This window comes from Melanostigma gelatinosum (assembly GCF_949748355.1).
Source record: "Melanostigma gelatinosum genome assembly, chromosome: 15".
NCBI lineage: Eukaryota > Metazoa > Chordata > Actinopteri > Perciformes > Zoarcidae > Melanostigma > Melanostigma gelatinosum.
In genome coordinates, this window is record NC_136648.1 from 24,117,428 (window position 1) to 24,261,606 (window position 144,179).

Genomic DNA, 144,179 nt, shown 5'->3' on the forward strand with positions numbered 1-144,179 from the left:
AACGTTGAGTGAATTCATGACAATGACACTACCGGTAATATTGCCGTGTGTTTATATTAATATTGCAACGTCTTCGGGCAGTAGAAGCCACACTATCAAAATTTCTTGCAAACATTTCTACTTCTACTACTATTAGCAGTACTACTACTACTTTTACTGCTATTACTTTGACAGTAACATTGTTTAGCTTCAAGCTTTTCCTGCATTATAATTTAGCTCTTAGCTTCTTTAGATAATACAGTTTAGCTTCCAACTCTGCCAGTTAGACATTTCAACTAGAAGGGTTTTCAGCAGTGCAGTTTAATGCTTTTGGCCTTCAACATTTTTTACACAGGTGGTCTCCAATTTCTGTATTTTCAGTGATTCATTTCAGCTTTCAGCATTCCAACGCACTTTCTTCAGGAAATGTATTGTCTAGTTCAGCGGTTCCCAAACTTTTTAGGCCGCGCACCCCCTTCTACATCCCGACCGGGTTCGCGCACCCCCCCCCCCCCCCCTTAATGAAAAAAAAAAAAAAAAGCAACAGAGCCCATTTACAGCCGCATAAAAATCGGACCAATGAGAGAACAGTTTGCTCGCGCGTGGCGTTAGTTTACAAGATTTAGTCCGCTGTTAAATGTTGCAGTGTGAACACAAACCGAACAAAGGAGCAACTGCAACATTGTATCATATTAATCCCTGAATCAGAACAAAGCAAACGAACTGAAAGTGTGACAACGCCCTGAAACACTGCAACAACTTTCAATAACTTTCAGTGACACAAGGCGTCACTTTTAAAGAGCAATACGGATGCGAGCACACACGCACAGGCTCAGAGGCAGATTATCACATTTAATTTACAATTAATGAGCGACTAATGCAGCCAGGATGTCTTCGGACAAAGCATCGATGCGGCGACACAGTGTTGTTGGACACCGGGATCATGTCCAACTTTTTCCCCTGGTCTAGTTAATTTAGCTATTATAGAGCCGACCGCAGAGCTGCAAACCGGTAGGAATGGGATGGTGTTCAAAATGGAGTGGAGACCTGGAGTTGCCAAAGTGTGACTCTGAAACGATGGTGAAAGAGTCAATCCTCTGACTGTTCACTGTCTCTTTCTCCTTCTCTTATCTTTGTCCTTTTCACTGTCATGTAGTTCGTGCAGGTCACATTTGCATGTGTAAAATGTGTGTGAAATTATTTATTTTTCTTTTATGTATTTTATGTTTATATATTCATATCGTACAACAAAGTAAAAAGCCTAGATAACTCACACTCTCTCTGTCCCACGCAGACACACACACACCTTGTCCTCTGACATCGGTTGACATAAGATCTGAACGTATCTTATAAATCAGCCAGCTCTCTTTTCATTGCATCTGGAGCTTGTGCAAGAGATTAATTACTATCATTAAAAATTTGTATTAATTCCTATCTTGCCATCAAGTCTGGATTAGGATAGATGATATCAGCCACTACCACCAATATAACTTTTTATTAACGGTTCAATCAAAACATAGTTATGGATAAGGTCAATTTATTTAATGATACGAAACCGTGGAAGAAGTCCTTCTTCTGGAGATCCCAACTTTCTCTTAAAGCTAACATGGTCTATGGACATAGCATCATGTGCCCGCTGTCTGTGATGAGTTCTTGTGTTTTGGAAAGGCTAGATGAGCTCTGTCTCCACGGATATATTAAGGATTGTGGTTCCATTGAAAATAACTTTTGGCATTAAAAACAAAATCTGAAGTGGAGAAGGAAACTCTGGCAAATCGAACAAAGGGGCAACTGCAACATTGTATCATATTAATCCCTGAATCAGAACAAAGCAAACGAACTCCGGGTGTGAAAACGCCCTGAAACACTGCAACAACTTTCAATAACTTTCAGTTACACAAGGCGTCACTTTTAAAGAGCAATACGGATGCGAGCACACACGCACAGGCTCAGAGGCAGATTATCACATTTAATTTACACATTTAATTAACTAATGTAGCCAGGATGTCTTCGGACAAAGCATCGATGCGGCGACACAGTGTTGTTGGACACCGGATCATGTCCAACTTTTTTGCTTCTTTCTCCCCAATCATACATTCCACCATCTCTCTGGCAGCTGGCAAGCACACGTTGGCTGTTTTGTAACTCCTCCAATTTCAATATTAAAATATGTAAGGGGCTTTTGACTTGCACTGGCATGCTTGGTGTTCAGGTGGCGACGTAAATAAGAGCTTCAGACTGTTAGCCAGAACCTCACTGCACACCACGCACTGTGGCTTTGGGGAATCTGCGTTGCCAATCCAAGTGAAGCCCAGACACAGATACTTTTCATCATATTTCCTCCCAGTCTGATGCTCACCCTCGTTTCCTCTTTTTTCACCTTGACTCCGCGATGGGCCGATGTGCTCCAGATTTGTCTGTGCTATCCCTTCCTCCTTTTCGGTCTCCTCCGTCTCATCTTCCTCTGACTCTGGCTCGATTTCTTCTCCCGGTCTCTCCCCAACGCACCTCTCCGTTCCCCTCGCCTCCGATTTCTCTCTCTCTCTCTGTCCCTCTCTCTCTCTCTCTCTCTCTCGCTCTCTCTCTCTCTCTCTCTCTCACTCTCTCTCTCTCTCTCTCTCTCTCTCTCTCTCTCTCTCTCTCCTCTTTTACGACTGATAGCTTCAGATGTCCCACCTGACAGTTTCCCCGATTTCAGCCAGTTTAGCATGTTTAAATTAATGTTGCTGAATGAATGAAGTTCGCTGTTAGCTGACGTTAGCCGCACAAGCTAGGCTGGCTAGTGTGTACGACTGGCGGCAGGCGCAAGACTGCCGGAAGGAGCTCAAGTGCATTTATTAAATTGTACGTTTTTAATTTTAAATCTTACAAAAGGGATTTTTGTAATTTAAAAAAAAAAATATTTAATATTATTACACCATCAGACCGCCATTACACTTTTCCTCTCGCGCACCCCCTAGAGGCAACTCTGTGTTTAGAGTCACATTGCTGTGAATTATCGCATCTTGCTTTTTTGCAACCAGAAGTGACGCGAGAGGGTAGAGCTAAGTACAACCCAAGATATTTTTAGGCGACCATAACTTTCATGAACTGAAAATACACTGTGAAAGGGCTTAAAGTTCTAAGACGAAAACAAGGACAACTCCCAGACCGGACAACGCTGTGGTAGTGACCTGTCAATCCCCAGGTAGCCCCGCCCTAAAGCATACTCTGCTTTATGGTATATTTGACTCAAATGAACATCATGCTGTCAAGGGAGTTCTGGACAGGACCCAATCCCAAGACCACGAGACAGAAATTGAGGAAAAGAAAATACTTCATTTTATACGGGAGAGCATGCAGGATCTACGGTGTGGTTCTCCGTGAACCGATACCGGAAGACAGGCAGGATTACTGTGTGGATCCCTTGGTCCGACACAGGGTTGCAGGCAGATCGACGGTGTGATGTCACGTGGATCGACACCGGAGGGCAGGCAGATTAGCAGGCACGAGGCAGAAGACGGTACCGGGTTGAAGCTGGTTTGGAAATCAAGACTGTACGGACTGACAACACAGTTCTGGAGGACCAGGTTTCAAATACTGCCCAGATATCATTAGTAGGATCAGGGTCTGATGTGTCAGCCCGCAGGAGGTAATCAGCTGACGTGTTTCTAGTTGTGTACCAATCAGGGGTCTGGCCATGGGAGGTGTCTGGTCTGACAGGGATCCTGACACATGCTGTATTGAAGAAGACTTGAAACTAGAGATTGAGACCATAAACTCATGTTTACAATGTTCCATCCATCCATTTTCCACCGCTTATCCGGGGTCGGGTCGCGGTGGCAGCAGGCCAAGCAGGCCGACCCAGACCTCCCTCTCACCAGCAACATGTTCCAGCTCATTCTGGGGGATCCCGAGGCGTTCCCAGGCCAGCTGGGAGATGTAATCTCTGCAGCGTGTTCTGGGTCATCCCCGGGGTCTCTTCCCAGTTGGACATGCCTGGAAAACCTCCAGTGGGAACAGTCACAATGCCGAACTCAATGCTTCAAAAGCATAGTCCAAAAAAACAATGGCTGGCGTCTCAGTGAGTACGTCCACTTCGTATATAGAATCTGTTATCACACCCATATTAGTCTCTGGATGATGGTGTACGATGTATTGCCAACATACTTCGCCTTCATGCGATGCAAATGATTGTGTTATTAAATGCAAAATGTGGCCAAATGCTTTCCTGTGTTTTTCCGGTGCCACTTCAAGTGTTTGTAAGTCCACATGTGCCCTCACCACACAATCCTGCCCTTTGTGTTCCGTCAACATTTGTTTATTTGTTTTATGTCATGGATCCCCAATATTTTCTGCCGTAGTAGACGGCAATTCTCATGAGGTCCACACATTAAAGACGTTCAAATAAATCATTAATACAGCAATGAAATAAGGTCCAACCCAACAGATATATCAATAAGAAATGAGACATGAGTATCTGATCTTAATAAAATGTAACAACGGCAATAATATCAATGTCAGTGAGAACGAATGGTTAAGTAAACAAAATACAATAGATAATAACAAATTAATTATGACAATTATGCTATTAAATGGACTGATAATAATAAATTAATTATGACAATTATGCTGTTAAATGGACTGAAATTATTATTAAATGTGAAAGGAAGGCCTTTATTCAGCCATTTATTTTGTTATTTTTAAAATGTATTTATGTATTTATTCCCATTTGCATCTCCCGCCTCTTCTCCCCCCTATTTATTTTCCCAAACGTATTTATTCCTGTGTTATTTTCTTTCTACATTTATTCATGTGTTTCCTCTTTATTATGCAAATAAGAGGGTTGTCATTCAAAGTATGTCACGAGGCAAGCTTCACGCCTGCTGGTTGTTCTATTTCATCCTTACTGACCGCCAGAGGCAGTGCTTAACACTGGATGTATCCCGTCTCGCGCATGCGCAGGTCGAATATTTATATCAACAAAGTCACGTGTGACCTCGGATGACCACCGTCATCTATAAGTTCCGGTGTCATCCTGAGCTCAGTCCCTTTTTTTCTTCTCGCGTCGCAGGTTAGCTACCATGGTAGCTTAAACAAGGATGTGTCTACGATCAAGACATATTAGAGCTCGTCGCTGTAGCCTTGTGACTACCGGTCGGAGTTGCGGTTCTCTCGCCCTCCAAAGGCTGCGACGAGCTGTCCCTCTTCGGAGGGAACGGTGTGTTCGCCGTTCGGACATCGAGCCCCGGACTGGTGGCCGCCCCTATCATCGGTCGTCACCAGTCTGATAAGGGTCAGCTAAGTCGTGATGACAGCAATCGGTAAGATCGATTAACATTGTTTTCTATAAACAGTTGTTTGTTCCACGGTTGGCAGAGCGCTTCCGCTCTAGTAATCGAGTGGCGCGCTAACGAGAGCGTAGAATTACGCTGTCGGCCCGCCCTTCACAGTGTTACGGCTATCACAGTTAGCAGAGTGTTCCTGCTCAGGCAAACTTTGTGAGACACTAGTCCGCATTGGCGTTGTGTACATGGAGATTTAATCTTTACATCTGACGTAATTCGCAGTTAGCAGTGTCTTCACTCAGGCTAACTTGGATGCTAGCTGGCTCGCTAAACAAAGCTGATACTGGGGCTGTAGCCATCAACTTTGTATCCTTACAGCTGTCACAGTTAACAGAGCGTCCTCGCTCAGGTTAACTCAGTGGGAAACTAGCTAAACAAAAGCTGAGACTGGGACTGCGTCCAGCAACTTTGTATCCTTACGGCTGTCACAGTTAACAGAGCGTCCTCGCTCAGGTTAACTCAGTGGGAAACTAGATAAACAAAGCTGGTACTGGGGCTGTGGCCATCAACTTTGTAGCATTACAACGATCACAGTTAGCGGAATGTGCTCGCTCAGGCTAACTCGGTGAATGCTAGTTGTACTAAATCAGCATTGAGGTTGGGCCCATGGATGGTTTTGACGCATTACGGCTGTCGAGTTCGCTCCGGCTAACTAGAAGCTAATACTCGGTGTGTCCATTGAGTGTTGTAAACATTATGGACATATCGGTAGCGGATATCAGTTAGCAGAGTGCCCTCGCTCAGGCTAACTGGTAGCACACCAAGAGTTACAGCGCCTGTCCAAGTGGAGAGTGTCCTCGCACTGTAAGGACTGTGGGTTTTTTTGTCCGTTTTCACAGTAGCAGAGTGCTCTCGCTCAAGCTAACTGGTGGGACACCAATATCTGCAGCAGCTGTCTTAGTGAAGAGTGTCCTCGCGCCCCTCTCACTGTAAGGACTGTGTTCTTTTTGTCCGTTTTTCACAGTAGCAGAGTGCTCTCGCTCAAGCTAACTGGTGGGACACCAATATCGGCAGCAACTAGTTTAGTGAAGAGTGTCCTCGCCCCTCTCACTATAAGGACTTTGCCTGACCTGTTTCCACAGTGGCAGAGTGCTCTCGCTCAAGCTAACTGGTGGGACACCAATATCGGCAGCAACTATCTTAGTGAAGAGTGTCCTCGCTCCCCTCTCACTGTACGGACTGTGGTCTGTTTTGTCCGTTTTTACGGTAACAGAGTGCTCTCGCTCAAGCTAACTGGGGGGACACTAATATCTGCAGCAACTATCTTAGTGAAGAGAGTGGGCTTAGAGAGTGTCCTCGCCCCTCTCACTATAAGGACTTTGCCTGACCTGTTTCCGCAGTTGCAGAGTGCTCTCGCTCAGGCTAACTGGTGGGTCACCAATATCCGCAGCGGCTGGCTAAGGGAAGAGTGTCCGAAGGATCACTCGCCACTGACTGCCCCCTGCCTGTTCTCTCAACCTTCAGCAGAGCGCTCTCGCTCGGACTGATTGGGAATTCCGCATAAACTAGTGGGACAAGGGTTCCACCAGAATCGCGGCCATGTTCAACTCTCCCGGCTGTAGGACCTGTATAGCTCCTCTTCAGCCGGAGGACGGCCCTGACCTCTTGCCCTAGCAGGGAGAACCCAGGCAGGACCTGCGGCATCACGCCTTGAGCAGTAAGGTCTGCTAGGCTGGCCGAAGTGGAACACCTGATGCGGGAGGTCTACCTCCCCCTGTCAGGGCAGCTGAATCCAGACCAACCTACCCTGGTCATTGGTATGGCGCTTGCACGCCGGGCATACACAGCAGCTGGAACATCCACCTGTGAGTGCCTTCTTCAGGCACCTTCCCGCCCTCACCACCTTTTCTGTTCCTCCCTCCGAGGAATATCTGAGGGAGTTGCGTGCATGGTGGAGACACCAGGGCTCTCTCCCGCCTTACATCAGACCATGCAGGAGGTGGCAAATCTGGCCTTGCACGTATGCCAGCCAGTTCGACGACTATGGCGTCCATCAGTTTCCCCTGAGGAGACTCTGAGGCCCGATGCCAGGTGCCCTCGACCCAATGTCGGGTCAAAGATGACCTGCTATCCAGGGCTTAGGACACAGCAGCGCTGTGCACCGTATCGACAACTCCCTCTCCCACCTCATGCTTTCCCTCGCAGATTCTCTGCAGCGGGCTACTTCGACGCTTCTGCTCAGTGATGCTTCATTGCAGGCGTTTGCGCTCATATCGAGGGAACGTGGATGGATGATGTCCACCCTGGTTCAGACTCGCCGCCAGGTTTGGCTGGCGCAGTCACCCCTATCTGAGACATGTAGGAGGACCCTCCATACTGTCCCAGTGGAGCCTGGTGAGCTGTTCGAGTCAGCTGCTGTACAGGCGCTTCAGCGGACTGTTAGAGCTAGCCAGACCTGGCAGCAGTTCTCTGGTCTTTGCAGGGACATGCCTGCACCCCCAGACCTAGGGGTCCCATTTTTGGCCCACAAGGCCGTTTCTCAGCCTCCAGCTTACCCTAGTAGCGCAACAGGCCTCGGCGTCCTGCTGAGAGGCCGGACCGCTACCTATACAACCCTACTTACGTCCCCGTCCCCCCCCGGCAGGGGTGCCAGGAGATGTCTCCAGGCCGGCTGTCAGGGTTCTTTCTCCCATCAGCGGATTTCCAAGGGAGAGTGGTGCACGTCTATCGACGCCTGTTCCCATGGTGCGTCACCACAACTTTCAGTCCTGGGTGCTTCCATTCGGACTCTCCCATCTCCCCATGGGTGTCCACAGTGTGTTACTGCTGTCCTTTCCCCCTGCAATCGCAGGGCGTGAACATACTGCCGTACTTAGACGACTGGCTGACCTAGGCGCCGTCCCGGCGTCAGGCGCCACAGGACACTGCTCGCCTTCTCTCACGTGGCCCGGTAGGCCTCAAGGTGAACATGGAGAGGAGCTACCTGAGCCCTTCTCAGAGCATAACCTTCATTAGGGTGGCCCTATGAGGGCCTGTCTGTCGCCCCAGTGCGGATGGCTGAACAGCCTTCACTTGGATGCCAAGTGGCACAGATACAGGGCAATAATATTATCGAAACAGTGTCTATTCATCTATTCACTATCCCCATGGAGGGAGTGCATATCTGGCGAACAGTGTCCCAGGAACCGAGCCCCAGGGGCTCGGTTCCATTCCACCAGGAGATTGTCACAACAGTTACCTGCCTCTCAAGGCGGGTGCAGGGGGACAGAACGGGACAGCCTGGGGGCAGTTGTCTGCTGAAGGACCGCAGGTCCAGGTTCTAGAGCTAGCGCTCGAGCACTTCCTTCCATGTTGAAGGGAAAGCATGTGCTTGTCCGGTGGACAGCACCTCTGCTGTGATTTCCCATGAACTATCGATGGGGCACCAGATCTGCAGAAGTTGCTACGGGGATCACCGTGGCCTTCTGACTTGGGAGGCCCCTCGCCTGACCAGCCTGTGGGCAATGTACCCACCAGGAGAATGGAACAAGGTTGTGGTTTTCCTGTTCCGTTACAAGCCTCCACCGGGAGAGTGGCGGCTGCAGCCAGACGTGTCGACCCACTGCCCCCACTGGGTCTCCCTGACGGAGGACCAGCCCTCTGGGTCAAGATGCTCTGGCTCACACGTGGCCAGAGGATCTTCTTTATGCCTTTCCACCATTCCCTCTGCTTTTGCTGTAAGCTTGTCAGAGTTCTTCCCCGACAGGAGGGATCTCCTGTCGCAACTAGAGGGTCGGATTTGGCATTCCAATCCCTGCCGCCTTCAATTAGGGGTCACGGGAGGGCCCGACCGGATGCTGAGTGGCTGCATAGAACCAGTCTGACGGACTATTCTGAATGCCAGTGCGCGGTCTACCTGCCTGCAGTACAAGAAACAGGTGGAAGCTGTTCTCCGACTAGTGTGCGGCTCAGAACAAGGTCCCAGTACAGCGCCCCGTGCCTGCTGTACTGAGTTTCTACAGTCTCTCCTGGATAAGGGCCGGTCTCCCCTGCATGGGACCTACCCTTGGTACTGGACAGCTTATGCTTGTCCTTTTGAACCCCTGGCACAGGCGGAGCCTAGATGGCTATCAGCAAGACGGTTTTCTCCTTGCTGTCAATTCAGCTCAATGTGGGGGCGAGCTGCATGCCCTATCAGTGGAAGAATCATGTCTGAGGTGGAACTCAGATGGCTTGGGTGTCACTTTCTGGCCTAAGGCAGTGTTTCTCCCAAGGGGGTGGATACGGTCACATATAAACCGGCCTATCCAGCTGGCAAAGTTGACCCCCCCCCCCCCCTCCCCCATCGGGAGAGGAGAGGCCAAGGCTGCTGTGCCCAGTGTGGGCCCTCAGAGCTTATATGGCAGCCACCGCCTGCATAGTCAGTTATGGTGAGCCTAAGAAGGGCTGTGCTCCTTTTTAAGGGAAAAAGAAAAAACGGCACCTGTCCCACTGGATAGTGGAGGCCATTGCCGATACATACAAGGCGAGCGGCTGCGCTCGGCCATCCGGGGTGAAGGGTCACTACCAAGAGTGTCTCCACACCGAGGGCAAGCCTGAGTGGTGTGCCTGTGGGGGATACATGTGCGGCGGCCTCATGGGCATCGCCGAGCACATTCACCAAACACTACAGAGTTAACGTTGCCGGCCCTCACCCACTGGGGAGGGTTCTTGGCCAATTTTCTCTGCCGGAGCTATAAGGGGTAGTTACTGTGCTTCCTCGTGACTCTTTTGGTATAAGTCATCCAGTGTTAAGCACTGCCTCTGGCGGTCAGTAAGGATGAAATAGAACGAAAGTTACGGACGTAACTACGGTTCTATGAATCCTGGATGACCGCCAGAGTTCTTGGTCACTCGGAATCCCGTGAACTCGCGAGAAGATTCCATAGGACTGAGCTCAGGATGACACCGGAACTTATAGATGACGGTGGTCATCCGAGGTCACACGTGACTTTGTTGATATAAATATTCGACCTGCGCATGCGCGAGACGGGATACATCCAGTGTTAAGCACTGCCTCTGGCGGTCATCCAGGATTCATAGAACCGTAGTTACGTCCGTAACTTTCGATTCACATCATGTTTTATTGGCAAGAAACAGTTAGTTAATACATCCAAATTCTAGTTTTTTCTTACTTATTTGTCATTTTAACAGTCAAATATGAGTTACAAATGCAGATTATCCAGTTAAATTTTGTAAAGTTATTTTGTGTTTCTGAGGAAATTTGATCAGTAACTACATAAAAAGCAATCCAATGTTAAAGATTACTCATTGTTATATTTTTTTACTCTTGTAATGTTTATTTATCTTTTACTGTTTGCTAATCCTTAAACTGATTTATAACTGTCATGTGTTTTTTTATTTAGCTGTAGTGTTAAATTAAGTGAAAAAACATACACACTCCAAGTCCCAGAATACCTCGCGTGGCAGAGGATACGCGCGGGTCCGGGAGTGGTTGATTGTCTGTCACGTGACACATCCGGCTTCTCCCTGTTGAGTAGCGTTCGGCTTGTGTTTGATGTGATAACCTGCTTTGTGTCTCCTGAGGCGATAGAAACGGTCGAGCCTTATCCGAGAAACTCAGCCTCACGGTACGTTTAATGTTGCTTTTATCAACTTCCGGACAAGCACACACGTATGATTAGAGCGGAGTGTGTCGTAACGTTAGCCTATGTGGTGAGCAAAGGTCTCTTTGACAAGTCCATATAACGTTACTCTGGTTGCCCGCGGGACATTGTCAGCGGCTCTCTTGGACTTCTGTCTTGGTAAGTTAGAATCTCAATTTCGAATAAACGGACGCATTATCAAGCTAGTTCCTATGTCACCTATTTCCCGCTTTCTTGTGAAAAAAACCCGTTGTTTGTCTTAGGTTATCGCGCAGAGATAACTGATAAATGCATTGAAATAAAGTTTATTATCCAGGTTAACTCCTCAGAACAGGCACTCAGTGCGTGTTCTTTGCTTAACTAACAGTGTGTTTCCACGCGTTTTAGCCCTTAAAGTTACCGCTATTCACAGAAACTTTAACACCCATCACTCGCCTGCTCTTCCTACTTTGCACACAGTTATTGGGTTCAATATGATTCCAAGATTGTAAGTTTTAAGCTTAGTTCTGCGCTGAATTCGTTTTTTAAAACCTGTAATAAGTGATTGAATTAAATCAATAAGTGAATGTAATTTATATATGCAGAAGTAAGTCTTGATTTAACATTTAAGATATTAGTAGAAAATCGTGCAAATATTTAATTCTAGTGCTAAAATAACAAGTCAGATGAAATAGATGAACAATTAACATTAAACTCCCACCATGCATCTCTAATTCAGTTTGTAGATACCATTTTAAATGACAGCTGTTCTCATTAAATATGTCCCAGAGAGTTTATGCTTTGTTTTAATTGCTTCATTTTATTGTTTTATCCAAGTTAAACAGTCAAAAACTCAGTTTAATCAGTACTGTGTAGGTCAGTGGTGGGCCGTCAGGACCAGCTAAGCCTTCTCTGCTGGCCTAAACAGAATCACAAAGTCAGAGCTATTTTATAATTTAATAATTTTTCACAAATACACTGGCCTACATGTATTGTAGTTTTTTCCCCATTAGCTTATTTTCTCATTGCACAGCTCCTGTCTTCCTCTGTTCCAGCACAGCTTGTTTTAAGCAGAGCTTTCATCCAATCAGATTCAGCCTCTGTCTCCATGTAAGGAGAGAGGCCCGAGGTCCTCTAGGTCAGGGATTCCCAGGGGGTGCGCGAGCTGCCTCTAGGGGGTGCGCGAGAGGGAAAATGTAATGGTGTAATAATTCATATTAAATATAATTTTCACAAAATAAAAACATGAATGGAACAGACTGTCTCATGTGTGTCATTCTTCTGGTGTTGACGATATGTCCCTTGAGGGTTACCGTAGCGAAGGCGCAACCCCCGCCTCTGGCCAAAGGAGAAAACAATAATAAAGAGAGTAGCCGTGGGCTGATACAAGATGTCTAATCTCCCGGATCCAGTTATTACTGTATGATAAGTGCCCTTATACACGAACCTAAGCCGCTCGGTTACATGAATTATAAAAATCCCCCTTGTAAGATTTAAATTTAAAATGAAAGACGTACTATTTAACAAATAAATGCACTTCTGCTCCTGCCGCCAGACTGTCTTTTACGTACACTAGCTAGCCTAGCTTGTGCAGCTAACGTCAGCTAACTTCATTCATTCAGCAACATTCATGCAAATATGATAAACTGGCTGAAAATCTGGGAAACTGTCAGGTGGGACATCTGAAACTATCAGTCATAAAAGAGGAGAGGGACAGAGAGAGAGGAATCGGAGGCGAGAGGAACGGAGAGGTGCGTTGGGGAGAGACCGGGAGAAGAAATCGAACGGGGGTCAGAGAAAGATGAGACGGAGGAAGGAGGAAGGGATAGCACAGACAAATCGGGAGCACATAGGCCCATCGCGGAGTCAAGGTAAAAAAAGAGGAAATGAGAGTGAGCATCAGACTGGGAAAAACAAGAGGAAATATGATGAAAAGTATCTGTGTCTGGGCTTCACTTGGATTGGCAACGCAGATTCCCCAAAGCCACAGTGCGTGGTGTGCAGTGAGGTTCTGGCTAACAGTCTGAAGCTCTTATTTACGTCGCCACCTGAACACCAAGCATGCCAGTGCGAGTCAAAAGCCCCTTACATTGTTTATATCGAAATTGGAGGAGTTACAAAACAGCCCAAAACAACTGCAGTCTCATTCTATGTATGGTTAATTGTAAATTAAATGTGATAATCTGCCTCTGAGCCTGTGCGTGTGTGCTCGCATCCGTATTGCTCTTTAAAAGTGACGCCTTGTGTAACTGAAAGTTATTGAAAGTTGTTTCAGTGTTTCAGGGTGTTGTCACACTTTCAGTTCGTTTGCTTTGTTCTGATTCAGGGATTAATATGATACAATGTTGCAGTTGCCCCTTTGTTCGGTTTGTGTTCACACTGCAACATTTAACAGCGGACTAAATATTGTAAACAAACGCCACGTGCGAGCAAACTGTTCTCTCATTGGTCCGATTTCTACGCGCTATAAATAGGCTCTGTTGCTTTTATTTTTTTTAAGGTGTGGGATTGGGGGTGCGTGAACCCGGTCGGGATGTAGAAGGGGGTGCGCGGCCTAAAAAGTTTGGGAACCGCTGCTCTGGGTAGACTTTGCAGATTAAGTAAATGGGGACAATATTGTTGATTGTCACAGTGTTCATTCAACCAATCACATGTTTAGTTTGACGTGTTGGGTGTATTCTTTGACGTGCCAGTTGCATCGAGGTAGCCTCCTAATAAGTAGGGTTGGGTATTGTTTGGGTTTTTTCCGATACCGGTGCTAAAACGATACTTTTAAAATGATACCGGTGCCTAAACGGTGCCTGAACCGATACTTTTTTCTTCAAATTGAACAATATATTAACTGTTAAAGTATACTATAAATATAAATAAATACAAAACACTTGGCTTCAAACTACAGCTTCAAACTTTTTAACTTCAAACTATGAACAATATATTAACTGTTAACAGTTTACAGTGTACTTAAATAAATAAATATAAATAAATACAAAACACACACTCTGTACACACACTACAGCTTCAAACTTCAGCAATTATTTTGCAGAAATATGAGCATATTTGCTTTCTCTTGCAAAATAAGACCTGTGCTGACTTATTTTATTTTACTAGTTGGTGGCGCTCATGCGCCAAATCGTCGTTTGCCAACCGCCACTACACCTCGAAGAAGAAAGTTTTGCGAACCGGATGTTGTGCTTATGAGCGGCAGCGCTAAGTACCCGGATGTCGATGGAGGAAGTCAGTAGACTGCCAGCCGTATGACAGATCTCGTTCTCGTTCTTTGTTTTTTTCAATAAATCATGGCCGAAGCTTCGTCAGAATGATGGAGGGGTTTGTTTCTAAGCGCGCACGGCTCGTCCGGTTGAAATAATATTATGAGTGAGGAACGGAGGACCGCATTGGTCATCAGAGTCATCAGAGTAGTGTAAAAAAAGTATTTCAATCGGCTCAGGCACCGAAATCTGCGTTGCATTTCGGTCCGGAAGATACCGGTCGTATAGGAATCGGTACCATACCGGCACCGGTTTTCGGTACCCAACCCTACTCCTAAGTACGTCTGCATTAACGTGCACTGTGATTGTTCACAGCGTGACTTTTGTTAAGCAGAAAGCTCCTACGTGAGCGCAGTCCACCGAAAACATTATATTTCCCACAATTTAAGCTTCTGCGTTTTCCAAATGCACTAGTATTATTCAAAACGTATTGTTCGGTTCGTAAGCCTCGTACCAAACGGTGTAATACGAATACGTGTATTGTTACACCCCTAGAAACAAATAACCATAGCTGTAGTGTCATTATATGACAGCACAGAAGGCCCAGGTATAAAATGCACGGCCCGCCACTGGGTGTGCTTTAGAGAGCTCGTTTTAGTATTATTAGAGTCGTGTTTTACTTGTTTTCTCATAGCGGTGGTCTTGAGACTGCTGTGATAGAAACGTGAACGGACAAACCTCACTGTGCATCTTCCAGCCATTCATGGATTTCTCTTCATTTCTGTTAGTAGTAGAACTGCACAAACTAAAGCTGATTTTCTCTCTGTTTTGCCTACACTGATCCATCCATGTTGTTTGAAAAAACTTTATTGGACTAGTCACTGAGCTAACTAGTGGTTCCTTGCTTACATTCAGAGTAAGCACCGAGTTGTGAAGAAACGGCAACCTGCCAAGTGATGCGGAAGTGTCTTCAAATTAGCATTCTCTCTAATGTCCATCAGGGGGCGACTCCTCTGGTTGTATAGAAGTCTATGAGAAGATGACTCTACTTCTCTCTTGATTTATTACCTCAGTAAACATGAGTTTATGGTCTCAATCTCTAGTTTCAAGTCTTCTTCAATACAGCATGATGTTCATTTAGTACATTATGGTCCATTTAGAGTCACACAGACTATAAAGCAGGGGATGCTTTAGGGCGGGGCTTACTGTGATTGACAGGTTGCTGCTGCTAATGGAGCCGAATGCGGCGTCTCTACATCGCTCCTCCGCATTCCAAATCTGATAACTTCTTTTCATTGGTTGTGAAAAAACAACATGGCGACCACCGTATTCCAAGATGGCGACGAATAAATCGCTGAACTCGAGGCTTTAAAACATCAGTCCACAAACCAATGGGTGACGCCACGATGACTACGTCCACTTCTTATACGGTCTATGGTTGTGGCCGATCAATTGATTAATTCTACAGTGAGCACGCTCAAAGCCAGATTCAAACGTGTCGTATTAGCTAACACAACGTACCATGTGGGGAAAATCATCACAGTTTTTGGTATTGGAAGATCGGCAGTTCGATCCCCGTTTCCATTACATTAGTCATTTAGCAGACGCTTTTCTCCAAAGCGACTTACAATAAGTGTATTCGACATCGGTTTTCGAGAGAACTAGTCACCAGAAGTCATAAGTGCATCTCCTTTCTTCAAACAAGCATCTAAGAGCATAAACCAGAGCCAACGTACAGTGCAGAAACAAACAAATGCAATAAGTGCCACAAACTAATATCAATACAATAAGTGCAATAAGCTAGTATGAATACAATAGATGCTAAGTAAGTACTAAGTGGAAGGCTCAGGGTAGGCCTTCTTGAAGAGGTGAGTTTTCAGTCTACGTCAGTAGATACCTCCCTGGTGAATTTAGAAGCTTTAACGTGTTGTAAAAGACGCGGTTACCAAGGAGTGGCTAATTGAGACGACGCGTCATCACTAGAACACTAGTCCTCATTTAGCTTAGCGGTGGAGACGTGACGTCCGGTGACCGTGGTGGTTAGCCTAGCGTTAGCATTTTACTTATGCAGATTGCATTCACGCTTGAAAAATCATGAAAGTTGTCTTGATTTGTAAAGATTATTTTGATGAACGAAACATGAGAATCATAAACGTTTGTTTGACACAGAGATTATTCTCTGCAGTAATCCAAAAGCATTTTTGTGGATGGAACCAGTGCCATGCTAACTTCCTGCTTGGCCTACAAAAATACGTCATCCCTGCACTACTCTCTTCTATTTCTCTCGAATATGTTCTCTTGTCTTTCCCTTCCTTCCAAGATCCATCATGAATTTCTTCCTGGAGACCCTCAATGTCCTCCTGCTGTCCATCTGGTACAATGTGGAGTCTTTCGTCCACCTCTTCGTGCCCAGAAGGAAAAAGAGCATAGCTGGCGAGGTGGTGCTGATCACGGGGTCCGGGAGCGGGATCGGCCGCCTCATTGCTCAGGAGTTCGCGGCTCTTGGCACTGTGCTGGTGTTGTGGGATATCAACCAGGACGGGATGAAGGAGACGGCCAGGCTGGCCAAGCTGAGCGGAGCCAGCAGAGTCCACCACTACCTGTGTGACTGCAGCGACAAGAACGAGGTCTACCGAGTGGCTGACCAGGTAAGGGTGTCCGCTCTACCAATTACAGCTGTGTCTTCTGGGTACCCTACTGGGCCCCTGTTGGCCTCATTACTTGACTGCAACCCGTTCAGTCAGGAGTACACAAAGTCAAGTACGTGTTTGTTTTTTTCTCCCTGTGAATTTAATTTAGTTTGTTGACAACAAAAAAAGCTGTCAAACCTCCGGCCGTTATTTACAGAATGTTCTTTACTACATTTTTATTGTCTAATGAGAGATGAGGACTAAAATCTGACTTGAAGATTATTATTTTTTTATTGAAATGAAAATAGCGACAATGTTCAACAATCACCTCAAATATATTACTGTGAAAGCCCATGAAAAGTAATAAGTTCATATGTGGGGATATAAGCAAATGAATACATAAACAGAATGTTGCCTTAGGCCAGCGGTTCCCAAACTTTTTAGGCCGCGCACCCCCTTCTACATCCCAACTGGGTTCATGCACCCCCAATCCCCCACACCTTAAAAACAAAGAAGCAACAGAGCCTATTTATAGCGCATAGAAATCGGACCAATGAGAGAACAGTTTGCTCGCGCGTGGCATTTGTTTACAGTATTTAGTCCGCTGTTAAATGTTGCAGTGTGAACACAAACCGAACAAAGGGGCAAGTGCAACATTGTATCATATTAATCCCTGAATCAGAACAAAGCAAACGAACTGAAAGTGTGACAACGCCCTGAAACACTGCAACAAAGTTTCAATAACTTTCAGTTACACAAGGCCTCACTTTTAAAGAGCAATACGGATGCGAGGACACACACACAGGCTCAGAGGCAGATTATCACATTTAATTTACAATTAACCACACATAGAATGAGACTGCAGTTGTTTTTGGCTGTTTTGTAACTCCTCCAATTTCGATATAAACAATGTAATTCACTTGCACTGGCATGCTTGGTGTTCAGGTGGCGACGTAAATAAGAGCTTCAGACAGCTGTTAGCCAGAACCTCACTGCACACCAAGCACTGTGGCTTTGGGGAATCTCTCTCTCTCTCTCGCTCTCGCTCTCCTCTTATGACTGATAGCTTCAGATGTCCCACCTGACAGTTTCCCCGATTTTCAGCCAGTTTGAATGACTGAAGTTAGCTGCACAAGCTAGGCTAGCTAGTGTACGTAAAAGACAGTCTAGCGGCAGGAGCAGAAGTGCATTTATTTATTAAATTGTACATTTTAAATTTAAATCTTACAAGGGGGATTTTTATAATTCATGTAACCGAGCGGCTTAGGTTCGTGGATAAGGGCACTTATCATACAGTAATAACTGGATCCGGGAGATTAGACATCTTGTATCAGCCCACGGCTACTCTCTTTATTATTGTTTTCTCCTTTGGCCAGAGGCGGGGGTTGCGCCTTCGCTACGGTAACCCTCAAGGGACATATCGTCAACACCAGAAGAATGACACACATGAGACAGTCTGTTCCATTCATGTTTTTATTTTGTGAAAATTATATTTAATATGAATTATTACACCATTACATTTTCCCTCTCGCGCACCCCCTAGAGGCAGCTCGCGCACCCCCTGGGAATCCCTGACCTAGAGGACCTCGGGCCTCTCTCCTTACATGGAGACAGAGGCTGAATCTGATTGGATGAAAGCTCTGCTTAAAACAAGCTGTGCTGGAACAGAGGAAGACAGGAGCTGTGCAATGAGAAAATAAGCTAATGGGGAAAAAAACTACAATACATGTAGGCCAGTGTATTTGTGAAAAATTATTAAATTATAAAATAGCTCTGACTTTGTGATTCTGTTTAGGCCAGCAGAGAAGGCTTAGCTGGTCCTGACGGCCCACCACTGACCTACACAGTACTGATTAAACTGAGTTTTTGACTGTTTAACTTGGATAAAACAATAAAATGAAGCAATTAAAACAAAGCATAAACTCTCTGGGACATATTTAATGAGAACAGCTGTCATTTAAAATGGTATCTACAAACTGAATTAGAGATGCATGGTGGGAGTTTAATGTTAATTGTTCATCTATTTCATCTGACTTGTTATTTTAGCACTAGAATTAAATATTTGCACGATTTTCTACCAATATCTTAAATGTTAAATCAAGACTTACTTCTGCATATATAAATTACATTCACTTATTGATTTAATTCAATCACTTATTACAGGTTTTAAAAAACGAATTCAGCGCAGAACTAAGCTTAAAACTTACAATCTTGGAATCATATTGAACCCAATAACTGTGTGCAAAGTAGGAAGAGCAGGCGAGTGATGGGTGTTAAAGTTTCTGTGAATAGCGGTAACTTTAAGGGCTAAAACTCGTGGAAACACACTGTTAGTTAAGCAAAGAACACGCACTGAGTGCCTGTTCTGAGGAGTTAACCTGGATAATAAACTTTATTTCAATGCATTTATCAGTTATCTCTGCGCGATAACCTAAGACAAACAACGGGTTTTTTTCACAAGTAAGCGGGAAATAGGTGACATAGGAACTAGCTTGATAATGCGTCCGTTTATCTCGCGCACCCCCTAGAGGCAGCTCGCGCACCCTTTGCGAATCCCTGCCTTATGCTGCGTTCACACCAAACGCGTTGATTTTTTGACGCACCGCAAAATCGCGTCCAATGCGCCGCCGGTCGTGTTCACACCAAACGCAGAAAAATCTCGCAGCGCCGGAGAGGGGCCGTGGTTTATCGACTGAAAGCCGTTCACCTGGCCGCCATTTCTTTCCGCTGTCAACCGTGAAAGGAATAAGGACAATTGCTGCTTTGTACGTGTTGTGAAAGTCCCTCAAACGTCGGAATGCCAAACGCCGTCATGTCTGGTTCATAATATTGTTCAGAGGAGCTCCGTGGATTGTATCGAGCTGTATTCACTGTGTCTAGCAAGCCACCGGTCGCTGTTTACTACAGCTGTAGGAACACAAAATAAACTGATTTGGCTGTGATTCAACGGCAATAAACCGACAAAAAGGGACTCCGAAATAACTACATAATGATGCAGATTTGTAGGCTACTTGTCTTCTCAATGGAGCTCTGATGGATCGGTGCTAGGCTATGCTAACATCGTAGCAGCTCCACCAGCACTCAATAACGTCATGTAGACGTAAATACGACAGCGTCTATTCATTGTTTGTACCGTATGGTTTACACACACATGTATACACATAGTTTGGTCCGGTCTCTATTGATATGAGGTATCGTAGAGCTCTGGGTGAACACAGACGGCTACAGTATTTATTTCCTGATTCAACAATGCCAGGAAGTCAGTGATGACAGGGGGAGCAACTCAACGCTGATAGGCTATCGCGCCACAGCGTCATGCGATTATTTCGCAGAAGGTGAAAAATTTCAACTCACGCGTTGGCGATTTTGCGCAAAAACGTGTCCACCGCACCATCGCAAAACCGCGGCGCGCCGGTCTCATCACGTCTGTGCATAGTTTGTATGTAATCTCGACGCGCGTGCGTCCGGTGTGAACGCACCTTTAGGCAACATTCTGAAATAAAAGACCCGGCTTTGTTGAGACCATCTGTCTAATGATCAAACAACAAACAGCGCTATCCGTCTGAAAATAACTCGTAATTCATGTTTATGCCTCATGAGTAATGTGGAATTACTCATGACATGGGCTGTTTTATTTTATTGCAAAAATATATACACGAGGCAACCAGTTGCAATGAACAGATTGTGTTATATAATGTGTCCAGAGAGAGAAGTTGTTCCTTGAATCTGTAGTTTTCTAAGGCTGAGCAGCCTGTCATCTCTCCATCGTTCCTCCAGAAATATTAAATGCTACGTCACAGGGCTTATGTAATCATGAATAAATCGTGTCTGTGTTTAAATACACATGGACCGAACTATATCTTCAAACATCTTCAACTACTTAAGGCGGCGTTGGCGTGAAGTTGTGGATGCTACATACCAAGACTGTTACATTGCGTTTTGTATCCTTTGCAGACATCTGAAGCACCTCCTGACATGTTGTCTGACTGAACTAAGGAAGGACCTCGCTCGATACAGGCTTTTTAGTTTAGCTAGCTACCATTCATTGTGAGTAGATTAGGAGTGCCACAAAATACTGGTATTGACAACAAATTCTGTACTAAGCAATCCAGCGTCTCTTTGGAATCAGTAATCTATTTGGCAAAACCAGATTTGACTCATTATTACAGGTGTTGAAATGTCTTTATTCTCTGTCCCTCTGTGAAACACAGCGCTCAGAGCCTGAGTGTGTGCGGAGCAGAGATGACCTTCAAACACTCGGCAGTCCACTAGCTTGTTGCTCTCACTACCAATATTAGCTGCTCTGATTCTACAATGTTGGGCTGAAATTGAGCCCTGGTGTTCTGAGTGAGATTGTAGTGCACCAGGGAGGAGTAAAAAGAGCTACAACGGAGGGAAAGTCTGCTAGCCGCTAGGCTAATGCCTGCAGTGTAAAACTCCATAAGCATTCAGTGTGCTGTCATAGAGCTGCTGTGTAGATTACAGCACTCTTGTGATGCACTGCAGAAGGATTCATGTTTAGTGTATGTACTGAGGAGGCTCACACACATACTGCTATTTAAGCCAGTGAAGATTCACACTTCTAATTAGGGTCCGAGCACTGACTTAGTCGGAGCGGAGGACCTATTGTTATTCTAATGTTTATTGTTGGAATGCTGTTAAGCATTCCAACTATCCTGTTTCTTTTTTGTTGGAATGCTGTTAAGCGTACGTGTTTCGTACGCAAAAAAGGAGGTGGTTGGGATACTGGGAATTTTTTTAAATTTGGCACGCAAGCCAGAATTTGCGCAAATTGCAGTCTGATTGGGGTGTCCAGTATGAAATATTGGCTCCATAGCGCCCCCTATTGAGTAGTCCAAACATTGGGTTTCACCTAGCTGTATGAAATTTGGTAGGTATGTGGAACATGATGGAACGCACAAAACATCCTCTTGGACAAATAAACTGATCTAACTCGACTCCACTTCATCAGATCTTTTCCAGATTCCACATGTTTGATGAGACTCCAGTCCTAAAGACATCTACAGACCAATTATGTAAATTATTCACACCGCCACCTACTGGTGACAGGAAGTTAAAGTCTTTATACTTTGGCTTGTTTCTCTTAGTAGGTAAATCAGATAAACATCAAATTAGTTCCACACAAATGTAAGAAGTTCATAATGCCAGATCATGAAGCTTTTGGTGTTTCGTTGAACGCCGTTGCGACGCAGTCTTTGCAAACGGGCATGGCCAGACCTGAGGAACAGTGAACTGTTTTCCCATGCTCAGTATGTAAATCATGCACGCTTTATCAGCACCGCCCAGCTCCTGTACCATAAACAGTGTGTGTGTGTGTGTGTGAGAGAGAGAGATTAGACACTTCATTGACTGTATGCGGGCTGTAGTGAGAGTACAGAGAGCAGGATCTGAACAGCCACCGACACGGTTCACTTAAAACAGCAGCATCCTAATTATCGAATGCAAGGTGTTTTCATAAAGTGACATCATTCAGTCCACAAAAGACAGGTGTGAACCGGCACAGTGTGTCACAACCTGTCTGTCTTGTCTGCTCTAGACTTTTGTGTCAATGAAAAGAGGGAAAACTAACATTGGCCGAGAGCACAGCCGTGATTCATCAGCTGACAACTGAATGAATAAATATTAAATCCGACTTCTAGTGTCTCTCGACAAGCCTACTGTTAGAAGGCAAACGGGATCCCTCAGCAGGTGGACGCCTTCCAGCTATCAGTGTAAAATACGTCATCTGTGTCGAGCACCTCCTCCTCTCCCACCTGTGTTTAGTACATAACAGACAACAGGGCGTAGAGATGCCCTGGGGTCAATATTAATAGTCAAAGACAAAGACAAAGCCGTCAGGAGTCATCAGTAGAAAGCTGTCGTGCACACTATAAAACACTACCACACAAACACTAAATCTGTCCTCTTTATTAGTAAAGAGCAGTGTACAAAACATCAGAGTAGCAGCCTCTCTTTTATAGCTGAGCAATAACAACTCTGTGAGCCATGAACAAATAAACTGATGTAATCGACTCCACATCATCAGATCTTTACCAGATTCCACATGTTTGATGAGACTCCAGTCCTGAAGACATCTACAGACCAATTATGTAAATTATTCACAGCGTCACCTACTGACAGGAAGTGTGGAGAACTTCAGTATTAAACACATAAGTAGGATTAAATGACCCCCCTAGTGATGAGTAGAAGTGTCACAATAATAATATTTTTACAATATTCTTACTTGCAGAGGATATTATATGTTACAGTATATTAACTAATTGAATGTATGAAATCATAAAAGTATAGTCACTAAAGGTATTAAAACACTGTAAGAATAGTTTGAGGGTCAGACAGGGATTCTGAATGGGACATGCTCCAAATGGAGGATGTGGTCAGTGGGGAGGACAAGCTGACCAGAGGCGGAGTCAAGAAGGATGTTTTGCGAGGAGAGAAGATGTTTCGCTAAAGGATCGATAATGGAAGGGGACAGAAGTCAAATGGAGCCAATCACTAATCGCCACGGAGGGTCATTCAGATGTTTTATGACTGTTTCGGACATTTCCAACTGTCGGGGCATATAAGAGACTGTTCTGGAGAGCATTCCTCAGACCACATCCGCTCTCGTTTTTCAGTACCTGAATTCAGACCTGTGAGTGAGATGCGTGCGTGTGGTCTCTGTTCTCGAGAACATTACTGTTGATAGTTGATTCAGTTTGTAAGTGAACTTTGTGTAGTACATTAAATATTGTTTAATTTTGAAACCGGATCCAGTTCCGTTTTTCTGATGCGCGTTCGCAGTAGGAAGCTTGAAGCAGAAATCTCCCTGCAGCCGGCTGAAGCCTCGCATCCTTCTGTTTTAAACCCTAACAGAAGTCTTTATACTTTGGCTTGTTTCTCTTAGTCGGTAAATCAGAAAAACATCAAGTTAGTTCCACACAAATGTAAGAAGTTCATAATGCCAGTTCATGAAGCTTTTGATGTTTCGTCGAACGCCGTTGCCGTGGCGACGCAGTCTTCGCCGTGAAAAACGAAGGTCATTTTGAGAGGCTAGAAATGCTCGAAACATAAGCAAACTTGGCACACAGATTACAAGTCCAATATTTCGTTATATAATATGATTTTAATGCTTCAGAGTGGCAAGTCGGCTCAATAGCGCCCCCTACAAAATTTCGAAGAAGCAGCCCTCGCAGTATGTTTCACATAGATTTACAAAATTTGGTTGGCAAATGTATAACATTTGGACTCTTGGGGCCATGCTCTAAACCCAACCGCAAGTCACCCATTTTGAATTTTGTATAAATTTCTCGTGTTTTTTTCCCATTTCCAGGTGCTGTACTTTAACGAACTCCTCCTGGGAATTAATCAGACCAACTTAGATTTGGTCAGAACAATCTAAAGACCTTAGTGATTAAAAGTATTTTACATGCATTGGATTGTAATAGAGCATCTTTGTTATCAATAACTAACCAAGGAACCATCAGACTGTTTGTAACGTGAGCAGCTCTCTCCATAATGTTTCCTATTGTCAAGAGGTGGTGTTAATTGACTAATTGGAAATGCCTCTATAAATCTGGACCTTTATCAATAACAGTTTTTTGTGACTTTGTTAGTAAATGAACTCTGATAGCATTTGCACTTTGTTTAGCAAATGTTAGCCAGCAATATCTCTATTGAGGTGATCCATTAACCTGTTGTCATTTGACGAGTACAAATTAAAATGGAGATCGTTGTCAGATGTTATGGTAACGTCAGTGGGGGCCTGGGGCGGTTTCCATCCCCTGCGCCTCCTGTCCACATGCCAAAGTGGGAGACTGTGGCTAAGTGGAGAGCAGGGCCATCCTTCAATCAGAAGCTCTGCTAGTCTCATGTCGATGTGTCCTTGAACAAGACACTTCACCCCAGAAATTGCTCTCGTAGCTGTGCCTACAGTGTATGTGATAGAATCTGAATTGTAAGTCTCTTTGGATAAAAGCGTCTGCTAAATGACTGCAATGTAATGTCCTTGTTTATTGTTTAGTCTGTTACCGTGGTGAAGAATTGGGTATGGAGACAGTGGCATGTGTATGAGTGATGTCAGACTACCACATGAATTGTGGTTTGATTCTTGTTTGGTGAAAAATGTTTTATAGACTATGATTATGGATAAAGAAAAAGTGAAACTTATGTGGTCCTGAATGGGAAATAAGCTGGTGAACTGATGGTTTTCTGTATTCCATGGCACTTTGGCCTTTACTTTAGTTTAAGAATACTTAAGTAAACCATCCATTTTAAGACGGAAACAATGAAACAACCAGCCCAACTTCTGTAAATATATTTCTATAATACTGACGGTGTAAAAGAAACAAAATGTTACATCCGCTTTAGCTTAATCGCTGTCATGACTTGTGTATGCTAGCAAATAATAAAGGCTAGATGACTCGTATAAATGTAAATCACTGAGGCAAACTGCAGGCTGTGTGTGGCAGGCCATTTTACTGAATCCAAGCAGTTATGATCACAGCCGGTAATTAATGTATTTGGTTCTAATTACTGTCTGGCCAATGATAACATGTTGGACCTGCCCGTCTGGTCATGTTTCATGGTAAGAATCGCAATCAAACGGTTTAATGCCAACTACGTTTGCACATACAAGGATTTGGCTTGGTGATTGGTAGGGGTGGGAATCACCAGAGGTCCCGCGATACTATCACGATACTTGGGATACGATATTATCACGATACTTAGGTCACGATACTTGGGTCACGATACGATATTATCACGACACTGCGATATTTTGAGTATTGCGATAACATATATTGCGATTTATTACTTTTTTCAACTTCAAATGATGTCCCCAAAGGAAAACGGTGTCAACATGTTTTATCTAATAAGATAAGTCTGTTTATCTCACTTCAATCATTTTTATTGCAGCAGAATATGATTGTCAAGCAGACAGACTGACCAACAATGTCATAAATGTTGCATGAACCTGACAAACTGAACTGTTTGTATTACTACATAATCCAACTTAACTAAATGCACATGTGTCTATAGCTTATTTATATAAGTTATAGACGCGTAATACGATATAAGACTTGTATAACTCAGTACAACTTGCGATGTGTGGACGTCAAGGGCAGAGAGACAGTTATGCGCTGCACTCTCCCCATGAGCCGGCTACTGTTGGCAGGTTTAACCCCGTTGTGAGGCCAGATTGAGCGTGTGAGCAAAACACTTCACATTTGAAGTTTGGAGAACATTAGTTTGGAGAATGTGAGACAGCAGTCGCCGTTACCAGCAGTTACCAGACAGAGCCATGATCTGCAGACCAATAACAAAGAAAACAAATGTACAGATTTAGATAAAGATCAGTCAACATCAAGTAATGTGTTTTTTGTTTTTATTTTGTCAAAGCATTTTTCAATCAAAGGGGAAACAATGCAGATTTTAGAGTTGGTTATAGTGGGACTGGGCAACTACAGAAGTGGTGACTCCATTCTGGGTCTCAACAGGCTTCTGCTTGGTAACATTTCAATGTGCCTATTTGGGAGCTCCTTCTTTCCTTGGGAGTATCTTTTTACAGAAATGTGATTGCATCATACGTGACGGACATTTTCCTGTTGCTCCACGCAGGTTAAGCGAGAGGTGGGTGATGTCAGCATTCTGGTGAACAACGCTGGCATCGTGACGGGAAAGAAGTTTATGGACGCTCCCGATTCCCTGATTGAGAAGACGATGGAGGTCAACACCATGGCTCACTTCTGGGTCAGTCAGACTCTGCAGACGGCTAGAACATCACCACACACGTCAGCTTCTCTCATGGAGACCTTCTCTTTGTTAAGCATATAGATTTAGAGGCAGATCAGTCAGTATTGTACTGTTAGTTATAAACTAAAGTCACATGATGACAACTGAGCAAAGTTCATTTGCAGTTGAAAGTTTTTGAAACAAAATTTAGATTTGACAATTTTTTTTTCTTTTTTTATAAAATGATCTCGATAGTTCATGCAAATGAAATTCCATGTTTAGGTTTCTCTATTTAGTCAGATGGTTAATGTGTTTACTGTGTCTCTGCTCAGACCTACAAGGCCTTCCTTCCTGCCATGATCGCCAACAATCACGGCCATCTTGTCAGCATTTCCAGCTCTGCTGGACTCATAGGAGTCAATGGATTGGCAGGTTTGTGTTTCCTCCTTCTGACCATATCATGCATGTCACTTGTATTACAGCTTCTTTTGGTTCGTAAGAAAATTCAAAAAAATCTGGGTGGCTAAAGGTTAGCCGTTAGCTTTGTTATTTAGCCATGCAGGTCTTTGCTGCCCACCGGCTGCCAACAGCTAACGTTAACTAGCTCTCCTCCTGTCGATTTCCACATGGAGTTGTTTTTCACAATGTAGCATTAGGGTGCTTTGTCTGGAAATGTCGGGCGGGGTCTTGCTGGGGCCAAATTACTATTATCGTCGTCCACTGATCTGAAGGTTGGTGGTTAAATCCCTGTCCCCTGTGGTCCACATGTCAAAGTGTCTTTGGGCAGGGCAGGATAGTAAATCCTAAATTAATGTGAGTATGCATGTATTACACACGGAAAAACAGCCACCTTGTATGCTACCCTCTGCCACCAGTGTATGAATGGGTGAATGCCATTGCTTGTGTTGAAAAGCACTTTGAGTGGTTGTCAAGATTAGAAAAAAGCTTCATAGGTGCAGTCCATTTACCACCCCCATTGGTTTGGTTTTCCAAAAGATGAATCGTCAAGAGTTTACTGGCTCCTTTCAGATTTTAGATGCTGTTAGTTTCCAGCCCCCCTGGCACCTGTGGTGCTGTAGAAAATGAGTCCCGTCACATTTTCAGAATTCTGGCATCGACTAAAGTGAAGCACTTAACACTGAAGTGAAAATGACTTTTATTCACTTAACGTGTTCAGATGCTCTTTAGTGTCCAGTATCATCTAGTAAATCTGTGGAGAGGAGAGGCAGCCTCTCTACAAACCCAACATGATCAAAATTCAGACGTTTCAAAGCAGTTTGGAACAATAACAGCAGGACTTTAGCGACCTGGTTCATGTCGCTAATATAGAGACAAAACTATTCTGTTGTTCTGGATGTTTTTGCCTGAACCCCCCCTCTGACGCTCTCGTCGGTGGGAATATTTCATCTGAGCTGCTGCCTGCTGGCTTGTTTACCTTGTTCTGGCCAGAGGTTGCATTACTCACAACACTGAGTCAGAAAACACTGCTGGTTTAAAACCCCAGGATGAGTCTACAGCTCGTGGACCCAGAGTGCAATGAGCTACGATTAGCATTCACTGACCAGGGGACAGTTATGACAGGCTGAGCTGAAGCTACTCTGACGGACCCTCGGAACAAACACTGGGCCCTGAATGCCTCCAGGGATGTACAATGGGCTACAGAGCATTCTAAACAATCTGAAGAGATATGAATAATTTATATGGTGAAGTCATAATAACTGCAGACGAAATGTCTATTCACGTTCATGATCGGAGAGTGCTGCACATGACGAGAGCGTCTGAGGGGGATTCAAGTAAAATAATCCAGATTAACACAACAGTTTTGTTTCTATATTAGCGATGGCAGGACCCCAGGTGCCCCGCCCTAAAGCATCCCCTGCTTTATGGTCTGTTTGACTCTAAATGGACCGTAATGTACTAAATGAACATCATGCTGTATTGAAGAAGACTTGAAACTGGAGATTGAGACCATAAACTCATGTTTACTGAGGTAATAAATCAAGAGAGAAGTAGAGTCATTTTCTCATAGACTTCTATACAACCAGAGGAGTCGCCCCCTGATGGACATTAGGGAGAATGCAGCTTTAAGAGACTACCGCATCAGCTTCACTCGGCAGAACCGCAGGTTGCTGCCTGGTATATACCTTTTATGTATCTGAAGATTTTTAGATTAAAGTGTTGGCCCAGCTCGCCTGGAACAGAGCGACAGGCTGGCTAGTTAGCTACGTAGCTTGTTCTGCTCCGGAGCAACTTGAATACAGTTGTCTTCACAGCAATATGAAATGGATAGTATAGAGGGAATTATGAATATTATGCCTAACATGAGTGTTAATTGTTCAGTTTGTTTACCTTGGTAACACATTTGGTATGGAAAATCATGGGGTTTCACTGGTATTGGTATCTACCACTCAGCGTCAGAAATACACGAGGGAAAAACTTCCCCTAAGAAATATAATTTTGCCCCTGATATCACTAGGAGAGGGGCAAAAAATGCCCCCGAACTTTCTAAAACAATAAAAAAAATGGAGCGCTTCTTAATCAAACCTGTGACTGCGAGACTGCGGTCAACTCAGCAGACACTTAAATTTTAGTGCACCTATATCCTGAAATTCACGGTAAACTCTTTCAAACGGCGCAGATCGGGAGCGAGCGAAGGACTTTGAAAGTTAACGGAAAGATTAACGTGAGACAACATCCGGTTTCTTCAGACGAAACATCCGGTTTTCAGAATAAGATGCCAACAAAGTATACATATGGCATAATGGAAATTAGATTAAATGAATTATATTCACATTAAGTGTAAAACATGCTACCTGCATCTCGTCAGTTAAAGGTAAATACACCTAAAGTGTCTTTATTCTTTGATTTGAGGGTTGCTGGTAATGAATAATACCTGACTGACAGTCAATTAAGATATTTTACTGAGTAAAAACTCTGAACTGAATTTGTACCTTCAAATGGCCCATTTTTTTAATTTTTAAGGTGCTATAAAAATGTTTCTCAAAAATTCCACACAATGACAGATGCATGAGTTCAGGACAAAAATGGGTAATATCACAATATTTGAGGTGCTACAAAAATATGTTTTCTCAATAATTCCATACAATGACTGATGTATACGTAATCAAGGCATCCTTGACTTAATAATTGTTAATAGTTGTTTAAAACATTTAATAATAAGAATAAAATTGAATATTATTGTCTGATGTTTTTTTCTCTTTTTTTTAAATCTAAGAAAACACTTTGAATCTGTAGACTACTGCCTAATAGTCTTATTATTGCCCCCAATTTTTAGGAAATGCCCCTGGATTTCAGTTGGTGGGGGCAAAAATTGCCCCCAAAAATTATGTAAATTTCCCTGCTACCACTACATTTCTGCTATCGTTACGTCCCGAACGTCTTTCATTCAAAGTTAATACATCTGTTGTGTTTCAGGTCAACAATGTAAAAAATGTTGTTTGTGAATAAATTCACATAACAGACATGACTGATATTTGTTATAATTTCAAATCAACAACCTCACTAGTAGCATTCGTTATAGTGGCGCGTGTGAATGATATCTGGTAAGGTAGAACATCTTGAAATAAATGCAGTCCATTTGTCATCCATCCAAAAAGTTCTCCTTTGGCCTCAACCAAAAAATAGTTCAAGTTATGTGTTGATAAATGGATATATAGCTGGCTTACTGTATTTGATGGCACTTTATTTTTTATTTTAGTTGAAGACTACTTGAGTGAACCATCCATATTTTATAATGGAAACACAATTAAGGAAACTATGAAACAAACTTCTGTAAATATATTTCTATAATACTGGCTATAATTCATAAGTCTGTTTACTACTGAATCTGCGGTGTAGCTGTATTATACAATGATATGTTGTATAATTATATTTGAATAATATGAATATTGCATTAGACTTTCATTTGTTGATACTCAAGATGAAATTACTTAAATTATAGCGACCCAATTTTAGAGGAAGCAGGTTGATTGAACTGCTAATAAGCAGATTATTCTGTTTTAAAAACATATTCAATTTTCCGCATAAACAAACGCCACCATAGAATAATTGCACTTGGTTGGAGCCATTGCTCATTGCAATATGAAAACTGTATGGTATTAAACAGTCATCTACAATACTCTGTATAAAATGCCTGGTGTTACTTTTGGGAATTGGAAACTTATAAAACAAAATACAACAAAAGAGAGAAATATCCCAAGTCCAAACAATATGAAAGAGACGGACACAGTGGATAAGATTCATATAACTAGACCAGGATATGCTGACTAATAAAGATAAGTGTTGGACACTTGACCAATGTATGCAGGGTGGTCCTCTGACGTGACGCCTCTCACTAATGAGACCATGTAGGGCTATTTATGCCTTAGTTTGATGGTTAATCCCTCGTGCTGCATCGTGTATTCAGAGAGAGGTGGCATGAACGGTCCTGTAAAATGATAGTGGCTGAAATGAGCTGATAAATGCTTGTAGTTTGGTGTTCCTCTGAGCGGCTGATCACACAGACGCGTCGCTAGAAGCGCGTCGGCAGCAAAACTACGCTATGGTAGACCCCGATCCACTTATGGCCCAGCGTCCCCCTTTTGTTCCCGCGTGTCGCAATTTTCTGGCGGTTTTTAGATGCACATAGAAGTTCACATTGACATTCTCAACTTTTCGGTGCCAGGCACAGAGTCACATCACCCGTCAATGTCACACTTGGCCCAGGCAACCAATCAAATCAAACAAGAGGCGGCGTTCCTGTTTTGATGCCGCATCACGACAAATGCGGTCGAAAGTTTGATATTAGAGTTTTTATTACTATTACTACATAAAAGCAAAAGCTTGACGTCTGCTTGATTCCATTTTGTCCCCGACACATGATGGCCTGGTTTTTTAGATACATAATAGTTATCGTTGCCTTTTCAGCGCAAATGTCCCACTTGGCCCAGATGAACAATGATCTCAAGCAAGAGGCAGACTTAACTAATTTAGGTAGAGGGAAGCGGGTATTCATATCTCATGGCGTGGTAGTTTCAGGTAGGCTACTGTAAGGACAGACTGAGACACTGACCAACATCTCTTCCTTGATCACATATGAGACGCATCCCTGCTCCGCAGTCCCCCCCCCCCCCCCCCCGACACGCTTTGTCTAGATGTTTTTGAAGCGTTTCTGTGTGATTAGTCCCTGAGTGGATCATCTGCCATCATCTCCAAGAGTGTCTGTACACTGAAGTGGAACTTTAGCATGTGTGTCTTTAGACTCTTCAACTCTGTAGTTAGTTTTTCTGTGTAAAGGAGGATCTCAACCATTTATCTTATCTTTATTATAGTGATACAGTATGTGTCCCATTCTTCCTGTACAGATAGATATGTTCTAACTCTGCTGTGCTACAGATAGATATGTTCTAACTCTGCTGTGCTACAGATAGATATGTTCTAACTCTGCTGTGCTACAGATGGATATGTTCTAACTCTGCTGTGCTACAGATGGATATGTTCTAACTCTGCTGTGCTACAGATAGATATGTTCTAACTCTGCTGTGCTACAGATAGATATGTTCTAACTCTGCTGTGCTACAGATAGATATGTTCTAACTCTGCTGTGCTACAGATAGATATGTTCTAACTCTGCTGTGCTACAGATAGATATGTTCTAACTCTGCTGTGCTACAGATAGATATGTTCTAACTCTGCTGTGCTACAGATGGATATGTTCTAACTCTGCTGTGCTACAGATAGATATGTTCTAACTCTGCTGTGCTACAGATAGATATGTTCTAACTCTGCTGTGCTACAGATAGATATGTTCTAACTCTGCTGTGCTACAGATGGATATGTTCTAACTCTGCTGTGCTACAGATAGATATGTTCTAACTCTGCTGTGCTACAGATGGATATGTTCTAACTCTGCTGTGCTACAGATAGATATGTTCTAACTCTGCTGTGCTACAGATGGATATGTTCTAACTCTGCTGTGCTACAGATGGATATGTTCTAACTCTGCTGTGCTACAGATGGATATGTTCTAACTCTGCTGTGCTACAGATAGATATGTTCTAACTCTGCTGTGCTACAGATGGATATGTTCTAACTCTGCTGTGCTACAGATAGATATGTTCTAACTCTGCTGTGCTACAGATGGATATGTTCTAACTCTGCTGTGCTACAGATAGATATGTTCTAACTCTGCTGTGCTACAGATAGATATGTTCTAACTCTGCTGTGCTACAGATGGATATGTTCTAACTCTGCTGTGCTACAGATGGATATGTTCTAACTCTGCTGTGCTACAGATGGATATGTTCTAACTCTGCTGTGCTACAGATAGATATGTTCTAACTCTGCTGTGCTACAGATAGATATGTTCTAACTCTGCTGTGCTACAGATAGATATGTTCTAACTCTGCTGTGCTACAGATAGATATGTTCTAACTCTGCTGTGCTACAGATGGATATGTTCTAACTCTGCTGTGCTACAGATAGATATGTTCTAACTCTGCTGTGCTACAGATAGATATGTTCTAACTCTGCTGTGCTACAGATAGATATGTTCTAACTCTGCTGTGCTACAGATAGATATGTTCTAACTCTGCTGTGCTACAGATAGATATGTTCTAACTCTGCTGTGCTACAGATGGATATGTTCTAACTCTGCTGTGCTACAGATAGATATGTTCTAACTCTGCTGTGCTACAGATGGATATGTTCTAACTCTGCTGTGCTACAGATAGATATGTTCTAACTCTGCTGTGCTACAGATGGATATGTTCTAACTCTGCTGTGCTACAGATAGATATGTTCTAACTCTGCTGTGCTACAGATGGATATGTTCTAACTCTGCTGTGCTACAGATGGATATGTTCTAACTCTGCTGTGCTACAGATGGATATGTTCTAACTCTGCTGTGCTACAGATAGATATGTTCTAACTCTGCTGTGCTACAGATAGATATGTTCTAACTCTGCTGTGCTACAGATGGATATGTTCTAACTCTGCTGTGCTACAGATGGATATGTTCTAACTCTGCTGTGCTACAGATAGATATGTTCTAACTCTGCTGTGCTACAGATGGATATGTTCTAACTCTGCTGTGCTACAGATAGATATGTTCTAACTCTGCTGTGCTACAGATAGATATGTTCTAACTCTGCTGTGGTACAGATGGATATGTTCTAACTCTGCTGTGCTACAGATGGATATGTTCTAACTCTGCTGTGCTACAGATGGATATGTTCTAACTCTGCTGTGCTACAGATAGATATGTTCTAACTCTGCTGTGCTACAGATGGATATGTTCTAACTCTGCTCTGCTACAGATAGATATGTTCTAACTCTGCTGTGCTACAGATGGATATGTTCTAACTCTGCTGTGCTACAGATGGATATGTTCTAACTCTGCTGTGCTACAGATGGATATGTTCTAACTCTGCTGTGCTACAGATGGATATGTTCTAACTCTGCTGTGCTACAGATAGATATGTTCTAACTCTGCTGTGCTACCGATAGATATGTTCTAACTCTGCTGTGCTACAGATAGATATGTTCTAACTCTGCTGTGCTACAGATAGATATGTTCTAACTCTGCTGTGCTACAGATAGCTATGTTCTAACTCTGCTGTGCTACAGATGGATATGTTCTAACTCTGCTGTGCTACAGATAGATATGTTCTAACTCTGCTGTGCTACAGATAGATATGTTCTAACTCTGCTGTGCTACCGATAGATATGTTCCAACTCTGCTGTGCTACGGATAGATATGTGTATGTTCTAACTCCAGGTCAATGTTATGGCGTCAATTTGCAGGATTTCATCGATGGACAGAAAAGTAATCACCCGTTTCCAAATGATTTAAGGGACAGTTCACTCTAAAATGTATAATAGTTTTCTCACCAGTAGTGCTGTTTATCAGTCGAGATATTTTGGTGCAAGTTGCCTAGTGTTGGAGGGTTGTCTGCCTACTCTCCAATATAATGGGAATATATGGCACACCAAAAAAATACATTTTAAAAACTGCTCAGCGTCGTCTCTTTACAATAAAACTGTGGCCCTGTTATTCAAAAAAATCCAGACCTTGTTTCATGTCGGGTCAGATGAGAAATATGTTTATTCTGGGTGAACGGCCCCTTTTCATGTCGAAACAAAACCCTTGTGTAATTCCAGTCAGGTTGCTTAACCTGGTCATAGTTATGTGAGGTCAGTTCACTAAGGTATGTTAATTGAATGTGAACACATTTCAACATGAACATCTGATCATCTTCATGTTGGGAGCTTCCCTCTATAGTTCAGCCTTAGCTAAATCTCTTGTACACAAGTTTAGTAACAGTGTTTGTCAATTCAAAGATTGCCTTTTTAGTTTCGAGGGTATGATTTACATTTTTTTCATATTTATCCTTGTTATTATCTACCGAGACGTTCCTCGTTGCCAGTGGTTTGGTACATTTTGTACAAAATAACAAAATCAGGCACCAAAGTATGGTTTACATGTTGTACTACCTTGTGTTTGCAAGTGCCGTCTTCATTTCAAGTGTTGATTGTAAAAATAAATGTGATTTCATCAGTTCTAGTTTTGTTTCCCAATTAGAATTGTCTCTTTAATGACTTTAATGGAACTTTATCTTGAGAGAATTTGTCAGCGTGTAGGCATCAGCTGACTTCATTAGATGAGATGTTCTTTACCAGAGAATATTACCATCAATAGATCACTATGCGTGACTCGCCCTCTCACCCATATTTGTCAGAGAGATGTGAGTGCCTTATCAGTGATTGTGTAATAGATGTAACCATGGCACAAGATACTTCTTATCATCTAAATGCTGTATTTTGATAAACACATGTTATATGGTGGCTGTAAATTGTGTCCGTGTGGATGTGGAAAACATGTTTCAGTGTGGACAGAGTCCTTTATGAAAACACTAGTACGGCCCAGCGATTCATTTTATTCTCAATTATGAACACAGCTTCAGGCTCTGTTTGTGAGCTTTAAGGCACCTTTCAACCTGACCTCGCCACTTCCCGGGACTGTACCCATTGTCTCTCGCTCTCTGCCGGGGCGGGACCATGCTTTGTGGGTGTGACTTTTTTGATGTGTCATCAACAGTCATATCTATATGGGTGTAATGTGATTAGGATTAAATTGGTCAAAGTTCTTTAGAGATCCAGCCTCTTTTCTTTTTGTGCTCAAAGTGCACCAGATTGATGCGTTATCTCTGCAAAAAAAATGTTTTTCTAAATCCATGAAGTCTACATAGTCTGAGTAATCGTGTAATCAGTCTCAGTATTAATCAAAATGATTATGAGCTTTTTTGTCATCAAGCAGCCCTAGTGTTGTCGCATCTAGTGTGCTTTTATAGTTCTGTATTTGGGAATAAGTTGTTAACTTGTAAAAATACTGAAACTTCTTCCTCCTCTCCCTGCAGACTACTGTGCCAGTAAGTTTGCAGCAGTAGGATTTGCAGAGTCTGTGGGTCTGGAGCTGCTGGCTACTGGGAAGGACGGCATCAAGACCACCATTGTGTGCCCGTACTTCATCAACACTGGAATGTTCGACGGATGTCAAACCAAGTAGGTCTCGTCACGTGATGGTTGCCTGTTTTTGTACTTCCAAGCTGGAGACAGCCGTGACCGGAGGCATTACGTTTTCAGGTTGTCTGTCCGTTCCCGTTAACGAGATAGCTCAGGACCGCCTGGAGTGAATTTCTTGACATTGGCACCAAAGTCCACCTGAACTCCAGGATGAACTGAGTAGAACTCGGTGGTCAGAGATCACTGTGGCCTCACAACCATTTTTCGGCCATAGCTCAAGAATTCATGTGCTAAGTATTACAATTTCACACAAATGTCTACTAGGAGAAAACGATGAGGTAAAGACATTTAATGTCAAACTGGACCAATCGAACCATGAACTGTACCTGGAGAAATGCCAGTGGAGGAAGTGAGGAAATACAGGACTGTATATTTGGGTTAAGCACAGTTATTGTTATTGGGGATGTCACATTTCGATACCACGGTAAAACAACAAAGTCAAACAATAAATCCCATAAGTCCCAACATACACTCCTTTATTACCCTTTGGTCACTGGTTTTTGTTGTAATTCTAATTCCCTCACTAATATCTATTTCATATTGCTGTGACAACGTCTCCTTCAAACAACTGGATTTATTCAAGTGTATCATAACAAAATACATTTTACAAGATTACGTTTGAACACATCATGATAACGTTATAATTTAGCTTCGCAAACACATTTTCTAGCGACAGTTAGTCTGGAGCCCTGACGGTTCTCAGCTACGGAATCATTTTTTCATTGACTTGGTGTCAAAGTAACGGTTCTCGTGACGTCCCTAACTGTTACAGTATTACAGTTGTATTAACGTGTAATGGCACCCTAAAAATGGCGAGTTGTGATGAACGCAGTCACCCGTGGACGTAATCTTTGACCTTATTTATGAAGAGAGCTGCAGCCATCAGCACGAATCACATCTCAGACCACAACTATGAAGATCTCTGGTCTCTCTTTGCATCGCTCTGACTTCAGACGATTGGCCATTATCACCTCAGCACGGTTCAAATCAACCAATCACACAAATTCTCTCCATCTCCCCTCACTTATATTTTCTACGCTCTGATCACACTGTCCTCCACCATTTATTGTTTTCTGCTCTCTTAGAATGCCATGTCACTTTGAGGAATCATGCAAATGGTTCGAATGTATTTTTCCTTCAACTCTCCCTTGTCTATGTGATCATGGTCAGTCCTCTGCTTTAGCGTTTATAGCTCCCTATAGTTCTATTTCAGCCTTACTGACTGCCAGAGGCAGTGCTTAACACTGGATATCTTCTGTCTCACACATGCGCAGGTCGAATATTTATATCAACAAAGTCACCTGTGACCTCGGATGACCCCCGTCGTCTATAAGTTCCGGTGTCAGCCTGAGCTCAGTCCTTTTTCATCTTCTCGCTACGCAGGTTAGCTGCCATGGTAGCATAAACAAGGATGTGTCTACGATCAAGACATATTAGAGCTCGTCGCTGTAGCCTTGTGACCACCGGTCAGAGTTGCGGTTCTCTCGCCCTCCAAAGGCTGCGACGAGCTGTCCCTCTTCGGAGGGAACGGTGTGTTCGCCGTTCGGACATCGAGCCCCGGACTGGTGGACGCCCCTATCATCGGTCGTCACCAGTCTGATAAGGGCCACCTAAGTCGTGAAGACAGCAATCGGTGAGATCGATTAACATTGTTTTCTATAACCGTTGTCCTCGCTCAGGCTAACTGGTGGGACACCACTATTTACAGCGACGGTCCTAGTGAAGAGTCCCTCGCTCCCCTCTCACTATAAGGACTGTTTTCCTGACCCGTTTCCACAGGGGCAGAGTGCTCTCGCTCAAGCTAACTGGTGGGACACCAATATCTGCAGCAACTATCTTAGTGAAGTGTCCTCGCTCCCCTCTCACTGTAAGGACTGTTTTTTGGGTCTGTTTCCACAGTAGCAGAGTGCTCTCGCTCAGGCTAACTGGTGGGTCACCAATAATTCGCAGCGACTGTCCAAGTGAAGAGAGTATCCGAAAGGATCACTCTCCTCTGACTGCCCCCTGCCTGTTCTCTCAACATTCAGCAGAGCGCTCCCGCTCAGACTGATTTGGAATTCCGCATCAACTAGTGGGACAAGGGTTCCACCAGAATCGCGGCCATGTTAAACTCACCCGGCCGTAGGACCTGTACAGCTCTTCTTCAGCCTGAGGACGGCCCTGACCTCTTGTCTTAGCCTCGAGCATCTGAGGGAGGGCCTTCCGGAGAACCCAGACAGGACCTGCGGCATCACACCTTGAGCAGTACGGTCTGCTAGGCCGAAGTGGAACACCAGATGCGTGAGGTCTACCTCCCACTGTCAGGGCAGCTGAATCCAGCCCAACGTACCCTGATCATTTGTATGGCGCTGGCACGCCTGCAGTGGGATACACAGCAGCTGGAACTTCCACCTGTGAGTGCCTTCTTCAGGCACCTTCCCGCCCTCACCACCTTTTCTGTTCCTCCCTCCGAGGAATATCTGAGGGAGTTGCATGCAGGGCTCTCTATCGCCTTACATCAGACGGCGAACCCTGATGGCCATGCAGGAGGTGGCAAATCTGGCCTTGCACGTATGCCAGCCAGTTAGCAGACTATTGCGTCCATCATAGTTTCCCCTGAGGAGACTATGAGGCCAAGTGCCCTCGACCCAACGTCTGGTCAAAGATGACCTGCTATCCAGGGCTTATGACACAGCAGCGCTGTGCACCGTATCGACAACTCCCTCTCCCACCTCATTCTTGCCCTCACAGCTTCTCTGCAGCGGGCTACTTCGACGCTTCCACCTCCAGCCTCAGTGATGCTTCATTGCAGGCGTTTGCGCTCATGTCGAGGGAACTTGGACATATGATGTCCACCCTGGTCCAGACTCGCCGCCAGGTTTGGCTGGCGCAGTCACCCCTGTCTGAGACATGTAGGAGGACCCTCCGTACTGTCCCAGTGGAACCTGGTGAGCTGTTCGAGTCAGCTGCTATACAGGCGCTTCAGCGAACTGTTGAAGCTAGCCAGACCAGGCAGCAGTTCTTTGGTCTTTGCAGGGACATGCCTGCACCCCGCAGACCTAGGGGTCCCACTTTGGCCCCACAAGGCCGTTTTTTACCCTAGTAGCCGCCACAGGCCTCAGTGTCCTGCTGAGAGGCCGGACCGCTACCTATACAACCGTACCTACCCTCCTTCACTTGGATGCCAAGTGGCACAGATACAGGGCAATAATATTATCAAAACAATGCCTACTCACACTATCCCCATGGAGGGAGAGTGCATATCTGGCAAACAGTGTCCCCATGGGCTCTGTTCCATTCCACCGGGAGATTGTCACAACAGATACCTGCCTCTCAAGGCGGGGTGCAGTGTGACAGAACAGGACAGCTTTGGGGCAGTTGTCTGCTCAAAAACCGCAGGGGCAGGTCAAGGTTCTAGAGCTAGCGCTCAAGCACTTCCTTCCATATTTGAAGGGAAAGTATGTGCTTGTCCGGTTGGACAACACCGCTGCTGTGATTTCACAAACTATGAATGGGGCACCAGATCTGCAGAAGTTGTCTGCCTGACCAGCCTGTGGGCAATGTACCTACCAGGAGAACGGAATCAGGTTGTGGTTTTCCTGTTCCGTCACAAGCCTCCACCGTGAGTGTGGCGGCTGCATCCAGACGTGTCAACCCACTGCCCCCACTGGGTCTCCCTGACGGAGAGGACCAGTCCTCAGTCAAGATGCCCTGCCTCACACGTGGCCAGAGGATCTTCTTTATGCCTGTACACCATTCCCTCTGATTTTGCTAAACGCTTGTCAGAGTTCTTCCCCGACAGGAGGGATCTCATGTCGCAACTAGGTCGGATTTGCCATTCCAATCCCTGCCACCTTCAACTATGGGTCACGGGAGGGCCCGACCGGATGCCGAGTGGCTGCATAGAACCAGTCAGACTGACTATTCTGCATGCCAGTCTACCTGCCTGCAGTACAAAAACAGGTGGAAGCTGTTCTCCGACTGGTGTGCGGCTCAGAACAAGGTCCCAGTACAGCGCCCCGTGCCTGCTGTACTGAGTTTCTACAGTCCCTCCTAGATAAGGGCCGGTCTCCCCTGCATGGGACCTACCCTTGGTACTGGACACCTTATGCTTGTCTCCTTTTGAACCCCTGGCACAGACTGAGCCGAGATGGCTATCGGCCAAAACGTTTTTTCTCCTTGCCGTCAATTCAGCTCAATGTGGGGGCGGGCTGCATGCCCCGTCGGTGAAAGAATCATGTATGAGGTGGAACTCAGATGGCTCGGGTGTCACTTTGTGGCCTAATGCAGTGTTTCTCCCAAGGGTGTTGATACGTTCACATATCAACCAGCCTATCCAGCTGGCAAAGTTGATCCCCCCCCCAGGATTCATAGAACCGTAGTTACATTCGTAACTTTTGATTTTGTTCATTGAGGTGTGTGTGTGAATCTGTCGGTACAGAAAGCCACTAAGCGGTGCTGGCTGTGGACTTAATTGCCCGGCTGTGATGACCAGAGCTCAGAAGACCGCCGTGAGATGAACTGACTTGTCATGGCAGAGGCGGTGCAAGAGTTCCTTTATGTCTATTAGGAGCACAGTCTTATTTATAATGACAGCCCTGAAAGACCAGGGACCCTCCAATGGAATAAACTGGAACCAAAATGAATCCGGGAAATGAAACTGACTGTATAGGAGGGACCGATAGGAAGATTTTTATGGAGCATGACATAGAGCAGTAGGATTAGAATACACAGACAGAAGAGACTTTATTTAATATTAAGGCGAGTGAGAGGGGGTGACGTTATGACGTGGTGCAAAACTTGTCTTTCTCCATCATGAAGCCCACAGTTACTGTAAAAGTCTCTGGTTTATCAGTGAAGTGCATGAACTAACCTGCAGAGAGATGGCATCCAAACACTCTGCACTCCGCTAACTTGTTGCTCTCTGTACCACCTTTCGCTGCTCCGTTTCAACATTGTTTGGTTAAAATAACGTGCAATCAGCCTGAAGCTGTGTTTCTACTCGCCGTAGCGAAGCCGCCGCTTTGTCGTGCATCGTTAACTTTTTGTAGCTTGGCGGGTGCGCGATCATGTGACTGTCCCAAATAGTTCACTGATAAAAACACTATTTACATGTTTAGGGATGATACAAAACAGCCCAATGTGTTTTCAGATCCTTTAGAAATTGGAGGTGTTCAAAATCTTCGTTTGACTAAATAGTTTGCAACCAAATCAGATAGTTTACAGGCCATTCAACGTTAATCTCTTTATAATGTATGTAATACTTGACTTGTTTCTTCAAGGAAATAAAGTAGTCATGAATATGAGATACGAGTTCACAGAGAATTACATTCCCAACTCGTCATTGTGGAGGTTGCTTTATGGCGTTTTGCTGGTTACGCTCGTTGTCTTTTTGATTCCTCAGTTCATTTTGTTTGTAAACTGGTTCTTAGAAATGCCAGAGGGCGTACAAACAAAATGAACTGTGAGGAATCCTAAAGAAACGAAGGTTGAATATCCTGTAAACTATTTGATTCGGCTGCAAATTCTATACTCTGATGAAGACCTCCTGTTTGTAAAAACGTATTGTCCTTCTTTGTCTTCCGCCCACTCAAAGCGCTATAACACTACACCATGGGCACAGCATTCTGGAGCACGTTGGGACACATCGACATGGGGTAGCAGAGACGAGGATCTAACCGCCGATCTTCAGATTGAAGCACGACCCGCTCTCTCACTGAGCCATAGTCGCACGTCTGAAAGGCTCTGATCGCGCCACACGCACAATCTTACAAAAATTGAGAAGTGCACGACCAAGCACTGCGTCCACTTTCAGAGCCCTCAAACACGAATATGTCATTTTCTACCGCTCATGCCTCCAGCCGGCTTCACTACGGCGACCATAAAACTTTGAGGTCAACTGTGGTGTTCTGTCGAGAGATGAAGTGACTCAAACCAAGTGAGTCCAAGAGCTATGATGATGTAACGACTTATCTGTCGCAAAGACAGCTTTATTATCTCACAAACCTATATTCAAGTGGCTCCCTTATTCCCGAAACTCTACATTGGTAAGGTGTTTTATGTCTCAATAGAAACCAATGCATCTTCTAATTTCCTACTTTTGAGTAACACAAAACAGAACTCGCTCTAACAAGAGAGGAGCCACCAGCCCGAGGTCTCTGTGGTGACACTGAGACTGGTAGACACTGGGACTGAGTGTCTTGTGTTTTTTTCACCTGCCCTTACACACAAATGCGCGCACGCGTGCGCACACAAACACACACATCCAGATGCCCTGGGGTCAGGTTTTACAGGTGTTTGGAAACTTGTCTGCCCTCATCCGTCCAACAGGCCCCTGAAGCCAGCAGGACACATGCTTTACGCTAGCACCAAACACCTGCAATTCTACCTCTCACACTTTTAAACACAGAACAACGAAACACTCTGAGCTGCTTAGGATGGGTTCAGATGTCTTTGCCATGTAGTAATATCTCAGAGAAGGTGAATGTAATAACTGTTTGTAGGTGGTTCAGTGCTGTTAACAGTTGTATTTTTATTTTCTCTCTGAATCCTTTGTATTGTGTTCATCAGGTGGCCAACGCTGCTGCCAATCCTGAATCCAGAGTATGTGGCCAAGAAGATCATTCATGCTGTGCTCACAGACCAGGTCTTCCTGCTGCTGCCCAAGAGCATCTACCTAATCACTGCTCTCAAGACGTGAGTGTCCTCGTACCTTTCTGTCTTCTTCCTCATGACTGCGCTGACGTTACACACAGGGTAGTTCATATCTACGGAGTCAGTAGTGCATAGAACACAAGTTTGTCCATTGTTGGTTCATGTCTCCCAACACAGTAATCAAATCAATCCCTAATCAGTAGAGTCGAGGTCAAACATTTTAAGGGAGGAGGAGATCTTTGCAAACGCTGCAGTCACAGTAGTGCACTAGCTCTCTCAGGAGGGAGCTGCTGTGACCAGTCTCAATCAGGTAGGCCAACTACAACCCAAGTACTATTCTGACAGTCAACAGTCACATTTTCAAAGTAGGTTGTAATGGTGCTCACTGTATGAAGCCCCTTTCTGACCCGCAGGAACTTTCCCAAGGGACGAGGAATTTAATAAGGAACTCATTGCACTTGGACCACAGGGACCAGGGTCTTAGTTAAGTTCAGGGGACATTTTACCTCCAAACAGGTTCTGGTCGGGATACACTAATTTCTGGAAGTACAGGAACTTTGGGGTTGGCAGGAATTCCCGTCGGTGATTGGTCAAACACACAGGTCTGCTGCAACTCTTGTGCCGCTTCATTCATAAAATAAGGGAGTGCGCTAGTATGGACTTAGGACGAGGGGAGAGCTTTTGTCTTTGTTTGATGACATCAAAGTAAAGTTCGGCTTTGCTTTCGCCTTCTCTGCAGAGAGAGATTGTGTGAGCGAGCTGAGGAGAGAGAGACAGCGCGGCGGTGTTAAGTTATTTCCAATAAATAACCGTGGAGACAGACTCTTACTTTTCCTCCTCCCCTTCATTCACTACAACATGCATCAGTTAATACTTTGGAGCAGTAAACTACATAGTGACTTGAAAAGTACGATGACGAGGAACTTCTCGGTGGAAACGCGTCTGTAGTTGATCCATACAGCAGCCACTTCAATGAATTGAGAAATAAATTCTTAAATCTTTCTGCATTGGAAATCCAAGTAGCTTATGTTTCAGGGTGGAGGATGACTCATCCATGTCCCATTGACGAGGGGTGGCCTTGGTTACTTCGGTCTTGTAATGGCAAGCTGTGCCTATGAATTCTGTTTTGCTGTTCAGGTGTACAGATGTTATTGTGAGGGTCACAGAGGCGCTGATTCCAGCTTTTACCTCTGTGGCACTAATCATCTAGAACAACAAGCTTCTGTTGGTTAACAGTGCTGTTTTAGCCCATATTTGGTGTATCCTGTGAGGATGATTGAGATTGGACCTCCTGTCAAATTAGATAATTGTGTTTGTGTAACATGGCAGTCCACCATGTTTCCATCAAGACCAAAGGATAAGACCATTAAAATACATCATACATGTCGTCCATGATTCATTTATCCGGTTCCCTGCACGCGCCTTTAATCTTGTGAGCCACTAATGTAAGTTATTAAAGTTAATGTTCGGCAAGCTTTGGTTTGAGTGCAAAATCAGCCTTAAGAAGTCAGAATTTCCAACAATACCAGAAGTTGGGGGGGAAAGGTCACCATTAGTGTGTTTATCGTTGACACATAGTGAAAAGATACGAGAGACGGAGAGGTTTTGTACTTCCTTTTGAGAACACCGGCATTATCAGTGTCGGAACATTAAAAGGTACCAGGTGTGTGTACTGACACCAGTGCGTTGGATCCTGTGTACTGATGAGGTAAATTGCTGAATGCGCTGCCTGCAGCAGTTAAAAGACGTCTGAGCTGAACATGTTCTCATCCTGTCCCTCCGTCATCCTCTTCAGTGCTCTGCAGTGGAAGCTGACCTACCTCCTCAGCTCGTACCTGGGAATGTCAGTCCAAGTAGACTGCCACACTAACACAAGCGTGCACTGCAAGGTGCACTAGTGCACACATTACATCTCTTATATTGCAGCCACCTCACCGTCTGCCGGGGCTGGAATGGGGCTATGCGAAGCTTTGCTGTATACGGCGAGCCTTTGTAACATTTAATCAGAAGAGCCGACTCGTAGCAGTTCAGTTTTCAAAATGTAAAATGTCAATTTATGATGTCTGTAAAATAATATGTCACAATATATTTTCACATGTAGAAGTTACATTCCGTCTAGTCAAAACTGATTTACAAATATCTTTAAATTCATTTCACTGTATGAACACTGCAATCGCGCGCACACACACACACACACACACACACACACACACACACACACACACACACAGCAAGGACTTCTCCATGAGCACTACTAGGCACTGTTATTGTGGTGGGTGTGGCTTCAGCATGCAGCACTCACAGCCTGAGAGCTGTCTATTGATTAACAGGGACAACGCACTGGAGAGCAAAGCTGACGGCGAGCTTATCTTTGACCTCAGACACTTTAGTCTGCTTTTAACATGAACGACTCGCACTGCTTCCCAGACACAACGGAACCTGTTTGTAATGCCTTCAATAGATGAAGAGGAGCTCGCAGACAAGTTCTGTACTTTGACAAAAGCTTGTACAGGTGTTTATCGAATAAGAGTGTCAATTGAATAAAGGTATGTTATTTTTTATATTCAGTATCAAATGACAAACGTAATGCTTAACTAAAATGCACCTTGTTGGTCAATTGTCCCTGCAGAAGCACATATTGAGTGATATTAAGTGCTTAATAAATATCGTTTCTTTTTTCATGAATCTGAATAATGTGTGTTTATGATAAAGTGGTTTGTAGGACTACGATCACTGAGGCTAATTGGAAGTAGGGCTGAGCAAAATGGCCAAAATCTTCTTTCACTATACAGGTCATTTCATATTTCAGTAACAATATTCATCACAAAACTGCATGTTTTTAGTTGGTTAAATAAATCATCTATATGAAACATGGTTTCCCACACCCCAGTGTGAATAAAATACTTGACAAGTGAAAAGTACAGAGTGTTTTGTCATACAATCAAGAACTTAAGCGCACAATAATCAGATTTTCTGAGAAATATGAGTTGGTACCAATTTAGATGCTGTTCTTGTGTATCACGATATCTCAATATATGGTTTCATCGTGATTCTATTCTATTGAAATACTTGTATGTGCTTCACTTTGTAATGATTCTATCATTTTACAACTTCAAGTTGAATAAGATTTCGCATCAGAGAATATGCATCAATAAGGCAAAAGGTAATGCCTGCACACTACTCCATGCCACAGACGTTTGGTAAAGACTTGTTTTGATCCTACTTGGATCTACGTCAGGTCAGGATATTAGGAAAGTGGAAACCACACCTATATTCATACATCATGCTCACCAGCAGGCAAACCATGGTTCATCCACACACAAAACAGCATGATAAAACATCCAAACAATTAAATAAATAGCAAGAAACTACATAAGCCTTACCTCTAAATATGAAATGTGTTATCAAGCTAACTGTTAAGCGGGGGTTGCTACGTCTGCCAATGTCCTCCTGGCGAAGCAGCCTCCCGATGGCGGGGAGGACGAGGTGAGGGTTGTGAGTCGTTTTCTCGTTTCTTCCACTTTGGATTTCATCCAATAAGCAAACATTCAGAACGTACACGGACCCTGGATGCATAATGGCGAGCCCTCGGGCAGCTCTACTTCTTGGTCCTCCAGTGTTGGACTGAGGACAGACTGGACGCTACAGTGACTCACTATCACCCCCGAGGTACAAGTGGAGGTACAGGACGGGCCGGGGCGATCTGGTTAGCATGCTCTATTCAGTAGATGCCTCTGCATCACCAAACATAGACATCTGTAATAAAGTCAACCCTGTAACCTCTTCACATTCTGTTGATGTAAGCTCATGTTTTTAACTAAAATGATGGCTGCATCGTACACATTGCACCTTTTTAAATAGCTACACGTAGTCATCACTTATATATACATGTATTTGATATGCATGTAGATGCTCCAGTTCTACTCTAAAGAAAGGTCTGGGTCCTTCATTCCCTCAGTGGCAGAGATAACTAGTCGGCCTTTATTTGGGAAAGGCTTATACTGAACCGCTGTATTATCCAGTTCCTCAGTCAATGCAAACACAGCTCTTCCATGTTTACCTGTTGTCTTGATAAATTCAGTACAGAGTCATGTCCCATGTTCCACCTCTCCTAGCAGCCGGCCCTTTCTAGGCTTTTTAATGTGAAAGCATCCGGGGGTTCTGTTGATGGTAGCTCAACATCGATCGATCGGGAGTGCAGCAAATATACTTGCTTCCATTAAGTGATAAATAATACATTTCTTGTAGCCTAGCATGTCATATTACTAAGGCTTTCTCCTGCTGTTTGATGTTAAGGAGCATCTGTCTTCAGAAAAACTATTTCTCCAGTTCTATTCAATCTATGCTCTTTGCTTTTACTTCCTCTCAGTGCGGTGAATAAATGTGGTTGACACTGTCTGCTGACATTGACTCACATTCTCGAGCATCACCACCGACTGATAGATCCCACATCCTGCTTTCAAATGGTCACGAGCACAGTTATGGCACAACTGCGTAGGCAGTTTTGATAAACATCCTCATTCATCAAAGCATAACCTGAGGCCATCTCAGCTGGACCTTTTCTTTGACTTCATCAGTGATTCACTGGGTGGTGCAAGGGTAGTGTGGTGGGCATTTTCAATTATCACTTCACTTTCAAAAGCATTTCCCTTTAGTCTATTTGTCTTTTCTAAATGCCAGCCATTTGTTTCCCTCATCATTGTTATACACATTTAGAGTTCAGGTTAATTTAGTTATACAATCTTTTATCACAAGTACAGAGGGGACATGAACAGAGAAGACATTAAAGGCTACCCACCAAGATCCAATGAATCGCAAAACTAACAGACCAAGCATGTATAGAATAAAAAGCTTTTATGAGGGACCAAATAGTAGGAAGCCTGGATGATTCAAGTGAAAGGCTGAGGCTGACTGAGAGAACAGTGGGGGCTGGGCTGAACATTAGGGTTGATGTAATGTGGATAGTGGTAATCGGTGAAAGCATATGGGGCTGGAAACTTGGGCTTGAATTGATGTGCCAGTGGCTGGAAAGATAATGGAAGCATCCACAACTGGTGAGAATGTGAGGGTCTGTGTGTGTGAATTCACAGATTTGTACATTATTGATTACATTATGGTTAACCTTGCTATGTTGATGGAACAGAAAGTAGTCCTTAGTCCTGGTGGACTTTGGGCCTTTGGCACACATAGTAATCCAGCGTTGAGTGTCGAGAAAGAATCTCTTCACTCCATGATTTTGTAGTAGCACCATAATGTTCTCTCAAAGATGCGTCATCTCACCTTCGTGCTCCATCTTCAAAGTACATCAAATGCCATTAAGGTCATATAAAACATGATCTTTAAGTGGTGGGGTCAATGAATCAAGGCTGTTATCGTCTTCTGCTCTGAAACCATTCAAAGATTCACAAAATTGGTTCTTTCACATCATTAAGAAATGTCCATGGCTTAAGCATGAATTTCCTACAACATTAATGGACGCGTGAAGAACCAGAGATATCATCTTTTTTATTTCATGCATTCCTTGTCTAAACCTGGCGCCTACGTTACCCACAATGCAACTCCACTGCCAACAGTTTGGTTGGAGATTTGGTTGTGTTGTGCTGGTAGCGACTAATTTAGCCTGGATCCTCCAGCAGAGAGGTCAAACACTTCTTTTTAACTCCACACCTCCAGACTCAAATGATATCACTGGAGACATTAAATGCTTTATACTACTTTTTTAATATATGCAGTAGAACAACCCAACACCTGAGACAGACACAATTGGTGTACTTCCCCTTTAATTACAGTGTGGCTTGTCTTCGTTTTGTTGACTCAAATAATATGGTGGTGCAGTAAGACAGGTAAAGTATTTTAAGAATACTACAACATATACTGCTTCACATCAGCCTCATGAGGAACCCTGGGTGGGCTCTAAATGAAACCCATGGAATATAATAATTTCTCGGCAGAACCCCAGGGTGGGTTCGAGTTAGCCCTTTTAGAGGGTGAAAAGGTTCTGAGAAGAACCTCCAGAAAGATTGCACCATAGAAGGGTCCTCTGTAGATCCTCACATAGGGGAACCTAAGTGGAATCTTTCACAGATGGTATTAGGTATGAGCCTTTATGTTGTGTTCTAGATGGAATCTTTATTAAAGGCTCAACCAGGAACCAAAAAGGGTTCTCCTATCGGGACAAGCCGCAGAACCCTATATGGTTCTAGTTTGCACCGTTATTTCTAAGAGCAGTTGCCAGTTGTTACACAAGGAAGAAACACAAAATGTTCTACCTGCATGTCCCCCTACATTAACAGAAGAGTTGACTGATGAAAAGCACATGGATGGATTCATGTATGTGGGAACAACATTGCAGCACACCAAGAGCACATCTAAGGAGGTGATACATTTACAAAGAACAGAGACATAATATAAGAAGTAAATCAGACGGCTGCTCTGTGTTTATGACCTTCAGTCAAACAAAACACAGGCCTCAAGCTGCCTTTTATACAGCCATCAAGGACCGTCCGTTTTATGGAGACACTGGGTGTCTTCATGGCGCTGGGCACAAGTATCTGGCTGGATGCGACTTATGAAGCATGATAATGTTCCTCTCTGGAGCTGTTTTTTAGATGAACAAGTACACGCCACCTACAATAGTGATTGCAATTGTTTTATGTGCAGGTGTATGCATGAAACGGGTGTTTAAAACAGCTAGATCAATTAAGAATAGCATTTTATGGAGCTGATAGTGGTAATCCGGGTCAGAAATGCCACTTCATCGCTGTTAAATGAGCCTTCTGACCATCATGGTTTTAAATGTACCTACAACATGGCCGTGTTGTTGTTTGACTCATCAGTGAGAGTGTACATTGTCAGTTATAGGTTTACTATTGTGGTTATACACATCGTGATCAGTTTATTTGTCATTCTTGGTGGTAGAAACACTTAAAAGTGTCCTTTTTTTCCACCGCGGCTGGGTTGCAGCTCTCCGGCTGTAAGCGGCAACCTCGCGCCAACCTTATCAAATCTCCCTCTCCACCCTCTTGTAGCAGGATGTTTTTCATAGATGATGTACTCTGTTACTTGATGGTGCCGACGTGGAGATGCGCATTTCTGAAATGATCCTTGATAAAGCGCTGAGGGACAGTTAAGAGTATTGTTTTGGTGGGGGACAAACATTAGTGATGGCAGTAGCTGGCTGTGGTTAAGCATCATGTTGAGGATTTGTGTGGCTGCACCTGCTGGTTCGGTCATTCACCAAACATTGGAAATCTGCAATGAAGTAGACAGCACAATCTCCGGGTGTGGTGGCACCTGTTGTGTTGCTGCAGGTCTCCGGCCAGCCTCCAGGAAGAGTGCCAGGCTTTGAAGACAATTTGACATACAACTTTACATTCCTCCTGATGCACGACAGGAAGGCTCTACGGTTTTGTTTTTGTCATGTTTTTCTTGTGTAGCAAATGGACTACATTTAGTTGTGCAACCCTGTATGGCATAATGACGATAAATGCTACTTGAATCCTCCGACCATGTGGTGCGTCATCATGCCAACAGAGGCATATTTCTGCTTAGCACGTGTTGTGGAAGTCACAGATATCCCGGTAAACTAAACGCCGTCATGTCTGGTTCATAATATTGTTCAGAGGAGCTCCGTGGATTGTATCGAGCTGTATTCACTGTCTAGCAAGCCACCGGTCGCTGTTTACTACAGCTGTAGGAACACAAAATAAACTGATTTGGCTGTGATTCAACGGCAATAAACCGACAAAAAGGGACTCCGAAATAACTACATAATGATACCGATTTGTACTTGTCTTCTCAATGGAGCTCTGATGGATCGGTGCTAGGCTATGCTAACATCGTAGCAGCTCCACCAGCACTCACAATAACGTCATCTCGACGTAAATACGGCAGCGTCTATTCATTGTTTGTACCGTATGGTTTACACACACACATGTATACACATAGTTTGGTCCGGTCTCTGTTGATATGAGGTATCGTAGAGCTCTGGGTGAACACAGACGGCTACAGGATTTATTTATTTCCTGATTCAACAACGTAAACATGTTGGAGTCCTTGATGAGGAGGAAGGGAGTTCAGCAGCAGGGCAAATCACTACAGAATCCTACCTTAGTTCCGTTTTGAAGTGAGGAACCTAACATCCCTCCAGTAGCTCTTCTGGTGCTGCTGTTTACTCGTTATCCAGCTTGACAAGCATGACAAGTTGGCGTTAGCTCGTTAATAACAGTGGTAAAGCAGGGGTGTTATAGTTTGCAAGACTAAAGACACGTTTTTATTCACTTGCCTTTTTTGGCCTATTAATATCCGATTCATCGATTAATCGCCAGATTAATCGATTATTAAAATAATCGTTAGTTGCAGCCCTAGTCATAACGTTATAATAACAATTAACAACACAACTAACGCTCTTTAACAAGGCAAAACACCACGACACAACAGTTTGTGACACATAAACAATTTGTAGCACTAATAATTGTACATTTATAAAATTTCCCCGCCAAAACTGCATGCTGGGTACAGCTCGTTAACAACAGTCTGCTAACAGCTGGGAGAGGCTCTGTTGCTCCAGTAACGTTACATTAAAGAACAGAAAAGAGCGATGCAGGATCAACAAAGACTGAACAACAAAAGGTATTTTGGCACATATGCAACGCTGATTACCGTAATATGTGTGGTAATTGTTATAAATGTACGTTGGTACATAGAGGGTGATAAGAAGCTGTACCTGGAGGGACTTAGGACCCAGGGGAATGTAGGTGAAAGAAACGGGAAGTGACGGAACGGAAGACGCGCCTCACAAATACACCGCTCGCTGGCCGGTTGACCGGCAGGTTCTTTTCGGCGTTAATTAATTAATGCTTTTATGCGGAGAAAAAAATACCGTGATATACCGTGAAACTGCCAGAATCTTACAAAATACCGTGATATGCATTTTTGGTCATACCGCCCAGCCCTAGTTCAGGTTGACTTATTTTAGTGTAAAATGTAATGTGAAGGTGAACTCTGACCTCTGTTCTGTCTCCTAAAGCTGGGGAACAGCCAGAAAGTATTTTTGAATGTTAACTTTGACGATGCCCACGTACATTTGTAGATGTTTGGATAGTGAAGCGAATGATTGGACAGTACACATCATTACATGCTGAAGCTCACTTTGTGGTTGTTTACAATAATGTATTTGTATTCAGCTTGTGGTGGAATTACAAATTGCACTCAAACAGCCCACTGATTCATTACAATTGATTTTGTTACAGCGCTCAAATATGTCAAAGTTGACATTAGGAAGTGTCACGATTCTCTAAACCCATGAATCATTTATTAAATGTAATTTGACCCTATGGTCACATTGTGTTTTGTATGCTTTTAAATTTCTGCTCTGTGAAGCACTTTGTGATTTTCTGTCTGTGAAAAGCGCTCTATAAATACATTTTATTATTTATTATTCTCTTTGTCTGTTGCCGTGTTTCTTTTTCTTCAGACGCGCCTAAGTAGGTGGAGGTAAAGAGAAACAAAAATACTGAGGATGAAGAGCCATTCAACTGGTTCAAAGAAAGAAGTAGGGTCATCCAGTTGATGAGGTGATCCTCTGTTTTACAGAGTAGGCTAAAGGGGTTCACAGCTCCACAGGATTATTGACTCGTCTGATGAGGATGTAAAAGGCTATGAGATGGAAAGCAATGCACTGACTAATCTTCTCATGTATGTTGGTGCTTTGTGTTCATTGGATGTCAAAGCTTTGCCAGATAGCTGCAGATATTGTTTTAAACAGAATTGTATTGGTTTTTAACAGAAACATAGCAGTGAGAGAAGAGAAAGACTGGGTGGGTGCGGTGATTGCAAGATAATTGGCCTCTCGGTACTAACCGAGTCAGCTCCCCAGGGAAGTAGTCAAGCAAAAGGACCTCCCATCACCCTTCAGAACTGTGGGTTACAGTCACCTCCTTTGAAAAGGCCCGAGTCTCTCTGAACCCTCACCCCAAAGATGCCCCTTGGTTTGTGAGAAATGGTTTCCCAAAATCTTTGAATCAGTTGCCAGAAGTAATGGTAATAGATTTCCATTGACTTTTTGATACTTTTCCTGTTCCCCTCAGCAGTATGAGACAGGTTTTTCAAAGATGATCATTTGTTTCCAAGAACAAAGAGCAGATTTCAAACAACAGTATCAGGGGCTCCTTGTTGTAAAGAAGCCCGCCACTCTTGTTCCACAATCAAGTCCATCCCATCCCCCATCCTGCTTCAAAGTGCTGGCATTAGACTGAGCGGAATACCTTTTAGCTTTTAGACCTGTGAGTGTGTGAGACCAGACACCCAGTGTGGACAAAGACCTTGTGATTGCTTGAGAAGTGGCCGTGTCTCCATGACGGTGATTGATCAGCGATTGTCTGCTACTCTCAGGGCTGTACCCACCACTGAGGTCATGAAGTCCAGACCTCTGAATACGTATGTTATGTATGAAATAAAAGTTTTGAAATAATTGTCGAAAAGTAACTTTGTTTGGTGCAGCACAGATATTTACAACGCCAAGACCCCTAACATGTTCATCTGATGACATCATTAATAGAGAGGCCTCATGCATCATGATGCCCTGTTGTTAGTTTCACCTTCACCCCTATATGTTTCTATTTCCATTGTATGGACCCAGTAGTAGAGGTGAAATGCGGCCCCCTGTTTGTTTGGAGGTATTACACATTGCACCTGTAGTTGTTTGTATACCAGCAATTGTGTCATTGACTGAAGGTCAGTACAAACGGACGCAGCTTTCTTAAGAGTCGCATAGGCTTAATCGCGGTGCCTACATTTCCCACAAAGCAACACATGGGACTCTGTATAGAGCGATCTCGTGTGACGTCACAGTTTAGCTGCCGGCCATGTTGGAGTACACACAAAGCCACTGGCATGCACGGCTGAGTCGCATAACCTATCGGTGGTGAACTTTTGTGCTGTCTTTGGTTGTGGCAGCAGAGCTGATAGACAAGAAATCATTCTTTCGTTTGCCAGCGGTCATTACACATCAAGGAAATGTTGAATAGTTGAAAGTTAATTCCTACACACACGCACACAATGACATGCATGTACAATGTAAACAAACACACGTGTCTGTTTGCACTGAGTAAACATTGAATATTGCTAAATATCTGACCAGATCTGTATATATTTACTCTTCCAATGTCGAGATGAGAATTCTCGACGACCGTTGCTTTGACGTCTCGGACCCATCCACTGACAAACTGATTATAAGTGTCGAGCCCTTTGTAGCACTCCAACTCGTCTTTTGTGTAAGGACTGGGGGTGTTCACGAGATACGCGTAGATGTTGGCGTAGTTTACCGATGGAAGATAAGTAGGATCGGCACTGAAACGATCTGCACTCATCGTATAGGGATCCAAGTTACCAATAACCTTCAATTTGGCCAGGTAGCGAACCTTTGATGCACTATCCAGTGATTCAAAGTATGGTATTTTCGCCGCACTTCCTTGTTTACTCGCCGCCATGTAGGATCTGTATGTACTCCAACATGGCGGACAGACCTCGTAACTAAGGAGATCGTGACGTAGGTGAGACCACTCTATAGGCTCCAGTAGAAGAAGGGCAGTGCAAATCACTCCCATCACTTAACCCAAACTGATTCAAGTGGTTTAATATCTGTGATCCCCTCGGTGCTTCAGCAGACTCCTTTTGCCCTTTAAGTAGGTTTGATGAGAGACGTCTCTGGCCCATTTGTCTGCAGACAGAGCCATTATTCTCCATTAGAAAGCCTTTCCTCTCTGGAACACAGCTCGCACAAACAGGGATAGTGCCTTGCCTGTCACCTCTGTTCATTTTACATGAAAGCCATTGTGCTCAAGCTTTTAATAATGCGTTGTGGGTTTATCCAGCCTTGTCTTGCTCGCTCTTTGAAGACAAAAGAGTCGTCGTCAGTCATCCAGAAGCTGCTAACTCCGGCTCATTTAGGAAGAGATGCAGGGAGGCAGCATTCTGACTTTAACAAATGATTTAACATTAGCACAAATACGTTGCTCCATTAGGAACTTCACTCTTATTGTTGACACTAACAAAGCTATCGGCCCCTGGAATGTGTCTACTTTTAAAGGAGCACTCCAGAAATACACGGTTCTCCCTTAACCCTCTGAAGCCCAACAGGTTCGGGACCTTTTTTGCTCCTTTCACATTTTGTCTGTGGCCTTGTTTTATATACATCTAGCACATCTATGGAAACAGCACAATCGTGACTAGAAGTGCAGTATGAAACAGTTATAATGCAATAAATCATTTAAAAAAAAAAAAAGAATCCAAGTTGAATTAATTTTATTATTATTTACAAAAATTGGAAATCAGTTGAATCTATATATTCAACATTTAAGTGTTACTAATGGTGGAAAGAAATGTAATGATGACGTGTTTCTCTGCTCTGTGTTCAGCAGCAGCAGTTCAGTCGAAGTTCCACTGAATGTTTGTCACGTGACTGTTTGCCTCAGACAAATCAATCACGGCTTCATGGTTGCACTGAGCTCATCATTTAATGTTTTTTACAGGATCTGTTTAGAGAACGGTTTATTTGACGCAGTTTTTATATGAGACATGTCGAATAACGTGTTTCTGATTAAATATTGGTTATGTCAGTTTTTACAGCTTCTGGCTGTGATAAACGGTGCAGTTTTGGCGATAGTTAAAAAAAACATGCTTTTCAATCCAGCTTGTGGATTTGGCGTTGAGAGGGTTTACGTTGTGGGACCTGCTAGAGTCACATGATGCAGAAGCTATCCTGAATTTGTGGCTTGGTCGAGCTCCAAATGCCCTGAATCCAACATTTCTACAGAGCTGTGCAGTGGGAGGAGTCGCTAGTTTACAGCTTGTTTTAATGATAACCACTTTAAATGTAACACGCTGTTAACTTTCAAAACATTCCTTTAATGTTACAGAGTCTGTTCCATGTAACCCATTTAAAAAAACAGAAGAAAAAACAAAGAACACGTCTTGATGTTTTATTTTGACATCTTTGATCAAATCTAGCTCCAAACCTCATGAACCGTGGCAGATGTGAGGAACGTGGCTCGTCGGTTTATTCAGCATATCCACGAGCTGTTGTTTTAATTCCTCATCAGTTCTGCCACAAAACCAGATGAAAATGTGTTTGTACAATGAAGTGAAAGAAATGTGCCATGATGTCACGTCTACGACAGTGTGAAAGGTGGAAACATTATCAGTACTCAACTACACGCTGTAAACAGTCATTATGTGTCACTCTGCAGGAACATAACTTAGCATAATGACAGCAATATCTGTTTATTGTGGTGCAGCCAAGTGTGGTAATGCCAATGATAGGACGCCATCATTAAACCAATCAAATGGATCCACCATATAAAAGCTTTTTTATTGTGAAATCATCAAATAAAATCAATATTAAATGCAGCATAGACTAAAGTGATAACAATATGAAATCAAAAAGAAGGAAACAGATGAAAATGCATACATACAAATACTGTGTGGATGACGTCTAAGCACCTTCAGGTGCAGTTAAAGTCTGTGGAGAACACACACTCAGTGTCCAGGTCATCACCCCTAGCTAAAGCTGTCAGTCCTGTAATCAGTCCTCCGTCATGCTTGTGCAAACGGCCTGACCTTACTGGCAATATTTCATTTGAAACAGATAATTACAGATTCAATATTTCTCTTTTTCCAACAAACTAAAAGGTAGCTTGACATGAATAAAAGTAAGACCTAGCATGCTAGCACTTTACAAACACACTTTTAGCATCCGGTCTCAACACACTTTGAGTCCAAGTCTTCAACTTCCTCTGCACATGTGCCTTTAGCTGAAATCAAGTCGGGGCACATGTGTTCAATCAACATGCTACTTGAAGTGACTCCGATGAAACACTGGTGACAGAACAAGGGGACAGACGGGTGTCATCTGCATAATAATTATGTGGGATTGTTTTCAACAAAGGTGCCACATTCGACATAGATTCAAAAACTGCCCAGAGATTGAGGCCTGGAGGAGGTCGTAATAAAGTAGTCCCTATTTTAGGCTGGGCTAAAAAGTTCAACCTCCTCAAGTGTAAGTTAAGTCAAGCCCAACATTAAACCAGGCTTAATCCTCTATCCCATGCATCTAAAGTCGTTTCTATTTCCAAACCCAACTCCTCACCTAAACTGCTGTGAGATTTTGCAGACGCGCTCACCTGATTTCTCCGTTGTGTTCCTCTCCACAGCATCCTCCCCATGAAGCAGGGCGTTCTGTTGGGCCAGTACCTGGGAGCCTTCAACGTCATGGACACATTCAAGGGACACTCCAAAAAACAGGAGTGAGAGGAGGAGAAGAAGTTCAGGGGGACTGAAATGGAAGGAGGCGCATTTTAATCTTAATCTTTCCAGAATACTATAGATTAGGGCAGAACAGCAGAGGCCAAAGGTTGGATTGGATTTGTAGACTTTACCTCCTTCATTTCAATGTATAATCCATCTTTTAATATCCTTCATGTACTTGTTTTTAAATGGCATTATCATTCGTTGATTGAAATGTTATTTTATTAATAACAGTTATCAATTGAATATAAATATAATAGTATTAATTATAAGAAACGTCCTTTTAAATTCAGCCGTCCAGCGTTTCTACCTACTACTACGAGGACCAATGCCGATGATTAGCATCCACAAACAGCCACAGTCAGACACTCACTGGCACAATAAGGTGGACAGATGGGTCGCGTCAACATGAACGTCCCTTCTGTACATTGTAATAATGTGTCCCTGCCATGGAAACAATAGAAAGTGGGATGTAAAGGAATCTCTGCTTGAAAGAGAAGGATAAGTCCAATTTCCTTATATTCCTGGAGCGGATAAGCACAAATACATGACCACAAACTGTAGTAGGTGAACTTCAGCTACATCCGCTCACGCTTTATTCCTCTTTTTACCTCCGGTCATCTAGCTAATGCTAATTTGAAAAGCTTCAGAGCTCCTTGGTTTACTAGCAGCACTCCCAGCTGTGCTTTGACATACTACATGCAACACTTTACTATATTAGAGTCGTAGTAGTAATAGTTAGAGATCACACAGGGAGCTGGTTTATGACAGCATCGGTCTCACTGGTATCTTCAGAAGGTAATGTGTCTTTTTCCTGTGGATGAAAAAACATTTTCAACCCCGAAGTATAGGTTTTTTGAAGTACTATGTATGAATTTTGCACTTAAAATATAATTTCCACATTAGTGGTCCTGTCATTTACTACCATGTAATGGTGATATTATAAAGGTCGTAATGTATACGAGTCCATAACCTTTGTTTTAATTGACAATGTTCCATTATTAATATGTAATATGTAACAGATTGCCATCATATGTGTGTATCATTTGTAGTTGATGTTTTTGTACTGAACACAACTTCTGTAAAAGTCATTTTAACGACTCATCTATGGATATGGAATGGGTTTTAATTAAGAGTAGCATCTGTTGCCTTAAATCATGCAAACAGCTGTGAAGTCATGAAGAAAGAGACCATGTGGAGATATGTATCTGAAGGTACATTTGACTGCATGTGATGTGTTGTCAGAGCTATCTCACAGTGTGAATCTGGAACTGTTTGAGAATTCTGATCAATAAATTCCAATTTCAAATGTTTTACATCTGTGTTTTGGGTCTCTTGTTCAGCATTATGGCTGAAGTGAGTTATCTTCTGCTTACAATTTGTCAAGTCTTGTTGGGTCATAATTGAATTCAGTGGTGAATGATGAGAATTCATGGAGCACCTCGGTAGCGCAAATAGTTAAAGCGCCAACTACAACGTCTCAACGGTGAGTATCCAGCCGGGAACCTTCGTTGCATGTCATCCCTCCTCTCGTCTCTTCACTGTTAACAAAAAAAGAAAATGTTTGATTTCATGTGTTTACATTGACATTTTACCATTTGATAAATTATTGATTTTATTTCAGATTTTCACTTTTTCGTTCCACTCACTCACTTTTTATTTCGTTTTCAACAACATAACAACATGCGTTTTCAGATTGTTTCTTTCTTTGTGCAGTTTCCAGCTGTATGTAGTCTTGGTGCACATGGTATTCAGGTACGGTGTACAGTGCACAGAAGGAACAACAAACATCAAACGGTGCTCACTCCAGGAGGAAAACAGGGGGATAATTGATTACATGCATCAATAATAAAATTAAAACAAGGGATTAATAATAGTCCACTCCTGAATGTAGTATGGTAAGTGCTATATCATTTTCAGAGAGGATGGTGTATAATGTGTGTCTAGAGGGAGTTAACAGGCAACAGTTGGGGCTTCGTGGAGAGCAGGGTCGTCTGTTAAAGTGGTCACCTGTCTTTGAAGGCTGCTTATCGTAGCTTCTTGCGTGACCACCCCGTTGGACCATGTTGATAAGCCGTCCTTCATGTCTTGTATGTCTGCTTTCATGTGCTCAACTTCTGTTTGGATGGCGGTCGTGTTTTTAGCAATTTCGGACCGCACCGCTTGTAATTCGGACTTAAGGGCGTTGAAATCTTCCGCCAGCGCACTTTTAAGTTCCTCTCTTATAATTGTAGAAATCTGTCCCTTTAGGGAAGTTAAGATGTCCGCTTTCATTCGTTCAGCGGTCATACCTGAGCTTTCACTGCGGGTGGGGGAAGGTTGGGCCGGGTCACCTGGCGGGCTTTGTCTCGTGGTTCTTGTTGGCCGCGATGAGCTCCCGCCGTATTTATATTTGTATTGTTTAAGCTTTTCCGCCATCCAAAACAACGTAGCTTGCATCAAGCAGCTTTTGGCCTCTTTGAGTTGTCCTCTGTGAGCTTTGAGGGGTATTTCTGTAATAGTAGCTGTTTTTTGTTAAAAAATATTGTCTGTTCTGCAGGCGCACACATACCTTGCTATGCTACCTCACTAGCGCCCCTAAACATCCCCTTTAAACATGGCACTACACTTCTTGGTAACAGTCCCAACCGATCAACTGCACCCCCACACAGTAAAGGAAGTATTACACTCTCATTATGTTTATGGAAGAAGAACATCTGTTTTTAATCTGCTGCTCAAAGTTTTGAAATGCTTTATTTTTTAATAACAATTTGAAAGAAGAAAAGAATAGCTATGTATGTCTGTATGGCCTCTTAAAGGGCCATTCAAAATGTGTATCAGGTAAAAATGTGTGTAATGTATATTCTAATGTATATGCATGTAGTGTGCTGGAAATGAGTCAGAAAGCTCTCAGAAATGAGTCTGGTTCTCTCGTCTCGAAGTCAATGAAAAGCTTTTTTGGTTAGGTGCCTGAAATGAGGTCTGTGGTTCTGTGGTTAACACAAGCTGAAGAGATTTCAACTTCCTGTTGGCCTACAAAAGTATGCAGCCCTGCAGCCCTGCATACTGTGCTGTTGGCATCCATAGAGCCAATCAATCACATGATCAGCACCCAGCCAATAAAATGAGTGCTGATTATGTTTTTTGACTCATTTTTTTGTCTGCTGCGGGTCGTTGTTGTGTCCTTGTCCACAGATCGTTGTTGCTGATCTTGTCTGGCCAGTGGATATGACGAATTCTGCTTATGCAGTTGTTGAGAGCATTGAATTTACATTTGATTTGAAGATTCTTCATTGTGTATGTTGCTATATCCCTCTAGAGCGCCAGATGTGCTTGAGCTGTCCTCTGCAATTCTTGCTTTGACGTCTGCAACTCCACCTCCATGTTTGTCAGTGATTCTCCCCAAGTAGGTAAAGGACTCACTCCGAGCCTGATGCCTTCCGGTTTATTTGGTTCATCCTCATGATCTTCGTGTTTCCCTTATGGACGTTAGGTCCTACTTGTGAAGACGTGTTGTGGTCTTACCGTGCATCTGATGGTGTTGCGTGACAGTACAGCTGTACTGTGTAGTTTAGTAACATGTAGTGAATTTACAAGGAGGGTCTGAACAGTGTGACGGTGCATTTGGCAGTGAAAGATGCTCTCAGTTGGAGAGGCAGGCTCCACAGCCTCTCTGTGATTGAAACGTTACACAACATCAATTTGACAGTCTTTGTGTTGAGGCATCACGCCTGCACGACAGCGCTACTTTTAAAAGGAGGAGTAAAAAAATACTAAGTTGTTTCAATAGAGATTGATCCACTTGTTCATGTGTTATTCAATACTACTAAACAGTAAAACCATCATATACCCTATGATTATATCGATGTTATATGGGCTCTAAAGGTTGGGCCATGCTCTGTCAACAACAGACTTAACACATTTATGCAATGTGGCATTCTTCTTCTACATTCTTTGTACCATTTGACATAAAGCTTTCTGTAAATTCACCATAGCAGCAGGTCCTTAAACCCTGAAATGAAACAATGTATCTTGATAGTTAGTGGATCAGGACCCAGACAACACATTGAGTGTTGATATGATCATGATTTTAGATATGGAGGTGCAGGTTATTGTACGCTGACATGATCTGTTCATCACAATTACATGTCCACATTGAAAACGTGCCTATCCTTATACTTGATAAAACTAAATAACATATACATTTATGAAATTAAAATAAATAAAAGTTGTAGTCCAAAAAATAATCAAACTAAATATAGTTTGAGAAACTGACTAAAAAGACATAAACTCAACTCAATGATTGTAACTTAAAAACCACCAATGGGGCCAGAACATGGTATTTAGTTTGACAGGTCATTTATCATTTGAAGCTAAAGCTACATGTCACAGTGTAAATGTGAACCTCCACATCACCTGGAGATCCAGACAGACGGCAATGAAAGAACAGCTGTTCCTCTTCATTCACTGTTACAATCATTAAAAAGCAGAAACCGCATGTAGACATTCAGAGTATACCTTCAGTAAAAAAAACTTCAATAAAAATGCTAACGCTAGTTAATGATTTGCTAACGTACTCTGCTAATGTTTGGTCAGCTTTTTACTTAGAAAATGTAACGTTTTAAAAACGTATATATCTCCTTCAACCTCTCCGAGTAACGAGTATCACTATCACACGTTAACCACGACGAGCTCCAAACCCACTGAACCAGCCTGAAGATGAAGAACATCTGGAACCACTGCTGAGAGTCTGTGGAGCAGAGCGGGATAGATGTTGGGCCCTGGTCGGAGCTGGACGATGCTACGCTGTGATTGGCCAGTCTGCGTTCTGAGGGCGGGACTTAGCAAAGGGTTTGTTGTACAGAGAGTAGGAACAGGGAGTGAAGATTTAACGTTCAGTAACTGTCTGTTTCAAACATAAAGATCTTTGTCCTTGCTTGATAAGTAGTATGGAGGTCTGTTGCTACACCAGTGCAATTCATTTTTCTGACAGACATCACTCAAAGTGGATCAGCCAATCAAAATGTGAACCATGTGATGGTTCTGATGTTAAACACTTTTGGAACTCCAGTGTACACCTGGAGCCAGGACAGGGAGTGTTATTAGGCAAATTGGCTGATGAGTGGCACCATGCATGGATAATGAGAAGCTATTACACAGCCACCCACTACAGAGCCACATTACTAATGGTATTAATAAAGTATCGAGCTATATTTCAGAGCTGAGGTGTTCCTCATCCCGAGGTATGTAAACCATATGTGGTCCCTGCTGACTGAGAGCAGATGAAGAGGTTTGGGTGGGGGGGGGGGGGGGGGTACAGTCCCTCTGTTCTGTCTCTCAGCTGGACTGCTACTGCCCTCCTGTGGAACATTTTCCAGAACAACCTTGAGCTGAAGGATTTCTCTTGGGTCAGACCTGGGCATTGTAGGCCTACGGACCGCGGGCCATACCTGCCCGTCAATGGAAAATTAGGAATACAACGTAAATAATTGTACATCATGCAATACAGCTGCATTACTTTTATTTTGAAGGCGACTGCTGCTGTTTTTTTTATCTCAATTTACGTACGCACTAACATTCAACCTGACGTTAGTCACTCGTTCACTGAACTGACAAACAGAAAGTGAGGTCATTGGACTACAACCAATAGTAATAAAAGTACTAATGTATCAGAAAGATGATCCCTGTCAGTGTTTTACTCTTCTATATGGATATTACATATGTATATTTGTTTGGATCATTATTCCTGTTGCTCATTTGAACTCCTTTGTACTCTGTTGTTCAGTTTGGGTAGTTAGGAAAGGTTTGACAAACTATAAGGTGCAAAGTAACTAACTAAAGCTGGCAGACTAATGTAGTGGAGTAAAAAGTACAATATTTCCCTCTGAGATGTAGTGGAAGTACAAAGTTGAATAAAATAGAAATACTCAAGTAAAGTACCTTGAATTTGTACATAAGTACAGTACTTAAGCAAATATACTAGTTACATTCCACCACTGATCATGATATTTACACTCACCACTCACAGCTTATCAAAACCAATTTCCTTTTTTTAAAGAGGTGGAATAATATAGAGCAGTTCAGTCTGTTGGTCCGGCCCTCCACAACAGTCCCTGTTTCTCATGTGGCCCCTTGGGAAAAATACCTGCCTGGTGTTGGGTCAGCCTGATGTTTCATAAGCTCATCTTTCTCCATATGAGCTTATGCAGCATCGAAAGTAACAACCCAGTCATTACTTGAAGCTGAAAAATGTCCCGTTCATCTTCAAAAGAAGTTGTTTTTCAAAATGGCGAGAATTCAGTCTCGCTCTTCTTGGGCTGAAGACTAGTCCTGCGATTCTAAATAGCCTTTCACAGGCCGCTGAGGCAGGTAGAGGTGTGTTCAGCGTCACAGACAGCTTGCGCACAGCTGGGAAGGATTTCCCTAATGCTAACGCTAATGCTAATGCTAACGCTAATGCTAACGCTGCGCTCTCTCGGCTCCCGTCAATCCTATGGTGTCACAACTGTCAACACTTCCTCAGCTCACTAACTCGCTAGCGATCCACTGGTGTTGGTCTTCGTCACCACCGTCGTTTGTTTCGGGAGTAGCAGGTGCTTCCATTTCTGCTTCCATCATGAAATCGGTCATCGTAGAATTCTACTCATGTAGTCGCCCGCTAGCTTATAGCATGTAGCATCCTGGGCATCACTGGGAATCAAAACACCGCGGCTTTGAGAGCACTTGTTTGCAATTGCGCATTAACGTGATTAACCAATGATTTAACTTGCTGCTAGGACCACTGATTCACCAAACCTGCTTGCAGTCTGTGTTCCACCACAGTCCCCGACGCTGCTCTCATGATTAATTTTGTTTCTAAAGATAGATTTGATTTTGTAGCGAGTAACGAAGGTTTCAGGGGAAATGTATCGGAGTAAAAGTATCAGTTTTCTTTGCAAAATGTAGTGAAGTAAAAGTAAAAGTCAACAGAAATATAAGTAGTAAAGTAAAGTACAGATACCCAAAAAAACTACTTCAGTACAGTAACGAAGTATTTCTACTTCGTTACTGTACACCACAGGTGTGTATGTCCTTGAGCCTTTTGAAATGGAAAATATATATACATATATTATAATAATAATTAAAAAACACAAGAAAACAAAAAAAACAGGTAAGTATTTTTAATTTATTATTATTGTAACAGACTGTCTCATGTTTATCTTTTTGTATTGGAGATGATATGTCCCTTCAGGGTTGTCGTATACTGTTAATCAGTGGCGGCTGGTGGAAAATGTCCTAGGTAGGGCCATCCTATCAATTTCAGCAAACATCCCAGTATGATTTAATGCAAAAAAAAATGTAAGTATCAAACACGCATTATTACTTGGCAGTTAAATATTTAACAACACGAAAACAATCAGTAAATAACACTTATATAACATAATATAACATGTTCATTTATTGAGATGCCCCTATGTACCTTGTTATAGGAGGTAAAGATCAGGAGAAGTAAACATGAAGTGTAATTATGAATACTGATGTTAAATTAAGCTATGATGAGTTTTTACTGTTAATTTAACATCTCTATTACATGTTGATGCGTCCATGACCAAGTTAAGCAGATGAGACTGAGGACAGCTATGTAGAAGAAAAGATGTTCACTTTGCATAATATGTAGCTTGACAGAGTTCTCGTGTGTCCTGGTGTTCTCATGTTTCCTTACCTCCTCATCCCTCACTCCCTACCCTGGTGTTCTCATGTTCCCTTACCTCCTCATCCCTCACTCCCTACCCTGGTGTTCTCATGTTTCCTTACCTCCTCATCCCTCACTCCCTACCCTGGTGTTCTCATGTTTCCTTACCTCCTCATCCCTCACTCCCTACCCTGGTGTTCTCATGTTTCCTTACCTCCTCATCCCTCACTCCCGTAACTGTCCGTGCTGGATCCGTCCCCGTTGTTTTAAAAAGCTAAATAAATGATTAGCATGACGTCATCCAGCTAGCCAAACCTGTCTGGTGTACAGCTAGTACAGAAGCTTCATGTACTGCTTCCCTTTCCCGCGAGTCTGCTGTCTGATTGTGAGGTCAGGCTGAACTGATATCAGCTCTTTGGCTGCAGAATCTCCTCAAAGTTCTCCTCTCAAACGGGTCTTGGAGGAGGAGTGCTCGCGCTGGCGCCTGTAGAGACTTCTCCTGACGAGAACGCGCAGCGAGGGGGGCCTGATCGTTCTGGCCCCACGCTGAATCTATTTGAGGGCGCTGATTGGCTAAATTGTATGTCACTCATTTATATCTTGAATCAGCAATTGGCTAAACTGCTTCATAGACCCGCCTCCTTTGGGCCAAAACTATTAGGCCCCCCAAGCTGCGCGTTCTCAGAGTGTCGTGCACACAGGCTGAGAGCACGAGCAGGAAAAGCATATATTTTGCGCAGATATCATATTTTACACACATTACTGGGTACATTCCATCGTTCAAAAACACAAATATTGACAATTTGTATAATTTATGATTATTATAATTTTTTAATTTTTTAATTTTTTATTTTTTGTGTGGCTCATGGTGGGGCCATGCCCCATGGCCCTCTATTGACCAGCCGCCACTGCTGTTAATGCCATATTGTGGAAGCTCTTGGCATGACATCTTATGATCACAACATTCTCCAAATGGCCCCGTCACACGCTCCTTGTCTGGAGTGGATATCTGGAGTGAAGCCTTAGCAGGGGGAGAGATAGTAAAGCTTTCATGTTCCACTCCTTCAGTCTACATGTGAGACCTTTATTAATATAATGTATGAATGTTATTAAATGTCAAATGTCTGTACAACTAAATATCTGTGATATTATTTTTTATTAATGCCAGCTTCTTGACGAGGTCAAATTAAAAACTGATCTACATACACAAACTCTAAATATTTACAGGGAAATGATTTCCTGATAGACGTGGAGTTGACTGATCAATATAACGTGCAGCCTGACCTCATGGTCTCAGCGTCGCATGAGAAAAGCGCGACACGAATGCAGAAGGAAGGTCATTGCTGAGTGTGTTACTGATGTTCTGCCAGCAGGGGGCAGTGGGGTACTACTCGGCAAGATTCAAGGCTGCGCTGACGGGAGAGACGCTCAGTACAGTGAAGCATGATGGCTGAGTCTGTGACTTTAACATCACAAGCATAATAAGACACGAGGATGACCCAATCTAGCTACATGTTGATACACATCCATCTAACACAGCAGCCCACGTGCCAAGCTGTTTGCACAAATACAGTGCTGAAGGAATGAATGGATCAGTCCATTTAAAATACAGTTTAATGTAGTTTTTCTTTTTAATAAATCACGAGTTCGTTTTAGTAATTAAGTAAAAAAAATAAAAATACTAGTTCAAAGGTGAATTTTCTGCTTGGCTCGTGACTGGTTTCCGGTTTCTTTTTTTGTCAGATTTATTCATAATCTGAAGCCTGTCAAACATTGAGACCTGTATTGGAGTACCATTACGATACGGAAGCTGACATTTTATTTTTCTTTATCCAGGCAGTATCTAAATAATGGGCAGTGGAACTCTACGGGGCGCGTGCAGGTGCAGCCTGGCCAGGCACACTTTGGCGTGACGTCTCTGCAAAGGGAGCGCGAGTGTATCGGAGTAGGTCTCGCGGGTTAGAGAGGAGAGGAGGAGAGGAGCTGAGGAGCTGAGGAGCTGAGGAGCGCTATAAACTACTCCACCAGCCGACTGTGTCTTCATTCCTCTGTCCCTTTGTCCGCAGACAGCAGCGCGCGCCATGGTGCCCCGCCGGTACGCGCCGAGCGGCTCGGCCGCCGTTCAGAGCGAGATGGACGCTGGAGCTGCACTGCCGGGTCCCGACTACGGCGAGTACCCGGATTATAATGAGTAGTTTAATTAAGATAATACGTGGACATTATTGTCTGCATTACCTGACGAAATAAAAACATAACAGAAACCACAAACTTATCCGAATGTAGGCTATTGAGATGGGTTAGGGTTACCTGGTTTTATACTTTTGTTGTTTCTTTGACTAAATAGATAAATAACATGACAAAGAGGTTCGGCCACGACGTGCTATCTCTAGTGACATCTATGCAGACTGCAGCCATGCTCTGAACACTATGGATTATATACTTATAGAAATAATATAATAATAACATTATGTTAGAGCACCTACTCTGTGTGTGTGTGTGTGTGTGTGTGTGTGTGTGTGTGTGTGTGTGTGTGTGTGTGTGTGTGTGTGTGAGTGCGTGTGCGCATTTGCGGATCCCTTCACTCTGGATGCAGTAACGTTACTTTGTCCGATAATTTTTTTTTTAGAGTTAAGTTTAATTTCTAGCTTTTCAAAAAAAAAAAAAGCTTCTGGAAAAGACTCAAACAAAGCAATTCACTGTTTGTTATTTTACACCACAAAACAAGTCGACATTTGTTTTGTTTTTCTCGGTGAAACATGTCCAACCATCTTGTCACAGTAACCACACCTTAAAGCAGGCTAACACGTGAAACTATCAAACCCACAAATAGGAGCAGATGTAAATAGCGGTGTTGCTCAAAGTCAAGGACGCTTCCTTGGTAGGACGGATAGTAGAAGTCACAGTAACGTCACACATTGGTTTGTGGACTACGGCTGAAAAGAGCCTCTAGTTCGGCTTTTTGGCAGCTGCCATCTTGTTTTTTTGCCACCAGAAGTGACATGAGCGGGTCGGGATAAGTACAACACAACAGTGAATACTGAGGTAATACATCAAGTGTAAGTAGTCATTTTCTCATAGACATCTATACAACCGGAGGAGTCGCCCCCTGATGGTCAGTAGAGAGAATGCAGCTTTAAGGACCGTTGCTTGCTGTCTGGTGTGGATCATGGATGGATCGAAAGAACTGGATACACTGTTCATTGACTTCATTCCTATGAAAGTTGCTCAGTGGTGCATGAGGCAAAAAAAAGTTTGACTTCCAAGTCTAAAAGTACCCGGATCTTGCAGAGATCTTCTTTAACTGAGTTATTCAAGTGTTCGTGCTGGGAAGTCGATGTACCCAAATGTACGTCTAAGGGAAAAAGTATTTTTTGAGACCAATGGCATCACATGATGGACCTGGAAATTATAATTCCACCGCTTGCTCACAACATCAATTTTTCTATTCTAGATGGAATTTCTAGTAGGAATATTGATTTTGCATTCCTCAAAACAATATAGACAGATTCATAACAGGTAGGTCTATTACAACATAAATATAATATTTTTGGACAATTATTAAAATTCATTAAGGTTCAAAACATCCAATTAATATACTCTCCTCAAAGCTACAGACTCCATTGACAGAAACAGTAATTCTATCTCGCCGACTGTAAAACACACTTCATTCAAACTCGACAGGAACAGAAGAAAAGGCATCAAAACGGTGGTGTTGGTGCTTCGTACTGAGCAGACTGTGGCTATTTTGGTCAGCAGCGGGATAAAGATTAGCCGAGTATTACTGTGCGCTAATGCCATCAGCTGACCTCAGCTATGTTTATTTCAACAGGGATGCTTCTTACTCATCCTGTCCTGTTGTGCATTAACTGCCTACTGTACACTGGTTTATCAAAAATGATTTCACAAGATGTTGAGCAACAGAATAGATCGTGTGTGTGTGTGTGTGTGTGTGTGCGTGTGCGTGTGCGTGTTGGTGGGAGGATCTATAAGAGCGTAACAGATAAGTGAGATAAGTCCTTTATGATGAGACCGGGCTAAACTAACACTGTCAATTAGGTGTGTGTGTGTGTGTGTGTGTGTGCATTCAGATGTACTCAATGCACTTGGTGTTTGTGTACTGTTCACTGGTATTATTGTTCCATACTGCATTATACAAAGAAAACATAGAGCTACTCACAGCTTGAAAAATGTGTGCTCACTGCTCACTGGTGAAACAACTCCACATAATGTACGTTAAGATTTATTTATATGAGAAACTGCCCCACCTGTCAGTTCTCATCGATTTTTTTGAGCAGTATATTCACAAACAGTAAGATAAAAATGTTCTGACAGATTTGATGAACGGCTGCTTTGTTCCATAGCTTTTTTGATCTGGATGGACAATATGGCCAAAATCGTCTATCACCTCCAAGGATAAGTGGCAATAGATAATGATACATGGATGGACGGATGGACTGATGGACTGATGGATGGACTGATGGACTGATGGACTGATGGACTGATGGATGGACTGATGGACTGATGGATGGACTGATGGACTGATGGACTGATGGATGGACTGATGGACTGATGGACTGATGGATGGACTGATGGACGGATGGACTGATGGATGGACTGATGGACTGATGGACTGATGGATGGACTGATGGATGGATGGACTGATGGACTGATGGATGGACTGATGGACTGATGGACTGATGGATGGACTGATGGACTGATGGATGGACTGATGGACTGATGGATGGACGGATCGACTGATGGACTGATGGATGGACTGATGGACGGATGGACTGATGGACTGATGGACGGATGGACTGATGGACTGATGGATGGACTGATGGACTGATGGATGGACTGATGGACTGATGGATGGACTGATGGACTGATGGACTGATGGACGGATGGACGGATGGACTGATGGACTGATGGATGGACTGATGGACTGATGGACGGATGGACTGATGGACTGATGGACTGATGGATGGACTGATGGACTGATGGACTGATGGACTGATGGATGGACTGATGGACGGATGGACTGATGGACTGATGGTCGGATGGACTGATGGACTGATGGATGGACTGATGGACTGATGGATGGACTGATGGACTGATGGATGGACTGATGGACTGATGGACTGATGGATGGACTGATGGACTGATGGATGGACTGATGGACTGATGGACTGATGGATGGACTGATGGACGGATGGACTGATGGACTGATGGATGGACTGATGGATGGACTGATGGACTGATGGACTGATGGATGGACTGATGGACTGATGGATGGACTGATGGACTGATGGACTGATGGATGGACTGATGGACGGATGGACTGATGGACTGATGGACTGATGGATGGACTGATGGACTGATGGACTGATGGATGGACTGATGGACTGATGGATGGACTGATGGACTGATGGACGGATGGACGGATAGACTGATGGACTGATGGATGGACTGATGGACTGATGGACGGATGGACTGATGGACTGATGGACTGATGGATGGACTGATGGACTGATGGACTGATGGACTGATGGATGGACTGATGGACCGATGGACTGATGGACTGATGGTCGGATGGACTGATGGACTGATGGATGGACTGATGGACTGATGGATGGACTGATGGACTGATGGACTGATGGATGGACTGATGGACTGATGGATGGACTGATGGACTGATTGATGGACTGATGGATGGACTGATGGATGGACTGATGGACTGATGGATGGACTGATGGACTGATGGACTGATGGATGGACTGATGGACTGATGGATGGACTGATGGACTGATGGATGGACTGATGGACGGATGGACTGATGGACTGATGGACTGATGGATGGACTGATGGACTGATGGACTGATGGATGGACTGATGGACTGATGGATGGACTGATGGACTGATGGATGGACTGATGGACTGATGGATGGACTGATGGACTGATGGATGGACTGATGGATGGACTGATGGACTGATGGACGGATGGACTGATGGACGGACTGATGGACGGATGGACGGATGGACGGATGGACGGATGGACGGATGGACTGACGGATGGACGGATGGACTGATGGACTGATCGATGGACTGATGGACGGATGGACTGATGGACTGATGGACGGACTGATGGACTGATGGATGGACGGATGAATGCATGGATGGATGGACTGATGCAGTGTTTTTCAACCTTTTCTGAGCCGGGGCACATTTTTTACATTAAAAAGATCCCGCAGCACACCAACAACCAAAAACGTTAGAAAATGACACCTTTTAGCATAACACAGCATACTGTATTTGCCAGGGGTGTCAAACTCAATCCCACGGAGGGACACAATTAAAAATTGTGACTACGTTGAGGTCCAAATACAGTCACCATTTAATAAACAGGATAGAAGAGATATTGGACAAAGTGCAAAAATAAATAGGCTACATTATTTTATGCATATTTGCCAGAGCCAGATCTTTTCTTGGCTGCCAGTTCATTAATATCTGGGGTTAGGTTCTGTGGAAACCCTCAAGATGGAGTGAATGTGCATCAGTGAGACGACTCCTGTGTGGGTTTGTGTTCCTCTTCATCACAGAGAAAAGCTGCTCACACAGGTACATGTATGTGCTTCCAAACATGCAGAGCATTTGAGCAGCATGTAGGCGGAGTTAAGGCATCGTTTCGGGGGTGAAGCTTTGAAACTGTGCAGCGCCCTCAGAGTCACACTTTGCCTTGAGTGTCATCACACTGGAGGTCTATCGGCTCCACGGGTGCTCTTTCCACGTCAACTGCAAACGGTTTGCCGAGCAGTTCAAATTTAAATTTCTGAGCTGCAAAGTTGACAAAAATCACAGAGTGACCTCTGTGCCAAGGGAGCCCAGTTTATCAGCAACATGCGCAGTCGGGTACACAGCGGTGGAGACTTTTACTGCCTCACACATGTCTGTGATCACAGACATGTGTGTGATCACACGTCCCTGAAGCTGGAGGTTTAGCGCAGTGAGATGCTTCGTTATGTCGAACAATAAATCAGCTCACATCGCCACCTTTGGTCCCGGAGCTCTGTGGTGTGGCGGGCCAGTTATGATAAACATATGATATTTTCTGGCGGGCCGTTGTACGAGGGCCGGATATATGCTGACAATTTAATGATCTAAGTCTCTCAATGTGTTGATCCTTACTATGCTTTTCATCTGGGTTATGTTGTCCAAGGCCCAGTTCAGAGTCTGCATTTTACCTTTTAAATATTTCTCCATCGCTGTTCGTCTTGTCACCACAACCTCTCCCATCATTTAGTTCTACTGTCCTACATTAACACGTCATTACTGCGCTACCTACTGCCCCCCACTGGCATGGAAGAGTATTTATTACTTAGCCAGACACTGTATTGCAGCTCAGACGCTCAACAATGCAAATTATTTGCAGCAAATAAATAATATTTTATTGGACTCATTAAGTGAAATTGGACATTTTCCCACGGCACACCTGACGATCTCTCACGGCACAGCGGTTGAAAATCCCTGCACTGATGGATAGCTGGATGGATGATGGACTGATGGATAGATGGATGGATGAATGCATGGATGAATGGATGGATGGATGGATGGAGGGATGAATGCATGGATTGCTAGATAGATGGATGGATGGATGGACAAATTAATGGATGGATGGACGGATGAATGCATGGATTGATTTATAGATGGATGGATGAATGGATGGCTGGATGAATGGACTGGTGAATAGACTGATAGATGGATGGATGGATAGATGATGGACTGATGGATGCATGGATGGATGGACTGATGGAGGGATGGATGGATGATTGATGGATGGATAGATGAATGCATGGATGAATGGATGCATTGATGGATGGATGAATACATGGATGGATGAATACTTGGATGGATGGAATGATGGGTGGATGGATGGACTGATGGATGAATGGATGGATGGACAGATGAATTAATGGATGGATGGACAGATGGATGGATGGATGAATATATGGATGGATGGATGGATGAATGGATAGATGAATATATGGATGGATGGATGGATGGATGAATAGATGGATGAATGGATGGATGAATATATGAATGGATGGATGAATATATGGATGGATGGATGGATAGATGAATGGATGGATGAATATATGGATGAATAGGTGGATGGATGGATGGATGGATGAATATATGGATGGATGGATGGATGAATGGATGGATGGATGAATAGATGGATGGATGGGTGGATGGATGGATGGATGAATATATGGATGGATGGATGAATATATGGATGGATGGATGGATGAATATATGGATGGATGGATGGATAGATGAATGAATGGATGAATATATGGATGGATGGATGGATGAATAGATGGATGAATGGATGGATGAATATATGAATGGATGGATGAATATATGGATGGATGGATAGATGAATGGATGGATGAATGGGTGGATGGATGAATGGATGAATATATGGATAGATGAATGGATGGATGAATATATGGATGGATGGATGAATATATGGATGGATGGATGGATGAATAGATGAATGGATGGATGAACTATGAAGTATGATGCATCTGATGTTTAAATCTTGACAAGCATTGTCTCATTTCCATATCTTCATCTTCAAGAACACTCAGCGTCTCTGCGAAGGAGGGAAAAAGGTTCTGAAAGAGAGAAGAGAGAGAATAAATGACAGTCTCATTTACATGTTCAGCTGTAAACCTCAGCTGTCCAAAGGAAGTCTCATAGCACCACACATCACATTATGCACGTGTTTGCACATCCAAAAAGGCTGCTGGTGTCACCAATTATCCTGCATTATACATACAGATGCAGTATATGACTTCAATTTAACTTCAGCTTTTGACTAAGTGTAAGTCTTGAGTTGTTGATATTATTTATTATTAATACAGACGGCCGACAACAAAAGCATGCATATCATTTTATATAATGAACCCCAAAATGTTCAACATTGAATGAATATAAAACACAAATAAACAATCACATGAATCAGATGAATTAACTCTTTTAACCATATAAATAAACCAACATATTGTGAGAGAATTAAAGAAATTATTAAAACTCATTATCATGAAACGTTATTTCATCATTGCATTTCATTATAACTGAATTATAGGCTATATCATTTTTATCATGAGAGGTTTTATTTTAAAGTGCCCCTTTTCTGCTTTTTATTTCTTTTTTTTTCATTTCCCAATAAACTGTGTTAGCATTGTTAGGTAGCTCTCATTGACTCATTCTCATTCATAAAGTCAACGCTATGAAGGTAACTCTGATTTACTCTGGCTCTACTCTCACAATGTGAAATAAAAAGCAATATTAATGATGTATTTAATATTCAACACTTTAGTGCTCCATGGATGTGCACGTCTGTCTCTCCTTCCTTATTTCCTGTCTGTCCTCTGCAATAATAACCATATAATAAAGGTGAAAAATGCCTGAATGCTCAAAACACAATAAACAGGCTTTTCACAGCCTTTATGCTCTCAACTTGTGTTTTAGATCTCAAGGATACACACATATCACAGCAATACAATGTGCCTTGATGAAGAACACTGGATGGCAACATGAAAGCACCTTTAAATGGCAATCGCTTTGTTTTTTAGATTAGCTTTGATCCTCTTTTCCTCTTTTTCACCTCAACTAATGTAAACTTTTCTCCAGTTTTATTTATGCTCAATTTCAATTACAAGTACCCTACAGCTGTATGGTGTTCCGCATTCATTTACTCACACAATGCACACAGTCAGGACGAAGACGACTCATTTCACAGTGAAGAGAAGTTAACTTAGACCTTCCTTACGGTTGTCAGAGAGTTGCCATAGCAACATTAAATTGATTTGCTGGCAGCAGGATTTGAGGTGTCCCTGAAGCTGGAGGTTTAGCGCAGTGAGATGCTTCGTTATGTCGAACAATAAGTCAGCTCACATCGCCACCTTTGGTCCCGGAGCTCTGTGGTGTGGCGGGCCAGTTATGATAAACATATGATATTTTCTGGCGGGCCGTTGTACGAGGGCCGGATATATGCTGACAATTTAATGATCTTCCCACGGCACACCTGACGATCTCTCACGGCACAGCGGTTGAAAATCCCTGCACTGATGGATAGCTGGATGGATGATGGACTGATGGATAGATGGATGGATGAATGCATGGATGGATGGACTGATGGATGGATGGAGGGATGAATGCATGGATTGCTAGATAGATGGATGGATGGATGGACAAATTAATGGATGGATGGACGGATGAATGCATGGATTGATTTATAGATGGATGGATGAATGGATGTCTGGATGAATGGACTGGTGAATAGACTGATAGATGGATGGATGGATAGATGATGGACTGATGGATGCATGGATGGATGGACTGATGGAGGGATGGATGGATGATTGATGGATGGATAGATGAATGCATGGATGAATGGATGCATTGATGGATGGATGAATACATGGATGGATGAATACATGGATGGATGGAATGATGGGTGGATGGATGGACTGATGGATGAATGGATGGATGGACAGATGAATTAATGGATGGATGGACAGATGGATGGATGGATGAATATATGGATGGATGGATGGATGAATGGATAGATGAATATATGGATGGATGGATGGATGGATGAATAGATGGATGAATGGATGGATGAATATATGAATGGATGGATGAATATATGGATGGATGGATGGATAGATGAATGGATGGATGAATATATGGATGAATAGGTGGATGGATGGATGGATGAATATATGGATGGATGGATGGATGGATGAATAGATGGATGGATGGGTGGATGGATGGATGGATGAATATATGGATGGATGGATGAATATATGGATGGATGGATGGATGAATATATGGATGGATGGATGGATAGATGAATGAATGGATGAATATATGGATGGATGGATGGATGAATAGATGGATGAATGGATGGATGAATATATGAATGGATGGATGAATATATGGATGGATGGATAGATGAATGGATGGATGAATGGGTGGATGGATGAATGGATGAATATATGGATAGATGAATGGATGGATGAATATATGGATGGATGGATGAATATATGGATGGATGGATGGATGAATAGATGAATGGATGGATGAATAGATGGATGAATGGATGGATGAATAGATGAATGGATGGATGGATGGATGGATGGATGGATGGATGGATGGATGAATATATGGATGGATGGATGGATGAATATATGGATGGATGGATGGATGAATAGATGGATGAATGGATGGATGAATATATGGATGGATGGATGGATGGATGAATAGATGGATGGATGGATGGATGAATAGATGAATGGATGGATGGATGAATATATGGATGGATGGATGAATAGATGGATGGATGGATTTCCCTTGGACTATCCAAAGTTAGACCTGTGAACACATATTGGTACACAACACAAGCAAACGAAATACATTAAAGAGTACAGACCAGAGGTAGCCAGCCTGTGGTCACCTGGTCGCCCGCAGGCACCATGTGAGTCGCCCGCAAGGCATGTTCTAAAAATAGCACTAGGTCCCCATGGAGCTCCGTCTAAAAATTGTAGTTTCTGTTCTTTTTTAATCAAAAACGCTTGCATTCATGCAACCGATAAACGGAAGTTGCCAGATTTGGAATGCGGAGGAGTGACGTAGAGACGCCGTATACAGCTCTGTGTCTAGCCCGCCCTAAAGCATCCCCTGCTTTATGGTCTGTTTGACTCTGAATGGACCATCATGTACCAAATTAACATCGTGCTGTATTGAAGAAGACTTGAAACGAGAGATTGAGACCATAAACTCATGTTTACTGAGGTAATAAATCAAGAGAGAAGTAGAGTCATTTTCTCATAGACTTCTATACAACCAGAGGAGTCGCCCCCTGATGGACATTAGAGAGAATGCAGCTTTAAGGCACCTCCACATTGGCTTCACCTCCTTCATGAGAGGAGGTCGATGCCTGGGAAGACAGGGTGGGCTGATGTTACATAACAAAGCATGACTTTGATTGCTGACAGGAAGCAGGGAAGATGAAATGTTTTTCTCCCTCTAAATATTTCCTGTGAGCCCTGAGATGTAAATTTGACAGGAAGTGTATGTGCGTACTTCTCTTTCCTTATGTGTGTGTGTGCCTGTGTTGTCTGTTAGTGTGCACGTTATTACTGATATGTGTGTGTGTGTGTGTAACTATGAAGTATGATGCATCTGATGTTTAAATCTTGACAAGCATTGTCTCATTTCCATATCTTCATCTTCAAGAACACTCAGCGTCTCTGCGAAGGAGGGAAAAAGGTTCTGAAAGAGAGAAGAGAGAGAATAAATGACAGTCTCATTTACATGTTCAGCTGTAAACCTCAGCTGTCCAAAGGAAGTCTCATAGCACCACACATCACATTATGCACGTGTTTGCACATCCAAAAAGGCTGCTGGTGTCACCAATTATCCTGCATTATACATACAGATGCAGTATATGACTTCAATTTAACTTCAGCTTTTGACTAAGTGTAAGTCTTGAGTTGTTGATATTATTTATTATTAATACAGACGGCCGACAACAAAAGCATGCATATCATTTTACATAATGAACCCCAAAATGTTCAACATTGAATGAATATAAAACACAAATAAACAATCACATGAATCAGATGAATTAACTCTTTTAACCATATAAATAAACCAACATATTGTGAGAGAATTAAAGAAATTATTAAAACTCATTATCATGAAACGTTATTTCATCATTGCATTTCATTATAACTGAATTATAGGCTATATCATTTTTATCATGAGAGGTTTTATTTTAAAGTGCCCCTTTTCTGCTTTTTATTTCTTTTTTTTTCATTTCCCAATAAACAGTGTTAGCATTGTTAGGTAGCTCTCATTGACTCATTCTCATTCATAAAGTCAACGCTATGAAGGTAACTCTGATTTACTCTGGCTCTACTCTCACAATGTGAAATAAAAAGCAATATTAATGATGTATTTAATATTCAACACTAGTGCTCCATGGATGTGCACGTCTGTCTCTCCTTCCTTATTTCCTGTCTGTCCTCTGCAATAATAACCATATAATAAAGGTGAAAAATGCCTGAATGCTCAAAACACAATAAACAGGCTTTTCACAGCCTTTATGCTCTCAACTTGTGTTTTAGATCTCAAGGATACACACATATCACAGCAATACAATGTGCCTTGATGAAGAACACTGGATGGCAACATGAAAGCACCTTTAAATGGCAATCGCTTTGTTTTTTAGATTAGCTTTGATCCTCTTTTCCTCTTTTTCACCTCAACTAATGTAAACTTTTCTCCAGTTTTATTTATGCTCAATTTCAATTACAAGTACCCTACAGCTGTATGGTGTTCCGCATTCATTTACTCACACAATGCACACAGTCAGGACGAAGACGACTCATTTCACAGTGAAGAGAAGTTAACTTAGACCTTCCTTACGGTTGTCAGAGAGTTGCCATAGCAACATTAAATTGATTTGCTGGCAGCAGGATTTGAGGTGTCACTGGTGGGATTTTCAGGGTTCCTAATGAAGGGATTAACAACAAGAGAAAGGTGCACACAGTAAGGTGCATATCTTTGCCAGGTGTGCCATGTGGCCATAAATGAGCACCCAAAACATTTTGCAGCAGTTTGTGAGATTAGCCGTGGACAGACACAGAGATGCATGCACGCACACCCCCTCTCACGCACACTACATGACCGATCTCATTATCTCCAGGCGGAGATATTAATAAGGAAATACTTTCATTAAAGTCTCAGCACCTGTTCACTGTGTTGCTCTCCTTTTTCTTCTTCCAGGAGAACCACACAAGTTTGATCCTTCCTTCAGAGGTCCAGTCCACAGGAGGTAACTCCAGACTTCCATCTTTACATGCAAAGCAGAAGCGATGCATTATTCTTTATATTCTGTCCTAAAGTATGTATGTATATATGAATATACGGTATATGCCCACACGAAGCCATCCAATATTACAACACTGTCTTCACTAGTATTTCCAGGATAAAGCTAAGTAATGGCAAAACAGCTAAATCTCTTCTTCTTGGTCCTCTTTTCAGTCAGTAAATAACAAAATTGTGCATAACAACCAGGCGGCAACTGCCTTAAAGCTGCATTCTCTCTAATGTCCATCAGGGGGCGACTCCTCTGGTTGTATCGAAGTCTATGAGAAAATGACTCTTTTTTGCATAGATTTCACCTTTGGTGAGCTCTCAATTTCTATATCACCTCGGCAGGTGTCACTCGCCTGCATTCACACATGTGTGGCCCTATTAGGCCTTGTTCTGAATGTAGCATCTTACATTAAGACATGAGGGATATGCCGATATTATTCGGGTTTTAGGAGCTGTCTTTGTACATAGCGCATTTGATATATGCATAACAATCGCGTTAGGGCAGGGGTCTCAAACTCATCTTCTCTCCGGGCCACATCAGCATCACGGTCGCCTCAAAGGGCCGGTTATAAATGTAACTACTCACAACATATTGGTAAATAACTTTGTTACATTCAACTTTGTTGAATGCTTAAAATACTTTCAAGGGTGCGTTTGCACAATCCCACGTGAAGTATTTCATGTGTTGTAAAGACACGTTTAAAGTAGTCTTCAATGTGCTCACAATACATTTCATGTCACATGTACAGTAACCAGCCAAAGAGCTGCTTCTGTGACTGTGTGTTTAAGTATCTCATCATTTTGACTTTCTATCTCATAACTTCGACAATGGGGATATTTTTATTATCAAGTCTTTCAATTTTCTTTTTTTAACAATTATTTATTTTTTTGCTGGCGGATTCCCGCGCCACATACAATGACGTGGCGCGCCGGATTCGGCCCACGGGCCTTGAGTTTGACAGCCCTGCTTTAGGGCTTTACCACAGGGATGCATGCCTAAAAGAAAAGCCCACATTTGTGGTTGGAAGGAGAACAAACACATATTCGTAAACAATTGGAAAAAATGGATATCAACAGGTTTTTGGGTATGCACAAATATCGCAACGCCGACCTTTTAAAGAAGTTGGTTGAAGGTGTGAAAGAAGGAGGCTGTGTTCGCAAGCAGCTCATCCGAATATGCACGGCTGCATTTGAACAGAAATATTGGTGGAATATGTACAAGATGTACAAGACCCACATTGTTAGGTTTAAGGACTTGTGATCGACAGATTACAAGGTCCCATATTGTAGGAAGTGAGATTTCCATGTCTCTTTTTCAATTATAAAGCACGTCTAGGTGCTATATAGATACTGTGAAAGTATCCAAACCCTCCGCGTATATGGAGAAAAGCACCCAGCCCATATTCAGAACCTGCCCCTTTAAACGAGCCCTCGGGACTTGGTTGAGGTGGTGATGTCACAGCTGTCACCGGTGATGTCACCGGTGGAAGTGACGCTACACACCGAGTCCGCGGCTGCAGGTACGATGTGGAGACGACTACAACAGAGATATGGAAAACGCTGACTAATCAGAGCAAACTGGGCTTCTGCGGTAGGGGATCTTCAAGAGACAGGTGCTAAAATGGAGCGTTTCAGACAGAAGAACACTAACAATGACGATGACACCAGAATATTTGAAAATGTCCGTTACACATCGTGTTTGGAGGACTCAAATGAAGCTTTCATCAATCTGTAGCGGAATGAAACTAGTTTTCCCCACATCAACCAGAAATCTGACTTCAGTCCTCGCAGTAATTAGCTTTCACACACACAACACACACATTCTCACAAACACACACGCACACACACGTGTCATTTTGATCTATAATTGCATCTTTTCAGCTGTGCGACTGGGAGGAGATCCGCAGTTGTTCCCTGATGCTCCATCTATAACTTCCCTCGCTCCTTTCCTACGGAGGAATAAGCTCTTCTTCCTTAAACGCTGAGCTCTCTTTGTTTCTTTATCTTGCCCTCACCAGAGCCAGAGACACAAATAATTAAAGAAGAGAGAAACACCTTCTTCACAGTAGCAGCATATGTATCACATGTTCTTATCCAAACACTACGTTTGCCTCATGATGATTTTCAACGAGAGTCAAAGTTGTATCAAAATCTGTATAGTACATCGTATGAAGAATATTATTCCAGAAGTTACAGTGTAAGCTGTTTTGTGAATATGGCTGCTGTGGTTGACGCCTTATTTTCTGTCTTTTCAGAAGCTGCACTGATATCTTATGTTGTTTGATCTTCATCATTGTCATCCTCTCATATGTGGCCCTGGGGATAGTGGGTGAGTCAGTCTACACACACACACACACACACCCACACGAACACACACACCCCCAGTGAGTGTGGGAAAAAGCGTCTTTGATCAGTCTCTTCTTGCAGTCTGGTGAATATACACACACCGACAATCTATGTTTGTGTGTGTGTGTGTGTTTGCATGCAGCGAAAAAAACCAACTCCCTATTCAGTCACGTAGGACAGTCGGTGGTGCTCTGCGGACCTCTAGGTGAGACGTTCTCTCAGTGATTGTGAAGGGCAGGAGCTCATTATTCAACTATTGGGACATTCCTTTGTGGGGGAGCTTGGTGCTTTGGAGCGGTCTGTTGGTCATGTGTTTGTGTTTGTCTCCACTAGTTGCCTGCTCATTTCTTCCTTCTTATGTTCAACGTCCGGCTGCTACTAGTCCACAAGTCAATTGATCGCGAATGTCGTTGTTCTGTCGTTTTTGCTAATGTGAACAAAAACAAAACAAAAATACACTTCACATGAAGTTAGGTTGAGCCAACAAAAGCACTTCGTTAGATTTAGGAATGACATTCATTTCATTTGTTTGACTCATCTACATCTCTTACAAGAACAAACCCTTCATTCAAAACTACATTAACTCTTTTCATCACAACACACAGACACAAAATAAATAGCTATTTGCTCGTATCCAACACTTTTATCTCGAGAGGCTTTTTCATGTGTAGCATGCAGTGTAGACTATGAACACAAGGGAAATGTGGATTTCAATACTCATAACAGTATCAGATACAATTCAATACAAAGATGATATGAACATATTGCTGTATTGTACTCTAAACTAAATACAGCGTATTGTAATTACAGTCCTCTGACTCTCCAAAATGAGCCTCCATTGTTGTTCACACCAGAGTAAACCTGAAGCCTGTTGAAAGTGTTCAAGCTTTGATTTCTAAGTGATCTAATTGGAGACAGGTGTTTTCACAGGTGCATTCTGGGTGCATGTGATTATTAATTGTGTGTGTGGTATTTCATTGGCAATGTTTTAGTTGTGAATGTGTCTAATTTAAATGACCTTTGACACTGTCACAGTGTGTTCTCAGTTTATGAACGTTTTTTAATTAACTGTAATATTTTGTATGCCTAAAAATGTCTTATTCAGCGTTCTGTTTTACTTAGCTCCACCCTCTCCTGTCACTCCTGGTTGCCAAAAAAAACAAGATAGTGACGGCAACAATTACGAACTAGGGGCTTCAAAACGGTAGTTCATTGGGACGTCACAGTCACTACTTCCACTTCTTCTATACAGTCTGTGCATTCTATCAACAATGTATCAGAAGCACCGTGTGTCATGGGAAAGGTGTTCCGTAGTGATGAACCCAGAGAGAATCGTCACCGAGCTTTTAGCTTATTTTGGACCACTGTTTAAGTTTTCTAGCTTGCATACTCTGTTCTCATATTACATATTCTAATGCAGTGCCTCTGAAGTTATGGACCAGATGATTGTTGCTTCATGTATAATTTCTCCGCTTCTGTCATTATCTCTGTCTTCCCGATCAATTGGTTTTCAACTGTTTCCCTGACTTATGTCCTCTATGTCCGTGCCCTGATCACGTTGATTGTTTAACTGGCCGGTGGTTCAGAGGAGGAGATGAAAGGAGAGACATTGGGAAAACAGAGGAGAGAAAGAAAGAGAGAAAGTGTAGAGCAGGGGTCTCTAACTGGCGGACCCAGACGCAGTTGCATCCGGACCCAGGACCTAAAATCGATATTTTGGAATCATACATATTAGGCAGCGAGTTTGTACTTTAACCCAGGGGTTCTTAACCTTTTTGACCTCGGGGCCCAACTTTTCAAGTACAAAGTGTCCCGGGGCCCATTCAAATATTAACACTGTATTAGTTGAACTAATTGATCTCACTCTTGGTTTGATTTGTATTCAATAACTATATTGTTACTTGTTCAGCTCCACCCCTATTTTGGAGCAAAACCGCCTAAAATGACACCCAAATTAAAATGGCTGTAGCTTCTGAACCACTCTGACTATATGCATCAAAAGTGTTGACACCTGTAGGTCATACAGAAACAGAGCAGTGGGCCTTTGGAGTCAGTAAAAATTGAAGATTTTTGTCCGCATGAAATAAAAAAGAATCTTTCAGGATAAATAACTGCCTGTGGCTGTATCTGTACAGGTAAAGGACAGTATAGGGCTGTAACTACACTATCAGTGAACAACTGCCTCAAATTTGAAGAAGATTGGACAAAGTATGACCATTCTACAGTGTTTCTTCCATGAAGAGATCCAGGCGGAGCTCTAAAAGGACATTTGGAGACCCAAATGGACACATGGACAAACTATGTACATAAGGTCGAAGACATGGTGTGTGAGTGGCGGACTTGCTGTGCGTAATGGCTGCGACCGAGCGCACGATCGAGTGTGCGGGTAGCTCAGTTACGCAGAGGTTATACGTTGGTTGACGGCTTATGGAAGAGGAGGATAAGGTTTGTACTATAAGTACTAGCGTTTTCTGAAGCCAGTAGGTCCATGGTAACATCCGCTAGCACGTTGTCGGGTCTGTAATGTGTCTTTTTCCGTCGAAATGCTGCAAGATACGACTTGCAGCGGTTATGGCGACTTTGGACAGTGTGTGTTTGGGCTCCTTTTGTGAAAAATCCATAAGAAATGAAAGAAAATCTATGTTTTCTTTGCAAAGATGAGGATTTTGGGCATGCTGGGATACCAAACACGGCCATGTTTTGTGACGTAGTTTGCGTAAGCAAGTTGTAGGAACGGAAGGGGATCGAGGACGCCGGTGTCATCGCGGAGTTGAACAGGCAAAACCCTTGTTAAATAAATGAGATGATAGAATGTGATGATCACAAAGACATTTATTATCATGTGTATGTAAACCTGCATACACAACAAGAAGCCCAACAGACTTTCCCACGAGCGTTGGATGTTTGGTCGCTTGGTGTCGCTTTATTGTTGAAGGCTTCAGTGCTTCGTTTGACAGCATTAGCCCACATTCCACACACTGGGCCCTCGGCTCTGCCTCGTTGCCTCCGTTCACAAAGCCGTACTTAAGAAAGTCAGGATTGTACTTGCGCACACATTTAGACTTTTGGGGGGGTATGGCACCACTGTCGTCTTCATTTTTTCTTTTTAAAAACGTATCCATAACTTTCGCTACAGGCTAGCGGCTAGCTGAGTATCTTCTTCTGCTGATTGGAGCTTGTTAAACAACTGACTGACGCATTACCGCCACCAGGTGGTGGGAAGCTATATTGTAACTGAGCGTCTCATGTATAACAGTTATATTTCTGGTGTCTTCAATTGATAACCTATGCGGTCCCGCGGCCCACAGGTGCAAAACTGAAAGCTTTTTGCAGCCCTCTAGGTGGCGCTCATGATTGGGCCGTGGCCCCATGGTTAAGAATCACTGCTTTAACCGGCGCATCTTATTCAGCCGTTACGGTACTTGTTCAGCGGTGCAGGAAACACACCGACCAATGTTTTGTAAATCACATCACGTGATGCAGCTCAGCCAATCAAATATGAGTATTCTGACAAGTGTCCTTACTCGAGCGAGGTTTTCACACACCATGACACACGGGGGAGATGCATACGTGCTAGTACTATTTCAATCTATTGATGCTTTTGCTTGAGCTGCTAGTGGTATTCCTACTACCACTCCTATTCCTGCTCCTATAGATGGGGCTCTTATTGCCACTACCTCTCAAATGTGTGTGTATGTGTGTGTGTGTGTGTTACTGGGGGCTACTGGCTACAGGTGACATCACCCTATAAGGAGGGCATGAATTCACAAATCTCACTGTACACACAGACATGCATGCAATAACGACACGAGCCGTCACACCACACCACACCATAGTGTGTGCACACTCTTACACAAAGTATCACTCCTCTCCACTCTGCTACTACCAAACACTGATGACATCATTCCCGATGACATCACCCTCTCTTTCTTTCTCTCTCTCGCTCTCTCTTTCTCTCGCATGCACCGTCTGCACCTTGTACTTAGCCCCCATCTCTTTTTTGTCTCATCCATCCTTATTTTCAGAGCCACTCACACACACACACACATACACCCACACACACACTCACACACAATCTCCTTTCTCTTCATTGTCATTACGTAATTACACCAACCACTGCGCTGTAGATATATGAATGTCACAATGATGAGACGGTTTACAGACAGGAAAGGGAGGTTTGCAACACAAGCTAATTCCTTTGTGTAGAGAGGATAGTCAACTTCTCCAGTCCACCACTAGCATAGAAACAACACAAAACCGGGCTGTCAAACGATATGCACCTGTTCAAATGAAAAAAAAAGGATTGAAACAGTTAGCATGAGGCACAGGTGCAAATGCCGACCAGCATCTGCACAAAAGAGAACGTCGTATCTCTTTAAAGGTATAATGTGTCAAATCTGGCCAGAATTTCAGTTCCAAACATTCAGAAAACGAAGGCTGTTCACTCGTATCAGCCGGTCCCAAATAAAGGCCGTCTGAAGTTCTCTCTGCAACTGAGGGGGAAAACGACCCTGGCCTTTATTTGAGAATAACTTTGGAGCACCACTTGATCAACTTTTAAATGCATCTTCATGCATATCAAATGACATTAGATTGGTATATACATGATGGATAAATACATAAAAAGTGCAATGTGAAAGATGTGGCTGTAATTTTAATAGTAAAACAATTAAGAAAACGTCTATATGTATTGCAGAGATATCTACTGAAATGAGCAGCTGGCCCGTCCTGTCTTGTAGTACCACTTGTTCCCAGAGAGTGAGTCACTGTAGCGTCCACTCTGTCCTCAGTCCAACACGTCCGGTCCAGTAGTCTCCTGGTGACGGCTCGGACCATCGTTTCTCGATGTCTTGCCCTCTGCTGCTAGTCAGCAGTTGTTTTGTTTTTCTCTAACTTATGACTGTAGATTTAGTTTGTATGGACCTATAGTAGTAGAGGTGAGTTGCCGCCCCCTGGTGGCCAGACATTACATATTGCACCTTTAAAATCACTTTGTATTACATATTTATTTTACATTGATTTCATGTTTCAAACGAGTCATAGCTTCAGCAATGATGTAATGCTTAAGGACAACATACAGATTATGTTGTAATGCACTGTCGTAACCAGCATACTAGTACACACTAGAAGATAGCAGGAATACTAATGACTTCGGCAAAGACAAACCAAGTGCAGGAACTCAAAACCTATCACAGTATTGAGATTTTTTCTTCTAATTTCATGCCACGGCACTGTTTTGGCACAGAGGGATGACGGATGGTTGAAAATAAGCAAACACAGATTCCTCCCATGGCTGCTGGATGTCTTCGTGCCTCTCTGTTGTGTTGTACATCAGGGTTAGATGGATTTCGGCTAAAAAAGATTTTTATTTTTAAAGCTGTGAATAGTTGAAGGTCTTTTAGTAGCTTTAATATCTCTATCTATATATACGGTTTCTCTGCTGAAGTGAATGATCTGTCCGTCTTGTCTGTCTGTGTCGTCCAGCCCGGTTACATGGGGACCCCAGGAAGGTGCTCCATCCAACAGACAGCTATGGACAGTTCTGTGGTCAGACGGGGACTTCCAACGCGTAAGTCACTGTTACACTCTGCACCAGGAGGGGGGGGGGGGGGGGGGCAATTATTATCCCAAGGGGCCGCACGAGAAACAGGGACTGTTGTGGAGGGCCGGACCAACAGACTGAACTCAATCCTGCTCAATATTATTCTTGTAACTAGTATATTTGCTTAAGTATACTGTACTTATGTACAAATTCAAGGTACTTTACTTGAGTATTTATATTTTATTCAACTTTGTACTTCTACTCCACTACATCTCAGAGGGAAATATTGTACTTTTTACTCCACTACATTAGTCTGCCAGCTTTAGTTACTAGATACTTTGCAGATTATAATTTTTCAAACCTTTCCTAACTACCCAAACTGATCAACAGAGTATAAAAGAGTTAAAATGAGCTGCACCTACAACATCTGCAGCAGGAATAATCCAAACTCATATACATTTGTAATATCCATATATAATACAAGAACACTGTGACAGGGATCATGTTTTTGCAAAATTAGTACTTTTATTACTGTAACTATTACGATACAAATTAGCTAATTTTCTGTTTTTCAGTTCAGTGCGAGAAATCTAGTCTTTGTTGGGCTTGAACGAGTGACTGAAGTCAGGCTGAGTGTGTGAGGTGAGATGTGAAGGACAGCTGACAGCTGATGTCAGTGAGAGGATCTGGATCTGTTGAACTTCATCACAGAGAATGTTTGTTCACAGATGTAGGTCGATCCAAAGAGAAGCAACATCTTCTGAGCATGCCTCCTCATGTGTGGAACGTTCTCCTCTTTGAGAGAAGAATAAAACTCCCGCAGTGATACTGACTTAAAGTGCTCTGCAGTACTGCATCAGACTGCAGGTCAATGAGTTGGAGCTGAACATCACTGGGAGCATGATCCACACTGCACGTGAAGGAGAAGAAATCATGTTTCACTCTCAGCTGTTCTGAAGTCTTGAAATCGCAACACAAAGGTACTAGCAAAGCCTCAGACGTCCTGTCCGCTCTGCATCAGTCCATTCTTCGTATTTCTCCGTGTGTTTCCTCTCGTAATGACGATTCACATTGTAACACAGTGATTCTCAACTGGTGGGTCGCGACCCAAAAGTGGGTCACGGACCTGTTTTCAGTGGGTCGCGGGTCTTTGCCTGACAAAAAAAAAAAAAAAGTTGTGATTTTATTTTGAAGGGCATTGTTTATGCAGCGGAATTATTCCAGCATTTACGGAACTTGTTCAGCGGTGCAGGAAAAACACCCCAATGCGTTGTGAATCACATCACGTGATGAAGCTCAGCCAATCAAATATGAGTATTCTGACACGTTTCCTGACTTGAGTGAGATGTACACACACCGTGACACACGGGGAGAGACGAGGACATATGAGCAGAGCAGGACCATTTATTGAGGTGTGAGTCGTGAAAGTCAAATCATAGGACGATCTCTGAAAGAGAGAAATGGCCAGAGAGACCATTAGACTCTGAAGAATTCACCTATATGAGTCTGTCCAGTCAAACACTAATTCCTCTTTTTAGAAGGTGAGAAAAATATAATAGTGGCTTTTTCACTTCACCCTGAATGAACTGAATTTAAAGCTGCAGGGCAATTCAGTGAAAATTATTTTGCTAAAATGAATTTTGTTACGTAATTTATTTTTTAATACAGCCGTTATTTTACTTGAAATGAGAAGAACATTTATTGATGTATTTCTATGTATTATTTATAATCCATCCAGTTAAATTTGAAAAATGAGAATATTTGTTAAAATATAATTGATGTGTACTTTCTTTATTTGATTTGACAGTTGTTTACTACACAGAGACGTTACTACTACTAGACTTCTTGAATATAGATATACCCAAATATTATATATAATTTGGGTCGTGGGTGCCGGCTTGTCATTAAGGGGTGATGGTGGGTCCCGCAGCCAGACCAGTTGAGAACCACTGCACTAACATACATTGAGAAGAAAAAAAACAACAAAAGTCGCCTTCAAAATAAAAGCAATGCAGCTCTATTCTGTGCATGATGTACACTTATTTACGTTTTATTCCTAATTTCCCAATGACCTCCCGCGGGCCGTACAATGCCCAGGTCTGCTCTACACACAGATCCCTTTACACCTACAGTCCCCCACACGTTCACATGTAGTCACTCAAATGATCTTACTTCAGTGTTTATTTATGTTGCATATTTGTCTGAAAACATTGGAACATATTGGTTAATTATAATTTATTTTCTCTGTTGACAGCATTTTTATGGAAAAAATATCGACAATTTTTTTAACCTAATTATTGTGTGTAAGATAAACTTGGAAAGTTATTGCAGCTAAAGAACTTACTAACGAACAAGAAAAGAAAGACACACACATGTACCTTGCATCATGTGATGATATCAATGTGGGACCGTGCTGATAGGACGCACACTGTGGTTGGTCCCATCAGTGAGAATGTCTCCGGAGAACCTTTGGAAGCATGATCTCATCCCTACTTGTAACATTTTGCAGCTTAACTAATTACATTCATTTGTATTACCGTAACAAAGTCATGTTGTGTGTGTACCTGTACTTTTTAATTTCCATATTTCAAAAATTCTTAACTTTTCTTCTATTCTATTTCAAGTATTGCACATCGCTACATTTGAAGTTGCATCCATGACAGAGAATACCAGTCACAACGAACAGAAAGACCAATGTCATAGAATCGTTGAATTGAAGGGCCTCAGGAGATTATTCTTTTTACAATTGCTTGCCTTGTTTTATGAGTGCAATATGAGCTGTTTGTGAACACACATGCACACATTGAAGATCCTGACAGACTGACAGTGATGTCATTTTGTGCTTGTTTAGCCCTCAAGGGTTCTAAGTCTGGACATGAATGTAGAAATAATCCATCAAATTCCGATGACCTTCACGTCTAGAAATAACATTCAGCTCTTGTTCCCTTGTAATGCGCACAATCATAGATGTTCTAATGTATATATATTGACATAACTCCTCCATTATATCCCCAACATATTGGACACATATTTTTGATACATTTAAGGTGATAAACTGTGATTTGAGGCTGTAGCCATGATGGAGATGGAGAGAAAATGTTGCAAGTAGTTTAGCGTAGCCTTCGGCTAACCTTCTCATTCATAATGGCTGCTGCACTGAAAAAGGCTAAACTATTAGAGAGAAGAGAGAATGGCCTGCTGTTGGGATCGTTTTCTGTAACCAGTGTAGCATGAAAGCACGATGGAAGAACTCGATGGTCCCACCGTGCTTTCATGCTACACTGGTTACAGAAAATGATCCCAACAAAGTTGTCACTTATCTGCCGATAGCAATGTGCTTTCCTGCACTGTGACAGTGTGTCGATAACATGCCCTGTTGGTTCATATATTTGTGTTTGTACCGGGGTGGTATATCACGAGTCTTGTACATTTAGTATGATAGCCATTCACTGGGAGGCCTTTGTTGAGTTCTTTATTATGGTGGGTGTAGTTTCATACTCCTTTAGATCCCATCATCATCTCTATTCAGCTTTCTGTACTTCTTATGTACCGCGAAGAACCGAGCTGTACCGAGCTACCCGTTTTGTAGCTAGATATACTGTTTCCATAAAACTTCCATTTATCTGTATCTGTCTGAATAACACCAGGCTCCATTTAACAATTCAAAGGAATGCTGTGCAAAGGATTATGGGATACCGAAGGCTGTTATTGTTAAACTAGTTCGGTTCTGCAATTCTTGGCCGTATTTGAAGTGGTCTTTGATATGAGACGGACCATATCGACCTGTTATGATCATCCGAGGATAAAGAGACAGACTTCAGAAGATCCACACACTGAATTAGGAGACAGTACATATTTACTAACTCTCTCTGGGATGAACCCAAAATGCTACTAGTACAAGCACTTGGTGGTCTTAAAACTCTGTGTCTTTTAAATTGATAAATCATGCTAAGAATTGTCTATGACTACTCCAAAAAATAACTTGATGCGACCACAGAGGTGAATGATAGCATGTATCTGAGCAGGCTGCAGCAGAATGATGAGAGGCGGTGTCTGTCAGGCTCAGAGGACTCAGTGGGATGAGACCAACACACAGGATGCTTTTCTTCTGTGTGCCGCCATCTACTGGTCATTCATTGTTGCTACATGCTGACGAGTTCTGTTCTGTCTTATTCATATCATACAAACATGTGACACAGAAGAGGAGCCCACTGACATTAACATTTATAAACCTTGTCTTGATTCTTTAGGTTCACGCCCTCACACATGCATGTACATACATATGCATATCCCTCTACTACACTATCACTTTTCTTTATTATGGTTACTTTTAATTCTTGTTTTTTTTTCAGAGTTGAGGGGTGATTTATTATATTGCAAGGCAAGGCAAGGCAAGTTTATTTGTATAGCACATTTCAACAACAAGGTAATTCAAAGTGCTTCACATGAAACCATTAAAAGCATCAAAACATAAGGCAAAAGAAAAGGAGATTTAAAAACAATTAAGAACATTCATTAAAACATTAAAAAACAGTGCAAGAAATAAAATGCAGAAATGCAGGAAATTGATGAATATATTAATTGAATGTGGTTCAATTAAAGGCAGCAGCAAACAGAAAAGTCTTCAATCTTGATTTAAATGAGCTGAGGGTCTCAGCAGACCTGCAGCTTTCTGGGACTTTGTTCCAGATATGTGGAGCAGAAAAACTGAACGCTGCTTCTCCATGTTTAGTTCTGACTCTGGGAACAGAAAGTAGACCGGTCCCAGACGACCTGAGGGGTCGGGATGGTTCATAAGGTAGCAGCAGATCAGAGATGTATTTTGGCCCTAAACCATTCAGTGCTTTGTAAACCAACAGCAGGATTTTAAAGTCAATTCTTTGTTGGACAGGAAGCCAGTGCAAAGACCTCAGAACTGGAGTGATGTGATCCACCCTCCTGGTCTTAGTGAGGACTCGAGCTGCAGCGTTCTGAATCAGCTGCAGCTTTCTGACGGACTTTTTACAGAGACCTGTAAACACACCGTTACAGTAGTCCAGTCTGCTGAAGATAAATGCATGGACAAGTTTTTCCAAATCCTGTTGAGACATAAATCCTCTAATCCTTGATATATTCTTCAGGTGATATTAGGCTGATTTTGTAATTGTCTTGATATGGCTGTTCAGGTTGAGGTCTGAATCCATAACTACACCTAGATTTCTGGCTTGGTTTGTGGGTTTTAACATCAGTGACTGAAGCTGAGCGGTGATTTTCAATTGTTCGTCCTTGGTACCAAAAACAATTACTTCTGTTTTATCTTTGTTTAATTGAAGAAAATTCTGGCACATCCAGTTGTTGATTTGTTCAATGCAGTTACCCAGGCCTTGTATGGGATTATAGTCCCCTGGTGACATAGTTATGTAGATTTGACGCCTGCATAATTATGATAACACACTTTGTTGCTTTCCATAATCTGAGCTAGTGGAAGCATGTAGATGTTGAACAGAAGAGGCCCCAGTATTGAACCTTGGGGAACACCACATGTCATTTTAGTCAGCTCTGATGTGTAATCAGCTACAGACACAAAGTATTCTCGGCCCTTCAAGTCGGATTCAAACCAGTTAAGTGCTGTGCCAGAGAGTCCCACCCAGATTTTTAGTCTTTCTAGGAGTATGGCATGGTCGACCGTGTCGAATGCAGCAGAGATCTAGTAAGACTAAGACTGAACTTCTGCCATTGTCTATGTTCAAGTGGATGTCGTAAAGAGCTTTGACACTGAAGAAAAATAGAAAATGTGATGATTCTCAGTCAAATTCTGTTATCTTAAGGTTTTTTCAATGATTTCTTAGCAGATTTATTGATGTTTATTTGCCTTTAATGGACATCAGAGGTAATGATAGCAGGGGCTAGGGGCCACCTGCCTATCAGACTAACTCATTCACACACCGTAGGCACAGGAGTCATTTTGGGGTTAAGTGTCTTGCTCAAGGACACGTCAACATGCGACTAGATGGAACCGCCGATCCTCTGATTGAAGGATGACCCTATGAGTTGTGTATGCACAGTAGAGGGTATTCAGCTTACACAGATACAAGACCAAATACAGTTCTAACAACTGAAGTGATTGGCATGAAAAAAGACATCTGTGTACTAAAATACTTAATGAAGGTTTGGAAAGAGGGTTGAGGACTAATGTGGTTACTTTATTATGTTTTTGTGGCTGGTGCTCGTAACTAAGAAGGTGCAACGTTACACTCAGATAGTTCAGTGTGGTTAGAGCTTAGTGTGAGAGCAGGTCATGAGTCATCTTCATTTTACGTACATCTCCAGGAACCATTTCCCCCCCGTGGATATTCCAGTTTATACACTCAGTGTGATCAATATAGTCAGTATGGGCTCTCAAATACAGTACGTTGCACCAACTGTCACAGTTTTGTCGAGCAGGCAGCAGGGGAAGGACCCAAGCGCAGACCAGCAATAAAGATAATCGACTCTTACACTTGGTGAAATATATTTAAACCCAAGAGTCAAAGGTTATTTTTTCACCACCATTCCATTAAATGGAAATAGAGCTGCATCCATCATTTTAAAAAGCTTCAGGATCTGCAGTAAAATGCTAAATCTGTTGGTTTGAACAACGGACAGCTGCAAACACAAGTTTGTGAGGTTTAGCTGCTGAAAGGATTTCAGAATTTCAGAATTGAAGTAAATAGAGCAACAGGGACCAATGCACTTCGACCCAACAATCTCGACTCTTTGCTTCGAGGCATTCTGGAACATGAAATCACTAACTGGAAAAGAAGTGCACACTGGAGAAATGTGCACTGTGTGATTTTAATTTATTTTTTTGCAGGAAGAAAACCATCCTATTCTATTTCAACATCTTGAAATGTGCCAACCCGGCTATACTCATCAACCTGCAGTGCCCCACAACGCAGGTACTCCATTTACTACGACTGATGCATCTCTGCTGCAGTAACACAGCATCACTTTATCTTACACCTGCTGCTGTGCATTTATCGTGTCAGTTTAGAACAACACTGAGATATATTGAATTAAATACATTCTCACTTCCAACTCATCAAATGTAGATGCTTGCTCAGAGGTCCTACGCTTCCAACTGTGACGCTCTATGTTCCCCTCTAGCCTTTGAGAACAGATTGTGATTGGGGTACAAATAAGTAATGTTTGTTAAGTAAAATAAGTTTGCTGGTTACTTGAAATAAGTATACTTGTTACATAACTTAAATATGCAATGTTAGCTAAGTATGTAAGTTACATAACAAAAGTAAAAGAAGCAAACATTGGCTGAGTTTCACAGCGATCTCCTGGGTGAAAGCCCTGTGTTTGTTTGACCCATCCATCTGCCCATCCTTACGCTGACTCTCTCGCTTATTATACTGTCATTGCTCTCAGAATATAATAATTCTCTATGTCATAACAGATGGGTTTACATTGGAGTTAGGTCAGTGGTGGGCCGTCAGGGCCAGCAAGGCCTTCTCTGCTGGCCCTGACAAAATCACAAAGTTATAGCTATTTTATAATTTAATTATTTTTCATAAATACACGACATGCATTCTAAATATTTTTCCCATTAACTTATTATCTCATTGCACAGCTACTGTCTTCCTCAGTTGCACTTTTAAGTAGAGCTTTTATCCAATCAGATTTCGTTCTCTAAGTAAAAATATCTGCCCGAAGCCTTCAGACTTACAAGTGAATCTCTTTGCACTTTAAATAAATGGGGATGATATTGTTGATTGTTGGGCGTATTCTTTGAATACGCCTTTGAGTGTCAGCTGCTAGCTGGCCTACAAGTATGACATCATTAATGTGCGGCTTGATTGGTCAGTGGGCTAGCGTGACTGTTGTGAAGTTAGCTAGCAGAACTTTGTAGTAGTAAGAGTTCAAGTTGAAAGATGTGTAAGACGTTTTTACGTGACATTACATTTTTAGTATTTAGACATGTTCCCAATATCTGCTGCCTCTGTGGAGCGGACATTTTCAGCCTCAGACACATTAAAACATATTCAAGAAATACAACTGGGGAGGCTCGACTGTCTTCACTGGCGTCCATGAATGGAGAAGGACTTCTTACTGGAACTGAACCGCACGTTCTGTACGACCGTGTCATGAAACTCTTTGTCATCAAAGAAAGGAGGATGGACTTTGTCTTTAAGGGAACAGCAGCTTTGGTAAGTGAACTGCTTTTGTGTAGCGTTACTACTGTGTTCATTTTGATATCGTGTTGTGTTTATGACATGGTTAATGTTGTTCCCTCTGATGTGAATAATATTTGAATGGTGCTCTTGAGTGTGTGGATGAATACGTGTTTTAGTGCCGCAGTTTTGCTGGAATGTGCAGAGGCCTGATGAATCGTGTTATTTGGGTTTTATGTTATTCTACCTGCTTTGTTGTCATATCAATACATGTGACTGGTTCTTGTGAGTTTGTTCTTGTCATTGTGTTAATTACATTGATTTTGACTCTATGTATTCTCCGTTAATGACGAAGCATCCCGTCATGCTGGCGTCATAATGAGGTTATTAGGAGGTGGTTCAGCTGTAGTAGGACAGCACTGAAGGCCCAGGTATAAAACACACGGGTAAAGTCTGGTTGATATCAGACGACGAGGGGCACTGACCAATCGTTGGTGTTTGACGAGTTGGAAGTGAGTGCGGTGGTCACGGCGTACGGGTTAGAGTTACAAAAAGTGACATATTGTCTCGTGCTTATTAACTTAGACAATATTGCAGTTGTTAATACAAAAAGTACTTGTTCCTGAGATTGATATTTACTGGCTGACTGCAACTTTGCGTTGGCATTGATGAAGGTTAGATCCACATGTCCATTAACAGAAGTCTATCAAATCATGTAATGTCGGTGTGCATTTTCTTCCAGATGTGTGTGTCAAAGTGCCCGGACAAGTTTGCCACCTACACTGAGATGCAGCTGCAACACAAACTCAGCAGGAGTTACTGGGAATATTACAGACAGTTCTGCAAGCCTGGCTTTAATAACCCTGACAAGGTACCAACACTGACGCATTGTATATACGTTTATTACTAGAGTACTTGATGTGGTTTGATAAGCTGTGATTAGGTGAAGACCGGTATTGTGAGGGTCAAAGATGATCCTGCTTGGAACTTTAATAGACAGAATCTTAAGGTATTGCCAAGGGGCTAACAAGTGAAGCCAAACGCCTAATGACCCTTTTAAAGCCGGCGTCTTTAAACTTTTGTATGCATGTCGGCAACAGAAGTGGCGTTTTGCCTCAGCCATCCAGATGTCTAACCGAGCTTTAAACATTGAATTAAAAGGTTTACCAGCATCAGAATGTCTGCTTGTTAAGTGTTCGCTTGTCAGAATCAACATCCCAACAGCGGACCCAAGTTCTACAGAATTCTAAAAAGGATCACAACAGTTTCAGAATAACAGGTGTTTCAGTTTCATGAGTGACCATGTTATCTGGTGACTTTCAGCCAAATGCTTCCATTGTGGCTCGTAGTAGCTTACGTAATGGTTGTCGTAGATAATAAATACATACAAGTATGTATTTTAAATTGATGGAAGACCAAGATGGCAAGGTCAAAAATGCTGAACTTAAGGCTTCAAAATCATAGTCCACAAACCAATGGGTGACGTCAGGGTGACTACATTCACCTCTCATGGGTGCAGTCCAGTATCGGACTCTCAAATACATCTCGAATACATCTTGATGAAACCTGAATTCCCCCTTTTCCAAAGTTAAAACTAACTTTGTGTGTGTGCTGACCAAAAGTCTTCACCAAGAACCAGAACTCTCATACATGCTGTCATTGTAACCCTCCTGTCGCTCCGCTGTTTCTTCCAGCCAGTATCTCAGGTTCTACGAGATGAGGACTGTCCCTCCATGATTGTACCCAGTAGACCATGTAAGGATGAGATACCCCCTCTCCCGTAACCTACCTAAAGTTAACTACCGGTAGTTTTGTCAATGCTTCAATTTTAATGTAGGTTGTATAAGTCAAATTCAATGTTTTTTTCGCAGACCAAAGTCATGAAAAAATGACGTGTCAATACGATCATCATATCAATCACATTTGATTTACATAATAGATGGAGTGGATAATCAGTTGAAATGTAGTCAGTAGTAGTCAGTGGAAAACCACGATGCTCACAGTGCGTGTGTGTGTGTGTGTGTGTGGCAGTTCTCCAGAGATGTCTACCAGACTTCATCACTCAGAATGGGACTGTGACTGTAGCGAACAGAACCAGCTTTAAAGACGCTCTGGAAATGGCTCGTAGTGTAACTGAACTCCAACATGCTGCCAAGTACTGTAACTTCTACTACTTCTTGTTTTTCATGTCTGTCTTCTGCTGTGTCCACTTGTCAAAGATCACTCAACGGCACTAACAAACTAACTGCACTTCGTCCAACCGACACTTTTCCCTCCCCTCCACCGTAGCTGTGCCTACAGTATATGAATGAGTTAGTCTGATAGGCAGGTGGCACTTAGCCTGCCATCAGTGTGTGAATGGGTGAACGATGACAAGTAGTGTGAAAGCGCTTTGAGTGGTCGGAAAGACTAGAAAAGCGCTATACAAGTACAGTCCATTTACCATTACAAGACCCTGCAGGGTGACTTACCTTCATATGTTTTTCTACTAGTTTCTATTTTAACTTCTACATGTTTAAATATTATCTGCAAAAATGAATGTCAGACTTTGAGTGTGGCAGTGTGGGGGTATTTCATATGATGGGGCAATAGAAATAATAAATAGTTTGCGAGATTATAGTCGTAAATTTACAAGAAAAAACGTTCATATTGTCTGAGATTGCAGTCATAAATTTAAAAGAAAAACACACGACTGAATATAGGAAGTGCTATAGGAAAGGCATTGCATATCTCTAAATCAAAATGTAAATTTGTCAGTTTTTTCTTGTATGACTTTGTTTTTTCTCAGAATATTGCCCCCTTCCCCTGCTACCTAATTTTGATCATGTATTACATTTTTTTCTACATTTGCCCGAATAGGCCGTCATAGTTTCATTAGAAAATTGTTTTTTTTAATTTTTTTATTTAAGCTATATACAGAACAACAGCTAATCAAGATTGAAATGTGTATATTCAAGTGTTAGCATCTGGCTGATGGACAAATATCCTACAAACCTGGCATTTCTCTGCATCTTAGTGTCTTTGTCTTTGTCTCTGATGTAACATTGAAAGAACCGGTCTCTGTTTTCTTTCTCTGCTTCATTTCTGCTCAAATAACTCCTCCCCCCCTCTCCTCCATGCAGGGGTATAACAGGACTAGTGGACACTAAGGAGCTGGGCATGAAGATCGTGGAGGATTACGTCAAGTCATGGGCGTGGATACTCATGTAACTACACAAACAGCACACACAGAAAAGCCACAACACATGACTCAAAGATATTTAGCAGCTGTTTAGCCCCACAGCTAGTTGTGTCTAGACATGAACAAGTATCAGTAGCAGCTCTGCTAAGTTTTGAAAACGTTTCTGATCAGCAGTTTGTTGTTGTCACCATCACTTACCTTCTAAATAACATGCACATTTACTTGATTCATTGTTGTTTGACGGTTCATTATTAATGTTTAACCTGTTACCACTCCAGTAAAACTAGCCTATCCAAGGCATATCCAAAGTAAATTGAAAGCTGTTCTTGAACCATTTGGAGTACATGCATGGTGTTGGTGTCTTTTGAAAGGTAACACTCTGAAGTGCTACTGGTATTGAGTAATGGAAGTTTGAACACACTAAAATAGAAGGTTTCTATTTCCGCCTGGATATGTTTTTGGAAACAGATGCCTGCAGATGACTATAGCTGGGACTTATTAGCTGGAAAACACAATGGGACCATGACATGAAGCCTTACCTAATCCAAGTTCAAATTTGATAACAATACCACAGAAAATGAATATTGTACACATGTTTTTCTAAGGGTATGTCGAGGCACTTTCCAAAAAAAGGATATTTGGGGACCCGTGATAACCATGGTAACATACCTAGTGTTAGGGGGGTCTGGGGCCCACAGGGAGCAGGACTCAAAAGCAGACTCAAGGCGAGGTAGATAGGTTCCACGTACAAGTTCTTTACTTTGATCAGGGTTCGGTACACAGGAGAGGCACACAGGGAAATATCGCTGATACGCTCCTCAAACATCTCCGAGACAAACTGGCACAGGACAAGGAGGAAACACAGACTAAATACACAGGGGAACGAGGCCCAGGTGGAAGCAATGAGGGCGGGGCTTGTAATCACCCAGGAGGACGGCACACGAGGGAGGGGGGGCGTCTGAAACGAGAGACAAGGTGAGTGATAAACACAACAGGAACAGACTGTGGCAACAAACACTACCCAGAAGGTCTAGGCGTAACACCTAGGCTGTGTAGAAATGTCCATTCATAATTCAAACTATAGCTTATTTATGTCTAAATACAGTTATCTATAAGTTATTTCACCATTATTTACTTTCCTAAATTCTCCAAAACTCTCAAAAACCACACTTTGCATTTAACGCACGGACACAGCGACCTGACTCGCGGTTACTTCCACGTTCTGCCTCTAAATCCACCCCCTGAAGCTGCATATCATTATTTTTGAAATTTCATTGGCTATACGAAGCGTCAGTCATCCGAACGATCGGTTGCAATTGGCTCAAGCTTTACACGAAAGAAGAGGGTCAGGCACTTTCCTTCAACGCGGACTCTCGTTGGCTATTCTAGGCTGTGGACAGGACAAGGAAGCTCCTATTGGGTCAAATGAGGTGTCAATCAAAAGGCAAGAGTGCAACCGCTATTTTGAGACACAGAGAGCTTCAATGTTTGCATGCAAACTGAAGTTATGTTCGAAAATACATAGATAATTAGGTATATCTGCCGGCCAATATGAAATGATGCAACATCAGTCCATGGACGTAATAATGTGTTTTGGACTAAATGTTTTCCTGGATTGGATCGTCTGGACCTTTGGCAATGTAACAAGACCGTTTTTGCTGGAATATTATCGAGGGGTGGACTTCTATAAGGCTTCATCGGTGAGTTGCCTCGATTTTGTAACTGCTTGTTTATGGGTTGGTGGTCTGACAGAGGCGTTGATTGTGCTGTTGTGATTGTATCTTGAAATGGTTTGCACAAATTGAATCACAAGACTCATAGCTTTCCAAAGAGATGTCTCATCAGGACCTACCTATAAGTAGCAGTTGTGTACGTGTTACAGGTCCCAGCTTAAAGTTAAAGCCTGATAACAGATTTATGCCTGAGAAAACAGGAAATAATAAGACAGGCAAACGTGTGGCTTCTTCATTCAGGGTCTTCTCAAGCTATTTTATTTCACACTTCTTCAAGTGAAAACAATCTCCTGTATATTCATCCATCCATACATTTTCCTCCGCTTATCCGGGGTCGGGTCGCGGTGGCAGCAGGCCAAGCAGGCTGACCCAGACGTCCCTCTCACCGGCAACATGAGAGGGACGTCTCATGGCCGTGTGCTGTCTGATACGGTGGTCAGTGATACTGGAGCCCCACAGGGAACTGTTCTGTCTCCCTTCCTGTTCACCTTGTACACTACTGACTTCCAGTACAACTCTGGGTCATGCCATCTGCAGAAGTTCTCTGATGACTCTGCAGTGGTCGGGTGTGTAAGGGACGGACGGGAGGAGGAGTACAAGTACCTGGGTGTCTCCATCGGCAGCAGACTGAACTGGAAGACCAACATCAACGCTGTGTACAAGAAGGGGAGGAGTCAACTCTTTTTCTTGAGGAAACTTCGATCCTTCAACGTGTGCAGCAAGATGCTGGAGATGTTCTACAGTCTGTTGTAACCAGTGCACTGTACTCCTGTAGTCTGCTGGGGGAGCAGCATTGGAGCCGGAGACACCAACAGACTTAACAAACTGGTTAAGAAGGCCGGCTCCATCATTGGCTGCAAACAAGACAATCTGGAAGAGGTGGTGGAGAGGAGGACACTGAAGAAACTATTATCCATATTGGATAACCCGGACCACCCTCTCCACCTACTGCAGGGACAGAGGAGCACTTTCTCCAACAGACTGATCCAGCTCTGCTGTCACAAGGACAGATACAGGAGAACATTCCTGCCCTCTGTCATTAGACTTTATCATAAAACACCTCGGGCCAGATCATGGGAGATCCTGAGGCGTTCCCAGGCCAGCTGGGAGATGTAATCTCTGCAGCGTGTTCTGGGTCTTCCCCGGGTCTCTTCCCAGTTGGACGTGCCTGGAAAACCTCCAGTGGGAGGCGTCCAGGAGGCATCATAATTAGATGCCCGAACCACCTCAGCTGACTCCTTTCGACGCAAAGGAATAGCGGCTCGACTCCAAGCTCCCTCCTGATGACCGAGCTCCTTACTCTATCTCTAAGGCTGAGCCCGGCCACCCTACGGAGGAAACTCATTTCGGCCGCTTGTAGCCGCGACCTTGTCCTTTCGGTCACGACTCAGAGTTGGTGACCATAGGTGAGGGTAGGAACGTATACCGAGTGGTACATTGAGAGCTTTGCCTTCCGGCTCAGCTACCTCTTCACCAAGACCGTCCAGTGCAGCGCCTGCTTTACTGCTGCAGCCGCACCGATCCGCCTGTCGATCTCCCACTCCATCTTACCCTCACTCGTGAACAAGACCCCGAGATACTTGAACTCCTTCGCTTGAGGTAGGCACTCCGTCCCCACCTGGAGGGAGCAATCCACCAGTTTCTGGCAGAGAACCATGGCCTCAGATTTGGAGGTGCTAACTCTCATCCCCACCGCTTCACACTCAGCTGCAAACCGCCCCAGTGAATGCTGGAGGTCACGATCCGAGGAGGCCAACAGGACCACATCATCTGCAAACAGCAGAGAGGCGATCCCGAGACCCCCGAACCTGACGTTCTCCGCCCCCAGGCTGCACCTAGATATCCTGTCCGTGAAAGTCACGAACAGGACCGGTGACAAAGGGCAGCCCTGGCGGAGGCCAACACCCACCGGGAAGTTATTGCCGAGAATGCGGACACAGCTCCTACTGCAGTCGTACAGAGACCGGATCGCCCGTTGTAATGGGTCTGGCACCCCATACTCCCGCACATGTAGACTGGTTGGGTAAACTCCCAGAATCCCTCCAGTAGTCTTACGAGGGTAAAGAGCTGGTCCACTGTTCCACGGCCGGGACGGGATCCGCACTGCTCCTCTTGAATCTGAGTTTCGACAAACGGTCAGAGCCTCCTTTCCAGCACCCTGGCATAAGCCTTCCCCGGGAGGCTGAGTAGTGTGATACCCCGGTAATTCGAGCACACTCTCTGGTCCCCCTTTTTGAAGATGGGAACCACCACCCCGGTCTGCCAGTCCATGGGCACTGTCCAGAGCCTTCAGCATCTCAGGGCAGATCTCATCCTCCCCCAGCACCTTGCCACCAAGGAGCTTTTTAACTACCTTAGTGGCCTCCGTCAGGGATATCGGCTGCACCGTGTCCTGTGTCGAAGTGTCCCTGAGCAAGACACTGTACCCCTAACTGCTCCCCTGGGCGCCTGTCATTGGCAGCCCACTGCTCCCTATATATACAGGGATGGGTCAAATGCAGAGAATAATTTCCCCACTGTGGGACGAATAAAGGAATGTTTCTTCTTCTTCTTAAAGTGTATTCCATTAAACAATCAGTGCCTCACAAATCTGTCACACCTTCAAGGGTAACTTTGTGTTAGAAAAATTCACTCGAGGCCGATGTAAAAATCATTAAATCACAGGACATTTATTCTTGCAAGAAGGAGACAGAGTTGAAACACATACAGAACATGGATCTCAGAGGTTTGTCTCTGAGTCTCTGTCACATATACTGCTAAACACAAGCACTGTGATAAACCTCAAATCATTTAGTTTTAGAACCAGTGAGACAAAATCCGGGTGATCTATGTGCGACCATATTGTTGTGAACTCTCGTGTCTGTGACAGAGGCCTGCTGATATCCTTGGCTGTCAGTCTGATCTTCATCCTGCTGCTGCGGTTCACAGCTGGGTGGCTGCTGTGGACTACCATCATCACCGTCATACTGCTGCTGGCATCAGGTGCGTTGTGTCGGGATGATTCACATCTTATCTCGTCCTTTACTGCTGCCTTGAGGAGAACAACTTCCTTCTTTCATGAAGTGTCCGTGTGTGTGTGCAGGTATGTGGTTCTGCTCCGCCGAGTTGTCCCGGCTGAGACACAGACCAGGCTCTGATGTCGCCATTGTAGAGGTGGGGCTACAGACTGACCTGCAGGTCTATCTGCAACTCACACAGACATGGATCGTACTATGTAAGTCCGACTGCTTTGGGAGATTTGACAGGAAGTCATTAGAACACAGATTCTGACTTTTGAATATATATATATATATTTTGAATATAGCAGATTTTTTCCCCCTAAATGTACGACTTTCCTCTCATGAATATGTTTTTTCTCCGAATATTCCCCCCTTTCACCGGCTCCTTGATTTATTTTTTATTTATTGTTTACATACAAATGTTCCTAATACATAGTGTGGGTCTAATTCAACCAATTGGTCAAATAATGTGTGCTTGTGTACTTTATAAGGAAACTTAACGTTGTATTAATATCATTGTGTACTTTTTTATTTTGATGATTTGGCAACATTGTTCTTTTTTTTAAACTTTCATGCCACTTAAGCCACATTGAATTGAATTGAATCGTAATTCAGACTACTAAGAGAATCAGAAATCATTTCGATACATTTCCAAACAGTAATCTTTGGGGGATTAAGAAAGCAAAAAGGTAAAAAACATATAACGAGCATGACCTCTTGTTTGTGTTTGTCAGTGGTGTCTCTGGGGGTGACAGAAGCTTCCATCTTGTTGATGTTGATCTTCTTGAGAAGAAGAGTGCGAGTGGCCATCGCCATGCTCAGAGAGGCCAGCAAGTATGAACTCTACAGACATCTGCAGAAGTCAGATCATAAGAAGAAAAAACAAAGAATTGTATGATGACAGGTTTCTCTGTTGTTGCAGAGCCATCGGTCACATCATGTCCACGCTTTTCTTTCCAGTCATCACCTTTCTCCTCTTGACTGTTTGCTTCTCCTACTGGGCGGTGACTGCCGTGTATCCTTCCTTCACTGTGACGAGAAACAACAATGTTAACTTCTTGTAGAGCAGAGAGTTCAAATATGTGTTTGTAAAAGTCTTCAGTGTCCAGAGGATGGGAAATGTAATTTCTAGTTCATCAACCAGCTTGTTAGTTGTGTCTTTAACCAGCACTCTGTGGGACCAGTTACCTAGCGTCCTCAGGTGAAGCTGTCTACAAAGTCATGTCTCCTGATGTCAGCTGTCCCCATGCCAACAGTACCTGCAACCCAGAGGTACAGTCATACAGTAGTGTTACCGTAGTAGGCGTAGTGACTCAGGTTTTAGGGCATTGTGGGGTACTAATCAGTCAGCTGTTAGCTCTGTTAGCCAAACACTCTGCTGCTAATTAGCTCTCCTTCTACTGACATAAGACGGGCGTCGTTTTAGTTGTGCTCATCATTTGCTAAGCAGAGATAACAACTCTCCTCTGTTCTCGCCCCTCACTTCTCTGTCAGACCTTCAACAGAACCAACATCTCCAAATCAGTGTTGTGTCTGGGCTCTCAGTGTCTGTTCGCCTTCTACGGTGGGGAGACGTCCTACCACCACTACCTCTTCCTGCTGCAGGTGTCCAACCTGCTGGTCTTCCTCTGGCTGGTCAACTTCAGCCTGGCCCTGGAGCAGTGCACCCTGGCCGGGACGTTTGCCAGCTACTACTGGGCCAGGAGGAAGCCTCAGGACATCCCGCCGTGTCCACTCTTTTCATCGTTCAGCAGGGCCATCAGGTCAAGACCGAGCCTGGGATTCATTATGTGTCACATTGTATGCAAAACAACACAGACAGCCTTGTGCGTAGCAACGTATTGAGCTCTTCCTCTGTCCTTCTTCAGGTATCACACAGGCTCTTTGGCATTTGGAGCTCTAATTCTTTCAGTTGCCCAACTGGTCCGGATCATCCTAGAATACCTGGAGCAGAAACTAAGAGGCACTAACACGTATACACACTGTGACTTACTACTACTATAATTAGTACCACTATCACTGTACCAATCCTGTACATGTGTATCCATGTAGGTGTTGACAACAGCCTGTCCAGGTTCATGATGCACTGTCTGCAATGTTGTTTTTGGTGTTTGGAGAAATTCATCCGCTACATGAACCGTAATGCTTACATCATGGTGAGTTGATTAAAGTTGCAATGTGTAAGATGTGGCCAGAGGTATCTACTGAAATCAGCACGCTAACCAGCTAACCCTGGCCCGTCCTGTCTTGTAGTACCACTCGTACCTCGGGGGGCGATAGTGAGTCACTATAGCGTCCAATCTGTCCTCTGTCCACCACGAGATGACCAAGAAGTAGAGCTGCTCCGAGGGCTTGTCAATCACATTTAACGTTTTAATAGCTTGTTTATTCGATTAAATCCGACTCGCTCCCTTCGCTTGTTCCTCCCGGCCACCACGACCCAAGTGAGGAGAGTGTGTGATGGCTCTGGGAGACGGACAGTCAGTTAGCTTGAATTCAGCCAGTGAAAACCCCAGCTCTGGTTCTGATCACATGGGACTGCCCCGACTCCCTGCCGCAAACTTGCTGTTGCTGAGGTCACACAGCCCAGACCCAGCGTTCCAGCAGCCCGCTGTGATCCCCGGTGCTGGGCCACAGCCACCAACTGAAGCTCTGTCCCCCGGTGCCACCGCACGTTTCATCAAAATGAAAACATGAGACGTACCCTCGTCTCACTCTCAGCCAATAAACAGACTATCAAAGCGTACACGGACCGTTCAGCCCGGTTAGTGTCACAGTAAACACACAGATGGCTAACTAAACCACAGGCCGACACCACATCTGACAAGTTTCAGCAGTTTGGATGACTTTTGCGTGGTAGCTGTTTTCTTTTGAAACTGATGACTGTACTAGAGGTGAGACTGCTGCATATGGCCACATCTTACACATTGCTCCTTATATGAAGTGTTTTTCTTTCCAACCAGAGTCATTTGAATATCACTGTCCATTGTGTCAACAACAGCAGCCCTGTGTTGTTATGAGAGCTGTGGTCTGTCCCTTCTCCACTAGGTGGCGATCTATGGTAAGAGCTTTTGTACCTCGGCCAGAGAAGCCTTCTTCCTGCTGATGAGGAATGTGGTCAGGTGAGGCCTTTTTCACAGGCTTATCGTTTGGACACATGTTTGTGCTGTTATTATAGTCTTCATAAGAGAGGCTGTTTATGATCATTAAACCCTGTGAACACACTCTGGCTGTGACTGTGAGCAGCACACTGGTACTCTGTTCAGATGAGAGGTGACTGTCTCCACAGGGTTGCCGTTCTGGACCGAGTGACGGACTTCCTGTTGTTTCTGGGCAAAGTTCTGATAGCAGGAGGAGTTGGTAAGTGACAGTACACGGCTCAAGTCTGAAGGCCTTTACGCCTCTTGGTAGAAGGGCGTGACGAATAAACCAATAAATGACATGAAAATGTGAAACACTCACCAACAAATATGTTGCATCAAAACTATTCATACCAGCTGCGATACGAATCAGCCAGGATCCCGTTGACCCAGAGCAGCTGCTTTATTGACTTTCCTTTTTGTGAAATGCTCTGAGTGAGTTTGACTTCTACAGTATACATGTCAATGGCTTTTATTGTGAAAGGTAGGAGTGATCTGGTCTGCACTGCCTTTGTCAAGGTTGAAATGAGTTGTACATTTTGCCTTCTTGCCTCCATATTGTTGTACACGTTTTGATTATGTCCCTTCCACACAACGGTATTGTTTGATGTCTTTATTCGAGTGAAATCTCAGAAAGAATTACGTTTTTGGTGTGTAAAAAACTTTCATGTTAAATGTTTCACATTACACATTTCAAGCAACCTGCAACTTATTTCTGAATATAATGATATGGTTCAGAAAAATAGTACAGAGATCAGAGAAGACAGCAAGAAGGTGTGTGTGTGTGTGTGTGTGTGTGTGTGTGTGTTTCAGGTGTGATTGCATACCTGTTCTTCACGAGGAGGATCCCTGTTATTCAGGACGAAGTGCCCAATCTCAACTACTACTGGGTCCCCCTGCTGGTCAGAGTCTCTCTCTCACACACACACACACACACACACACACACACACACACACACACACGTTGTGCATACATGGACATGTATGATGTCTTTGGCATTGTTGTTAAAAAAAACAACGTGTAATTCTCGAAGCACCTCAAAGGGTGAAATGCACCTCTAACTTTGCTGCCAAGCAAATACCATCTTGGTGCTCCTTTTTTAAAATTCGCTCCTTTTTTAAAATTCACACATATTTAAATGATGTAATTGTGTAAAAATATCATCAGTGGAATATCTTTAGTGAGTGGGACTTTGAGACGGGGCAGATAGTGGTTGCACATTATGCACAAGTCATGGTGCTATCAGCGGCTGCTAACCATGTTTTATGAACTCACCCCTGATTTGGGGACAACTGATTAGCTGCAACTTGTGTCAGGGAGACACATCTGAACAGTAATCAACAGGATAATAAATGACACCAATAAGCAATGAAAATACAAAGAATGCATATATAAAAAATACACAGTGGATTGTTAAGACAGTCCGTTTTTTACGTCATTCCTTCGTCTGTAATCAAATCTGCTGTAGTTGTCCAACACGTGTGTCTCTCTTCAGACGGTGGTGGTCGGTGCCTACCTGATCGCTCACGGCTTCTTCAGCGTCTATGCCATGTGTGTTGACACGCTCTTCCTCTGCTTCTGTAAGTAAACACGCCATTACTGTGTTCAGGACTGCTGCTTTGCTTCCATCATAAAATAGTCCAGGTCAAGTGTACAAACCGTGGAGGAGCCCTGTCTGAGTTCGGCACACGGTGTTCACACGCATCAAATTAACTGGACTTTGGGGTCAAGTGTACTTGGATCAGAACCCCGTCCCTTGATGTGAAAGCCTCGTCTGTCTCAGCTGGTCTTACATTCGAGAAAATAATTGTAATTGCCACACTGTGTAGTGTGAATTCTGTGGTCACATGATGTTCATCTCCTCTGCATGTGTCTATTCAACAACACTAACGTCTCTTTCTTTTTGTCTCTACTTCCCATCCACACATCTCCATTTGACCTTTGGCTTCAAACTTGAACTCCATCCTGGACTTGCTCGCCCTGCGTCATCTCCATCCCTCCACACGTTCATCATAATCCATCTACCCATCATCCATCCATACCTACTTTTTCTCCCACGCTTCCATTTGATCTGTCCCTCCATTTCATCGATCCAACCAGGTGATGACTTGGAGAGACATGATGGTAGTTCAGAGAAACCTTTCCTCATGTCCCCAGAGCTGCACAGAATTCTGGGAAAATCCAGTCAGTCGCGTTGATATCCGATCCTCATACCCACTGTGTCAGCAGCCAGTCTGGTCGGTCTTCATCCAACAGTCCTGCACAGACGTCACCTGGCCAATTTCTCCACAATAGAAATGAGAGACTACAGAAGGACGACGGGTCTGATCCTCTGTGGAGACCCTGTGTACTACGCTCACTACCAATAAACCTGTGTCGACACACAGGAGGGCAACTCCTCCTGAAATCTAAATGTGAACAATGTATTAAACCAACACTTCAATCAGAAAGGAAGACTTTTTAAAACACAACGAAGTCAGAACCAGATTAAGGTTAAATGAGGCCTCTGCTGGATCCAGGAGGCTCTGCTGGATCCAGGAGGTTCTGCTGGACCGTTTCCCTCTGCAGCGGATCCCTGCTTCACCATGCACTGACTTACTGCCTGTGTTTTTAACGCTGTGCCATTCCTGGTCTCATGTAATATTTAAACCCTCAAACAAGAAGAATGCCGTTTTGTATGAAGATTCAGGAGTGAATTCACGAAAGGATTGTTCTGCGAATAAGACGTAAAGAAACTGTGAAGTTCTTAAAGCACCTCTAACTGTGCTGCCAAGCAATAGTGTGTCAGTGCTCCTTTTTATTTATTCAGACATATTAGATTTGTATTTAATAGGGATAATGTAATTTAACATCGTTTCAATACAAAGCATGACACTGATGTGCTACAGAGAGTTTAACCCTATTTCCCTTTCAAACTATTGTCCCTCGTTGGGTTCACATTCAAATGTAATTACAATATATATTCACACTATTGGAGCAAAATTGGGCCCTTTTTATGCAAATGAGCTTCAGTGCAAAAACAGTCCAATTCACAAAGATCAGCACTGATAGACACACAGTTACAGTGAAATGACTTGCGTCTTTAGAAAGTTGGTGATAATAGAAGCACATTTATTTGTGGGCTGCAGTGACAGTTGTATCATGAAAAATGAATGAATAAAGCGAAAGACACATTCATGGTTTCTCCTGCGCTGGGAGCGCCGCAAATGTTTAATAAACTCAAACAATGTACTCTGAAAAGAAGAGATAAGTACGTAATCTGTTTTCCTCATTAATGGTGTATTATTTCCCCAGCATGTGTGAGAGGCATATACAGCACAATGGAAAGAACAAAGTGAAATGAGCCCGGCTCAAATCAGTCATCTGGTGGACTGGACTGTAGATTCACCTGAGACCAGAACACAGGACAGTGCAGCTGGAGCTTCAGCAGCCATACTGAAGACCTCACAACACAGTCACAAACTATCACTGTAACATTCCTCACTTGTGTGACAATAGTATTTAATATTTAATCAGTATACTGTATGACATCTCTCTGAAAACCAAGAGTCAAACCCACGAGGTCTTTAGGATTTGGTCAAATTCTGGATTAGTGCTTCCTTTTCAGTCCAGTCTTGATTTATCCGTTTTTATGATGTAACAGAGGAAGTTCTGCAAACATTTTATTTTTTATTTAAAAGGGACCATCATAGCTTTAATTTGCATCTGTAGTCCCATGGCAGGTCAAAACAAGGAAAGCACCAGCAAACAGTACCAGGTAAAGACATGATACAAAGACATACAAAACACACAAATGTATGTTTGTCTGATAAAAGCAAGTCATAAAGACCAGCAGACTTGAGAGCTGAGCAGCCTGTAACCAAAATGATGCTAGATATGGATTTACACAGACAACAGGTCTGCTGTATTATGAGGAAAACACGTTAAACCACGGTCTCAAACAATGTACACTCCCTGTTCATTTTTATAAGATGGATTCATTTTTGTATTTGCAATGTGTTTGTTTGTATTTATAATTTTGGACACAATGCAAATATTGATTTACAATACAAACAACTTTGGACCCAGCTCTGAACCTTGTGGAGCCCCGTGTGTGAAGTCATTTATCATTGTTTATTTGGACATACTGAGCTTTTCACTGCGTTATATCTTTTACTAATGTCGCAGTTAATGTACCACAGAGAAGAGCACAGTGCTGGAAAAGAGGAAATGATCGATGGATGTGTATGATTTAAATGCGGAGGAGTAACCTTTAATGAAACTCTTCAAAGGATCACACAGGTTCAGATCATTTACGAATCAGTACAATCAGATATCAGACATCGACCTTGTTTATCATGCAGATCTGTGAATCAGGATCATCACCCTTTGGGTTTCCTAAAGATGCTCAACTAATGTTTTTAAGTGGACAGAAAAGAGAATCGGTGCATAACCCATCATAACAAACTAAATACCAGCCATAGCTGCAGGACAGCAACAAAGGTAGGTAGGAACGATACCTTTCATTAGTTCAAGTTAAGCGTTCGCATCAGTCACTGACGAGCCAGCTAGGTTACCAGATCTTTGACAAACGCTTGAAGGGTCAGCGAACATGTGGGTTTCCCCTCGTGCTACCACCTTCATTCAGCAGTTTAGATGAATCAACCTTCAGGGTTCCTTCATCTTCATCACTTCCTCTTCTTGTTGGGTTCTGTGGACAGGTCTTCTAACCTACCTGCATGACTCGGATCTTGTCTTGATTATCATGATTTGCAGAGCTGAGGATTGATGTGCACCCGGCGGCCTTTGAGGTAATCAGTGGAGCAGGGAAGGTCTCCGGACCCAGGATGTCAGGTAGTCACTTTTCCAGCAAAGCAACTGAATTGCCCTTTGGGATTCAAGAGTCACGAGCGTCAATTCCAGTTGTCCAGCTCATTTGTTTTGGATTTGTTTCTACACCCTTTATTATCCTTTTATCGTCATCTAATTTCCTGCCTGCCCCAGTCTCTCTTTCATGTCCGATTTGACCCCATTAATTGGAGTCAGAACTATTTGGAGCCAAAGTTGTCCTTCAGGGCTGCGATTGCCTCTCCCTGCTGTTGCCTTAGTTTGTGCTTCTTAGAATATTCTCCTGTTTGCTGTTGGTCCGCCCCGTCCTGAGCAGTTTGAGACCATTTAGTCGACATATCACTCATACTTATTTCATTTAGGAATTCAATCGTTTTTAACACAGGAGAATTGTTCAATTTAGCAATCGTTCAACTGGCTGAGCGATTATGCAGCTGCTCGTTACATCCCTCCTTCCCCTACTCTGCTGTGTTTTAATCACCTCGTGTGCTCCAGTATACCCAACACTGTGTTCCTTTTTTTTTTTAAATCTTCCTCCTCTGTCTATCTCTTCCAAACACTTATCCACACTCAGGAAATGACAATTCACAACAAAGTCTGGCATTAATCTGAGTAATAAACTAACCTGTGTGGGGCAGATTCAGCACGAGGGACAACATGTCCTCCTGAGACCTGATCACTGAAGCAGCTCATGCTCAGCCATCATTACGCTGTGTGCAAATTCTGTTTTATCTCAGTTGATGTGGACATGGTGCAATTATTCTGTGTTGGCATGAAGGGTATACAAAACATATTTAAACTAATTTGTTTCTTCAAAGGTTCTCTTTACGGTATTCAGAGAATTAATATAGAATTAAACAACTATTATCTATGTGAACATATAGAGAGTAATGCCTCTCCCTCTGCATCACAGCTTCTCTGTGCTAGGTTTACACAGCCGGGCCGGCCGCATGTGTGCTTTTAGTGCATGTTAGTGCATGTGATCGTGCCCCAGGTAAACACTGTCAGCACTGTTCGTGTTGCTTGAACAGTTAGCGCAGTTATCACCGTTAGCTGCTCAGCTGTCGCCTGTTGAGAGCTGTGTGGAGGCAAGAGATATTCTCTCATTTCTTTAGGAATATGCCCCATGTACACATAATATCTTAAGTATTACTAAAAGTATTGAAACTCGTTTTTGAAACAGGGGCCCTCTACAAAACACAGCCTCCAGATCAGGTACAAACGCAGAAGATACCCAAGGCCCTTATTACTATTTCAGGTTTTTTTGTGAAATGAAATGAACACAAAAAAATATGACACACTAACAACCATGTGCCTTCAGCGCTTCTGAGGATTTCGGGCACCGGGGCAGTTTCCCGGTTCATAACCCAGCCTCAGTACAGAGACTCCACAGGGATGCCGACAGCCTTAGTTTGGCTCGGTGCTGCTGCCGGGCGAGGCTGCAGCACAGGTGGAGTACTTCAGAGGGACGTCCAGACCCACCACAGGACCCACAACACTGAGCCACGACAGCACGTAGTTCACCGGTCTGCAAAGACACAGAGACAGATATCTGATAAACACTTCATGAGGTGAGGGACCCTCTGCAACCGCTTTCTTCCCCACCTGTGTTGGTCCTGAGCCTGCAGCACGGGCCTCATGAACTCCTCTGTCCTGCAGGGGTGGAGCATGAAGAAGGGCTGACCCAGCAGAGGATGCTCCTGACACACAGACACAGAGGGGAGAGGTCAGTGGAGCTCTGGGGGGGGGGTCCTGGTGCGTCCTGGTTTTACCTGCAGAGTGATGGTATTCAGAGGGCTGCTCTGAAGCCGAAGCCTGAAGCTGGGATGGACGGAGCTCCACACCTCCTCCAACGTCAGGCTCCTCCCCTCTGACGTGGTGACACGCGAGGAAGAAGACGAAGCACAGATATCACTGAGGGCATACACAGAAAATACTGTACACAAAGTGTTTTACAGAAGAAACTGATGGGAACGTTTGTCTGATGTATGGGTCTAATCAGTGCATTTTATACCTGGTCCTACTGTGCTGTGCTACTGTGCTACTGTGCTGTGCTACTGTGCTACTGTGCTGTCCTACTGTGCTACTGTGCTGTCCTACTGTGCTACTGTGCTGTCCTACTGTGCTACTGTGCTGTCCTACTGTGCTACTGTGCTGCTGTGCTGTCCTACTGTGCTGTGCTACTGTGCTACTGTGCTACTGTCCTACTGTGCTGTCCTACTGTGCTGTGCTACTGTGCTACTGTGCTACTGTGCTGTCCTACTGTGCTGTGCTACTGTGCTGTCCTACTGTGCTACTGTGCTACTGTGCTGTCCTACTGTGCTACTGTGCTGTCCTACTGTGCTACTGTGCTACTGTGCTGTCCTACTGTGCTACTGTGCTGTCCTACTGTGCTACTGTGCTACTGTGCTGTCCTACTGTGCTACTGTGCTACTGTGCTGTCCTACTGCGCTACTGTGCTGTCCTACTGTGCTACTGTGCTGTCCTACTGTGCTACTGTGCTGTCCTACTGTGCTACTGTGCTGTCCTACTGTGCTACTGTGCTGTCCTACTGTGCTACTGTGCTGTCCTACTGTGCTACTGTGCTGTGCTACTGTGCTACTGTGCTGTCCTACTGTGCTACTGTGCTGTGCTACTGTGCTGCTGTGCTGTCCTACTGTGCTGTGCTACTGTGCTACTGTGCTACTGTCCTACTGTGCTGTCCTACTGTGCTGTGCTACTGTGCTACTGTGCTACTGTGCTGTCCTACTGTGCTGTGCTACTGTGCTGTCCTACTGTGCTACTGTGCTACTGTGCTGTCCTACTGTGCTACTGTGCTGTCCTACTGTGCTACTGTGCTACTGTGCTGTCCTACTGTGCTACTGTGCTGTCCTACTGTGCTACTGTGCTACTGTGCTGTCCTACTGTGCTACTGTGCTACTGTGCTGTCCTACTGTGCTACTGTGCTGTCCTACTGTGCTACTGTACTGTCCTACTGTGCTACTGTGCTGTCCTACTGTGCTACTGTGCTGTCCTACTGTGCTACTGTGCTGTCCTACTGTGCTACTGTGCTGTGCTACTGTGCTGTCCTACTGTGCTACTGTGCTGTCCTACTGTGCTACTGTGCTGTCCTACTGTGCTACTGTGCTACTGTGCTGTGCTACTGTGCTGCTGTGCTGTCCTACTGTGCTACTGTGCTACTGTCCTACTGTGCTGTCCTACTGTGCTGTGCTACTGTGCTGTGCTACTGTGCTGTCCTACTGTGCTACTGTGCTACTGTCCTACTGTGCTACTGTGCTACTGTGCTACTGTCCTACTGTGCTGTGCTACTGTGCTACTGTGCTGTGCTACTGTGCTGTCCTACTGTGCTGTCCTACTGTGCTACTGTCCTACTGTGCTGTCCTACTGTGCTACTGTGCTGTCCTACTGTGCTACTGTGCTACTGTCCTACTGTGCTACTGTCCTACTGTGCTGTGCTACTGTGCTACTGTGCTGTCCTACTGTGCTACTGTGCTGTCCTACTGTGCTACTGTCCTACTGTGCTGTGCTACTGTCCTACTGTGCTGTCCTACTTTGCTGTCCTACTGTGCTACCCTACTGTGCTACTGTCCTACTGTGCTGTGCTACTGTTCTACTGTGCTACTGTGCTGTCCTACTGTCCTACTGTTCTACTGTGCTGTCCTACTGTTCTACTGTCCTACTGTGCTGTCCTACTGTGCTCCTGTGCTGTCCTACTGTGCTACTGTTCTACTGTGCTGTGCTCCTGTGCTGTCCTACTGTGCTGTGCTACGTCCTACTGTGCTGTGCTACGTGCTACTGTGCTGTGCTACTGTGCTGTCCTACTGTGCTGTGCTACTGTGCTGTCCTACTGTTCTACTGTCCTACTGTGCTGTCCTACTGTGCTGTCCTACTGTGCTACTGTGCTGTCCTACTGTGCTGCTGTGCTCCTGTGCTGTCCTACTGTGCTACTGTTCTACTGTGCTGTGCTACTGTCCTACTGTGCTGTGCTCCTGTGCTGTCCTACTGTGCTGTGCTACGTCCTACTGTGCTGTGCTACGTGCTACTGTGCTGTGCTACTGTGCTGTGCTACGTGCTACTGTGCTGTGCTACTGTGCTGTCCTACTGTGCTGTGCTACGTGCTACTGTGCTGTGCTACTGTGCTGTCCTACTGTTCTACTGTCCTACTGTGCTGTCCTACTGTGCTGTCCTACTGTTCTACTGTGCTGTGCTCCTGTGCTGTCCTGCTGTGCTCCTGTGCTGTCCTACTGTGCTGTGCTACGTCCTACTGTGCTGTGCTACGTGCTACTGTGCTGTGCTACTGTGCTGTCCTACTGTGCTGTCCTACTGTGCTACTGTGCTGTCCTTGTTTCTATGGTGTAATAATACACGTATTCGTATTAAACCGTTCGGTACGAGGCTTACGAACCGAACAATACGTTTGAATAATACTAGTGCATTTGGAAAATGTAGAAGCTTAAATTGAGGGAAATGTAATGTTTTCGGTGGACTTCGCTCACGTAACAGACAACGCACTGTGACCTCTGAACTCGGAACAAAAAACCCCAAACAAAAGACAGATGAGGCCCCGCACTTCTGAGAGGCTAAGATTAACAAACAATAACTCCACTCATGACGGTGTAACTCGTAATTAACGGACAATGCATATACCGGCAGTCCAAATCTATATAATTAACACGACAACAACAAACTCACAAGAACCAGTCACATATATTCATAAGACAACAGAGCATGACAAAACCGATTCTCCTCCTTCAGCCATTGAGTGTTAAAAAAAACAAAGCTAGGTAAAAAAAAAAAAAATCTACACCAAGCAAAATGCAAAAAAAATCATAATTTCTTCCATATCTTTCAATTTGAACTCTTACTACTCCAACAAAGCTTTGCTGGCTACTTTAAGTTTCGTTTCACGATAGTCACATGCTCGCCCACTGACCAATCACAGCACACGCTGCACCTCGCTGCAGAGCTGCACCTGGAAACTGAGCTGCACTAATGCTGATGTACTTGTAGGCCAGCTAGCAGCTCTGACCCCATTCACTTAAACTGCACATGGATTCACTTGTGAGTCTGCAGGCCTCGGGCCTCTGTTCTTACCTAGAGACACAGAGGTGAGATCTGATTGGATAAAAGCTCTCCTTAAAACAAGCTGCACTGGAAGCAGAGCAACTGAGGAAGACAGTAGCTGTGCAATGAGAACATAAGATAATGGGGAAAATATTAGAATACATGTAGTGTATTTATGAAAAATTATTAAATTATAAAATAGCTATGACTTTGTGATTCTGTTTAGGCCAGCAGAGAAGGCTTAGCTGGCCCTGACGGCCCACCACTGGGTCTCATAAAAAGAAACGCAGCGTTGTGTTTATGTGTGTGTGTTTATGTGTGTGTGTGTGTGCAAGAACTGTGCAGTTATTTGTTTTGCTTTGTGGTTGTAGCCGCTGTGGAGATTTTGTATATTAATAATTTATAATCATTTGTATGCACATGCTGAAAAGTGTCGTCTGTAAAAAATTAATATATCTAATATATCGTTGGTTTGGACATTACATGGAATCAGTAATGTATTTGAAATTGCTTCTTAAAGGGACAGTGTGGAGTACTGAAGCTGCAGATGCAACCGACTGAATACCCCTCCGCTCACTCCTCCCTTTCCAAGAGTTAATGTGAGCCAACCGTGGCAACGGCGTTTGCCTCACTCAAGAGGCCGTCCATACCGTAGTAACACTACTATAGGAGCAACAGAAGTCAGACGGAGGCTGTCGGTACCAAGGTTTTACACTCTTACCGCAGTTTAACGAGCGTGTGGAGAACAACATAAAACGTAGAAATCCGTAAGGCTCTCTCGAGAGTCAGTGTTTGGTTTGTCCCTTCTGGGCTACGGTAGAAACATGGTGGTGCAACATGGCGGACTCCATTAAGAAAACCAGCTCTACAGGTGAAGGGCTCCTTCTCAGTGAACAAAAACAACAAGACAATGATTCTTATTTTCAGGTGATTATAGACGAGTGAAAAGACAGTTATGAATATTAAATTCCAGTTCTGCTAATAGATCCCCCGAAAATGTACACACTGGCTCTTTAAAACCCATTTTATAGACTTGCTTTTATGTGACATCACTGTCTTTGCGTCTAAATTTGACTTTAGTCGTGTCCTGCTTTTGCTTTTCTTTGTCTGTCACTTTGTAAACTGTTTTTAAAGGTGCTATATGAATAACGTTTTTATTAGAGCTCTGTGGTGTGATTGTAATACATTGATATCATATAACATCATCATATACTGTACATTATGCATTCATATTCAAGACACCATAAACTTCATGTCACACAGTCAGAGTAGCAGTGAGTGTGTGTGTGTGTGTGTGTGTGTGTGACTGTCTCACCCTGAGTGAAGGCTCTGAAGTAGAGCACAGGAGCAGCATAGCTGCAGGAGTGCAGGATGTGATACTCGTACTGAAGCACCTGGCTGCTGCCTCCAGACACCGTACAGACCCCTTCATCTTCGTCATCTTCATCATCATCTATGGCACCGCTAACGCGGTCAGTATCTACTGAGGCAACAAGAGCAGACTGGAGGAGGTGGTGAATGGAATAAAGTTAATGATTGTGCATGTTATTCGTTGAACATTTTAGTTAAAGGTTAATTTGAACACCACTGAAGGATATAATTCAGTCATATTTAGTCAAGGCAAAGATAAATGTTGGCATGTTTCACCTCTTCCTTCTCCCGTCCCTGCTGATCGGGACAGGACTGACAGGAAGTACGTGGCTCCGAGTCAGAACCAGATCCTTCCTGGTCACGAGCCGGGCTCGGGTCGATGAAGACCGACCTGAGAGCGGTCTTCCTCAGGTAGCCCTCCTCCGAACCCTGCAGGCCCGGATCAGAAAGCACCGTTAACCACGTTCAGGGGGGCCCACGGCAGGCTGTCGGGACCGCTGTCTATGACATGTGATGAGTCCAGACTTCCTCACCTGGACGGCCTTCCAGCTCCAGCCGTCTCTCAGCTGCTCCGACCGCTGCAGGAGCAGCCTGCAGCAGAGACGGAAGCTCTCCTCATCCAGCACACAGCGGCTCATCTCTGCAAGGGGACACGGTGGAGGTGCATGAGTGGTATGACTAGTAACACATTACCGTTGTTATATGATATACATACACTTTTACAGTTACAGTTCAACAAACGCTTGTATGTGTCTGTCTTTGTGTGTGTGTCTGTAACATGTTGATAACTACTGCTCTTCCTAATCGGAGTATATTACATGTGGAGATATCTCTTTGAAATCTAGAATTACAGAGTTGAATTTGTCCAAATAGGTGTTCCCTGCTTCAGTGAACATTTGACATTTCAGGAGGAAGTGCGTCACAGACATTCTGATGATTCATTATCTTTTTTGTAGGCCCAGGTATTCTACTGCGTTTGACAACAGAAGAAGGTTTTACTTGTTTTGCTCCAGTAAAAGTAGTCATTGTGCAGAATGGCCTCTTTCATAGATATTATATTAAAGTTGAAGTACAGGCAGCACTTTAGTATTGTTGCTGGCGGAAGTGTAGCTTCTTTTAAATACTTTAAACACTGTTGCGTATTTATAAAATATATATATTTTATAAACTGTTCATTTTTTCTATGTGCAATCTTAATCTGAATAGTAAGCAGTACTGTGCTGTAGATAACTGTAGTGCAGTATAAAGTACAATATTTCCCTCAGAACTGTGGCGAAGCAGAAGTATAAAGTAAAATACTAAATCATGAAGTACAAGTACCTCAAAATGCAGTTCAGTACTTGAGCAATGCACCTTAATCTCTGCTACCGACGGGGGAATGTGTGTGTACCGATGAACGTTACACGAAGTCATCAGCGCATGCGTAGAACGTGACGCAGCGTGACGTTACCGTGTGGCCGACGGGAGGTTCCGACCCAAACGAAGCTCTTCAAACACACAAACACAGAGCAACAGACACCGGACAGTTTGTATTCCACTCGTACTGCTGGACGAGTCGCACGAAGGAACAGCAGCTGCAGAACCAACGTTTCACTTCCGGGTCGGGAGATCACGTGATCTGTCAAACAACAGATTCATAAGGGAAGGATTGTCAAAATTGCCCAAATGTTTAGAAACCTCTTTATATAATATAGATTTAATTCAATGTGTCTTGTGTCATTCGTTGGTCTTCGAACTGTCGTTTGTCTTGTTGTTTGTCGGTACAACCGCTAGATGGCAGCAAATAGCGCATTAGAGCTGCGGCTCTACTGTAGAAACATGTCGGCGCCAAAATGTGTCGTCACTTCACAAGATGGATTCACAAACAATAAGACAATCATTTCAATGATGAAGTTATCTAACAAAATGTAATTTTGAATATATAATACAAAACACCTGAACTATCCCTTTAATACTACAGCCATCATGTCTCACATTATATTACACATAATACAAAACAAGTCTTATATATATGTGACGTCACCAAAGAGGTCCTAATTTGATACAAAACGTTTCCATACAGGTTTGTTGAGAAGCACAATGGATTTCTGCTCAAAATCTTCCTGATTATGACCATAAGTAGTAAATTGAATTACTGGAAAGTCACCTCAATATGTATTGGAACCCATTACAAACCCATATTTTAAGGTTTCAGATAGTTTGACAGCTCAGACATGAGGAAATCAAAATGTGTTTCTGTGCTTTTTGAGGTGACTTTCCCTTCCATTTTCACATTCAATTTGACATGGTCATAGTCAGGGTCATTTTATTTAATGACAGTTCAAAATATGACAAAATTATGAATGTTCCAATGTATTTTGAGGCGACTTTCCAGAAATGTAGTGAAATGACTTATCGTCATAATCAGTAACATTTTGAGCCAAAATCCACTGCACTTCTGAGCAAGCCAAAGGGTCAGTGGGTTTTTGGTTCAATGCCTGAAATAATCTCTGTAGTTAAAACAAACTATTTATTGTTTTGTTCTACGATATAAATACCTCAGTAGACACGCCTCTCATTGATTTTGAAGCTTTTATGTGTCTTAAAAAAATTAGACTACAAATCCTATAACGTTAGCGTTTTGCTGCTGCCCATTGTATTCAAAAATAAAAGAAGTGGTGGTCATTCGTGAAAATGATCTTGCTGAACTAATGATCAAAAATCAGATGGAAAAATCCAATTGGCTTTTTGTTGTGGGAACTTGTGCGATGTTAACTTCTGGGGTTGGCCTTCATAAAGAAGTCATCCCTGCACCACTGTATTGGGCAGAGGAAGAGCATCAGCACCGCTAAGTGTATGTGTGACTTCAAACGTACATTGAAAAAAACTCAACATCAATGTCTCTTTCCAGAACCCATGACCTGTTTACGGAAGACAAACCCACAGACCTTGTTGTGAGCAGTTTGGTGTCGGAACTTCTTTCTTTCTACCAAACAACGTATCACTGGGCAGAAGGAAGCGTGCATCTACTGCGCTGGCTAACATCACAGCCCAGCCGAGGATGAGCCTCTCTAGATTGATAAATAACACTACAGGTAAGATGAAAAATATATATTTTTTGATTTTAGGGTGAACTGCCCCTTTTTGTGCTTTGGTAAAGTAAACCTCAAGGGCTCAGTAGAATTCGTCCTGCCTCAAGAATATCTTTGAAAATAAAGATGAATTGAATGTTCCGTTAAATTGTAGTTGCCTCTTGCGGTCACAGCGGTGGCTGTCCAGCAAAAGTCAGTCTCACTTTAGGGGACGGACACAAAAGACCTCAGTTGGAGACATGGCAAAAGAAGCAATTTATTGAAATAGTCAAAAGAAACTAAACATGAACACTTTTTTTTTTTTTCAATCAAGCAAAATGTAAGTTTCCACGTCGAAAAACACGTCAACACTACGTCTCTGAGACTCTCCCGTCCAGTTTGATCAAGCAGTTCTGTACCGAGGGCAAAGAGCAACACAGCAGTTTTTTTGTTCGGAATCTTTTGTAACACATAAACCTTCAGATGGAGAAAACAAAACTGAAATCCAACACATCGCTTTTTAAAATCAAATATATCCATTTGTTCTCACAGCATTTACACAGAGAAGAAAAAATAAAAACAAAAGCAAGTACCACAGAAGAACTCTATCTGTCAATCCAAAAGTTATAAAAAAAGTAAACAGGCTCACCATGTGGAAAGAGGAGAAACTGAAGCATGACGAGACTGCCAGAAGAGTTGGACATTGTCTTTATTAATGCTGACAGCGAGAAGCAGGAGGGTTTCTCTGGGTTCCAGAAGTAGAAGCATGGGAAGGACACATCAGGGTTCTGGACAGGAACATGCTAGAACAACCCTGAGCTCAGAGCGGGGGGACGGTAGGTTCACTTCACTTCAGCGTCAAAAAGGTGAAACTTCCTACAACTCCCACAATGCCATTTTAGCCAATCATGCTTGATTCACTCTTATTTGAACTAGTTGGCTTGTTCATGGTAGGTCTGTAACCACCGTGTGAGACACTTTAAGGCTTGTGTGAAGCCACGCTGAGGCTTTTTCACGAGTGTAATTACGTATGACTTTCATGAGGATTTCATACTTGTGCTTATAACGAATTGCTTTAACAAAAAAGGATCATTTTTGGCCATAAAGGGCCAGTGTGTAGCATTTCAGAGGATCTCTTAGCAGAAATGAAAATTCATAACTAATTGCTGTATAATCACCTGCAACTAGGAATTGTTTTAATGAGATTAGTATGAGCCCCAGACAAACCAAACACTGGAGAGATCCTTCAGCGTTGGTTTCGTTACCTGGAGAACACCATAGTTCTCCGATACGCTAGTTAACCTGCGATTCTGTGAGCCGCAGAGTGTGAAACCGTGGTACCGCCGTCTGACTACCGTTGCTCCTAAAGTGGTTATTAGAGCCCAGTATCATGTTAGGTTGTGAAATGGTCAGGTAATGCAGTCTATTGGTTTCATGTACAGACAAATTGTCTTTTTCATGGTGGACACAAATTAAATTCATCCATGTGACTAAGGAACAGTCAGAGCAAGTGAAATAGTTTTTAATATCCAAGAAGACCACTTTTGGTTTGCGGGAAGGGAGCTGGATTGGTCCAACAAACATAGGACTTCCAACAACAAGGCCGCTTTTCAACACCGCTTTGTGGTTTTAGGGTTATGGTTGTGTTGCCTTTACCTAATGTTTGTTGTGTTGCCTTTACCTAATGTTTGTTGTGTTGCCTTTACCTAATGTTTGTTGTGTTGCCTTTACCTAATGTTTGTTGTGTTGCCTTTACCTAATGTTTGTTGTGTTGCCTTTACCTAATGTTTGTTGTGTTGCCTTTACCTAATGCTTGTTGTGTTGCCTTTACCTAATGTTTGTTGTGTTGCCTTTACCTAATGTTTGTTGTGTTGCCTTTACCTAATGTTTGTTGTGTTGCCTAAACCTAATGTTTGTTGTGTTGCATAAACCTAATGTTCGTTGTGTTGCATAAACCTAACGTTTATTGTCTTGCCTAAACCTAACATTTGTTGTGTTGCCTAAACCTAACGTTTGTTGGGTTGCCTAAACCTAATGTTCGTTTTGTTGACTAAACCTAACTGTACTTAGTTATTTTAAGCCCAACCATGATGTTTTTCAAAAACCTAATTCAGTGATTTTATTGCCTAAACCTAAACTTTCATTGTTAACATAATGTGGTCCAAAAACAAAGTTCTGAGCGCCACGGAAAATGCGGAATATTCGTGTTTCTGTACATGAAACCAATAGATTGTATTTTGTATTCGTATTTCACGATCTGCCGTGAGGCTGTGTTGGTTATTATGGTATGGATGGCCTCTGAGCGAGGCGACCAGCATTACCACGGTTTTGCACTCGGCGATTCACATCAACTAGGTCTCAGAAAGGACGGAGTGAGCAGACGGGTATTAAGTTGTTTGCAACCACACCACTAGATGGTAGTCCTACACACTGTCCCTTTCAAGCCTTGAGCTAAGTTTAACTAGATCATAGCGGATAGGTGAATCAGATTTCTTGGGTCTTTCTGAAAAGCTGAAACATTTTACTTTTCTGTCCATATTCTCAGCAAAATAGGTATTTATTATGCATGGAAGTGAAGTAAGGCTAGCAGAGTTGCTGCTGTTGACACACTTGAGGGTGATGGGAAGGGAGGTGGCAGGCAGACACACTGACAGTTTGCTAGACGCTGACTGAGGCGCTGCATTCACACCTATATGGCTTCAGACCTTGAGACGTGTCAGCAACGTGCAGACATGTGGACAGACTACGAGGGTGAGGGTAATCCGGCCCCCCCTTCGTTACCAGGGAGACACATAGGGTGAAGACAGGTTTTGGACAGATAGAGGCGGATAAAGACGAAGCAGAGCCGAGGGCATCGACAAGAAATCGTACCGTAAACGCAGCGCGGAGTGTTCTTTGACGTAATAGACGAGCACTTCCTTCCACCCTCCTATGCCATACAGTGCTGTAAGAGTGAACAGACAGCGTCATTATAGTATTGCTCTCAGTGTAGGTATAGGGCCTGGTGGTCTACATAATCAACACTGTTTTTAAAGGAGAGTTTTGGTGTCCTGCTTGAGGTGTTCATTCCATCGCAGATTGCCATCTCTGTTAAAGGAAACTTCAATGCTCATACAACTCGAGACATTCTGGTTCTTTGACCTTTAATTCTCCGACAGATGTGCATGTGAATGTCTGTAAAACATTTCACTGACGGGAGTCATGCGGACTGACTTCATTGGACCATTTTGGTGACTTCATCCCGTATCACCGCGACACGGTGCCACAGAGGAAAATAACCGTGGGATTGGAATCAGGTCCTGCTGCACTTTACCGAACCAGGTTGGTGTATTCAATTGATACAATAAACAGTTCTGATCTGATAATGAGCATTATTAGCAGAGGCTGATCACTTACACCTCAATCATTTGTCCCTTACATCTAAATCATTCATGTAGAAGATGGAGTGTTGTCTTTTTGAAGAGAATAAAGACACTCCATCGATCAAACGTAATGATGAAGAGTAATGCTTCGTCATCAAGGAAACCACCCTACATATTTTCTTACATACATAATGCAGACACCAGCATGCAGAGAGCACACTGAGTGTCATATCGTAGTTTGGCAAACTCGCACTTTATAATAATTACTTTGAATTATTTACTGCTGAATAAACCTGTCAGCATCAGTTGCAGTTGGAGACATTGACGATCTAACACGTTCAGTTAAGAATTTTTACAGCTGGTTAAATCATTTATCAATTCATCTCTGACGATTAGATAATTACATTCTTTCAAATCGTAACAGTAAAATATTAATTATATAATTAAATTTGATCATTTGGTAATCTTCGAAATAAAATCTGGTAACTTTGGCGGTCGCAGGACTGTAATGAGCTTGTCCAATTTGGGCTGAATGAAATGATTGATTATTTTGGGGGAGGGGCGTCGGAGGGAAGATTTAGCATCTTTTGGAGGTCATGCTGCTACCTACTTTCATTGGAAAAGAGTTGGCATAACTGGGCTGACTTTTTAGGTTGGATAATTTTAAAATTGAGTGTACTCTTGCTCAGTACCATTAGTAATAACATTTAGTACAATTGACCCTTTGACCAAATCTCATAATTTTGATGAAAAAAAATCCCCCAAATGACATGTATTACATCATTGAATTCTAAATGGCAGGGTTGTCGGCAGTGTGGAATGGCCTCTGAATAACCGCATCCCATCACAGGACATTAAATCTCTCCAGTGAAATAGTTTGTTGTTTAATAAATCATCAGCAGAACGATTTGATGATGTTACCTCAATGCTGTACGGATAAGTATGCTTGAGATTATATTCTATATTGTCTGTCCAAATCATTCAGTGTCCTCTGTTTCCTTCATCACTCAGTCGTCATCACACACTTCAAGGCCTTCATTCAGCAACTACAACATCTAGCTTAACAAGAGCTAAAGCTAGCTTACTACCGTTCGTGTTTCATGACTTTCTCAACATTTGACTCATTAATAACCAATTTGTAACCCATTGAGTCGAATTGATCAAATGTTCCTTTAACAGTCAATATCAACTTCATCACGGTCACACGGTGTACCAGCGTCACTGACTTTCCAATGTGAATTCTGACAGAAAGAGTTCGGTATCTCGTTTGCAAAGATGTCAGGACCCTTTTCAAGGTTGGTTTAAATGGAGACATCAACACTGTGACATCAGCCTGTCTCAAAGTGGACATTTGACTTGCAGTAAAAACACAGGTAGAACAGGTAATGTTGATGGTGGCCCTGAACAACCAGTAGCATGTTTCAGTTAACAGCTGTGGAGCCAGTTGCTATGAGGAGTTACCGGTTAGGGCTGTCACTTTTTAATTCCAATCGCAGGTCAAATGTTTTGATCTGATCGATTGGATGCATCTCTTAATTGTCACTCTGACCTGTCAGTAAACTAGGCTAATGTTGTTCTCTCTTTACTAACGCAAAATGCAGGTAACCAGTGAGCTATGGTGACCAGATAATCATGACACCAACAATCTGAGAATTAACGTGAAGAAGAAAAAAGTAAACCATAAAAAACACTGCAGTGCCAAATCATGTGTTATTAGTACTTTTACGAATGTCAAATATCTGAGTAACGTTACTTCTTCCACCTCTGCATTCAAAAATGGTGTCTTTTATGGGGTGGAGAAATGGGACAGTGGCATGAAGTGTGGGGGGCTACATAGAAAATAATAGACAACAAATAATTGACAATCGACGTTAGGCGGTCGTGTGTTTTGGCCTTTCCAGTAATTAGAACAAATCTGAAAACAACTGTTAGCTCGTCACTCAGCGATGCAGTGGAGGCACCGCAAATCAACAGAATCATGTCAATTCTACAAAGTGACAGCCCTAACATTGGTCAAAGAAACATGCGTTTTTAGAAGTGTTTTTGACGTCCGCCACTCGCCTGACTCATGAATATTCTATCAATCCACACTGACTCAGGGACAGCTCAGTACATTCATACTGTGTGTCTGCATGGTGAAGACAGTTGGCCTAGCTCGTGTCCTCTCAGCTCCCCAGGAGCTACTGAGAGGACAAAGATGGTAGAACCAAGGTTGGATTTATTGTCGACTGAACAGATAGAAAGCTAGGTAGCTAGCAAGCTATGTAGCAAGATAATCCCACTTACAATGCTCTGATTAGTCAAGCCAAAATGTTCTCGTGAGAAAGGCCTTTAACCCTTCGATGTGAGGCGGTCACTTGATGAGTCCTTGGTAAATCGCAGTGCATTTCGCTCCTCTTGTTCCTTCAGCAAATTGACAGACTGTCTGTAGGATTATCCATAGAGAAACAATTAATTAACTAGTTGGTCTCAGACATGTCCCGTGGTTGTTTGTCTCTTCAGACTGAGACAGTTCGTTCATATCACTGTCCAAGTTTCATTCCTTTCTGTTAATAGTGTTCATGATGTTCTAGACATAAGTGGACTGGAGTCCTTTTCCTCATCCCTTCATTCATTTCCTCACCAGGTTTCTTAGATACGTCAGGCTTTCTCTTGCATCCATTCATTCATCCATCTATACATTTTGACACATTTTCAGTTCAGCGACAAGATCAGTCTGTAAACCTGTGAGAGATTCTGGTCCATCTATCCCTTCTGAAACATGGGGCAGTTTACCTGTAGTTTAAAGTACATCCATTCCACTGTAGTGCTTGCCCTAAACATGTGAGACTTTTTGGGTCTCTCTTGCCTGTTTGATGCTGTACAGCCACTTAATGACTCTTGCATTTCGCTCCACAGCCGAGATGCCGTATGGAACACGCTCCCCAGCCTCCTCCTCCTCGTCCTCGTCCCCGTCTGACAGCCCATCGTTAGAAGATCGGCGCGACCGGTCACAGTCTGAGGAGATCATAGAAGCTGATCGGAAGTTCAGGCTGACGATGTCTGAGTTGGCCCGCGCAAAGTTCTCTGGACCAACTGCCTCAAGTTCCTCTGGGTCGAGGCCGCAGTCGTTAAAAAAGCGTTCCACGTCAGCTATGCCCTCCCGGGCATACCGGTCTGACAGGTCTGATTTAGATCTGTGTAGCGAGGAGCGACGAGCCACGGATGAACCAAGCTCAAGCTCCGGGTTGGCATCGGTTGAAGTATTGGAAGGATCTCCTAAATCGCACGGTAGAGACTGGGGGGCGGTGTTGTTGCAGAGCAAGGGGGATGGAGTTAGACGAGGGGGCGGCAGCGACAAAGACAGAGCAGGGGGAGGTAGGGTGGCGGGGTTGGGTTTTGGAGGGAGGGGGGGAGCTGAGGAGCTGCTGGATCGCGCCGTGCAAAGTGGCTTGCCATTGCACAGTCGCAGGAGGTCGGAGGAGGAGTGGGAGGTGAGAAGAGGTGGTAATGGGGAGCGAGAGCGATCTATAATGCCTTCACCTCGTCTGCTAAGGTTGAGGTTTCCTCCCTGTAGTGGACTGCGACGTCCCCCACTGTTGATCGGAGGGACCTTCAGGGAATGGGAGAAGGATCGGAGGGAGTGTGAGGTGCTTGGACTGGGAGCTGAGTCTGGTGGTTGCTCATTAAGTGTCATTGTAGATCGGTAGGTTAACGGCATCCTAGGAACAGAAAACAAGAAGATAAATACATGTAATGCAGAGTAGAATTTGGTAGGAAGACAAACTCAAGTATGTGGAGTTACGTACTTGTGGACATAAAGAGTAATTTAAAAACCTTGGATATGGCCCCTTCCCAAATTCAAAAAATGCATTCAAAGCCAGATACCTAATCCCATGGTTCCCCCTTCACCAATCATTCTGCCACAGCCCCCACAGCTCTGTTCGATCATTGTTCCAGCTCCAGGAGACTCGCACTACTCCGACCCCTGATTGGTTTACACTGATATTCCTACCCTAACCCTTACCAATCGGACTCCTCATGCCTAAACCTAACCAATCCAAACAATGAAGGCACCGACTACCAGCCAATCAGAGGCCGAGTAATCATTATTGCTTGTATTATGCATTATATCTATCGACTCTGTGTATTTATAAGAAGTGAGAGGAAGAACCTGCTGCTCGATATGTCACACAGCAAGAATAAATACATCTTGTAAATGGAGCTTCTTGGTGTGTGGATCTATGTGTTTAAATTCAATTAGATATTTCTTTGAACCAGCCACCACCCTATCGGACACCTGCGTGTCTATTTAACATTTTATTTTTTTAACCAAAGGTTTTATTTTTTTAACCAAAAATTCTAGTTTCATGAGCAAAACTAACAAATAAATTATTCTCAGTTCATATGTTTTCACTTACAAACTTGATTTTTGATTGCAGTGCGAGAAATTTGCTTTCAAAACATTTTTTTTTGTTTGCGTAATGAAGACACAAATATACCTTCATAACAACACATGTCAGTAGGTCCTCGAAGTGTTATCGTAGGTCAACAGGAAGAGAGCAGACGCAGCTCTGGAGAGTGATAGCTAGCTAGTTAGCTACATAGCTTGTCGTGGTTATAATGACGCTAGTGAGGTGGAGGGACTGTTACACCCAGTGCTGCCACTGGCTGTTTGGCTTATTTGCTGTAACTAGTGCAGCATTAAAGCATTGTGAAATTAGAAAGCTAGCTAACTTTCAAGCTAGTCTGCTAGCTAGCTTGCTAATTCCACCATGCTTTAATGCTAAACTGGTTACAGAAAATAAGCAGAACAAACTCACTCATCTGGCTAAAAACGATTTATTACTATGGAGCTTTTACATCAAACAAACTGATATTTCCAAGAAAAGGCAACGGATACACAGAGCCAATAGCTTCATTAATGCAGTTTTGTTCAAACTATGGTGACTCCCCACAAGCTTGTTCGGGATAATTTAGGAAACATCAGTCAAGGTGACCTACTTGCAGTAGACGTGTACACAAAAACGACAAACAACCATTTCTAAATATTAAATGAGTAAATTACCCCGATGGTGTCCAACTCCTAGTCATTCCCCCTGATGACCTCATCAACACAGCACTTTTAGCTCCACCCCCTAGTCCTTCAGATCCTGCTCCTGAAGAGGATGATGAGTTAAGCAGATTTTTAAGGATCTCAAGGTTTAAATTCCCCCGTTTGCTGCTGCCGCTGCTTGTTGGACACATGTCTGCCTTGGCGTTGTTATTGGATGCTTTGAAAGGTATCCCGCCTCCATTTCCTCCTCCACCAATCCCAGGGCCTCTCTTGGACAGGAGGGTGTGACCAGCGGGAGGCATAGCCAGCACGGGTGGTTTGATTGGCTCCTGCTTGGCGTTAATAACTTCCTGGCTCTTGACATACTTGGCCTTGTCAGCTTCTAGTCTCTCAACAGCACTGAGGCGCTTTGGGTTCGGTTCCACCTGAGACACAGATTCAAAATGAAATGTTAATGAACACAACACTCATTACCCATTTTCTGTACATTGTAAGAAATTTGAGCAAAGAACTGTTTAGTAGATATAATAAAAGTGTTTAATAATTAAGAATTCATAATTAGTCATAATCATAAGTGTATTGGGAATGCATAATTAAGATAAACATAAAGTGTTTTAGGATTAGTAGCTAAAAGACATGAAGCTTCTGCCAAGTTGCAGAAGTTTAACTTTCATACTGAAGGATTAGCATAGAAGGGATTAAGCAATAACTGACAGTCATTGAATGTGTTAGAAACTCAGGGAAAGAGAGTCGTGGAGACAGGCGTTTACAGAAGTGCATAGAGAAGTTAGCTAACAAAAATTGAGATAGACGGAAGGGGAGGAGTCGCGAACGAATATGTGGGCGGGGATAGAAGTGTTTTTCTCGCTCTCTTTAGCGTGTGGTTCCCGGAGACGGCTGTGTCTGATGGGACCAGAGGCGAGTTTTTTCCAAAGAAGGGGTAATATTGTACTATATCATAGGAGTATGTACTCCATTGTGTAACTGTAATCGTACTTGCTTTAGTGGGATTAAATCCTTTTAACTGTAAACCAGTTTTGGTAGAGTTATTATCGCTGCGTGTCAACGGTAAACAGCAGCTGCACACGTGTGGTCTGGCCTCCTCCACGCTGGGGTGAGTTTCAGCCCCGACAACATGTTTACCCTACATGCGCCTCCCTGCTTCCCCAGGGTTGTAGCAAACCCAACTTCAAGAGAGAGCCAGGGACCACCCAGAACAGCTTGCAAACCTCTCAGGGCAACAACTTCTAGACAGACCAACGATTGAAACTAACATTAAAACCTTCCTTAGAGGCTCACCTAAACATGCAAGTCTTTGGACAGTGGACACGAGTGCACCACAGAGACATGAAGAGACAATGCAAGGACAGATGGTCAGATAGGGCGCAAACCCGAGGACCTACCTGCTGATTTGACCATTTTTCCTTGATATTTGTGCTTCTACCATACAGTACGTAGGCTAAGTAAGTTACCAATGTCGTTAAATGGTTTCCTTTTTGTCTGTTTTAACTGTGTTTATTGTTTCCTACTTTGTTTTACTGTAGCAGACAAAGTTAATACTGTTAAAAGTTCAGTTATGAACAACATGGATAAAATATTTGTGGTTGCGTTTTAGTTGAGTGGAATCATTAAATGTATTGACATGAAACAGGCAGAGGAGAAGACAGCAAAATCAGCTAGTGTAGTGTGGGCGGGGCATCAAGGCCACTATGGCCGTAGAGCAGCGGTTCCCAAACTGTTTAGGCCGCGCACCCCCTTCTACATCCCGACCGGGTTCGCGCACCCCCCCCCCCCCCTTAATAAAAAAAAAAAGAAAGAAGCAACAGAGCCTTTTAAGCCTTTATAGCCGCATAAGAATCGGACCAATGAGAGAACAGTTTGCTCGCGCGTGGCATTTGTTTACAAGATTTAGTCCGCTGTTAAATGTTGCAGTGTGAACACAAACCGAACAAAGGAGCAACTGCAACAAAGCAAACGAACTGAAGGTGTGAAAACGCCCTGAAACACTGCAACAAAGTTTCAATAACTTTCAGTGACACAAGGCGTCACTTTTAAAGAGCAATACGGATGCGAGGACACACGCACAGGCTCAGAGGCAGATTATCACATTTCATTTACAATTAATGAGCGACTAATGTAGCCAGGATGTCTTCGGACAAAGCATCGATGCGGCGCGACACAGTGTTGTTGGACACCGGGATCATGTCCAACTTTTTTGCTTCTTTCTCCCCAATCATACATTCCACCATCTCTCTGGCAGCTGGCAAGCTCACGTCTTCGGCGATTGTGTGCGGTAGCCCCTTTCTCGCTATTCTGTAACCAGATATGAAGCCTGTAGTGCGTCATTTATAGACCAACACATGAATGAGACTCCAGTTGTTTTTGGCTGTTTTGTAACTCCTCCAATTTCGATATAAACAATGTAAGGGGCTTTTGACTTGCACTGGCATGCTTGGTGTTCAGGTGGCGACGTAAATAAGAGCTTCAGACTGTTAGCCAGAACCTCACTGCACACCACGCACTGTGGCTTTGGGCAATCTGCGTTGCCAATCCAAGTGAAGCCCAGACACAGATACTTTTCATCATATTTCCTCTTTTTTTCCCAGTCTGCGCCGTCTCATCTTCCTCTGACTCTGGCTCGATTTCTTCTCCCGGTCTCTCCCCAACGCACCTCTCCGTTCCCCTCGCCTCCGATTCCTCTCTCTCTCTCTGTCCCTCTCCTCTTTTACGACTGATAGCTTCAGATGTCCCACCTGACAGTTTTTAAATTAAAATTACATTTTTTTTAATATTTAATATTATTACACCATCAGACCGCCATTACACTTTTCCTCTCGCGCACCCCCTAGAGGCAGCTCGCGCACCCCTGGGGGTGCGCGCACCCCACTTTGGGAATCCCTGCTGTAGGACATTTTTGAGGGGCCAAACTGATGGGGCGCAGGATCTCTGGCTCTGGCCTTCGTGAAATTTCTGCTCTGATTGTGTCATACAATCATGTGGATGATTGTGCACAGTGCATTTTTTTGTTTGAAATGGACAAGACTCCTAGTTAGCTATTATGCCAACAGACTTTTGCCATATAAGTAATAATAGATTAATTAAAGAATTATTACTTATATATAATAATAATACAAGTTTCGTTGGCGACACATTTTCCTGTGATTTTAAATTAATCAGAAGAAGAATTCATTTTTTTTGCATCTAGTGCAGTCAGAGGCATTAATTCAAATCTAGTAACAGATAAGATGTCAGCTTCTATGATAGAACAAAGACTTCAACATGAGGTGTAGGGGTAGCAAATTATCCAGTTTAAAAATCATGTCAGAGAAGATATAGGGAGTGTTGTTTTGAAACAGATTTCTTTTTTAAAGCTGACTTTACAAAATGAAACAGATCCCTTTTCAGTCCAGCAGCTTGCATGATGCTTTAGTTGTGGTGTAAGTATAGGCAGCGGGATGTATGAGAGCTTCTCCCCTCTGGGAGGTGCTATAGAACACTGTCTACAGAAACAAGCAGACACCGGAACAATTTCTTCCCATAGGCAGTCAAAAGGGTTACTTCTCCCTGCTCTCAAGTGTTCCTGATCCATGATCAGTGCGTGGCCCCGCCCCCATATTTAAGGTAGGCTGGAGGAGAACGATCTATCTTCCAGACAAAGCAGCCATCTATCTGTTGTGTAGTTTTCTTTTGCTTCTTGTTTTATATTTGTTAATTTACTTCTTAATAAGGAGGGGAGTTCAGTTTTCATGGCTTTGTTTGTAGTTTAGTGTATTCACTGTTTTGATCATTTTTTGATCAGACTTCCCCCATTCTTTTTTTTTTGCCCAGGCCTCCTGTTAGTTTTGTTTAATTCATGGCGTTGTCTATAAATTAAACCCAATCGTCTTTTTTAGACTGACTCTTGGTTATGGCTATCTTTGTGTATAGCTGGTCACACGGTTGAGCCGAATGTTTTCCTGTTGTGGAAGTGAAATCTTCACCTACGGGCAATTAAGAGTCGCCAACTAACCTCACCTGAATGTCTTTGAACTGTGGGAGAATTAGGGTGTTCACACTCCACACTGTCTGGTGTCTTTTAATTGTAGAACTATCTGTATGGAGACCCATACATGTGATGGGGACCCTGGTATCACTCGGTATTGAAAGAATAGGGGATATTGTCCACCACTTCTCCACAACAAGCACTCTGTTTTGGATATGGTCTTCGTGGTTTCAGTAACAAGGTTACACACACACACACACACATACACACACAGATGATTCCACAGAGTGATGTAACAGTACCTGTCTCCTGAAGTAGTCGGGGCCCTTGTTGAGGATGCGGAGGGGTACGGCGGAACTGAAGGCTGTTGCGGCGCCAGCGGCCTTGCTATCTGGCAGGGCTGGAGCCAGTGTCTCTGTCGGCATGGCAACGAGGCGACTGGGGTGGCCGGCCGTGGTGGCAGCGGGTGCAGGGGGGGTCGACAGAGGGCGGGGGCACCGGAGGACCCCCAAAACATGAAGACACAAGGTGGAGAGGAGAAAGTCTAGAAAGAGACAAACCCCCTGGCCCTCCTCGTCGCCTGTGGGACCCTGTGGGGCCGAGCCAGACTTTGGGCTGGGGTTGGGGTGGGAGGGGGTGCTGGTGAAGTACTGTATTGAAATACACTACTGCGTCACCAGAGTAAGATGATCTCTGTTAGCATCTAAACAACTGATCTGTGATGGTCTTTACTGAGAGGTCTCTACTGGTTTGCAGAGAGAGAACAAGCTCAGTGACAGGAGGGAAAGGAGGACACACAGTGATGGGTGTGTTCCAGTGCAGTGGTGTGGATGAGTGCTTCCACGGGGGCCGAAGGAAAAGCAGAGGACGGTGGAAGAGGAAAGCCCCGACGCCTCTCCACGCTCGCTTCAGCTCTCCTGTCAGCTCGCCACACTATCTGAAATAGGAAAGAAAGACAGAGAAACAGCCAATGAGGTACGAGTTAGACTGTGACATCATGCACCTAGCAACAATAGCAGGAATAGCTAGGACACACACACACACACACACACACACACGTTCCAAGGTACCACTGTGTAAAGAAAGCAGTCTGTGTAAAGGATGACATAAACATAAGGGTCAAACTCCAGAGAGAGCCCACTGGGGCCGCCCACTCAATCACTTCATGGTCACTTTAGTGCTTTGCTCAAGGGCACCTTAGTGGTGCTATTCATTGAGAGAGGACACCAGGCTGGACACAAGCCAACTACCGTCTGGTCACAACTCTGTTCTCTTTTTCTGAAGACCTGTAGTGCTGGTGCCATCATTCTCCGCTGGCGCTAATTAGCAAATGTTAGCTAACGTTAGCTCATAGCTTAAAGCACACTGGTGTTAAAATGCACCCTCTCACATGTCCGTAGACTAAAGAGGCATTCAAACCAAAAACATCCCTATGTCATAGAAACCCCAGCACATTACAAAAGTTTCCATCCAAATGCATCAGAAATTTAAAGTGAATTTCGAGAAAATTGATGGAAGAAGATGCGAATGAATAGTTGTTCCCATCTTTATGTGATTATTAAGAAGTGCCAATTGTCCAGTCAGAAAACCATTTTACCAATGCAGAAGAAGAAGTATTTAAAGGAGCACCAGTCAGACCTCAAACGATTAAGAACGATGTAGAAAACTGGATGGAAAAATTACATTTCTTTTTGTTGATGAACAATGCTAAATATCCATTTCTAACTTTTCCACCTTCAAATAATCCGATGGGATTATAGATCACATTATTCAGCGTTATGATTGTCTCTGTTGTTTTACATTGCAGTATACATCACTGACATACTTTCCCATATTTCTTGTTATATATTCCTCGTTTCTACCTTTAGAGAGGGAACTTTGTCTTGAAGCTTGCTGCTGCACTTTTAAGTAACCATTCAAGAAGGGTGCTGCATTCAGCCGTGAGTGTGACTACAAACGGAGTGTGAGGTGAGGAGGCGGATTGGAACTGGGCCATAACAGACCATGGCTGATGGGTGTCACTATTGTGAAGCCTTTGCTGTCTTCTCTGCTCACTTCCAAGCTCCCTTACACATGAAATAGAAGAGCTTAATGAACAGTATCAATAATTGTACTAGTTTCCCTTTGTATAACAGCCTCCTATAATCTGATGGAACACAGCGTGGATTATGTCTTGTTTAATCTGGGGTGATGAAGCCGCTCATATTGGATTGAAAAATCTGTATGGAATATTAATTCCTGCAGTGGTCGGGTGTGTAAGGGACGGACGGGAGGAGGAGTACAGGGCAGTAGTGGAGGACTTTGTAGAGTGGGCCGGTAGAAATCACCTGCGTCTGAACGTGACCAAGACCAGAGAGATGGTGGTCGACTTCAGGAAGAAGACGACGGCTCCACAACCGCTGAGAGTTCAGGGAGAGGATGTGGACATGGTGGAGGAGTACAAGTACCTGGGTGTCTCCATCGACAGCAGACTGAACTGGAAGAACAACATCAACGCTGTACAAGAAGGGGAGGAGTCGACTCTTCTTCTTGAGGAAACTTTGATCCTTCAACATGTGCAGCAAGATGCTGGAGATGTTCTACCAGTCTGTTGTAACCAGTGCACTGTACTTCACCGTAGTCTGCTGGGGGAGCAGCATTGGAGCCGGAGACACCAACAGACTTAATGAACTGGTTAAGAAGGCCGGCTCCATCATTGGCTGCAAACAAGACAATCTGGAAGAGGTGGTGGAGAGGAGGACTCTGAATAAACTATGATCCATATTGGATAACCCGGACCACCCTCTCCACCACCTCCTGCAGGGACAGCGGAGCACTTTCTCCAACAGACTGATGCAGCTCCGCTGTCACAAGGACAGATACAGGAGAACATTCCTGCCCTCTGTCATTAGACTTTATCATAAAACACCTCTGGCCAGATCATCCTCCACATAACTACTACACTACACTGTTGTTTGCTGGGGTTGACTTTTGCACGACTGTTCTTCACCTAGTTACTAATAATAATTCAACACTATTCTATTTCATTGTATATACTGTGCATTTTTGTTGTTTTATCTTATATATTCTATATTCTGATATTTAATTTGTCCTACTCTGTTATTCTATTGTGCATTTTTTAATACTTAATATTTTTGGTTACTCTGATACTTTGCTAATTGGTGTGTCTTGCTGCTGTAACATACAAATTTCCCCCTGGGGATAAATAAAGTGCATATCTATCTTTCTATATATCTAATTATGAATATGAAAGCAACTGCCTGTGTGTATTATCTATTTTCTTTGTGTCGGACTGACTAAAATCCTCTAATCTGCCAGCCGAATCTGTACCCTGCAGAGATGGTTTACACTCACACACACACGCACACACAGCTGTGCCTCTCTTTTCTCTTTTGGAATATAATTCTAGCTCAGAAGCAAACTGGGGAGCATTTGCATTATTTACTCAAACACAGCAAGAACCCAGCAGAACAGCAAGGTTCTGTTTAGGTAGCTTTATGTGAGCTGGATGAACCGTCCTGTGATGGTCAGTATTCATCTGATTGTTTGCTGATGTGGTGCTTACATGTGCAAACTAGGGATGTTAATAATTATACGTTTAACCATTTACCATCATTAAGAAATTTGAACGATTAATGCTATCTGTTGAACAGTTAAAGGAAATATTAAAAATCGAGTGCGTCACGCTTAAACTGTGTGAGTGTAAAACCCTGGTACCGACAGCCGCTGTCTGACTTCTGTTGCTCCTACAGTACAGTTATTATAGTAAGGATGACCTGTAAGTAATGGGAACAGTGTTGCTGCTGTTTTCCACTTGGCAACTCCCGTTACCGCATATTCAGTTTGTTGCAATCTACAATCTCACCATTCACCAAATCCTACAAACGGTCCTTTTTTTAAAGTTATTAAATCCAAAGTGTGCCTAAACACTTATAGAAAAAGATGACCTACAAGATAACTCTTATTTGTTGTAAAAATAATCTCCATATACTGCGGGTAGGAGAGCGTCCAGTTTGGGGACCTCAGGTTAGCATCCCTCCTCTTTGCAGATGATGTGGTTCTGTTGGCTCCTTCAGAACGCGACCTTCAGGGGGTTTGCAGCCGAGTGTGAAGCGGTCGTGATGAGAGTCAATACCTCCAAGTCTGAGGTCACGTTCTCTGCCGGAAAACGCTGGATTGCACCCTCTGGGTTTGGAGTGAGTCGCTGCCCCAAGCGAGCAAGTATCCCGGGGTCTTGTTCACGGGTGAGGGTAGAAATGGAGCGTGCGATGGACAGGCGGTTCGGTGCTGTGAGCGGTAGACCCAGAACATGCTGGAGAGATTATATATCTTGTCTGACCTGGGAACGCCTCGGGGTTTCCAGGTGCACCAGCGACCCGGCCCCGGATAATAGGAAGATGATGGATGGTTAGATTTGCGAGTAGATCCAGAATGGTGGAAGAAGAATTTTTGTATGTATGGAAAAGTTAACTTTCTACAGTTTGAGGATTGTAAATGTAGACTTTTTAAGGATCTGTGAATGCAATGTATCATGTGATTACTCTGTGATTCATGTGCTGAACAAGGCCATATGTTTCTAGTTTACCACAAACACACAACACAGATAAACACACACACACACACACACACACACACACACACATTGAAGGACTGATTTAATTTGGATTAGGAACATGTGTCTTGCTCATTTCCTGCACAACAATCAGACAGAGGAAGGAGAGAAAAGGTGGACAAACATTAAATCTCTTCTACTTGCAATATCCTACAGATATTTTCTCTCTTCTTTTACACCTGTAACCCAGACTGACAACACATGACAGAGTAGGTTCCTGCCCTAAATGCCTGCAGGACTATTCTTTCCCTGAGAACAGTTGGCTGTTCATTTAGAGGTGCAACTAGGGCTGGGCGGTATACCGGTTTAACCGGTATACCGGTTTCAATTTCCCATACGATATGAATTTGTCATATACCATCATACAGCCGAAACAACTTCTGTTGCTCTTCAACAGGCAGCAAAATATATTCTTCGTCGATTTATAAAATTTCTCCGCCGAACTGCATGCTGGGTAAAGCATGCAAATCGGAGGTGAAGGAAACAGGAAGTGATGGAAGACACGCCACACAAACAGCTGTTCACCGCCGGTTGACTGGCGTTCTTGTGTTAGTTTATGGCGTTAATTAATTAATGCATGAAGCCAGTGGCGGGCCGCTCAGTGTCCATGTACAGGCTCTGCCGCGAGATGCAGAGTGTGCTGTGATTGGTCAGTGGGCGAGCACATGAAACTAAACTTCTTGAAAGTCAGATAACAAAGAACAAGCCTTCTAAAAGCGAATTACATAGGAACCGATCAATATTCTCACCTCAAGACAATCTTAAATATGACTTAGTGAGGGTGATGAAAAGTTGTCTAACATTTAAATTCAACACACATGAAACAGGCTCACGAAAAAAATCAAGTTGTCTCTTCGTATCTGATGATAGCTCTTCAGTGTTACGAGCCAGGCAAACATTAGCAAACTCTGTCTTCTTCTCGGGGCAAATGTTTTCTGCTATTTTCATAACACAGTCTTTGATAAACTCACATTCCGTAAAAGGTTTGTCATGTTTAGCAATTACCACGGCCACTCCGCAGCTTACTTTGATGATGTTTTCATGTGAAAGGGACCGCTGCTGTGTGGCCAAGTTATCTTGGAGTTGCTTCACTTTTATAGCACGGACGCTCTCTGATAGCTTGTTGTAGCATTAGCACGTTTGGTCTCGTAGTGTCTCTTTACATTATATTCCTTAAAAAAGGCAACAGTCTCATGACAAATTAGGGAGACACAGTTGTTTCGGTTTTCGGTGAAAAAAATATTGCGATCTCCACCTCTCCTGGAAGCGGCGGCCCTCATTATCGACTTTCCTTTTTTTACTTGCCGTAGCCATGACAGTTCAAGGGTCAGAGCCAATTTCAAACAGCCAGACAGTTACAGAGTGGTGCTGCCACCATGAGGTAAAAATAGGAATTGCATGTTGAATTTGTATGATTTATTCATTCCGTTTTGACTGTGCTGGCAGGCCATAAATAATGCATTTTAAGACAGAAGGCGCGGGCCGTATAAAATCTGACCTCGGGCCGTGATTGGCCCGCGGGCCGGACTTTGGACATGCCTGCTCTAAATGCTCGAGCATTATTCAAACGACTCGTACATAGTTACAGCCTTAAAACGAATAGAAGCTGTGGCGCCATAATGTGGTTATAAGGTGGTATTTCAGCTGAAGGACCAGGTATAAAATGCACGGCCTGCCACTGCATTAAGGCGGAAAAAAATACCGTGATATACCGTGAAACCGGTAGTCTTAAAAAATACAGCCCAGCCCTAGGTGCAACGGATCACAACGCTTACGGTTCTGATCGGATCACGGATCAGAGTCACAGATCGGATCAGCTCAAAAGGAAAAAATAGAGCAAATCTAACTTCTAGAGATCCCTGATCATTTCTTTTTCTATAATCCAATCATTGATGTTGTATTATAGCAGCTGGTCTACAAGCCTCCAGACTACATTTTTGGCCACCGTCTCAAAAATCATTTCAACCACTCTTAAGTCTGTAAACCAGGGGTCACCAACCTTTTTGAGCCAGAGAGCTACTTCAAGGGTACTGAGCAGTATGAAGGGCTACTTGTTTGATACAAACTTCCTGATTAACAAAGTTGCACAGATCACCTTTTAACAATCATAATATATGTGAAGAGACTGATCACATGTCAATGTTAATTATTCCTCACAATAATTATTAACAATGATTGTGTATATTGTTCAAAATCACACCTGTTATATTTTTGTAAAAATTATCACTTCTAAATTCACATCATGTCTCGTTTGTAGTAACCACTTCCTTCGTAACATGTTTGAACAAATCATGAACTCTGTCCCATGTTTATACAAATGATCAGTTATGTTGTTATGAAAACCTAGTGCGGTGCGGCGGCCTCTTCCTTTTAAAATCTACATGAATGCAAGTGTTTTTGATTCAGAAAGGACATAAACCACAATTTTTAGAGGGAGCTCCATGGGGACCTAGTGCTATTTTTAGAACATGCCTTGCAGGCGACTCGCATGGTCCCCGCGGGCGACCAGGTGCCCGCAGGCACCGTGTTGGCTACCTCTGCTGTAAACCACAACATGTTGTAAATATTGTCCTTTTACTTTACTTATCGTGTTTTTTTCTTCATAAAAACACACAATTCAAATGATAAATGAATACAATATTGCATATTTATGGACTAAAACAAATCTTGTCATTAGTTGTTTTAATTATTGTGCTTCGAGCTCGTGTTACAGATCATAATTCATCTCTAATATCTATTTTATATTCATGTGAAAACATCTCCTTCAAACTACTGGATTTATTCAAGTTAATCACCAAAACGACATTTTATAGATTACATGTGACCACATCATGATAACGTCATAATTTACCTTCGCCCAATACGCGTTTTCACTGAGCAGAGCCTGAACGCATCATAATGTAAGCGTATGGAACCTTTGTTCTCCTCCTGTCAATTTAAACACGGATTGGTTGTTTACAATGCAACATAATCAGAGATCAGCGACTAGAAAAGCATAAATGATGTCCTGATCTCACATTTTACTGAATATTAGTGGATAACGATCATCAGTAGTTCATTTCAGACTGTTGGTTAACGTTAAACTGTGTAATTAATCTGTGAGGGGGATCCGTACGGTTCAACAGTGGTCCGTTTATGAACTGTAACATCTTATTGTTGTGTTTAGCAGGATAGCTGGTACTCACATTGGCTGTATTTAGATTGCATGGTTTCATCCTTCAAACCTCTGTGACCCCTTTCTCAACTAGCATTAAAATGTGTCTTGGGCGATTGGATCACAGGGGGACAGCGACCACCCCAACGTACTTGCAGAGGTGGTCTGGGACACATTTGACCACATAACTTTAGTCGTGTAAACATTGCCGACAAGCACATGAAAGGAATACACGCCATGGAAGGCGCGACTCCTTTTTTTCCTCCCTTCTCTCCAACTGGTTCTCACCGTAAGCTAAGCTGTTGTAGCTGGTTGTAAGTTCTGAACCGAGACAGCATTTTTATTACTCCCACATTGTCAACGGCAGCACATTGAAGCTTCACTCTTTCCCTTCCTACCTTTCACAATAAAAGCCCTAGACAAACACTCTGCATCACTGCTTGCAGAAGGAACTTAAATTCACTCTAAGAATTTTACTAAGAGCAACATCTGAACATTTTGAGAAGTCCACAGAGATATAGTATAAATCGGATCAATTGAGACCCGTTCTAATACCAGGTGTGAACAGGGCCTATGTGTCCTCTATGTGTTTATGTTAACATGTAGCATTTTCTATCGATAGAACTAGAAAATATGGGACAATCCAGGTGAAAACTAACAGTGCTGATACACTGTGATAAAGGCCTTTATCACAGTGTTCCATGTCCAGTGGCAGCCTTCATTCTGCTTCGCTGAAACCGACCGCATCGTGTAGCTTAGAGTTTACACGCACATTTGGACATCACTTGGTTTATTTAAGAGTTAGCATCTACCACTGTGCACGATATCATTGTAGTGTCTCACTCCTCCACTCTCCACCTCCTCTCTTTCCTCTTGTTTTAGGTCTCTCTCCCATGTATCAACCCTGGGCATACAGCCAAGAATCAATAGCAAACACACACACACACAGACCCTCTAGCTCTTTCAATTTCCTGTATAAGCAGCATGTTGAGCAGAGGCTGCAGAGTACTGCTCGGAAACCAACCACGCTCTCGGCAGCAGGAGCCGGTTGACTTCACGTCCCACCAGTATTCATCATAGTTCAGTGTTCCCCTTCAAAGGTCGAGCTTTCCATTTATAATCACCTGGTTTGGCACAAACACTGTTGTACTATCACAAAGAGACAGGTACTGACAATTAAAGTACCCATCAACTATCTGATGTACTTCATTCAGCTGAGTGATGTGGTTTCTTTACGATGAATATTTACAGTATTTAGCTTGTAGACCTACAGCTCAAGTGTTACGAGTAACATTAATGAAGCTCTGTCACATGACAATGTACTAGTGAGTCCAATGAGTTAGCTTACACAACACCAGGACCCTGCAACTGACTCACTCCAATGGAATGCAGCCATTATTGATGTTTTTAGTTACATCTGTTGTTTTTATGCTTTGACAAGTCCAAATGTCCAAAAGGTCAAAACATAGGACACCACGGCTCATTCTTATGTTGACCTTAATAATTATTAATACCACTAATAATACACTGAAGTGTATTATTCAGGTTGGAAACCCATGGGTTTATTAATTTTTCTCCTTGTTGTATTTAGTGTTGCTCGAAATATGACCAATGCGTTTTGACTCGAGCTGAAGTTGTACTTTTATAAAGAACTAATTTCCAAGGATTCCAGGAATAATGTTTCTCTGCTCCAGGGACAGAACATGTCGAATGTTATGGATATGAAAATGAAAATGAAATATGAATACCTAGCCCACACCAAATCGCTATTTTCCAAGCTATTGTATCTGTCATTTTTGATAACGCTGTGTCGAGGCTTCCATCATACGGAAGTGGGCTTGGTTTCATCTCACAGCCCTGTTTTAAAATGTTGAGGTGGGGTTAGGCTAAGACCTGGGGGTGAAGTTACACTGACAGCTTCAAAGCACAGTAATCCTGAAGGCCTGGCTGCTATTACTACCGTACTTTTCGGACTATAAGCCGCTACTTTTTACCCCACGCTTTGAGGCGTCGGCTTATAGTCCGGTGCGCTTTATATACGGATTTTTCCGTAGCTTTTCTCCGCCACAACAACAACCGCAACTTCCGGTTCCGGTCTAACAGCAGCAAGCCAGTTAGCCGTAACTGCTATTCAGAGCTATGAGCAGAGAAGATCAGCTTTTTCTCAAGTCTGCCAGTGGATCCTAACAGCGTGGAGCAGTGTGAAAGAATCCACCATCACCAACGGGTTCCGAAAGGCTGGGATAGTACTAGATTAAGGGGACAGCGTAATGCGTGTTTTTGTGTGCGTGTTTTTGAGGTTTGCAATATAACTGCTGTCCGGAGTCTGCATTTGGGTCCTTGAACACACCACATCATGTAACGTTACCGGTACCTTCATGGCTGAATAACAACGAATGGCTGAGATAAAGCAGACTATGAAAACACACATATTACTCGCATGCTGTGGGGTGGGGGGTACAGTTAGGACAATGTTTAGAAAAGTGTAGCATTCAGCGTGTTGTTGAAAGCATTTGTCACGGAGAAAAATGCTCCATATGCTCCATGGTGAGACGGCGGAGAGAGCGCCATACAGCGATCATAGTTCGTTGATTGTTGGCCACAATTGTGGCAAATCTTCTAGATATCTTCCAGATTTTGATCTTAGTTCATGTATAATTGCGTTTACAATGGCTGGTATGATGATAGTCTGCTTTATCTCAGCCATTCGTTGTTATTCAGCCATGAAGGTACCGTACATGATGTGGTGTGTTCAAGGACCCAAATGCAGACTCCGGACAGCAGAGTTATATTGCAAACCTCAAAAACACGCACACAAAAACACGCATTACGCTGTCCCCTTAATCTAGTACTATCCCAGACTTTCGGAAGCCCTTGGTGATGGTGGATTCTGTCACACTGTTCCGCGCTGTTAGGATCCACTGGCAGACTTGAGAAAAAGATGATCTTCTCATGCAGCGTGTCGACGTTGCTCATAGCTCTGAATAGCATTTACGGCTAACTGGCTTGGCAACAACAGCTATTCAGAGCTATGAGCAACAACAGTTATTGCCTCATTGCTTTTCGTTTGGTAGCCTTGAGAGACCTTAGTCTGTAATGCAAGTATGTCTGCATGAAAAGATGTACAAAGATATATTATATATTCGCTAATGCTAATCGCGGTTAGCATTTCCCCATTGGCCGTAATGTTAAAATTAGCTTAGAAGCTAGCAACATGTTATGATGTTCATAGAAGAAGACAACTTTAGTACGGGACTGTTAAAAGCATCTTGCTGTTCAACAGGGACACCTGCGGCTTATAGACCAGTGCGGCTTATCTATGTACACATTCTTTATTCTGTTAAAAAATCAGCTGGTGCGGCCTATATACCGGTGCGCTCTATAGTCCGGGAAGTACGGTAGTTGTTGCAAACTGCATGCTGGGCATACTTGGCAACCCTGAAGTCCAGAAACCACGTGGTGACAACAAGAGCTGAGATTGGTTTTCTTGGGCTGCTTGCTTTAAAAAAAAAGTCCAATGAGGGTGAAGCTTGTTGAGGCTTAGTCTAGATTACACACATCTGGCAAACACATCTCTACTGCCCCCATCACGGCTCTCTACCCCAGTGACCTGAACATTAGCACAGCGACTGCACAGCAAATATTCAGTAATGAAACACTTGTTTCTAGCAGGCTTCCAAACTAATGTGAAAATGATTATATTGCAACACAACAAGATACACTCATTCAAACATCAGTCACTATGAAAAACTACCCGATGACTCTGTATTGTCTCATGCAATAAAACATTTATTTTAAATAAATTATCTATCTAATTAGCTCCACCAAGGACGTTATGCTTTCAGCTCAGTTTGTCTGTTTTTCAGCAGTATTACGTAAAAACTACAGGCCCAATTTTCACAAAACTTAGTGGAAGGAAGTAGCATGGGCCAAGGAAGAACCAATAGAAATTAGGAGAGGATCCAAAAAACGGGGCGGATACACACGTCATTGTTAACCTCGTTAAATGTTCAATATAGAACATGCAGATTCTGGGCCGGGATTGCCTCCACACAGCTCTCACCTCCGACTTCACAAGCGAACATGGAGGTTGAGCTGAAAT

The 144,179-nt window shown here is 43.2% G+C and overlaps 4 protein-coding genes across 8 annotated transcripts; 2 read left to right on the forward strand and 2 right to left on the reverse strand.

Annotated features, from left to right (window-relative positions):
- Window positions 1-10,749: 10,749 nt before the first annotated feature.
- Window positions 10,750-58,201, forward strand: LOC306788993 (epidermal retinol dehydrogenase 2-like; the record flags this gene model as incomplete). 3 transcript variants are annotated; one of them, XM_079284737.1, is made up of 7 exons in its annotated part: window positions 10,750-10,855; window positions 16,379-16,706; window positions 26,304-26,435; window positions 26,750-26,849; window positions 35,834-35,978; window positions 42,549-42,674; window positions 56,843-58,201. In XM_079284737.1, the coding sequence occupies exons 2-7, from the start codon at window positions 16,386-16,388 to the stop codon at window positions 56,937-56,939; spliced, it is 921 nt and encodes a 306-aa protein (XP_079140863.1). In that variant the 5' UTR covers window positions 10,750-10,855; window positions 16,379-16,385. The 3 variants fall into 3 exon arrangements, with proteins under 3 accessions (XP_079140863.1, XP_079140865.1, XP_079140864.1); XM_079284739.1 differs by lacking the exon at window positions 56,843-58,201 and adding an exon at window positions 44,428-44,530; XM_079284738.1 differs by having other exon boundaries at window positions 10,778-11,029.
- An 8,467-nt stretch (window positions 58,202-66,668) lies between these two features.
- LOC306789153 (choline transporter-like protein 5-A) lies at window positions 66,669-107,853 on the forward strand (the record flags this gene model as incomplete). Its single annotated transcript, XM_079284959.1, has 22 exons — window positions 66,669-66,756; window positions 78,448-78,496; window positions 80,796-80,869; window positions 86,371-86,455; window positions 93,261-93,345; window positions 95,309-95,437; window positions 96,261-96,321; window positions 96,598-96,721; window positions 97,689-97,772; window positions 102,350-102,462; window positions 102,563-102,694; window positions 103,214-103,313; window positions 103,402-103,494; window positions 103,664-103,751; window positions 103,974-104,242; window positions 104,348-104,442; window positions 104,532-104,635; window positions 105,528-105,601; window positions 105,769-105,839; window positions 106,433-106,521; window positions 107,116-107,200; window positions 107,721-107,853. The coding sequence occupies 22 exons, from the start codon at window positions 66,669-66,671 to the stop codon at window positions 107,816-107,818; spliced, it is 2,190 nt and encodes a 729-aa protein (XP_079141085.1). The 3' UTR covers window positions 107,819-107,853.
- Window positions 107,854-111,839: 3,986 nt separating this feature from the next.
- atg10 (ATG10 autophagy related 10 homolog) lies at window positions 111,840-118,454 on the reverse strand. Of its 3 annotated transcripts, none has more exons than XM_079285187.1 (7): window positions 118,333-118,454; window positions 117,416-117,522; window positions 117,159-117,311; window positions 116,827-117,013; window positions 112,220-112,317; window positions 112,053-112,147; window positions 111,840-111,975 (listed from the first exon to the last, which is right to left on the reverse strand). In XM_079285187.1, exons 2-7 carry the CDS (start codon window positions 117,518-117,520, stop codon window positions 111,855-111,857), a joined length of 759 nt encoding a protein of 252 aa, XP_079141313.1. In that variant the 5' UTR covers window positions 117,521-117,522; window positions 118,333-118,454; the 3' UTR covers window positions 111,840-111,854. The 3 variants fall into 3 exon arrangements, with proteins under 3 accessions (XP_079141313.1, XP_079141314.1, XP_079141315.1); XM_079285188.1 differs by having other exon boundaries at window positions 118,236-118,417; XM_079285189.1 differs by having other exon boundaries at window positions 118,203-118,417.
- A 7,655-nt stretch (window positions 118,455-126,109) lies between these two features.
- On the reverse strand, window positions 126,110-132,751 carry fam110b (family with sequence similarity 110 member B; the record flags this gene model as incomplete). Its single annotated transcript, XM_079284549.1, has 3 exons — window positions 132,614-132,751; window positions 128,342-128,754; window positions 126,110-126,995 (listed from the first exon to the last, which is right to left on the reverse strand). The coding sequence occupies exons 1-3, from the start codon at window positions 132,734-132,736 to the stop codon at window positions 126,110-126,112; spliced, it is 1,422 nt and encodes a 473-aa protein (XP_079140675.1). The 5' UTR covers window positions 132,737-132,751.
- Window positions 132,752-144,179: the final 11,428 nt, after the last annotated feature.

Bases quoted from the DNA above. Each gene is read 5' to 3' on its own strand.
- atg10 (XM_079285187.1), bottom strand. From the start codon at position 117,520: ATGAGCCGCTGTGTGCTGGATGAGGAGAGCTTCCGTCTCTGCTGCAGG. The intron at 117,312-117,415 runs GTGAGGAAGTCT...CCGGGCCTGCAG, and splicing joins GGAGCTGGAAGGCCGTCCAG to GGTTCGGAGGAGGGCTACCT. The intron at 111,976-112,052 runs GTGGGGAAGAAA...GTGTCTTTGCAG, and splicing joins CAGGCTCAGGACCAACACAG to ACCGGTGAACTACGTGCTGT.